Raw genomic sequence first — 143,537 nt, forward strand, 5'->3', positions numbered from 1 at the left:
GTTTCCTTTAAAGACTAAAAAATACTTCAGAAGGGTCTTATCGTGAGCCCTTCCAGGAATGTGTCTACTTTATTCTTTTCATTCTGCTGACCTAGCTTTGCTGTCCCTTCCAGCTGACAGCTCCTTGGAGCCTTCACACAGGCTGGACACTGAGGCCTTGACACCTGCAGGTACAAGAAGCAATTCCTGAGAAATCAAGTGCTCATGGATCGTGTGGGAGAGGCATTCCTCCAAGCTGGAGGGAAACCACAGGCACAGTTAGGGTGAAGACAGCCCACTGACAGGCTATGGGATTCAGAGCAATTTTCTCCACCTTTCTGAGTCTGTTTCTTCATCCGTAAAATGGGAACCCATCCCTTACCCTGTGGGGTTGTTGTAGGGAGTCAGAGAGGAGTGGTTAAGTTAGTGATTCTTGGAGACTCTGGCACTAAACTCCCAAACAACAGGTATTAGTTCCTGTCCTCAGTGTCCTTGACATAGTAAAGCCATTAACAAAGACCTAGAGGGCAAAGGGACCAACTAGCTCTGAGACTAGAGTAGTTCTGCGTGGCCAGGAGTCTATTTAGCTGTGATCAGCCTGCAGACGGTCTTGTTTCTTGTTTCACTGCTGCTGCTGCTGCTGCTGCTAAGTCACTTCAGTCGTGTCCAACTCTGTGTGACCCCATAGACGGCAGCCCACCAGGCTCCCCTGTCCCTGGGATTCTCCAGGCAAGAACACTGGAGTAGGTTGCCGTTTCCTTCTCCAATGCGCGAAAGTGAAAAGTGAAAGTGAAGTCACTCAGTTGTGTCCGACTCTTTTCGATCCCATGGACTACAGCCTACCAGGCTCCTCCGTCCATGGGATTTTCCAGGCAAGAGTACTGGAGGGGGTCCCATTGCCTTCTCCGTCTTGTTTCACTAAATACACTGAAATCTCTTATTTCTATTGCTATCCATGGTAGGGGAAATAACACAGGTTCTTGATGGGAGAATCTAGGAATTCAGGCAGTTTCTTAGAGAGAGCTTCACCTGTTGGAAAAGGGGGGATAAAGTCTTCCTGAGGGGACTTGAAATTGAAGATTATTCTGGCTCTTCTTGCTGTCTGGCTGGCTGAGGACTGTGTGATCTCGCCTGGTTGTAAAATAGGGATGTGACCACCTGGAGATTAAAAAGGATAAAGGGAGCCTTCCAGAGATGAGAGGGCAGACCCCAAGTGCCCCTCCTCCGTTTTCCTCCCCAGGGCCCTGGGTGGCTGTGAGGCTGGTGGGTGGTCCAGGGAGATGTTCAGGCTGCGTGGAAGTTCTGGTCGTCCAGGATGCATGGGGGACCGTGTATGACAACCTCTGGGACCTGGCCGAGGCTGCCATCGTGTGCCGCTAGCTGGAGTGTGGCCAGGCTGTGGCGGCCCCCACGGGGGCTCACTTTGGGGCAGGTTCTGGGAAGGTCGCGCTGGACAACATGAAGTGTGTGGGCAGCGAGAGCCACCTGGGGCAGTGCGTGCACGGGGGCGAGGCCAGGCATAATTGCGGGCACTGGGAGGACGCCAGTGTCATCTGCATAGGTGAGCAGCTGGCATCTCCCAGGACGTCACTGATTTTATGCCCCTTCGGACATCTCAGCCCCTATTCACACCTGTTGTTCATAATAAGCTGTTCATAATAAACCACACTGATGTCTTTCAACTGTCAGGTGCCGACGATCCACCAGCCCTGACTCCTGTCCCCGAGTCTGAAGATGCTTCCTCTCTGCACACACTCACAGGTAGGTCCTCTGTGCCTGCTATATTTGCTTTCAGCTCTATTAATCTTCCAGAAGTATTGTAAAGATACTTACTATAGTAAGTACAAACAAGTCAATCCTAAAGGAAATCAACCCCAAATATTCATTGGAGGGACTGATGCTGAAGCTGAAGCTTGAATACTTTGGCCACCTGATGCAAAGAGCTGACTCACTGGAAAAGACCCTGATGCTGGGAAGGATTGAAGGCAAAAGGAGAAGAGGGCAGACAGAAAATGAGATGGTTGGATATCACCACCAACTCAATGAACATGAGTTTGAGCAAACTACAGAAGATAGAGAAGGACAGAGGAACCTGGCGTGCTATAGCCCATGGAGTCACCAAGAGTCAGACGTGACTTATTGACTGACAACAAAAGATGCTTAAGGGAATAGCAGTTACCCACTTCCTATTTACTGTGCAAGGACTGCTGATAAGAACAAAAAAGGGCAGGGTATTTGGGATGCTCATCCATCACCTAAAATTCTTGAATGTTCCTTTCCTTTCAGTTATTTATGGGAAATCCATATTGTATCCCACTGATTTAGGAGCTGAATCTACTGTTAGTCAATTTGAAAAGGGTCCAAAGGACTTAAAGGTGTTATTAAAAGCAGATGATATTTGTACACCTGTCAGGTGGTAATAGCCAGGCGAGCTCCCTCCAATTGATGTTCACAGAGGCCACAAGAATGCAGAAGGCAGCAGAGCTCCTGGTGCTGAGGCAGCCCGTGTGGGCACCTCTCCCCCAACATCTGACTTGTCTGGGTCACCATCTTCTCTGGCAGCAGCCTTCAGCACCTGCAGGTCATTACTGAAGGCTGAAGCCAACTCCGTCGGCAACCAGTTAAAATTGAAACCAGAAATCAGTTCTTTACACTGAACATTCAGTTTGTTGGGTTAATTGCCATTTGACATTTTAAACACTGATTTGGTCCAACTGACCCCATAATTAGACGGCAGGACTGTGAAGAAAGCTGAGCGCCAAAGAACTGATGCTTTTGAACTGTGGTGTCGGAGAAGACTCTTGAGAGTCCCTTGGACAGCAAGGAGATCCAACCAGTCCATTCTGAAGGAGATCAGCCCTGGGATTTCTTTGGAAGGAATGATGCTAAAGCTGAAACTCCAGTACTTTGGCCACCTCATGCGAAGAGTTGACGCATTGGAAAAGACTCTGATGCTGGAAGGGATTGGGGGCAGGAGGAGAAGGGGACGACCAAGGATGAGATGGCTGGATGGCATCACTGACTCGATGGACGTGAGTCTGAGTGAACTCTGGGAGTTGGTGATGGACAGGGAGGCCTGGCATGCTGCAATTCATGGGGTCGCAAAGAGTCGGACATGATTGAGTGACTGAACTGAACTGAACTGAAGAAGGTTTGCTTGGATTGATGTTTTATGAGACAAAACGAGGTACAAGAGCTGCTCAAAGATGCCACGTTTGTCTCACATTGCTTGGGTACCACGCAGTCTAGGCAGGTTTGCCAAACACCTAGGGAGAGCTGGAGAAGTCCATTCATTGATATGAATGCTGCGTCTCCATGATAGAACACAGCTGGTTATTTCTTAAAAGGGAAAAAAGAGATGGCAGCAAAGAGATCCCAAAATAAACTCATGGGGACAGCACGGATGTGCCGACCATGGGGAATATTCTAAACCCTCATCTTAGAGACTGGATAACTGAGCTTAAAGATGGGGGAGAGGAGGTCTTCCCTGCCTAGAATTTTGTTTGTGGGGGAACCGGTGGAGGACCCAGTGCCTTGCATCTGAGTCTGACTTTTCAGAATGTTTTCATTGCAAAGATTTTCTTTCCCAACATGGGATTAGGAGGCTCCTGATTACGAGTGATGTTCCTGTTTGTACCTGTTTGCAGGTGCTGGCCTGTCAGCTACCATACCCACAACGGGCCCTCCCAGTCTTCACTCCACTCTCCCTCCAGCAGGTAATGCCTTTCTGTGACTTGGCCAGTCTTGCGCTTAGCATTTTCTGAGAAACTAGTGTATACCATGCGCAGAATTAAGTGTGTCCTTCAGTAATCATAAAGCAAGCTGCTATTCCCAGCATTTCACAAGAAAATAAACAGAGACCCAGAGAACACAGTGAACAGATGTCACTGCTAAAATAACTAGTCACACAGTCCTAAGTGGCAAAGGCTGGATTCACCCAGACCTGTTAACTACAAGGATCGTGTTGGTTTCACTGTGTTTTTCCTAGTGACCTGAATCAAAGCTACCCAGACAAGGAGAAGGTATGAATAAGGACTAATTGCTCACGCCAAGACTATTTGAGAAAATTATATGGAAATGTTAAGTATATTATTAAGCTGTCTACAAAGAGAATTTATTATAATAAAGGATATGATAGATACAATGTTAATTATTAATTCAGATTTTCCATTTTTCTCATCACTGTTTCATTTGGGCAAAATTGATCTCCTCAACTGGGCCTTCACATGAGCTGATAAACCCTCCATACAACCATTCTTGGCATATTTCCCCAAACCTGGTCTAGTACAATCTTTTCTTGTCTGGAGAATTTCATGACAGAGAAGCCTGGTGGGCTACAGTCCATGGGGTTGCAGAGAGTTGGACACGACTGAGCAACTCACACTTCTACTTTTTTCAGTCTTTTTGATTTTTGACACATAGCTGGGAGGATGTTGTTTCCATCTTACAGTTGAATTATAAGACAAAGTGGAGTCAGGGCCAAGCTTTGGAGCAGAGAAATTATGTCATTGTTCTGGGAGCTCAGTTGTGCCCCTGTGGTGAGATCCCTAAACTACACGCATGAAACAAGCCTAGGAATCCATTTGGAAAAAAACAAGCATCCTTTTTTATAACTAGTCAGACAATTGCTCAAAAAGAAGTAGCTTTTCACTATTGATGGGAGCTGCCCCGCTGCCTCTACTTGCTGAGCTGACATTTCTACAAGTGCATCTCCTGTGTGAATAGCATCACCAGGTAATCAAGGCATGTGAGTTGCTCAGTCCTGTCTGATTCTTTGGGACCCCATGAGCTATATAGCCTGCCAGGCTCCTCTGTCCATGGAATTCTCCAGGCAAGAATACTGCAGTGGGTAGCCATTCCCTTCTCCAGGGGATCTTCCCAAGCCAGGGACTGAACCCACGTCTCCTGCGTTGCAGGTGGATTTTTAACCATCTGAGCCACCAGGGAAGCCCAGTAATCAATGAACAAGTCCTTTAAAGATGACCTGGGACTATGCACTCCCTGCTCTGTTGGGCTGATTCATAGAAGACAAGTCCTCCCAATGAAAGCAAATAGAAAAGCCAAATAAAGTAAAGAAAGCTGCAAAGCCTATTCTCTTACTCTTGGTGATAAGGATTATATGACCCAGAAACACCATTTCTGAATAGTTTATTAGCGCCTACCCATGTACCTCAGTAGAGGAAACCTCCCTGACCACAGAGAGCTAGGTCCCAATGCCTCTCCTCCTTGTTCCTCCCCAGAGGCCTGGGTGGCTGTGAGGCTGGTGGGTGGTCCAGGGAGATGCTCAGGCCGCATGGTAGTTCTGGTCCAGGACACGTGGGGCACTGTGTGTGACGACCTCTGGGACCTGGCTGAGGCTGCCGTCGTGTGCCGCCAGCTGGAGTGTGGCCAGGCTGTGGCGGCCCCCACGAGGGCCCACTTTGGGGCAGGTTCTGGGAAGATTGCGCTGGACAACATGCAATGTGTGGGCAGTGAGAGCCACCTGGGGCAGTGTGTACACGGGGGCGAGGCTGGGCACAACTGCGGGCACCTGGAGGATGCCAGTGTTGTCTGCACAGGTGAGCGGCTGCTGTCAGTCCCTGCCTGGAGGGCTGCTCCTGTGGTCTCCCTACCCAGCCCTACACACACACACACACACCCCAGTGGCACACACACACCCCACAGCCCAGTCTCAGAATGTCAGTGGACCAGGCAGGCAGCCTGGCTCCTTCCCAGGTTGTTCAGCCACCCAACCACCCCCCTAGCTGCAGTGATTGTTGAATATGACTTATAGGCTGGATCTCAGCTCAGAAGTGGCTGGTTAGGTTTGAAAACTCTAAGCTGAACTTCAGTTTAGTTGCTCAGTCATGTCCAACTCTTTGCGACCCCATGACCTTGAATTTAGCCAAATCAGAATGTTCGGCATAAAAATCCAAATTCTTACATTTTGTGGCAAAAATAAAAGTAGAGGTGCATCAGGTTCAAAGCAGCAAACTCTCTTGTTCCATTAACTGACTGGACAGTCAGGTTTCTGGACAGGGCAGAAAGCCCTGCGCCTCTGGACACCAAACAACTTTCCTGTGCACACAACTCCCACCACTCAAGTCCCTTGTTTATCTTACCCCTGTGGGTCCTCATTAACGTTTGTGCGTGTGACTTCAGGGTGATGGACCAAGTTGTCAGCTGGTATGCCAGGCCTTCCACATCTGGGCCTGGTGACCTCCCCAGAACTATGTGTCCCTCTGGCTGGCTCTCTGCCCCCAGTCTTTCCTGATTCTGCCCCACTGGTGACCTGAATAATGTCCCAATGAATGATGAGCTCTCAGGCTGCACCTGCCCACCTGGAGCCACCCTTGCCACCTCCTGAGGCCCCCAGGGAGCAGTGGTCCCTGAAGATGTCCTGGGACAGTCTAGGTCTGCTGCCTGGCCTTGTGTCCCAAATCCCCAGGAAATGCCAGGCTCCTCACGGGCAGAGTCTCTGCCTCTCTTCCGCCCACCCCTCTCTACTTGTAGGATGTTCACAGTGAACGTTCTCCCATTAAGACGTGGTAACACACATAGTCTCTCTCCATGTTACAGGTGCTGATTCCACAGCTGCTCCGCCTACAGGTAGGGCCGGTGCTACGTCTTCTACCAGACTCTGCATGATGTGAGAAGGTCATGAGGCTTAGAGTCAGATCCTGGTTTGATCTGTAGCTTCATTCTTTCACTCATCTGTTCATTCAACCATGTGGCAGACTCTGTGCCAGTGAAGCACGGGGGCCCTGCAGTGGTCAAAGCCCTGGACCCTTCTTTCATGGGGTTTCCTCCCAAATGGGAGAGACAGCATGACATATGACCCCCTCAGTTAGACGACCACAGCCAAGACACGTCATCTCTCCTTCCCAGTTCATCTCCATTCCTCTTCATTAAAGTGGGGGTAATACAGAGAATACAGAGTAAGGTCATGGACAGAGTGTGCTCAGTTCCTCAGTCGTCTCTGACTCTTGTGACCCCAGGGACTGTAGCCCACCAGGCTCCTCTGTCCATGGGATTTCCCAGACAAGAATACTGGAATGGGTTTCCATTTCCTACTCAAATGGACCTTCCCAACCCAGAGATCGAACCTGTGTCTCCTGCATTGACAGATGGATTCTCTATCACTGAGCCTCCAGGGAAGCCCCAGGTCATGTATTAGACGATACCTAAAGATTCCAGGCACCTCGAAGGCACTCGCACAGCCATGGCTCCTTCCTCTGGTCATGTGCCCACCTAAAGGAGGGCATGTGGGGATCAGAAGGCCCTGAGCTGTTGGAATCTGATCCCAACTGGTTTCTCTTCAGCTGAATAACCATGGGCTTCCCTGGTGGCTCATATGGTAAAGAATCTGCCTGCAGTGGGGGAGACCCAGGGTCAGTCCCTGGGTCAGGAAGATCCCCTGGAGGAAGAAATGGCACCCCACTCCAGTATCCTTGCCTGGAAAATCCCATGGACTGAGGAGCCTGGCAGGCTACAGTCCATAGGGTCGCAAAGAGTCAGACACGACTGAGCGACTTAACCAAATTTCAGTCTCCATGTCATTAGAACAGGCAAATTGGATGCCATGCTCCCTAAAATTCTATGCTTTTGATGTTCTGTGACTAACAAGGAGAGAAGAAGTAGCCACATAGGTTAGCTGAATTAAGTGTACACCAGTGGGAAAGCAAAAGATGGTTGTCGAAAAACAGAGATGTAAGTCTTACAATAGAAATTGAGAGACACCTTACCCTCTAACATTTTGTTATGAAAAATTTCAGATATACAGAAATGTTTGAGGAATATAATGGTTAACTCCTGCCTGGATTCTATGATAAATTTATCAATCCATCAATCATTCATCAACTTACCTTTTATTGAGGTTTTATTTATGTGCCAAAGGTTCACCCCTGTTAAGGTCCAGTTTGATGAACTTTGGTGATTGGACACGGTTGTGTAATCACCACTGCAGTTGAGATACACAATAGTTCCCTTGGCTCCAGAGGTTCCCTCGAGCATTTCAGACCTGCTACCCTCCTCCCTGGCCCCTCCCCCAAGGATTTGCTGTTTAGGTGAAGTCACTATGCCCCTGGGGCAAGGGTAACCAAGAAAGAGGTGACGGCCCCCTGATAGCCCGCATGCAGCAGGCCACTTGGGGCTAACTGTCTTTCCTTTTGCAAAGTGGCCATGTGGCCCGTGTCAGCTTGTCAACAGGCAGTAACGCCATGTTTCATCCAAAATGGGGATCTCGGGGATGTGAGATCACTGACCTTAGCAGCATCATCATTATTCCTGCTGAATCCTGATGGGAGGCAGCTGCCCCTTGGAGTAGCTGTTCACCTTCTCGCGATGTTCTGACTCTTCCCTCACGTCACTCCTTCCTTTTTCCCCCATCAACAGCCTATGAGAACCTACTTCCCACGTCACCGGCAACATCGTTGGCCCAAAACCCACCTGCTTCGGCGCCTCCAGGTAAGGCCGTTCCTTCTTATCTTGTGTCTTTGGATGGGACAGAGGTGACACGGTCACACGCCTTTCATTGCCCAGCAGGCCACCCAGGCTTATTCATACAGCTGTCTCCGAGCTTCTCCGGAGCCTGTCATGAGGCCTTATAGCTCCAAACCATTACCTCTGCCACAGGCTATTGACCCAAGCAGATCTCAGGCCACAAGCCCCGGGGGCTGAGGACTAGGAAAATACTCAGCCTCCTGGGAGGAGTGGGAGGGTCACACTGCAGAGAGGGCAGAGAGCGAGGCTAGAAGGTGAACAGTCTTAACCTGGGTGTGATTAGCTTGGCATCAGTTCTCAGATTGGTTGGCATCAAAGTGAAATTTTGAGCTTCATCAACATTCTGGTTTCAATTGATCTGAAGTCTACATGCTTGCAGTCAGCAGTTTTCATCTGATCGGGGTCCGCTTCCTGCAAATACGACTTAGGATTCAGTGTCAGGCCTTTAAAGATGGATGTCATCAGACGCCTTAGAAATGCACATTGGCAAGGGACCCTCGTGGCAGCATGAAGGGTGTGGGTACAAAGCCACGGAAAGAAAGGAGAGCGAAGGTGGCAGAGGGCAGTCTGGTCCTCAACAGGCAGAGGGAGTGGCCAGCACCCTGAGACCCCTTTCCTCCCCCAGGAGGCTGGGCCCCTGTGCGGCTGGCGGGCGGCCACGGGAGCTGCGCCGGCCGCGTGGAGGTTTTCTACCAGGGTGCCTGGGGAACAGTGTGTGACGACCTCTGGGACCTGCCGGAAGCAAACGTTGTCTGCCGGCAGCTGGGCTGCGGCTGGGCCATGGAGGCCCCGGGTGAGGCCCACTTTGGGGAAGGTTCTGGGAAGATCCTCCTGGACAACATGCAGTGCAAGGGGCATGAAGAGCGCCTGGACGAGTGCTCCCACACTGGCTGGTTTGCCCACAACTGCGGGCACGGGGAGGATGCTGGCGTGGTCTGTTCAGGTAACCCCACTCCCTTCCCAGGCAGAGCCCAGCTGGGCCCTTTCGAGAAAGTCCTTTCCCAGGGACAGTGTAAGAAAATCACAGTTGAGAGTAAAGCAGGACAGGAACTTCCCTGGCAGTGCAGTGGTTAAAAATGCTCCTTCCAGTGTGGGGAACTTGGGTTCGATCCCAGGTTGGGGAACTAAGATCCCACAGGCCACAGAGCAACTAAGCCTGAGGACTGTGATTAGACAGCCTGCAACAAAGAACCAGTGCAGCCCAAATTTTGAGAAAAGAAAAGAAAAGAAAGCAGGATGTTTTTCACTGACAGCAGATGTTTTCATCTCTCCCACTTACAGATGCTGAATACTCAGTGGCCTTGCTACCAGGTGGGGAAGGTGGTGTTCACATGTGCGATTTCTCAAAACCTGGTGGGGGGCAATTCTGCAGGAAATTGAATGGGTTCTGTACTCTAAGCCCGTAGAGCGGCTAGAGATGTGGAGTCGCTGACTGTCCACTGGGAGAGAGGAAGAGCCCTTGGAAGTCATTTGGTCCCAACTCACCTTCTACCTCTTCAATTCACTGTGCATTTCACGCTCAGGAAGCAGATTCAAAATTTCTTAAACTTCTGCACAGCGCTTTGGGGTTGTGAGGGGCTGGCAGTGAGATGCAAGTCGGGAGTGGTTGAGATGAGAGAGGCAGTTATGGACACTTTCTACCCATGGGCAGCAGAAGGCTGATGGGCCAGACTTGGCCCAAGTCAAGGCTCAGTTTAATTTCTACCCTCTCCTTGGCCCTCTCTCTGATCCTGGGCATTTTGACCCCACACTGCTTCCTTGTTGTTGGTTTTCCCACCTGCTCTCAGCATTAGTACTGAGTTTTCCACACCTGTGCCCCCTCTCCTTTATCAAACCTCCAATCCCTTAATGCCTTGCCCTTGGCCAGCTCCTGGCCAAAGGGTGAGTCATGACCAGAGCTGAGTGGACAAGGTCTGATGAAACTTCAGTCACATCCCCTCCTGGACTGTCAGCCTCAGGAGGTGGGAATGGATTAGTCCTCAGAGAGAGTCTCCAATAGGAAGTTCTAGGCCAGGTGTTGCTGGCTAGAGAGATGTTGGGGACAGCAAGGAGCCACAGTGACCTTAGGTCCTGACCCACCATCTCTGAGCAGCACAGGTCAAAGGAAGCAGTCAGTCAGTGCCTCCTCCTGTACTTGCATTGAAGCCTCATAACTCCCCACACTGGGGTCATGGAAATTGGCCACAGGAGCCAGAATGTCCCGTCTTTAGTTTTCTCAAATTCCCCAATTAAAAAATATCTCATTTGCATTCTCCACTTCTCCGTATCCTTCTCTGTCCTTTCTTTTTCGTCTTCCTTTTCTCGTTTGTTTTGTCCCTCTCCTCTTGGGCTGGTATCTTGGGCTTTCAGAAGCTCCATTAAGCTTTTCTTAGCACCTCTTGGAGATACAGCGCTAGGATAACATGACAAGAGAATGAATGCATCCAAGTCGGAAAGATCTGGATCAGTGCGTCTTCCCTCCTGCACGTGACCACCCCCTGCATGCTCTGCTTCACCCCCAGAGACTGGCTCAGGAGCTCGGGGAGGGGCCCTGATGATGTGTCTCTTCCCGGCTCCTTGGCTGCTCCTTGTGGTTTGTGTCACCCCGGTGCCAGCCGATGGCCCCATTGTGTTTGATGACGTCCTTTGTGTTTGACAGGTCCCCCTTTGGATGTCATGGCGGAGACGGAGGCTGCAGGTGAGACCAGGTTGTTCTTGGCTGCCCTGATCATCGTCATCTAGCTCAGGCCCTAAAGTGATTTTTCGAGGAAATTGAGCAAAATACTACTGCCCTGTCTAAGTCACCCCTCTGAGCCTGCATTCTGAGTGACTTGTCCAATAATGAAGGTTCCAGTTCCATTTCTATTAGTTCAAGAAGGTAGTCCAAATGATCAAGTGTGGCCAGCCTCCCGGCATGGACACCACACATGCATTACAGACATGGGGCCATCAGCACAGCCACATTGCCAGGGCACTGCCCCAGGGCATCATTTTAGAGGGCTTTCACCACAGTGGGCACCTTCTCTGCCCTCTCTCCTTCTCTGACTCTGTCCTTTTCTGTTCTTTCTTTTTCATCTTCCTTTTTTGGTTTCTCTGGTTTGGCCAGTATCCTGGGCTTTCAGAAGCTCAGGATAAGCTTTTCTTAGCACCACCTGGAGTTGAAGGGTTAGAATAACGTAATGCCTGGAGGGCCTGGCTGGTCCTTCTGGGAGGAGCCAGCTGAGTGTAGGTCTGCTTCTTATACAACCAGGTAATCTGATGGAGAAAGCTGCTGCTGCAGCTGCCACCTTACATTTTGAACTAAATAGTGGACAGATGGATAGACAAACAGACAAGCAGGTGGAGAATCAAATGGACAGTGAGTGGACAGATGAACACAGAAAAAAGTCAGAGTTGGAGAGGCTGGATGACTCAGGGCAACTTCTTTCCGCTTAGTGGATTTTCAGTGGTCTAATTTCAATCAATTACAAGTGCTAGTGGGTAGAACACTGCCATCTTCATATATAGAAGCTCCACGTGAGCTTGACCTTAATTGTGAAAATAAAATAGTTTATTCATTATTACTTATAAAATCAAAGCTATAGGATGTAGGACACAGTGTAACCGAAACTGGGGTCTGGCTGCTCACTGCTCAGAAGCCAAGAAAGACAAAGTTGGTGGAAAGGAAAGTTTGCCTTATCTTGGATGCCGGCAGTTGGGGACTGGGGGAGTGGCACCTGTCCAAAGGCTGACTCCCCTTTCCCCAACATTCAGGGGGGCAAGAGCTTTCATAGGCTGAGGGACGGGGCTACATGCAGAAGCAACACAGTCAGCTCTGACCAGTGTCATCTTGATACAGTTACAAATTAATTCAGTTCAGTTCAGTTCAGTGGCTCAGTCGTGTCCGACTCTTTGTGACCCCATCGACTGCAGCACTCCAGGCCTCCCTGTCCATCAGCAACTCCTGGAGTTTACTCAATTCGTGTCCATTGAGTCAGTGATGCCATCCAACCATCTCATCCTCTGTCATCCCCTTCTGCTTGTGCTTTCAATCTTTCCCAGCATCAGGGTCTTTTCCAATAAGTCAGTTCTGCTCATCAGGTAGCCAAAGTGTTGGAGTTTCAGCTTCAACATCAGTCCTTCGAATGAACACCCAGGACTGATCTCCTTTTGGATGGACTGGTTGGATCTCCTTGCAGGGACTCTCCAGAGGGACTCTCAAGAGTCTTCTCCAGCACCACAGTTCAAAAGCATCAATTCTTTGGTGCTCAGCTTTCTTTAAAGTCCAACTCTCACATCCATACATGACTACTGGAAAAAACCATAGCCTTGACTAGATGAACTGGACAAATTAATTAGGTACAGTTAATTTTCAGTTTCGGGGGTCAGTTTGTTTCCGATTCCTCTGAGGCCAGTTCTCAGAACTGCGGCAGCTTCTGTCATGGGTACACTCTGCTCATCACATAGTTAACCTCTCCACCTGGTGAGGGTTTCAGTATCTATAAGACAGCTCACAGGATAGGGCTCAGAATATTACCTGCAGCCCTTGAGGAGGAACTAAAGGTCTCTGGCTTCGCTCACTGACTGCATTGCTATGAACTGCTCTCCTTTGACTGGTCTCCTTTGTTTCTGCAAGTTCTCCCTTCTCTGATTAAACTTAGTCTTTGGCTAAAGCTTTTCCACAGGCAAAAGGCAGGTGGAGTACATGGGGGATGGGCAGGCAAGGACCATAGAGTCCTGCTCCGTTTCCCCAGCACTGGGGAGTAACCAAGGGAAAGGTTCAGGCAGATTCTGGATAACTGCCCTACCCAGAACGCGCATGTCAGAGGCAAAATTCTCTTGAGATCAAGAGATACTGCAAACTTCAGACCTAATGCCATGTCCTAATTCCTAAGTTTACAAGGATTTTTTGACTGGTTTATACCTCTGCTACATCCTACGATGTACCCAACAAAGCAATGACCCATGAAACCTTTCAAGGGGAAAAAAAAAATGAAAGAAAAAAGAATGTCAACTATAGTGAACTGAACAATGAAAAAAACTGAAATTCTGAAATATCTCTCTGCTTTTAGGAAAATCTCAGTGTGGCAGAGTCATTACTAACTCATCTGGAGCCATCAGGAATCCCCCTCGGAACGAAATGCATGACAACATAACGTGTGTGTGGGAAATCAGAGCCAATGCATCTGACCACATACGACTGGCGTTTCCATACCTTAAGTAAGTCAGAAGGACTTGCCTTAACTGCACCGTGTGGTGTAAGATCCCAAGCATTTATTTCTTTGGTTGATTCCTGTAATTAAAAGAGTCTTTCTTTTTAAGTTTCTATTTTGAACTAACCGTTGGAAAAGACTCTTGAGAGTCCCTTGGACTGCAAGGAGATCCAACCAGTCCATCCTAAAAGAGACCACTCCTGGGTGTTTATTGGAAGGACTGATGCTGAGGCTGAAACTCCAATACTTTGGCCACCTCATGTGAAGAGTTGACTCATTGGAAAAGACTCTGATGCTGGGAGGGATTTGGGGCAGGAGAAGAAGGGGACAACAGAGGATGAGATGGCTGGATGGAATCACCGACTTGATGCACACGAGTTTGGATGAACTCCGGGAGTTGGTAATGGACAGGGAGGCCTGGTGTGCTGCGATTCATGGGGTCACAAAGAGTCGGACACGACTGGAGTGACTGAACTGAACAAACACATAAGAAGCTAGAAAAATAACAGAGTTCCATGTCCCCTTCACGCTTCTTTCTCCATTGGTGACATCTTATATACCTGTAGAATAGTATCAAAAACACAAATCTGATATTAGTATAATGCTGTTAGCTGGAATATAGACATATCAGTTTTCACCGTTTTTCACGTGCACTTACATGTGTGTGTAGTTCTGTGCAGTTGTATCCCATGTCCATGTCCATGTCTAGGTCCTCTGGGTTTCCCCCGTGGCTCAGCAGTAAAGAATCTGCTGGCAGTGCAGGAACCGCAGGAGACGTGGGATCAGTCCCTGAGTCGGGAAGATCCCCTGGAGGACGGTCTGGCAAGCCACTGCAGTATTTTTGCCTGGAGAATCCCATAGACAGAGGAGCCTGGCGGGCTACATTCCACAGTGTCGCAAAGTGTCAGACACAACTAAAGTGACTTAGCACACTCGCACGCATGCATAGGTCCATGAGACCACCACTACAATCTAGAGCAGCGATCCCCTACCTTTTGAGCATGAGGGATCAGCTTCATAGAAGACAGTTTTTCCACAGATGGCGTGGGATGGTTTCAGAATGATTCACATGCATTTTATTTATTGTGTACTTTATTTTTATTATTATATAACTCCACGTCAGATCATTAAGCATTAGGTGTTGGAGATCAGGGACCCATGATCTAGAAGCAGAGTGTGTGTTTGCCGACCACAAGGGGGTAACTACTTTGTCCTGCGTGTTTACAGCCACCCCTGCCCTGGCAGCCATCAAACTATTCTCCAGTTCTACGTAGGTTTGACATTTTGAGACCCTTCAGTCTATGGAGTCATACAGTATTCTTTTGAGATTCACTTTTCTCACTCTGCTTAAGGCCCTTGAGCTCCATCCAGGCTGTTGTCTGTATCAAGAGTTTGTATCTTGTCATTGCTGAGAAGGGTTCCATTGTGTGGAAACCAGAGTTTGTATAACCATTTCTTCCAGTGAAGGACGTTCAGGCTGTTCCCAGCCCCTCTATTATATCTAAAGCTTCTGTGAGCACTCATACACAGGTTTTTGAATGAACTTAAGTTTTCATTTCTCTGGGATTGATGATTGAGAATCAACTGCTAAGTAGTGTAGTATGTACATTAAAGAACATGTCAAACTATTTTCCAGAGTGACTGCCATTTTGCATTCCTTCCAACAACATATGACAGATATAATTTCTCCATATCCTAGCCAGCGTTTGCCGTGATTTTTTGTATTTTTGCTGTTTTTGTTCAATTATGTCTGTCTCTTTGCGACCCCATGGACTGCAGGCTTCCCTGTCTGTCACCAACTCCTGGAGCTTGCTCAAACTCATGTCCACTGAGTTGGTGAGGCCATCCAGCCATTTCATCCTCTGTCATCCCCTTATTCTCCTGTCTTCAGTCTTTCCCAGTATCAGGGTCTTTTCTAATGAGTTGGCTCTTTGCATCAGGGATATCCATTAATTTTTGTATTAGCAAAAATTTTTTAGCAAAAACCGTTTTTAGCAAGCAGGTCTTGTACATGTGTTGTTAAATGTATATGTTGGTGTTCCTTTTTTCTTTTTGGAGTGATTGTAGATAATACTGTTTTATAATTTTGATTTCCACATGTTTGTTAGAATATGATTGATTTTTGTGCCCATGAATTTGTAGTTATAATGAAATTCACCTTGTATACTTTGTATAGGGGTATGTGTGTGTGTGTGACGGGGTGTGAGAAAGAAAGCTTGATAGTATGAGTGTATGTATTTCAGCTTGATGGTTGAAGATACAGATTCCATGGAACCCTCAGACCTAATAAAACAGGAAAATTCAAGTTTTAATATTGTAAACTGTCAAGGTTGTTATCATTCATAGGTGAATGTTTATGGAAACTAACCTTCAGAAAAAAAATTATTTATTGCTCTCAACTTTTGCTTCATCAAAATATGACTTGGAAGAGACATCTCATCAGGCTGAGATGTGAAAACGGTTTTCTGATTCCTGCGTTCTGTACAAAACTTCACAATAAGGAACAACAAAATCAGATGACTTCCACAAAGCCGGCTGAGCCGATTTGGTAGTGCACCTCCCTCTCAGGCAGGCCGGCTGCTGAAAGCCCGGACGCAGGTTGTTTGGACCCTGGAGCCATGTCCTAGTGGCTGTCCGCTGGCTGGCCCTGCCCTTGGGCCCAGGTTTCAAGGTACCTGTGGCCTCAGGGTACTCAAGGCCTCATCAGGGTTATACCTACGATTCCAGGCTTCTCTCCCCTCTTCTAGTTAAAATCCCATTCCCAAGGGTAATGGCTCTCAGAAAAAATGGGGTAAAAGGAATCTACTATGTTTGGGCCCACCCTGGTGACTCAGGCAGTAAAGAATCTGCCTGCAGTGCAGAAGACCTGGGCTCGATCCCTGGGTTGGGAAGATCCCCTGGAAAAGGGAATGGCCACCCACTCCAGTGTTCTTGCCAGGAGAATTCTGTGGACAGAGAAGCCTGGCAGGCTACAGTTCATGGGGTGGCAAAGAGTCGGACATGACTGAGGGACTTCACATACACACACACACATACACACACACACACACATACGCACACACACACACACACACTATGTTCGAATGATGACAGCCTTTTGATCTTGCCCCAGCCTCTTGATAGCAGCAGAATAGTCTGCCTCACAGCAGACCTCTGAGATCTGCTGAGGGAGAGACTAAAGCTCCCATGGTGCTTGCTTCCCCAGCTTAGACTGCACCAATGAGTATTTTGAAATCCTGGATGGCCCTCCAACCTCAGCAAAGTCCCTGGGGAAGACCTGCTCTGGAACCTATCTCACCTACTCGTCGTCCTCCAGCTCACTGACGCTCGTGTACTACCGAAGCTACAACAACATAGGGAAAAACTTTGCAGCATATTATTACTCTGAAGCCAAAGGTAAGAAAGGGTGGTTAAGGGAAAACGATCTGGAGCTGGGCTGTCTGTCTAGGGACTCTGGGATTTTGGGCAAGAGACTCAGCCTCTCCATGCCTTGGTCCTGTCCCTGTGTAACGGGGAGAAGAGAGCCTTACTTCTTAGGTTTGCTGTGAGCATTCCCGGAAAAGATGCCAAGTAGAGCCCTCTGCACAGTGATGCACGTGATAAACACTCAGTAATTGGCAGCCTCATCACGGGCTGTTCTTTCTCATGTAACCATCTGATGGCAGGCAGCCCACTAGGAAGCCACTGCTGAAGTTACTGTGAGTACTAGGTGGGTGTCTACAGAAGAAGGTGTGATCCCAGCCTAAGGGAGTCTCATGTACAACCTAGAAGTACTTCAAGACAAACACATGGCATAATTCAAGGACAAATAAAGCATGGTGGCGCTAGTGGTAAAGAACCCACCTGCCAGTGCAGAAGATGTAAGAGATGCGAGTTCAGTCCCTGGGTCGGGAAGATCCCCTGGAGAAGGGCACGGCCACTCACTCCAGCATTCTTGCCTGGAGAATCCCGTGGACAGAGGAGTTGTCCCGAGGACATGCTGCGATGGGTCCTGTACTGTTTACCACAAAGAGGAAAGAGTCTGAACTGGTGAAGAGTTCCAGCATCCTCTGTGTCCAGGAAGCTGCTCATAAATCTCTGTAATCTTAGCAAGTGCCAGGGGGTCTCACTGAGTGAGCTCGGGGAACATGCTGTTAAACACAAAGGAGATACTCTGGGGCACAAGGTGGGCCAGGGGAAGTCACTGGGATTGGCATTTAACAATTGCTGATGATGGTCCTCTTGTATTTGCAGACGCTGTTTCACAGACCCCACATCTAATCAGTGAGTCACCTTTCCTGGCATTATTGAATCTTCATTCCATGTTCATGTTTATTCCCTTGTCCCTGCTCCTGGTGATTTTACTGTCATAGTCTGCCCTCTCTTATACATGTTGCCTAATTTCCTTTATAAATCCACCTTATTTGTGAGAGTCTGTCTACACAAGTTACGCAAGTATGAAGACAGTTAGTAGAACTAAGTTACACACATTAACCACTGGGTACTGTATATTGATAAATTATCCACTTGATTTCCTTAATTCCTTGTTTTTATCAAAGACAATGAAAGGCGTCTAATCAGACACTCCACATGCAGGGAAAGTTAATAACAAAAACCTAAAGCAGAAGCTTACAGAAGAAAGAGCTGTTTTCCCCAGAAGAGCCCTGATGGCGAATGTATTTTAACACAAAATGGCACAATGTAAATGCCAGATTTCCATGGCTGGGCAGAGGAGGGAATATCACTTCCGCTGGATCTCACAGCCCTGCCGACATCGAGACTCACCTGTAAGGAGAATTTGACTTCGGAGGTCACAGAGTATATGGACGATAGGAAAAATGAATCAGCCAGAATTTTGGCATTTAGTGGAGACTAAACTCAGACTTGTCTGCATCCTCCCATTTTACTCAAGGGTGTCTTCTTGTATCCACAGCAATCCCAACAGCAACACCCAGAATGGTAACAGCAAGACCAGGTAAGCCATGGAACACACGCACACACCCATTGTCCTTGCCTCTGGGTGGCTGTGTTTATGTCTTCATCTGTAACTGCTTCGTAGGCAGAGGCTGGACCGACTGCAAGTGGTTCGTCTACTTGCAAATATTTGCCGGCTGACCCTGTGCAGACTTTGCAGGGCCATTCACAGCTCTTGGGATCTTTTGGCTCTAGGATCCTAGGATGAGCAGAATTCATTTTTTCAGCACTTTTCGGAGTCATCAAAGTCCAAGGAACTTATAAGCACCCTCCAGTGGGTTTCTGCCGTTTCTTTCTACGGCCTGTCCTGCTCATTGTTATCCTCACACCTCTATCACTAATACACTTATTCCAAGTGAGTAGAGTGCCAGACGCATTCCAGGGGCAGTGAGCTAGAATAGCAGAGAGAAGAAAAATAGTGAACTTCGGAATCAGGAGAACGAGTTGTGATCAGCTACTGACCGGACACGGGATTTAGGCTAAGTCACTTTGCTTCTCTGGGCTTCCTCAGTGGCTCACCCGTAAAGTATCTGCCTGCAAAGCAGGAGCCGTAGGAGCTGCAGGTTTGATCTCTGGATCAGGAGGATCCCCTGGAGAAGGAAACGGCAACCCACTCCAGTCTCCTCATCTGGAAAATCCCATGGACAGAGAAGCCAGACAGGCTGTAGTCCATGGTGTCACAAAGAGCAGGACACGACAGAAGCAACTTAGCATGCACGCGTGCACTTTGCTTCTCCAGCCATCAGTGTCCTCAGAGATAAAAGTGGCTTATCTTCCTGAGTTACTATGAAGTTGTAGGTGGACACACAAACACATATACACACACAAAAGCACTTCAGAAAATCACAAATCCCTGCGCAAGTTATTCTGTTTTTCTGCATTTAGCCAACACAGGTTGGCATGTAGCTCTGGCCCAATAGATGTTCATTTAATGCATGTTTTAGGCTAAATGTTGTTTTGACAGTTTTAGTGACTTTAGTGTCACTTTAGTGACATTTTTTTCTTTTACTTTCGTGACTAGTTGACTGACCTTTTACTGAGTTCTCCATCCCGAGCAGTCGTGTGGGGTGAGGAGCTCAGCTAGCCTCAGAGGAGTGAGCATGTGCCCAGGAGGCTAAGCTCACCCAGTCTCTGTCTGCAGGGGACTGGCCGGAGCTGCGGCTGGTGGGCGGCTCAGGACGCTGCTCAGGACGCGTGGAGGTCCTGCACCAGGGGGCCTGGGGCACTGTGTGCGATGACCTGTGGGACCTGAACGAAGCCGAGGTCGTGTGCCGGCAGCTGGGGTGTGGTCGGGCCGTGTCCGCCCTCGGGAAGGCCCACTTCGGCCCGGGCTCTGGAGACATCTTCCTGGATAACCTGCAATGCGCTGGGGCGGAGCGCTACCTGGGCCAGTGTGCCCATTCGGGCTGGTCGGAGCACAACTGTGGCCACCACGAGGACGCTGGGGTCATCTGCTCAGGTAGCCTCTCCTCCTCCCGCCGGTCACCACCCAAGTGCCTCAGGACCACCCTGATAGAATTCAGAGTCAGCCAGGGACAAAGACGGGCTTCCCTGGTGGCTCTGCGCTTAAGAACCTGCCTGCCAAGCACGAGATGCAGGATCAATCCCTGGGTTGGGACAGTCTCCTGGAGAAGGAGCCAGCAACCCACTCCAGTATTCCTGCCTGGGAAATCCCATGGACCTGGAGGCCACAGTCCATGGGGTTGCAAGAGTTGGACAGGACTTAGAAACTAAACCGCCACCACCAGGGTTGAAGACAAGATCCTCAAACATATAGCATTTGATGTTTGCTTTATCCCTTTAGGGCTTCCCTGTGGCTCAGCTGGTAAAGAATCTACCTGCAATGCAGGAGACCTGGGTTGGATCCCTGGGTTGGGAAGATACCCTGGAGAAGGGAACAGCTACTCACTCCAGTATTCTGGCCTGGAGAATTCCATGGACTATATAGTCCATGGGGTCACAAAGTGTTGGACACAGCTAAACCACTTCACTTCACTTCACTTATCCCTTCTAAGTTGGTTGAACAAATAAGATTTTAACTGATTCCCAGAATAAAATCTTAAAATTTTCTAATTTGAGAGTAAGAATTACCAAAGGAATGTGTACCTTACTGCATACAGACATATGAAAAAAACATGATTAATTATGGGGATTTTTAAGGAGTATTTGTAAAGGTCTTCGTTTAAAGGGGCAGCCAATGTGTTAAGTCTAAGGAAGACTGCAGAGCTGGGCAGACTTGAGTCTGGATCTCTGAGCTGGTGATGACACTCAGACAGCATCTGAGCAACTTTTAAGTTCTTGGAGCCTCAGTTTCTTCATCTGTAAAATGAGGAGACTGCTTGTTTTCTGGCAGGATTGCTGAAAGGGCTCCTTCAAGCTGTCTTTTGGATAGCACCTGCAGAGTATCAGTACCTGACAAAGGGCTGCATTTTGGGCAGTTTTTACACCATTTTCCTCACTCAGTCGTCTAACACCAGAGAATCAGTAAACTAAAATGGCTGATTTTAATTGCCTTGTGACAGCTTTTCAAAGTACTTTGGGATAGAGACTCCCACAGCGGTCTAGAGGTTAAAACTTCACCTTCCAGGTCAAAGCTCCGATCCCACATGCCTTGTGGCCAAAAAAACAACACATAAAACAGAAGCGATATTGTAACAAATTCAATAAAGACTTAAAAAATGGTCCACATTAAATATATATATATATATATATATATATATATATATATCTCTTTAGGTGTGAACAGCTAGAAGTGAGTTAATCACCTCTGGAAGGTCTAGTAATAGCCCTTTCCAATAGCGAGATAATCTCTGTAAACCAGCAGCTGTAATACCTGGTGTGATTCGAGAGATTTGGTAACTAGAACTTGAAAGAGCCCTTGTTCATAGACATGCCACATGAGACGGAGTTGGTGTCTGGGACTTTTAACTGGTTGTTGTCGTTCCGTCACTAAGTCATGTACGATTCTTTGCAACCCCGTGGACTGCAGCACGCCAGGCTTCCCTGTCCTTCACTCTCCCGAATTCATGTCCACTGAATCAGTAGTGCTGTCTAACCATCTCATCCTCTGCTGCCCTCTTCTCTTTTTGCCTTCAGTCTTCCCCAGCAGCGGGGCTTTTCCAATGAGTCAGCTCTTTGCATCTGGTGGTTTAATTGGGGGCACATCTTTTTTTAAATTATTTGTATTTGTTTGACTGTGCCAGGTCTTAGTCATGGCACTAGGGGTCTGAAGTCTTCCTTGGAATGTGCTGGATCTTTAGACATGGCATGCAAACTCTCAGTTGCAGAATGTGGGATCTAGTTCCCTGGCTAAGAATTGAACCTGGCCCCTTGCACTGGGAGCGTGGAGTCTTAGCCACTGGACCACCAGGCAAGTCCTAGGAGGCGCATATTTTAAAACACTGTCTTGTTTGCTGGAGCGTTCACTAACCCATCTGCTTACTTGGAGGTGTCTTATTATCTGCGGCACGTCCAACCCAGTCACAGCCTCATGGGATGTTTTTATTCCTAAGGTTCAATGCCCTGGGGAATGACTGTCCAAATCTGAAGTGTGGAGTTTTAGGCGCTCAGCTGTGTTCGACTCTTTGTGATCCTGTGGACTGTAGCCTGCCAGGTTCCTCTGTCCATGGGATTCTCTAAGCAAGGATACTGGAGTGGGTTGCCATTCCCTTCTCCAGGGAATCTTCCCGACCCATGGAATGAACCCATGTCTCCTGAACTGAAGGCAGATTATTTACCATCTGAGCTACCATAAGATGTCCCCAGTGTGAAACTCATCTGCCTCAAAATCAGGAGTCTAGGTCATATCATCCAAATGTGCACATCCATCTGATCATTTTCTTATAACACAGTAACCAACCCACAACCAGCAAGAAACCTCCTATGTCTATAGCTGAATCTGTTTCTCCCAATACTGTGATATTTACAGGGACTCATTTTTTCCCATATCAGATGAATAATCATTTATAAGGATGTAAGGAAAATCTTTGCTGTTGGTTATAAAAGTCAGGATTTCAGAAAAAGACTGACATTTTTTCTCTACATAAACAGAGGCAGGAGACTCATCTAACAGCTCAGGTAGGTCACGCCTTTCTTTTGATGGGACTTGAATATCAGCTCTTTGTGATTTATTGCTGGGCTCAGTTCATTCTTTGTCTAAGCTGCTGATATTTTCATGGCTTTAAGATGCCATTTAAAAGTGTTATTTGGAAATACTCCTTTCGATATTGTTACAGGTGATGATGTCTCTATGTGTGTGGGTTAGAGACACATATGTGCAGGCATGAAATGGCACTTCAAGGTCTTTTTGCAAAAGTTTTCCCCTTACTCAAAGGCATTTCCCTGAGTCTGTCCTTGACCTGGTCCTCCTCAGTGTTTTAAGAGGAGTCTTGCAGCCACACCCCATCACTCTCTTGAGCGCACCTTGGTCTTTCTTTTCACGGCCTTGTACTGGTGTAAGAAAGTATTAAACTTGTGTCTGTGTTTAACTAACAAATAGACTGCAGGCTTCCTGAGGCAGGAGATATACCTCTTTGATTTGCATCTGTATCATCAGAGCTTAACATGAAAGGCAGTCAGTTTCACTTCGAACACTGTTGAAATGACATTACACTGACTGAAGGCCCCACAGTCTGCATGCAACTCAGACACACGTGAGAGATGTGAGGAACAGGCCCCACGGTCAAGACAGGGGCATCCCTGCACACCCGCATCATCCCGCTGGCCTCCGAGGCCTGGGGCCAGTGGGCCTCCAGCGGTCTCCTGGGGACTCACAGGCCCCTCTGTCTGCAGGGGACTGGCCGGAGCTGCGGCTGGTGGGCGGCTCAGGACGCTGCTCAGGACGCGTGGAGGTCCTGCACCGGGGGGCCTGGGGCACCGTGTGCGACGACCTGTGGGACCTGAACGAAGCCGAGGTCGTGTGCCGGCAGCTGGGGTGTGGTCGGGCCATGTCCGCCCTCGGGAAGGCCCACTTCGGCCCAGGCTCTGGAGACATCTTCCTGGACAACCTGCAGTGTGCCGGGGCGGAGCGCTACCTGGGCCAGTGTGCCCACTCGGGCTGGTTGGAGCACAACTGCGGCCACCACGAGGATGCTGGGGTCATCTGCTCAGGTAGCCTCTCCCCTCTCGGGCTATAATTTCAGATGTCATGGTTGAAGACATAGTGGAACTATGCATCCCAGGTGGAATTTTTCAACCACCCATCCAACCATCCGTCTGCTCATTCTGTTGTCAGCCAATCCACGAGTGCCCACTGTGTGCCAGGCACTGGGCTCAGGCACACGCCCTGCCCTGGGCACCCCCCGGTTGCACATGGAAGGCCTTGAATGTTAGTGTGAACTGGCACCCCACAGCCCCACCTTGCTGAATCCTGGACCCCACCCCACACCTAGAGATTGTGATCAACTAGGTTTGGGAAGGGATGCTGGAATCTGCATTTTAACAGATGATCCGGGTGATCCTGCATAAGAGGGGCCACGGGTAATCCAGCCCTGGTGACTGGGGAAGGGCAGAGTTGACCCAGATGTTCTACCCCACCCTCTGGGGCCAAGGACCCTACCGGAGGCTGACTGGAATGTCCCAGGAGCAGCGCTCTAAGTCCTGGGCCCAAAAAGACCAGGGTCCTCCCCACTTCCTCCCCACCGGCCCCCTTGTTACCCTACCTCCTCCAAACTTTGGATTCACTAAAGAGAGTGACCTGTTGTCTTTTTTTGTGCATTCAGATTCAAAAGACCTGCCTCCTCCCACACCTCCAGGTATGTCCATATTTTTTTTTGTTGTTCAGGCAACTTTATAATAATAATAACATTGAATACTTATAAATGCTTTCAGGCACTGTTTTGGGGCCTGTGTAACTTATTTAATCTGCCCAATAACCTCTTAAAGTAAGTTGTTTGATTATTCCCATTTTTCAAGATAGGTAAACTGAGATACAGAAAATTAGTAATGTACCAAGGTGTAGCCATTGGACTTGAACCACAGGTGTCAAGGCTCTTGACCACCAATCTAATATACCACATCCGTTCATTGGCCCCAACTACACAAAGACCAGGCAAAAACTAACACAAAACGGGAGATGTTTAGCTCAGGCTACTACTTTTATCTTCAGGAAGTGAAACTGTTAATCTCTCAGTCATGTCTGACTCTTTGCAGTCCCATGGACTGTAGCCCACCAGGCTCCTCTGTCCATGGAATTCTCCAGGCAAGAATACTGGAATGGGTAGGCATTCCCTTCTGCAGAGGATCTTCCTGACCCGGAGACTGAACCCAGTTCTCCTGTATTGCAGGCAGATTCTTAACCATCTGAGCCACCGGGGAAACCTGCAAAAATGCATTTTAAATATTCTTTTACAGAAAGAGTAATTTGAGATGCAGAGAGGTTAAGTGATTTTCCTAGGATCATTCAACAAGTTAATGTGGGGACTAAGCTTTGATACTAATCAGTCTGACCCCAAAGTACATATTGGGAATCTTTTGCTTGTTTTCAAACAGTTTTTTAAGTTAATGATTGAATGATATTATTCTATAATAAAAACTGAAGATTGGAAAAGTCAAACACCACATGATGTGATGATTCTGAAATGATGCTGAAGGTAGTGAAAAGGCATTTCGTTTCATTGCAACAGACATTCCTAAGCATCTACATAGCAGCAGGCCTGATGCTAGGGTTTCTGAATAAACTCGTTTATTTAATCCCTACAATTGAGGACTGGAAGATCAAGAAGCCTTCCCAGGATAGCTCGGTTAGAAAGTAGTAAAACTGGAATTTTAAACCCCATCTCTCACCCTTTGAATCCTGTCCGTGCACAGCCTCAGAAAACACCACAGGGCACATGTCATTAACAGGAGCATCTGACTCGGTCATCTGCCTGAAGATGACCTGAATGTGTTCTGAGTATTCTTGGAGGGAGACCAGCTTTGTGTGTTGGGGTCGTGAGTAAGAGGAGAAAGGCCATCCAAAGTTAAAGGGCCAGTGCTGGGGTCAAGGGCAGTGGATATTCAAATTAAGCCTCATCTATAGTTTTCCCATTTATGTAATTCAGCTAAACTGAAAATTACATGGATTGATGGTGAAATGGGGAAGACCATACTGCGTGAATGATGGCTCAGCAGTAAAGAATCCGCTTGCAATACAGGAGACTCAGGTTCGATCCCTAGGTCGGGAAGATCCCCTGGAGTAGGAAATGGCACCCCACTCCAGTATTCTTGCCTGGAAAATCCCATGGATAGAGGAGCCTGGTGGGCTACAGTCCATGGGGTTGCAAGAGTCAGACACGACTTAGCGTCTAAACCAGTGCCACTGTATTGCATGAAAGGAGCCATCTGGCCCTCTCTTGCTGCTCTAAAATGTAGTGGTTTAAAGCAGCAACCACTGAATTATAAGCCATGGTTTGGTGGGTCAGGAACTGGGGCAGTTCTTGGCTGGGAGAGCCTTCTGCTCCATGCAGTGTAGAGCAGGTCCACCCAGTGGCTGGTCTGGAGAGTCCAGGACAGATGCACTCTCATGCCTGGGGGCCTGGTGGGGACTCAGCCAAGGGCCTGCTTCCTCTCCAGGTGGTCTCAGGGCCTCTTTACAGGGCCTCTCCAGCAGGGGAATAAGACTTCTTACAGAGTGGCTCAGGCTGGCTCAGGCTGGCTCAGCGTGCTGTGAGCAAGCCTGTGTTCCCAGAGACAGGAAGTGCAAGCTGCCAGTCTCTTATGGCACAGCGCAGCTTCTGCCATATTCTGCTGGCCAGAGCTTCCACAGAGACCACCCAGGCTCCAGGGAGGGGACCAGACCCCACCCCATGACCAGAGGCATGTTGGAAAACCTGCAGCCTTCCTCAGCCTGCCCCAGGACCGTAGAGAACATTCAGTCAGCACCTTCACACTTTTCTCTGTTTGCCCTAAGTACACGGACATTTCTAAGGAAACCCTTTACATTTTGCTAACTTGCAGATGAGACTAATTCTCCTGATGTCAGCATTATCCCCTTTTTTTCCCCCTTCTAGGTCTTTCCACAGCATCTCAGGATCATGTAACAGGTAGTTGCTTGTTTTAAACTGACATGGTTACTCCCTTTCAAAAGAACCATCAGACGAAATGCTAGGCGGTGTGCCCTGGATAGGGCACAAAGGCTGGCTTAGCGTGGGTGAGGGGCTGCCTCTGCTGCCCCAGCTACACCCGCCACAGCCCCTCCCACGATCAGGTGGGGCGGCCAGGACTCAGCCTGAGGATCCCCTCTGTTCTCACCTTGCTGAGGGGCGTGGCATTAGTATGGCCAATGCCTGGAAACACTGATTTTTTAACTAAAAAAGCAGCAGCTGGGAAGGGGCGTGTGGATCTGCCCAGATCAGAGTAGGCAGGAGGGGGACAAGGGACTCGAAGAAAACGTGGCTCAGTCCATCTGCCCATCTCAGCCCGCCTCCTGTGGGCACAGTCCTGTAATAGGCGCCCACGAAGGGTACCAGCCCATCACCACCCGCCGTGTGCAGTTCAGTTCAGTTCAGTCGCTCAGTCGTGTCCAGCTCTTTGTGACCCCATGGACTGCAGCACACCAGGCCTCCCTGTCCATCACCAACTCCCGGAGTTTACCCAAACTCATGTCCATTGAGTCGGTGATGCCATCCAGCCATGTCTCATCCTCCGTCGTCCCCTTCTCCTCCTGCCTTCAATCTTTCCCAGCATTCAGGGTCTTTTCAAATGAGTCAGCTCTTCCCATCAGGTGGCCAAAGTATTGGAGTTTCAGCTTCAACATCAGTCCTTCCAATGAACACCCAGGACTGATCTCCCAGTCCCTCTCTCCAGGACTGGTTGGATCTCCTTGCAGTCCAAGGGACTCTCAAGAGTCTTCTCCAACACCACAGTTCAAAAGCATCAATTCTTCAGCGCTCAGCTTTCTTTATATTCCAACTCTCACCTCCGTGCATGACCACTGGAAAAACCATAGCCTTGACTAGATGGACCTTTGTTGGCAAAGTAATGTGTAGAGGCTTCGGGAAACCCAGTCCCAGGGGGGTTTCAGTGTCAGTCTGACATTTGTAACCGACAAACAGCAGTCCACACCAGCTCCCTGGACTTCCTGTGTCCCTCACCACTTCCCATCCTCCATTGTGGGAAAGACCAGGAATCTGTGAGATTCCAGGAGGATTGCAAGGTGCTCAGGGGAGAAAGAAGAAAGCTCAGCATCTTCATAGTTTGGGTACAAGATTAATAAAATGTTATGCTTTCAAATTTCCTCTAAAATAATTTGATGATTCTAAGCTTTCTGCCTTTTTCATGTGGTGTGCTGTTTCAAATTTATATGTTTGTGTGTGTGTATAAATTTATTATATTAAATAATATAGTTATATTAATATGACAACCAGAATGGAAGAGTTAGATTTCACTTGTTTAATTCTTTAAAGTCCAAAACCTATAAGCTCCAGTCTGAGTAGATATTGAGATGAAGGAAAGGCAACCTACCCAGAAAAACTGGTGAAAAAGTAGTTAAAGGGATATCCCAGTCACACTCTCCCAGAACAGTCCACACCACCCCCATTGCCTTTGTCTTCAGTTCCTCAGACCCTCAGATCCTCAAAGTCACCCCTTCCCCACCACGTACAGCTCCACCTCTGTCTCTGCCTCTCTTTCCCAAACCCTCAAGCTGATCAGCTCCACCTATCTCCCAGCAAGTGAGACCTTCCACTTTAGAAAGAGTCAACAGGACAGAGATAATATTTTCCCCATTGGATGACAGAGGGAGGAGGGTGGGGAGCTCTCGCATCAGTGCGTTCTGTTGCTGCTGCTGCTGCTAAGTCGCTTCAGTTGTGTCCAACCCTGTGTGACCCCATAGACAGCAGCCCACCAGGCTCCTCTGTCCCTGGGATTCTCCAGGCAAGAATACTGGAGTGGGTTGCCATTTCCTTCTCGAATGCATTCTGACCCATCACAATTAGACTGAATAGGCTGTCCTTCCCAGAAGATGCTTAGGCTACAGATCTATTTATTCAGACTACAGCCTGACTCCACCAGGTCCTTAGTGGGATGACAGAAGTGATGCCATGGGGACATATCCTGACATCCTTTTTCTTGCTGTTTCAGGAGAAAGGAACTCTTGTGGAGGGGTCATTTCTAGTCTCTCTGGCTCATTTTCCAGTCCACTGTATCCGGAAAACTACCCAACAGACATCCAGTGTGTGTGGGAGATCCATGTGGATAAGAAGTTCCGCATAGAACTCATGATTCCAACTCTGAAGTAAGGAAACAACTCTTTAGAAGAAGCGTATGCATGCTAAGTCACCTTAGTCATGTCCGACTCTTTGTGACCCCATGGACTATAGCCCACCAGGCTTCTCTGTCCATGGGATTCTCCGGGCAAGGATACTGGGATGGGTTGCCAAGCCCTCCTCCAGGGGGTCTTCTGAACCCAGGGATCAAACCCGTGTCTCTTAGGTCTCCAGCATTGTCAGGCAGGTTCTTTATCACTAGCACCACATGGGAAGCCCCCTTTAAAAGAAGAGTCTACCTAAATAAGAATATTGCCTTGAAAAATTCATTAAGTGGTTTAATTCACGTATTTGACTTAACATTACTATGAGGAGTTTTTTTAAATTCATTTTTTAAAATTGTCCTTTTCAGCTTTGCCCTCATTGTACACTGGGTACCAGTATTTATCCTCTTAGACTTTCTTTTTCTTAATCTGAGTTTTAAGCAAGCAGTAAGAAGCTTTACCTACACATGCATTAGGCGACTACTCCAGCCATGAGCCCTGCATCCTCTATATGTCGCCTTAAAATGAAGTGAGATGGTAGTCAATGCTTCATCTCTGACATAAAAAGACTCTTCTACGTCACTGCCATTCTTTTATTGTCAGTTCATAAAATAAAAACTGACATTTTTGGCATGCTCAGGCTCTGTACTGTGCATTCTGTACGCCTTGTCACATTACAGCATCACTATAGCCCTAATAAAGATGTCCTTATCATCCCAGTTAAAGACTAAGAAGCTGAGACTCAGAGAGGTTATTCACCAAAGGCCAGCCTTCTAGGTCCATTGGATGTCAAAGGCCCCGCTCTTCACCAGTGTACAACGCTAAGGGGAGTCTGTGCAAAGCCCTTCTCCTTGTTGACTATGACACAGACCGTGCAACAAACACAGCAATACTGTGAAATGCTATGAAAATCCCCCTCTCATATGCACTCCACTGTTGCTCGGCCCATGGACTCAGACATGCCCTATTACAAAGAATATTCTAGAAATGTGTTATCTTTGTCAACTGAAACCTTAAGGATACAGCCCATAATGAGGTGAGAAGCTTGAACCCACACCTCTAAAACCTATCATGTTATCAGTTATCCATTTCTTCAAAATCAGCCCTCAGGACTGCCCTGGTGATCCAGTGGTTAAGACTCTGCTCCCAATGCAGGGGGCCCAGGTTTGATCCCTGGCTGGGGAACTATAAGATCCCATGTGTCATGTGGCGGGGGCCAACAACAACCAATCAGCCCTCATACACATCCCTGTGAATAATTACCAAAGTGCAAATACTATTCCACATGCTGACATTGTTTTTATTTCAAAATCAAGTTTTTCCTCCCCAAGAATTTGGGTGTGAAGAATGTTGTGAAATACAGAGTTAGGAAAATTGGGCTGTGATGTCAGTTACATGTTGATCAGTCAGGATGACCGTCTCCCGAGGTTTCATGTAAGTTGTGATTGGCTAAAATCAGTATGATTTCTAAGTTTCTATTACTGAGTTGCGGCTATAAACCTCACACATTCTTCAGAAAGAGATAAAATAAGTTTTGCTAATAAGGCATCTGAGAAGGTTAACTGATATTTTATGTATTAATATGTGATTCAAAGTATAATCCAAGTAGTTAATTCTGTGCGTGTCATACTTTTCGAGCTTTAAGATCTAGGAAGCCTTGGGACTTCCCAGTGATTAACAATCTTCTTCCATTGCAGGGGGCACAGATTTGAACCCTGATTGGGGGAACTAAGATCCAGCATGTCACATAGCCCAACCAAAAAATAAATAAACAAAAATAAACCTAAGTAAGCAATTTAAAAAAAAATCTAGGAAGCCCTAACCAGCTGCTAAGCCTCTGCTATGATTCCCCCAGACTGGAAGATATCCTTGGATGCCCGTCCGACTCAGTAGAAATCTTCGATGGCCCCAGGATCGCCTCACTCTCCATGGGGAAGTTCTGTGCCTCAGCGGCTGTGATGTTTTTCTCCTCCTCTGACATCCTGACTGTGGTGTTCCGGAGTGATTCCATGATCACCAACACTGGCTTTTATGCTCTGTTCAATGCGATACCCCAGGGCAGAAGAGAGTCAGGTAAGAAGCTTCAAGTAGGCTTTTGGCCTTGAAAAAAAAATAATAGTTTTCTAATTTAAGGGATTCTCCTATTAGCAGAAGCATGGGCTTCAGTTTTAAAAGCTCCCCTACAATTAGCCAGAAAGGCCCTGCTGTATCACTGCTAGCTTTTTTCACTAAGAAGGTCTCGTGGGCAATTGAAATAAAGCGGTGATGGGCTTCCCAGGTGGCACTAGTGGTAAAGAACCCACCTGTCTATGCAGGAGATGCAGGTTCCATCCCTGAGTTAGGAAGATCCCCTGGAGGAGGAAATGGCAACCCACTCCAGTATTCTTGCCTGCAAAATCCCACGGACAGAGGAGCCTGGCAGGCTAAAGGCCATGGGGTCGCAAAGAGTCAGCCACAACCAAGCTACTGAGCACATGTGCAGCCTATATGCGAACAGGCAGGCAGCTCCTCTCCACGGCTGCCTCCATCACAGCCCACCGCCCTGGACCTGTTACTGTCCAGGGTGCTGAAAGGTAAAGTCTGTCTTCCAAGAATCCTCCTCCCTCCACCAGATGGCTCACTTTACATCTTGCTTTTTTTGAACCCTAGACTCACCACATTAAAGGCCTCAGTTCAGTTCAGTCGCTCAGTCGTGTCCGACTCTTTTTGACCCCATGAATCTCAGCACGCCAGGCCTCCCTGTCCATCACCAACTCCTGGAGTTCACTCAAACTCATGTCCATTGAGTCAGCGATGCCATCCAGCCATCTCATCCTCTGTTGTCCCCTTCTCCTCTTGCCCCCAATCCCTCCCAGCATCAGAGTCTTTTCCAATGAGTCAACTCTTTGCATGAGGTGGCCAAAGTATTGGAGTTTCAGCTTTAGCATCATTGCTTCCAGTGAACACCTAGGACTGATCTCCTTCAGAATGGACTGGTTGGATCTCCTTGCAGTCCAAGGGATTCTCAAGAGTCTTCTCCAACACCACAGTTCAAAAACATCAATTCTTTGGCACTCAGCTTTCTTCACAGTCCAACTCTCACATCCCATACTTGACCACTGGAAAAACCATAGCCTTGACTATGGGGACTCATTAATGGATAGACCCTATAGCTCATCATTCCAGAGCCAGGTCCAGTTTGCACCCAAAAAAATACTTATCTGTCAGTTGTGGGGCCACAGTAACTCAGGTCGCTAGGAATTCAGGTAGAAATTTCCAGTTTGTATTTTAAGGCTGGGGGGTGGGGGGCTGGGAGGGTGTTTTTGAATGAGGGAATTCCTTATGTATTTGACCTTCCAAAGGCATGTGTGAGATCTTGCCCTGGAGAGGCTAAGTAAAGTCCAGGAGTTGAAATCCAGATGATTCATTGACTCAGGATCATCATTTATTCATCCAATAGTATTCACTAAGGTCCTACTGTGTGCCAGCCCCATGCAACCAACAGTACAGTGCCCTCCCCCCTGCAGTTTACGGTCGGGCAGGTATGGGTGAGTGGGGGAGGATCAAGACACAGCAAACAAGCAGATAAACAAGATGATGTGAGGCTGGTGATAAGGTTGGGAACAGAGAGCCACGTGGGATGGAGCTGCTGCTACCGTGGACTGAAAGGGATGGACAGCCTTGCTGAGCAGGCCATATGTGAGGAGTGACTATAAAGGGGCATTCTTGGCAGAGAGAAGAGCAATGCGCAGGCTCTCAGGGAGGAAAGAGTTGGACATGTCAAAGAAACTGAAAGAAGGCAAGCCTGTGAGCACAGTAAGGGAAGAATGTCCCCAGGTGTCGCCAGGGGACAGCAGGTGATTCCAGCAGGACACAGCCTGTCAACTCAGAAAAAGCCAGTCCCTTTGGGCTTTATGGAGTCATAGACTCCCTTGTGGCCAGGTGCCTTCAGGGGATTAAATCTACGCTTATCCAAACACTTGTCCAGGACCTGCCCAGAGAAGCAGCCAGGAGCCCATTGCCCCAGGAACCCAGCTTTGTGACCCACAGAAGCACAGGGCAAGATCTGTAGGACCCAAGGTGTATCGGGGCTGAGCGCTGTGCTTCGTGTGCATGCTGTTGTTGACTTGGCACCCCATTTTACAGATGAGGAAACTGAGGCCCAGGGAGATAATTTGTCAAAGGTTATACAACTAGGGAGCAGGAGAGCTGGAATCTAAACCCACCTCTCTCATGTATTACAGACTTGAGACAGCCTTAATAAGGCTTCATTCTTGCATTTATTTGACCTAGCTGCAAATATGGGAGCTAGAAATCCTTCCTATTTAAAACTACCTAAACTCAAAGGTAAAATCTTGCTTTGTTTGGAAGATGAGCCAGAGCTGCAGCTGGTGGATGGTTCTGAACGGTGCTCCGGACGTATGGAAATCCTGCACCAGGGAGCCTGGAGCACTGTGTGTGACGAACTGTGGGACCTGAATGAAGCAGGGGTCATGTGCTGGCAGCTGGGGTGGGGTCGGGCCATCGCTGCCCCCAGGAAAGGCCCACTTCAGCCTGGGCTCTGGAGACATCCTCCTGGACAACCTGCAGAGTTCGGGGAGCGAGAGCCAGAGCCGCCTTGGCCAGTGCCCCAGTTCCGGCTGGTCAGACCCCAGCTGTGGTCACCATGAGAATGCTGGCGTCGTCTGCTCAGCTACCTGGCTCTCTCTTCCAGGGGCAGGTTTTTTCTGATCTTTCAGCAGCTCAGGGATGGAAGAAGGTGTGTGCAGAGCAGGGCTGGTGACCTGGCAGAAGGTGTCCCTTCAGCCAGGCTGACAGAGAATGCCAAGAACTGGGCTCTCTTGGGAACACACCCTCAAGGGCCGCATAATTGTCAAGGCGTGTCTTCTGCAGCTCCTCTAGGGTCTGGAGCTGTTTACCAAACATGCCCTTTCTTGCTTGTGTAACAGGAAACCTGCCTGCTTGGGACCTGCGGAAAACCGCCACTTGTCCTGATATAATTTAACACAGATTTCCTAAATCTATCTTTTTCAGTGCATGCAGATGCAGGGGACTGGGCTCCAGACGTGACTCCTGCACCCCCAGGTAGGTCTGACCCTGCACTTCCAATATCTCTGCAAAGTAAATAAGAAATATAACCTCTTTCAGGGAGATCTAGGTTCGATCCCTGGATCTGGAAGATCCCCTGGAGAAGGGAATGGCAGCCCACTCCAGTATTCTTGCCTGGAGAATTCCATGGAGAGAGGAGCCTGGGGGCCTTACAGTCCTTGAGGTCGCAAAGAATCAGACACAACCGAGCAACTAACATGCACAACCTGTTTCAGCATCCCAACAGAGGTGGACAGTGACCTAGACTCTGGAATCACCCAGGGAGCTTTAAAATTTTATGATACTGAAGCTGCACCCCAGACCAGTCACCTCAGAACCTCTGGGTCTCACCCAGTCATTGGTGATATTTAAAACTTCCTGTGTAATTTCAGTGTGTGGCCAAGGCTGAGAGCCAGCGGCTTGTATGAGAAGCTGAGACTCATGTTGCCCAAAGGAAATAGCATCCGACACTCTCCTCTCTGGACGGCAGATCAGGGAGGGACAGGAGGGACTGAAAGAGGATGTCCCATCGCAGTAGCCAAGCAGAGGGTTGATGTGGAGTAGAGGAGGTGGGAAGGTCTACCTCTCAAGAACACGAGTTAGAGAATCAAGGTATGCAGGCAAAGAAAGACACACTGAATGTCAAACTCTCCCAGTGGGTCAAGAGCAGATCGGGCGTGAGAAGCAAAAACGGTTACGGCTCCTCTGTGGGCCTCCTGGCTTAGCCAACACAGCAGGGATAGAGGAAGGTACACCTTCTTCAGGTAAACTACTCAAAATCCATGTGATCTGCAGCCCCCAACACTGGAGATTTCAGCTGTCAGAGCCTCTGGCACATGCCTGCCTCTGCAGAACAAGTTCTTAACTGCCAGCTTCCCTGATCACTGGCACCCTGGGCCCCATCCAGCCTCCTCCCAGCTTTACCCAGTGACTGCTGCCACCCTGTGCCCTCCGTGGGAGTCTGGGTTGGGGAAGGCCAGGGGTGCACCTCACAGTGTTTGGGGGCCAGGCACGGTGGCCGGCAACTGCCCCAATCCTTGGCTGGCGCCGCTATGGCGCACGTGGAGGGATACTTGGTGGGGGCCTCTTTTCCTCCAGTCCAGGTCCCGAGGGCATCCCAGGTGGAAGACACCATCCCTTGTAGGCCTTCTGGTGTGGGTTGCAGAGGTGGGTCCGTGCGAAGGGGCACGTCTTACTTCCCTGGACTCCTTGTCCAACCTGCCTTTCCCCACCACGGCTCTCAGCTTCCCAGGTTTTGTCCCTCGGTATTTTGGCACCTGATAAATGTCTGCAGGGACAATGGCATGCTCACGAGCCTGGTGCTGTGACTGTGAGTGATGCCTCATGACTGGTCACTCTCAGGACAGCCCTTGGGTTGGTGGGCCCAGCGCAGAAGAGAAAACAAATCACATGACTGCGTTGTCTGTGATTTCTTGGTGAATCACCGAGAGAAGGGGAGTAGCTACATCTCAGTCGGGGAGCTAAGAGGAATGAGTGTGTCCACACCATGTATTGAGACTCAAGACTAGTAGCACCTTCGTTCATTTGCACTTAAGTAGAAGGTGATGTCATCGGGCGAATCTCTTTCCTGATTTTCTTTGGTTTTGATTTTTGCAGCTGCTGTTCCCCAAGCGCCTGTCCTACCAGGTAACACTCTTGCATTGAAAGTATAACCCCTAAAGGACAGAATGATGATTGTTGTTCAGTTGCTAAGTCATGTCTGACTCTTCGATCCAATGGACTGCAGCATGCCAGGCTTCCCTGTCCTTCACTATCTCCTGGAGTTTGCTCAAACTCATGTCCCTTGAGTCAGTGATGCCATCCAACCATTTTTTCTGCTTTTATGAATTAGAATTGTGGTGATAATTCATAAAAGTAGAATAGACATCCGCTGTCCTGGTTGCATGAGGGAGAGGAAGCGGGGGATGGAGCCCTCCCAAATGGGTGGATTGTCTGCATCTCAGTTGAGCTGATTTGCATGACAGGAAGCTGGGACAGGATTAATGAAGTGTCCTTGACACCCCGCAACTGCCATGTATATATCCAATCCATTTCCAGCCTCACCTACAATCTTAGGGTCCTGCCTACCCATCACACATCTTTCCTCCACCCTCACCCTCACCCCTTGGGGGTTCGACCACACTCCAGCCACGGCTATGTCTACACCAGCATGATCCCTTCCCATTTTGTGATTCACTCTTGAGCTTGGTGGGATTCTGGGTTCCATACCTGGGAAAAGGTAAGGTACCTGTTTGAAGACTCCAGCCATGGGTCTCCTCATCCTGTTTTCACAGGAGGAAGTAGCTCCTGTGGGGGTGTCATTTCAAGTCTGTCAGGATCCTTCTCCAGTCCCCAGTACCCAACCAACTACCCCACTGACGTGGAGTGTGTCTGGGTGATCCACCTGGCTGAGAAGTACCGCGTAGAGCTGACGATCCCCACCCTGAAGTAAGCAGTTGTGTCTTTCTCTGCTTCAAGGGCCGGTTTGGATTTGAATCGTGCTTTCCCCAAGAGGTTGCCTTTCCAAGTGCCTGACTCATTAGCTGCTATAACAAAAATTTAATAGACTGGGTGTCTTAATAAACAACAGAAGTTTATTTCCTGTAGCGTCCCCATGGTGTAATGGTTAGCACTGTGGACTTCGAATCCAGTGATCAGAGTTCAAATCTCTGTGGGACCTATCTATCTTTTGGGCTTCCCTGGTGGCTCAGATGGTAAAGAATCTGCCTGCAATGTGGGAGACCTGGCTGAGATTCCTAGGTCAGGAAGATCCCCTGGAGAAGAGACTGGCAATTCTTGCCTGGAGAATCCCACGGACAGAGGAGCCTGGTGGATCGTGAAGTTGCATAAGTTGGACACCATTGAGTAACTAGATGACGTGACATGACGAACAAAAATATAATAGACTGGGTGTCTTAATAAGCAACAGAAGTTTGTTTCTCACAGTTGTGCAGGCTGGCAAGTCCAAGATAAGTACACCAGCAGGCTCAGTGTCTGGCGAGGGCCTGCTTCCAGGCTCACAGATGGCTGGATTTCACTATGACTTCAGTTGAGGGAGGGGACCTGGAGCTTTCTCAGCCTCTTTATGAGGGCACTAATCCCATCATGAAGGCTCTGCCCTAACAACCTAGTCACTGCCCAAAGGCCCTACCTCCTAAGACTATTACTATTGAGGGTTAAGTTTCAACAAATGAATTTTGAGGGGACACAAACCTTCTGCCTACAGCACCATCTGACAAATCCCTTCACATGTTAGGTGAAAACTGGTCTGGTCATCTGAGCTTAAGGAGTTATTTTTTAATTTTTTTTTCAGATTGTATTTTATTTTTTAAATTAATTTGTTTATTTTAATTGGAGGCTAATTACTTTACAATATTGTGGTGGTTTTTGCCATACACTGACATGAATCAGCCATGGGTGTACCTGTGTCCCCCATCCTGAATCCCCTCCCACCTCCCTCCCCATCCCATCCCTCTGGGTCATCCCAGTGCACCGGCTTTGAGTGCCCTGTTTCATGCATCAAACTTGGACTGGTGATCTATTTCACATGTGATAATATACATGTTTCAATGCTATTCTCTCAAGCCATCCTACCCTCGCCTTCTCCCACAGTGTCCAAAAGTCTGTTCTATACATCTGTGTCTCTTTTGCTGTCTCGAATATAGAGTCATCGTTCAGTTCAGTTTAGTTCGGTTGCTCAGTCATGTCCGACTCTTTGCAACCCCATGGACTGCAGCATGCCAGGCTTCCCTGTCCATCACCAACTCCCGGAGTTTATGCAAACTCATGTCCATTGAGTCAGTGATGCCATCCAACCATCTCGTCCTCTGTCGGCCCCTTTTCCTCCCGCCTTCAATCTTCCCCAGCATCAGGGTCTTTTCAAAATGAGTCAGTTATTCACATCAGGTGGCCAAAGTATTCGAGTTTCAGCTTCACTATCAGTCCCTCCGATGAACACCCAGGACTGATTTCGTTTAGGATGGACTGGTTGAATCTCCTTGCTGTCCAAGGGGCTCTCAAGAGTCTTCTCCAACACCACAGTTCAAAAGCATCAATTCTTCGGCGCTCAGCTTTCTTTATAGTCCAACTGTTGTTACCATCTTTCTAAATCCCATATATATCTGTTAATATACTGTATTTGGTGTTTCTCTTTCTGACTTACTTCACTCTGTATAATAGGCTCCAGTATCACTTAAGGAGTTGTAATCACTGAGCTCAGCTTCCCATGCAGTTGGAGAAGACCCCATGAGCATCCCTGACGCCATCATGGAGGGAGCCCCAGCTGGGGTGACCCACACTTGAAGACCCACCCCTCCACTCTCAGCCGGCCCCGTTTGGGACACAGCCTCTTCCTCTGGCTGAACCCCAGTCTGTTCATCGTCATTACCTTTTCTGACCTTTATCTTTCCACCTGGTGCTACACACAAGAGATCATCTTCCTCTTCAGAAAATTTCTATCCTGTTCCTACTAAGACTTTTCTTTTGCATACTAAATACCCTCAGTTCATTTGTTCCTCATATCCCTCCTTGGTGGGGGAGCTGAAATAGACCAGAAGAGACAAGAGACTGGCTGACCTGGACCAGTCCCAACAGGGAGGGGACCGAGAGGGCAGCAGACTCAGACAGCATCAGAGGGGTCAAGTCCACGAGGGAGATGTGTGGTTAGAAGGAGATGCAGGAGACTGGCAGGAGACTGCAGTTTCTGGCTGCATGTGATGCAAAAATTTGACTTTATGTATAACATTCTGGCAGATTTCCTTGGGGAGCTTAACTCTGCTTTCACCTCCTCAGCTTAGAGGATGTCTACGGGTGCCCTTACGATTTCATCGAAGTGTTTGATGGACAGCAAGTCGCCTCACTCTCCTTGGGCAGATTTTGTGCTGGAACCGAGCTCACATTCCACTCTTCTTCAAACATCCTGACCACGGTGTTCAGGAGTGATGCCAGGATCACGAACATGGGGTTCTACGCCCTATACAGTGCCGTCCAGCAGAACGAAAGGGAGAGCGGTGGGTATCCTAACGCAGACTTCAGAGGGATGTCCGGTCTAATGTGCACCCTTTCCCTTAAGAGAGGAGATGCTTTTGTAAATCTGACCTGTGGGTTCCACCCGTATTACTGACATCTGAGTGACAGCACTCTGACACTGACAGCCCCCAGGTCACCCCTCCCCTTGCTCTGCCCCTCACTGTCGTCTTCCTCCACCAAGATGTCCCCCTAAAGAGACAGAGAGCCGAGTCTCACGTCTTACCAGGGCCGTGCATGTTGAGGGAGGGCGCATGACAACAGCCTCCTCCTTCTCCAAAGGAAGCAGAAATGCAATAAAGCAGATCCTTCTAGGAGAAAACCATCTCAAACTTCAACTGCCAGCCCACCTGTTTCCAGCCGAGTTCAATGCAGAAACCACCATCCAGACCACTTCCTATACAAGATAGGAAGACGATTACAGAGCTCTCGGCAGATGCTGTGCCACTTTTCCCTCCGTCAGGGGACTTCGGAGAGTATAAAAGGGACTCAGAAACAATTGCCAGTAGTAGTGTTGGTCGCTCAGTTGTCTTCGACTCTTTGTGTCCCCGTGGACTGTATGTAGCCCACCAGGCTCCTCTGCCTATGGCATTCTCCAGGCAAGAATACCTCGGTGGGTTGCCATTTCCTTCTCCAGGGGATCTTCTCCACCCAGGCATCCAACCCAGGTCTCCCACATTGCAGGCAGATTCAACAGGCACTAACTGACCTACCCCAGTCATAAACCAGGAAGCTATGACAAACCTAGACAGCCTATTTAAAAGCAGAGACATCACTTTGCCAACAAAGGTCCGTCTGTAGAGACAAAGTACTGGTTTTTCCAGTATTCATGTCTGGATGTGAGGGTTGGACCATAAAGAAGGCTAAGTGCAGAAGAATTGATGCTTTTGAATTGTGGTGCTGGAGAAGATGCTTGAAAGGCCCTTGGACAGCAAGGAGATCCAACCAGTCCATCCTAAAGGAGATCAGTCCTGAATATTCACTGGAAGGACTGATACAGAAGTGGAAGCTCCAGTACTTTGGCCACCTGATGCGAAGAGCTGACTGATTGGAAAAGACTCTGGTGCTGGGAAAGACTGAAGTCAAAAGAGGGGGGTGGCAGAGGATGAGATCATTAGATAGCATCACCAACTCAATGAACATGAATCTGAGCAACCTTTGGAAGATAGTGGAGGAGTCAGGCGTGCTGCAGTCCATGAGGTCACAAACAGCTGGAGGCAGCTTAGTGACTGAACAATTCCTGGCACATCAAGACATAGGGTCTCCCTCTCTAGAGTGCAGGAGCTGGCTATGCAGAAAGGTGCCCATAGGAGAATGTCAGAGATCCTCTCTTGGGCAGAAGGTTCCAGAGAGATGGGGCTCAGCTCCACAGCTCAGGAGACTCTGCTTTCCCATCCCCAGGTGAGTCCCTGAGGCTGGGAAATGGCAGTCACAGATGTGAGGGTCGGGTGGAGCTCTCCTACAACGGCACCTGGGGCACCGTGTGTGACAACAGCTGGGACCTGACGGACGCCAGGGTCGTGTGCCAGCAGCTTGGCTGCGGCGAGGCCTTGTTGGCCCCGAAGCAGAGCTACTTTGGTGGAGGCACCGGCCACATCATCCTGGACAACGTACAGTGCACGGGGAATGAGGCCAAGGTGTGGCAGTGCCCCCACAGCGGCTGGTTCTCCCACAACTGCGGGCACCACGAGGATGCGGGCGTTGTCTGCTCAGGTGAGCCCCCGGGACACAGCACACCTTGGTGGAGGGGAGTCACCCCTGGAGCCTCTGGGAAGAGGGGTGACTTGGGAGTAATCGGAGCTGTGGGCTCCACGCCGTCTTTTTAAGTCAATTTGCTGAAGAGATTCTCTTGAATCATTGTGCTTGTAAAATGCTCAAGTGAAGTGAAAGTCACTCAGTCGTGTCTGACTCTTTGTGACCCCTTGGACTATATATTAGCCCATGGAATTCTCCGGGCCGGAATACTGGAGTAGGTAGTCTTTCCCTTCTTCAGGGGATCTTCCCAACCCAGGGATCAAACCCAGGTCTCCCACACTGCAGGCAGATTCTTTACCAGCTGAGCCACAAGGGAAGCCAGGAAATGCTCCAAGTCCCACCTTAAAGGCTGTGGTGAGGAGTTTTGCTTGGGGTCCAGTGGTTAAGTCTCCAAGCTTCCAGTGTAAGGGGTATGAGCTTGATCCCTAGTTAGGGAACTAAGATCCCACCTGCTGCATGGCAAAAAAATAAATAATCGTCATAGATCACTCATATTTTTTAAAGAAAGCTTCATTGGTTGCATAGAGGGTTATATTACTAGGGTTTTGGAAAAGACCCTGATGCTGGGAAAGAATGGAGGCAGGGGAAGAAGGGGACGACAGAAGATGAGATGGTTGGATGGCATCACTGACTCAATGGACATAAGTTTGAGCAAGCTCCGGGAGATGGTGAAGGACAGAGAAGCCTGGCAGGCTGCAGTCTACGGAGTCAAAGAGCTGGACGCAACCTGGCAACTGAACAACAGCAACGTGTCCAGTGAGTCAGTGATGCTATCTAACTGTCTCATCCTCTGACCCCCTCTCCTCCTTTCACCTGCAATCTTTCCCAGCATCAGGGTCTTTTCCAAGACCCTGATGGATTTAGTGCTACACTCCTAGCTGCCCAGAACAGAATGCATTTGATTTAAAAAAAAAAAAAAAAAAAACAGGCAAATAAAAAATTTAAAAAGCCTGATTTCCTTTGTGTGACTGTCTTAATCCATCTCTTATTCTCTCTTCTGTCTTGGAACAGACATTGATAGCAACCCCAAAGCAGGACCAACTTCCAAACATTTTAACCCATTGCCAGGTCCCTGGTATGAGTGAATCCTAGCTACTTTTTCATCCTGTAATTGGGACACCATCTGATTAAATTATTTCTTGTTAATTAACAAGAGCAAGGCAGTCCATCAGCATTGGCAAAATGGTGGGGCTTGGGGGCGAGGGGCATCAGAGGGTGAGAGGAGAGAGAGGTAGGAGGGAAGGAAAATTCAGATTCACCAGAAATGCAGTCCCTGGTCACTGGGATTTCCTGAATCGGTGTTTGCATGCAGTGGCGTGGAGTCACCATAGGGGTGGGGTTGATAACTGCCTGCATTGGTGATCATGCAATAGTTACGTGCAGAGCAAGGAAACAGAAACCCAGGGTCATCCCTCGACAAGTTGTATCAAGCTACACTTGTCTGCATACTTGTTGTCCAGACACCCAGCCTCTCGTAGCAAAGGCGTATCTCTGTCCGCTACCGCACGAGCAGTCACAGATCTGCACATGGATATTTTTGAATACTTTAAAGGAGTTTTCTGAATAAAAGTCCTTGCTTACAGTATCATTTTTTTCTCTGTATGTTCACAGGCTCGACTGATGACAGCTCCCCTACAGGTACTTCAGCTGTATTTAAAGTTTCTCGTGACTTGATGTCTGTTTTGTTTTCAGTTGTAGGATTTGAAGCAACCGAATGAATGCTCTTGCTTCCTTTTACATATGAGAAGCTCCAGCACAGAAAACCCTTTAGAAAAGCCACTTCCAAGCCAGTATTTCAGCCACAAAGTGGATGCTTTAAGTAACTGTGGTCTTGACTTCAGCTGGAGTTTGGACATAACACAACAAAGGGTCCCCTAACAAACACAGCTGTTCTGTGAGCACAAAGTCACATTGCATTGAACAGGGAGCCTTTGGCTTGCATCGTCTTTGCTCCCTTTTCATTAAAACACGTGCTCAGACCTGTCAGTGTATATGGGTTCATAAAGCCCTCTCAGCCTTATGTCCTGATCATTTCTCCTCACAAAAACAGTATAAATTTGGGACTTTCCTGGCGGTTCAGTGGTGAAGACTCCACGCCTCCAATCCGGGTTCAATACCTGGTCAGGGAGTTAAGATCCCACATACTGTACACATGGCAAAGAAAACACACACACACACACACACACACACACACAATAAGCTTGAGAGGACACAGGTAATGATCTTATCTAACAAAGAGCAACTTGGGAAACTCCAAGAGCCTCCAAAGCTATTTTTTAAAAATAGTTACAAGCAAAAGCAGCTCTGGAAGTTCTTATTCTGTTCCTATCCCCTCTTGATCCCTCTAAAAACACCAGCAGAGGTTGGTGCCTCCTTCAGATGGGGTTTCTTCACTGTTTCTTGCAGATGAAAATATCCATTGTGGCGGTTTGCTGACAAGTAATTCGGGCTCATTCTCCAGCCCTTGGTATCCGAAAAAATACCCCACAAATGTGGTGTGTGCCTGGGACATACAAGTGGATAGCAGGGCGCGTGTCAGACTTACCTTCGAAGTGATCAAGTGAGTAAATAGCTCCTGCTTATGCTCTCCTCTTTACTCGATTATACTGCCTGCTACCACCACCACCCACTCCCCACTCTCGCCAAAAAAGTCAGCTTTCATATTTAGTTCTCAAGAGTAAGCAAGGCCTTGGAGACCCATCCAGTAATACTGATCAAAAAAGCTTTTTAAATTTTATTTATTTGTTCTTTTTGGTGGTGCTGGATCTTCGTCGCTGTGTGGGCTTTCCTCCAGCTGCAGTGAGTGGGGGCTACTCTTCGTTGCAACATGCAGGCTTCTCACAGTGGAGGCTTCTTTTGCTGTGGAGCACAGGCTCTGGGGCACACGGGCTCAAGTAGTTCTGGTGCACGGGTTTAGTTGCCCCTCGGTTTGTGAGGTCTTCCCAGACCAGGGATCAAACTCGTGTCCCTTGCTTTGGCAGGTGGATTCCTAACTGCTAGACCACCAGGGAAGTCCCCAGATCAAAATTTAAACATGTGGATCTTTTAACCCAGCAATTCCAGTTCCAGGAAATTGATCCACAGATAAAATCTCATGTGCACTGAGAAAAATCTTGGTTGCATTCTTATAGTAGCACTAGGTCGGAAGCAGTTTTATTGCCCACCAGTAGGGGGTCAGTTAAATAGATTTTGGTACATCTATCTATTGCTGTCACACAGTTCAGTTCAGTCATGTCCGACTCTTTGCGACCCCATGGACTGCAGCACAACAGGCCTCCCTGTCCATTGTCGACTCCCAGAGTTTACCCAAACTCACGTCCATCTAGTTGATGATACCATCCAACCATTTCATCCTCTGTCATCCCCTTCTCTTCCTTCCTTCAGTCTTTCACAGCAACAGGGTCTTTTCCAGTGAATCAGTTCTTCACATCAGGTAGCGAAAGTACTGGAGCTTCAGCTTCATCCTCAGTCCTTCCAATGTATATTCAGGGTTGATTTCCTTTAGGATGGACTGGTTGGATCTCCTTGCAGTCCAAGGAACTCTCAAGAATCTTCTCCAATGCCGCAGTTCAAAAGCATCAATTCTTCAGTGCTCAGCTTTCTTTATGGTCCAACTCTCACATCTATTCATGACTAGTGGAAAAATCATAGCTTTGACTAGACAGACCTTTGTTGGCAAAGTAATGTCTCTGCTTTTTAATATGCTGTGTAGGTTGGTCATAGCTTTTCTTCCAAGGAGCAAGTGCCTTTTAATTTCATGGCTACAGTTACCATCTGCAGTGATTTTGGAGCCTAAGAAAATAAAGTCTGCCACTGTTTCCATTGTTTCCATATCTATTTGACATGAAGTGATGGGACTGGATTTTAAGCCAGCTTTTTTACTCTCCTCTTTCACTTTCATCAAGAGGCTCTTTAGTTCCTTTTTGCTTTCTGCCATAAAGGTGGTGTCATCTGCATGTCTGAGGTCACTGGTATTTCTCCCAGCAATCTTGATTGCTATTTCACACATAGGGTGTATTGCTATGGAATGATCTGTAAGATCATGGCCAGTAGCATAGGGACTGACATTATGCATAGACCATCTCTGGAAGGAAACAAATAGAAACTGTTCACTGGAGCTGCTTGTGGGAAGGGGACTAGTCAGAGCTGGAAGAAAAGTTGCTTTTAACCATGTGCCCACCATTACCACTTAAACTGTATTTTTTATGCTTGTAATGCATATTCAGAAAATACAATTGAATGAAAACTTCAAAAAATTAGAAGATTTTTAGAGTTGGGAAGATATGCACTGCTGGCACCAATGAGGTTATGGCTTCCTCCATCCTGTTTGAAGAGATGTAGGTTTCAGGCAGCTCTTCTAGAGCCCTTCCTAGAACAGTCTTGGTGGTGCCTCCTGGGGGAAAGTCTGTGGCTAGATCTGAATGCTGTCATGACTTCACAGATTGGAAAACTTTTACAACTGCCCATATGACTTCATTGAAATCTTCGATGGCCCACAAAGTGAACCTTTTTCGCTGGGGAGGTTCTGTTCTGGCACAACCCTGGTATTTACCTCCTCGGCAAATCGCCTGACCGTGGTCTTCCAAAGCGATGCCATTGTCAGCAATGTTGGCTTTTCTGCATCCTACGAGGCTCTTCTGCAAGATGAGAACAACACTGGTAGGTTCTCAGATTATCTTAGCCGCCGGCCCTGCTTGGCAATGACAGGAAGGGCGGATGACTGACTCTGTGATTGGGGAAAGGGGTCCCAAGTGCCTTAGTTTACCCTCCAGATCTGGCTAGAGAAAGTGGTTGAATGCCCAGTGCTTCCATGAAACCACATGTCCACATACATCTTCTGATGATAGAGCATGTGACCCCGGGTGAGAGGGTGCGTGGCTGATGTTGTCCCCGAGCCTTCGCACTCAGAATGCCTGCCTAGACGATGTGGGTCCTGACTAGGGCAACAGCAGCCAGGGTCCCCAAGCTTTGTGCTCCCCACATCACACAGGGAGCTTGGGGACCTCCTTTGGTCTCTGTGAGCAGGCAGTCCTGTCTGGGAAAGAGCTTTAAAAAGCATGTTGTTGCTTTGTTTCGTCACTAAGTTGTATCCAACTCTTTTGCAAACTCATAGACTGTAGCCTGCCAAGCTCCTTTGTCCATGGGATTTCTGTCAAAAGTACTGGAGTGGGTTGCCGTTTCCTCCTCCAGGGGATCTTCCCAACCCAGGGATCCAACCTGTGTGTCCTGCATAGCAGGCAGGTTTCTTTACCACTGAGCCACCTGGGAAGCCCTCAAAAAAGCATACACCACCCCAAATCACGTTGACCTGAATGATGAAACCCAAAGTACCTTTGTAGGCTCCTTAACCCACCTCAGTCCCATACTAGAATGAGAAGGGAGCCCCAGGAAGCTTGTCAGCTCAGAGGAGAGGCACAGAACCTCCTCACAGGCAGAGCAGTGACCCAGGTGTGTCTGTTTCCTAGACGCGGTGATCAGGCTGGTTGATGGCAGCCAGCCCTGCGAGGGCCGCGTGGAGCTGCACTTCAACGATACCTGGGGGACCGTGTGTGACGACAGCTGGGACCTGCAGGACGCCGAGGTGGTGTGCCGGCAGCTGAGCTGTGGCGGAGCAGTGTCAGCCCCTGGGAGGGCTAGATTCGGCCGAGGCCTGGGCCCCATTGCCCTAGATGATGTGAAATGCGTGGGGACTGAAGCCAGGCTGTGGCAGTGTCTGCATGGTGGCTGGTTCTCCCACAACTGTGGCCACCATGAGGATGCTGGCGTCATCTGCTCAGGTGGGCCTGATGCTGGGGCCTGGGGTGGGCGAAATGACATTCCTGCTGCATGAGTCTTCACCCAAGTGTACTTAGAGCCATGAGGAAGTCCTGGATGGTCCCTGTTTCCCAAGCTTCAGCCCTGCATGGTCCCCATCGTATGCACCCACTACCCATGGTTCTTGTTGTTGTAGTCACTAAGTCATGTCTGACTCTTTATGACCCCGTGGACTGTAGCACAACAGGCTTCTCTGTACTCCACTATCTCCTGGAGTTTGCTTAAATTCATATCCATTGAGTCGGTGATGTACCTAACCATCCTATCCTCTGCCACCCCCTTCTCCTTTTGCCTTCAATCTTTCCCAGCACTGGGGTCTTTTCTGCTGAGTCAGCTCTTTGGATCAGGTGGCCAAAGTGTTGGAGCTTCAACTTCAGCATCAGTCCTTCCAATGAATATTGGTGATTGATTTCCTTTCACATTGACTGGTTTGGTCTCCTTGTAGTCCAAGGGACTACAATAGTCTTCTCCAATTAAAAAGCATCAATTCCTTGGTGCTCGGCCTTCTTTATGGTCCAGCTCTCACCACATCCACACATAACTACTAAAAAAACAGAGCTTTGACTATACAGATCTTGGGAAAGTGATGTCTCTGTTTTTCAATACGCTGTCTAGGTTTGTCATAGCTTTTCTTCCGAGAGCAAGAGTCTCAATTTCATGGCTGCAGTTACAGTCTGCAGTGATTTTGGAACCCCAAAAAGAAAATCTGCCACTGTTTGCATTTTTTCCCCTTCTATTTGCCATAAGGTGATGGGCAGATGCCATGATCTTAGTTTTTTGAATGTTGAGTTTCAAACCAGCTTTTTCCCTCTCCTCTTCATCCCTATAAAGAGGCTCTTTAGTTCCTCTTCACTTTCTGCCATTAGAGTGGTATCATCTGCTATCTGAGGTTGTTGATATTTCTCCCAGCAATCTTGATTCCAGCTTGTGATTCATCCAGCCTGGCATTTCATGTCATATACCCACAGTCGAGTTTTCTTAATGCTTTCCTTTATATCAGCTCTATTCTTTTCACTCAAGTGAATTCACTTTGCAAGAAAAACTTATATTACCACCATATGGAGGGTCAGGATAACTTGCCATGAATAGAAAATGCATAAGAATAAATACAGCAGCAATAAAACAAAGTTAAAATGGTTAAAAATAAATAGTGAACTATCTAACCAATTCACAACCACCTACATCTGAAAATATCCTTAAGCGGAACAGAACTAAATGTAAGCTTTTATATTTTAATTCAATGAATGCATGACTCTGAAAATAGAAGTCGTAAAACCTCAGATTTTCTGGCCTCCCACCAGTGATGAGTGATGCCTTGGGAATGTCTCTTCGGTTCAGACCCTCACCCCCACCAGTATCACAGGTAACCAGGGATGCTCTGAAAGTCACAGAGCTGGAAGCCCAGCTCCTCACCCAGCATCCTTACTCCTCAGTTGTATCCCAGCTGAGCCTCTGCAGATAAATTCAGTACTTGGAGTCAAAAGCCCCCCTTTATCTCCACATCCTTCTGGCTTTGGCTGGCAAAAGGCAAACTGGTTCATCAGCTAGACTGGCAGCAACTGCTTGAGACAGGAGGAAAGAACAAGCAGAGGGTGAAAGGCCTGAAAGGTTCTGAGAGGAGGAGAGAAGTGAAGAGCAGAATCAGTGCTCTCAGCAAAGCAGGAGCTGTAGCATCAGAGGACAAGGCTGGGGACCTACAGGGCAGAAAGGTTTGGAGCAAGAGCCCTGGGTACCCAGGAGATGGTGGAGGGGGGTCGCAGAGGGGCCTGACCCAGCTCCACCACCCACTCTGGGGCTCGTCTGCTCCTTCCCAGTGCTGACCTTGCCAGTGTATGTCCTTGAGACAAACATGGTTCTGCCCTTTGCAGACTGACATTTAGTCTGGGAGGCAAGCCCACACCCAGGAAGAATTACAAAACCAAACCAACTGGCAAGATCGATGCTCCACACAAGCCAACCATCCCTGTGGCCTCTGCTACCCACCCACCCACCACCAAAATCCACAAAAATGATGCTGCAGTTTCTGGCAATGGGACAGAAATCAAGTAGGACATTTGGACGTGGTAGCCATGGCAACTCAGGGCCATTCTCAGATGCCCAGATGGGATGCAGTTTCTTCCCCAGACAAGACATACACCTTATTGCTGCAAACAAGCAAATCTACCCCCTTGGGTTTAAGAAGAATCAAGGGATGTAATCTGATTTACATGTCTCTTGATTTACATCTCTTGTAGCCTCCCTGCCTTACTCAACACCGTCAGCGGCTGTGGGCCACCCAACTTCAGGTACCTGCAGTTGTTCTGAACTAAGTGGCTATAACTTGCCTTGGCAAAGTCACCATGGGAGACAGGGTTGTGATTCAAGGACCAAATGACCTGGGTCTGTTGCTCTGGCTCCACCTTCACCAGCAGTGGGACCTTGAGCAAATCCCTGGACCTCTCCGTGCCTCGGTTTCCTCCTCTGGTTAAGGATGAGAAGGAAGATCATAGCATTGGTATCGTAAAGCCAGGCTGGGGTTCACTGGATCTCTCTATGTAGAGTAGGGGGGTGCTTGCTGTGTGGGGCTCACCAGTCAGACGTCAGCTATCTCCTTAACCCCACTTCCATCTCCCTGTCTTCTCACCCTCTCCCTTCCATCACCCTGCAGGGTGTTGCCTCTGAATATTGCCTTCTGCTTGACAGAACTGTACATGAAGGAGCCCAAATCACCACTCCTTAAGTCTTTCCCTGACTCTGATTGGCCCAGTCATTGTCACATTTGGAATTAGGTCAGCTCCTTTTCCATAGTCTTTAAGAATAAAATAAAATGTGCTGAGAAGAGTTAGAAAAAAAAAGAAGCGAACCCTAGCCTTTAATGAGCACTAGAGTAGGTTATACTGAAGAGAAGTGATCCCCAAAGGATGCTTGTTGACTTTAAAATATACCTACTGTTTGTTCATCTATCAACCCCCCTATTCCATGCTTTTATTTTCTTGAGCTTGTGTGAGCTGGCTTGTACCCTTCCAGACACACCAGTTGGTGTGTTCTCCCCACAGAGAAAGGACTTGGGAAGGGAATCAAGTTAGAAACTAGATAATCTACAAGCAAGGGAGCCCTGCCCCTCAAGCTTTGACTGAGAGTCAAATATGTTTGACACTTAAAGAGGCTGTTGTATAATTTTTTCTTTCATGTTCTTTCTGTCCTTAGCATCTTTTCCAGTGCCAACAGAGGTGCCCACATCAACAGGTAATCTTTCCCACTTTCTTCAACTGCCTTCCCTTTCACAGTTTTAGGTCAGAAAAGCTCCAGCATTACCGTGGGAGAAAATGTCCCTTCAGAAAGCACCTTCCTCCGCAGCCTCAGGCCATACACATGGCTACTGTTGAAGGAAGGGCTGATGAAGTCCAGGTTCACCTAGAAAATCTGCGATTGGAAAGGGAGAGGAAAGAGGCTGTGAGATGCAAGGATGGCTTGTGGGAACTGGAGTGGAAGCCAGCACCCAGAAAGGCTGGAATGGGGGTACCTGGCTGACCCCACATCTCCACCCAGTCCTGCTGTGAGCTCCCCTCAGCTGTGTTCTGAGCATATCCAGCCTCTACTCTTTTTTGTAACACCGCCCTTTGACTGTGGGGAACAGCCTGCGACGACTGCCCTTTATACTTCCTAGAGCATCACTGCACGTGGTGACACCCGATCCTGGGGATAATGTAGATGCAAATTATTGTTCTTGTCACTTGATCAGTGTGTACAAGGCTCTCAGAGAATCTCTCTCTCACACACACACACACACCAATTAGTGTGTGCCTGATAGCTTCTCATGAAAAATCCAACAAACCCTCTGAGTGCCATAAACCAAGACGTCACAGCAAGAAGGGGCAGCTATGTCAGGAGGCAGGGCTCTGGAGCAGCTGGCTAAGAAGCAAAACCATTTCTTAGCCAGCTGTAATGCTGAAAAAACACAAAGTAATACCCAGGGCGAACTTAAAATGAAGGTGGGGAGTAGATTTGTTATCATCCATGGTCAGTGCCCAATTTCCAAGAGATACTGACTCTTCCAGTGGCCTCTCTGGACAAGCCTTGATGGAAGTCATTGTTTGGATTGTCCACCAAGGTCTGGGCCTGCGGCTGGCTGATGGGTCAAGCCGGTGTGAGGGCCGAGTGGAAGTCTGCCATGCCAACACCTGGGGCACTGTGTGTGATGACAGCTGGTCCATCGAGGATGCCCACGTGGTCTGCAGGCAGCTTGGCTGTGGCCGGGCCATGTCTGCCCTCCCGGGGGCCAGATTCAGCCCCGGAGAAGGGAGCATTCTCTTGGACGATGTCAAATGCACGGGCAGTGAGTCCTCCCTGGCGCAGTGCCCTCACAGCGGCTGGTTCACCCACAACTGCGGGCACCATGAAGATGCTGGTGTCGTCTGCTCAGGTGAGCACAGGTGTCTTCTGGGCCAGGCACGGGGCTGCCCCGGCCAAGCCTGGAATTGGCACATTGAGTCTGGAATTCCTCCATGCCTTCAACCTTTCGCTGTACTCCAGATGGCAGATTTCTATTCTAACTCTGAAAAATATGCCAGCTGTTTAACACACGGGAGGACACCATCCAGCTTGAGTGTCTGCAAAGATTAATCAGTTGTAAAATAAAAAAAATTAATAGTACTTATTTCATAAAGCTGATGGGTGGATTAAGTGAAATATTCCATGTAGAATACATAGTCAAGCATATGACACATTGTCAATGTACAGAAAGAATCCCCCTGCCAATGCAAGAGATCTGGGTTAGATTCCTGGGTCCAGAAGATCCCCAGCAGGAGGAAATGGCAAGCCATTTCGGTATTCTTGCCTGAGAAATCTCATGGGGAGAGGAGCCTGGCGGGCTATAGTTCAGTTGGTCGCAAACAGTTGGACCTAACTTAGTGACTAAACACACGCACACACAAAAAAATGTGCAAAAACTTTAATTATTTTATTGTTGGCAGTGGTATTTTGGTTGCCAAGGCCAACTCTGTCAGAATCACTAACTCAGAGATTTTAGCCAAGTGAAACAGCCCACAGCTGGCTGTGAAAACCCAGAGGCGCAGCCCTGGATGCTTCAGGACAGTTGTTTACCAGGCCTGTTGAGCAGCATGCTAACTGAGACCGTGATCTTTGAACCACTCCACCACCCTGGCTTCTATTAATCCATCCTCCTGTTTCCTTCATCTCTGCAGATTCTGCAGCTGCTGGGAATCCAGGTACTCGTGCACTCACATCCATTTTACTTGCTGATTGGTGACTAGCCATCTGGTGCAGGATCCCCACGCTGGTCTTCCTTCCCAGTCTTAACTTTCCTTAACCATGATGCTCTGAGCTCCTGACCTTTCCACTCTCCCAGAATGTGAAGCTGCCCCCAGTCCCGTGGGGGCCCTGCTTTATACCCAGAGGAGAGGCTGTCCTGGGTGTTAGCATGCTGATACATCATTGCTTCTGCATGTGAGAGCTGCATTTCGGTGAGATTCTGAGACACTAGTTCTTGACCCAGAATGGTGGCTCATGCTGCAGAGGCTGTGGGGGCCAGAGACAGGAAGGTCTGGGGGCAGGTGGGCCTGGGAAGAAGTGGCTCCTCCCCTGGGAGCACCCCTACCTGGGGCCCGGGATGCTGCCCCTGAATTCTGTGGCACTAACAAGACGCCCCCATCCTAGGGGGCCGTATCTGCATGATCCCAAAGTGAAAGTGAAAGTCGCTCAGTCATGTCTGACTCTTTGCAACCCCATGAACTATATAGAGTCCATGAAATTCTCCAGGCCAGAATACTGGAGTGGGTAGCCTTTCCCTTCTCCAGGAGATCTTCCCAACCCAGGGATCGAACCCAGGTCTCCTGCATTGTAGGCTGATTCTTTACCAACTGAGGCACCAGGAAAGCCCAACAATACTGGAGTAGGTAGCCTATCCTTTCTCCAGAGGATCTTCGTGATCCAGGAATTGCACTGGGGTCTCCTGCATTGCAGGCAGATTCTTTACCAACTGAGCTATCAGGGATGCCTATCAGGGACAGCATCATTCTTATCTCTGCTGTTTCCTTATTCCTAACCAGAATGATGTGTACACATTTATGAGCTATCATATTTTAAATAGCAACTATTTGATGAGAGATTAGAAGGGATGGTTTAAAAGCAAACTCATGTGTGTGATTAGGATGGTACCTGAGAAAAACATGGGCTTCCCTGGTGGCTCAGACAATAAAGAATCTTCCTGCAATTCAGGAGACCTGGGTTTGATCCCTGTGTCAGGAAGGTCCCCTGGAGAAGGGAATGGCTACCCACTCCAGTAGTCTTGCGGGAGAATCCCACGGACAGAGGAGCGTGGCACATTGTGTTGGCCACAACTGAGCGACTAACTCATTTCACTTAGAAAAATATGAAATTTCACTGTGCTTGTTTGAAATGTCCTCATGGTGACCTATTTTCTTTTTTATCTCTATAGTTACTTCAACTCCTGGGGAAGAGTCACATGTTTACCAACTAATAGGTACTGTTTCCATTCTTATATTTTGTATGTTTTTCTAAGACTGGGGTCCTGCCGTTAGTGGCCAATAGAAATGTAGCCAACATTATTTTCATAGTCCTGTATGGAGTGAAATCTGCTCATTAAAGGAAGGTGGGTGTTCCTCATGTAGGGACCTTTTCAGGGAGAACAAATAACCCACCTACCCTCAGTCAAGGAAAGGCCTTATTAAGGCCCTGACCCACACAGAGCTCTGGTGGGTCCTTCTCAAAGAGGGAGCCCACCAACCAGCCCCAGACTCTGGGACTCAGAATCTGAGGATCGACTTCACCTGCTTTTAATTCAGGGCTCAGTGTCACTTGACCAAATCCTTTACCTTCTTGCACAATGACACCATCTCTTCTGCTGCTTATTCTCCTGACCTCTGACTTCCTCCATCATTCTCCAATGAATATAGTTTTCAAATTCAAGAAAAGTGAAAATAATTTTGTCCTGAAAATTTCATAATATACTTTGAGAAATCAGGGCTAGAAAAGCAAAGTCTGAATCCTAAGCCTTCAGCTGAACTGTGTTTAGTTTTGAGAGAAACAACATGAGAAATGACACCCCAGAGAGGATGAAGGCTGGTTATTTTTCTTTCTTTATAATTTATTTACTTGGCCATATCATGCCTTACCTGTGGTGTGTGGGATCTAATTCCTAGACCAGGGATTGAACCCTGATCCCCTGCATAGGGAGCATGGAGTCTTGGCCCCTGGACCACCAGGGAAATTCCCAGAAAGTTATTTTTAGGTGTGTGTGTGTCTCCTTCAAGGCGGTTTCCTGATGGCTCAGTGGTAAAGAATCTGCCTGAAGTGCAGGAGACTCAGGAGATGCAAATTCCACCCTGGGGCGAGAAGATCCCCTGGAGAAGGAACTGGCAACCCGCTCCAGTGTTCTTACCTGGGAAGTCCATGGACAGAGGAGCCTGGTGGGCTACAGTCTGTGGGGTCACAAAGAGTTGGACGTGACTGAGCGTGCACACATACACATACTACGCCTGCTACAAAGCCAGCAAGGTCACTTGTGTTCCCATAAAGAAACTGCCCAATGAGGATAGCACTGCAGAGTCTGTGCTAAATTTCAGATACAGAAAAGCAGTCCTTTTCTTTCTTCCGTGCATGTCATTCCCATCAATGTTTGTAAAGTGCCCGCAAACTGGGGTGGATTCTCTAGATGGAAAGCCCTCTCATTTGAGAAGGGAGGGAAGCTTCTCAAGCCGGCCGGGCTCTGGGCCCCTGTAGATCTGCCCGTGGTGGCTGGCCAGTGGCAGGAGCAGGTGTGAGGGCCGCGTGGAGATCCACCACCACAGCACCTGGGGGACAGTGTGTGACGACCCCGGGACCTGCCGGCCACCCAGGTGCTGTGCCGGCAGCTGGGCTGGCGGCCCCGAGGAGCAGTCTGTTTGGTGATGGCTTCAGCCCCATCTCCCTGGACCATGTGCCATGCTCGGGCAATAGGCCCACCTAGGCCAGTGCTGGCACCTCGGCCTGTCTATCCATGACTGTGGACCCCACGAGGCTATGCCGGGGCCGTCTGTGCAGGTACCAGGCCTACCCTGAGACCCAGCCTCCTCCCCAAGCAGCAGAGCCTCATCTGCCAAGCAGGCCAGCCCCACAGTGTTTGGGGCTCCAGGGCAGGCAAACAACTTATGGGGAAGCTTGAGTCCCATCAGGGTCCCCCAAACACAAAGTCAAGGACCCTTCTCAATATTGTTCAGCAGGCCTCTGGGTCATTCCTAGCCTCTCTTCATTTGCTGATCTACCCAATGCTGAGTCAACACCCTTGAGTTCACTTTAGAGTCCAGTCTCTCCCATCTTCAAGGAATTGCCAGGTCCCCTCTGTCATCCACCCACTGGGGTAATTCATTGTACTTCCTGTGTCTTGAAATGATCTGTTGTGAGCTTTAAAGCTGACTTAGTAGTGCTGTGTTGGGAAATTCCATGAACAAAACCAGATTCCTCTCACCTATGCCGCTTGTGAAAGCATCAACGCTATTTCTTTTGGCCCCAATGATTTGAGATAGTTTCCCTTTCTTCTTCTGTTAATTCGGCCCAATTATGTACTATATGAGACCGCCAAAAAATGTAAAATAGAAAAGGAAATCAGATGAAATGCAAATACCCACTGCCCAGCTTCTCTTATTTTCATAGAGCAAGGACCAAAAAAATAGGATTTAGTTCATCCATCCATTTATTTAACAGATATTTACTGAGCACTTTGGGCTTCCCAGGTAGTGCTGGTGGTAAAGAATCTCCCTGCCAATGCAGCAGATGTAAGTGATGTGGGTTCGATCCCTGAATTGGGAAGATCCCCTGGAAAAGGGGATGGCAACCCATTCCAGTATTCTTGCCTGGAGAATTCCATGGATAGAGGAGCCTGGTGGGCTGCAGTCCATGGGGTCGCAAAGAGTCAGACGTGACTGAGCACACGGGCACTGAGCGCTTTATATTCACCAGACACGACTCAGGTGGATATAGTAACGAGAGCGGCAGACAGCCATCCTGCCTCGGGTGCTTACACTCCAGTGCGAGGCTTCAAGGTCACGTCTGTGTTTCAGCCATGATAGATCATTAACAAGAAAAAATGAACACTGAATCGGGGCTCATAATCCCCTTTATTGTGTTAAACACCCACTTTCTCCTAACACTTAGACAACTTAGTACTGTGTCATAAGCTAGTTTGTTGGATGAAGATGAGAAACCAATGTTAGAAACCTAAAGTCAGGATTAGGAAGGTTCCTGTGTGTGTGTGCTCAGTTGCTTCAGTCATGTCCGACTCTTTTGCAACCCCGTGGACTGTAGCCCACCAGGCTTCTCTGTATATGGGATTCTCCAGGCAGGAATACTGGAGTGGGTTGCCGTCCCCTTCCCCAGGGGATCTTCCTGACCCAGGGATCAAAACTGTGTCCCCTGTATCTCCTGCTTTGCATGTGGATTCTTTAGCCACTGAGCCACCCTGGAAGCCCAGGAAGGTTCCTAGTACTTTGCAATTCTAGGAAATGTTTTCTCTTCCCTGCATCCAGGAAACAGGCTTTCTGATCCATCCAGGGAGATCACACTGTTCCCACAACAATAAATGTTTGCTTCCCACTTCCTGCCGCATGCATCCCTGTCTCTGTTCCAGTCTCATCCCAGCAGGCTTTATCTTTGATGTCACATTTCAGGTCATTTTGTATCTAATTTGCATATCTGAGGTACAAATCTTTAAAATATTCGGTCAGTCATAAAGTGCATTTAGGGTTTTCCATAAGCTGGAACCGGAAAACCCAAACGCACTTTGTGGCCAACCCAATAAAACAGTATCTTCCAAATTTCTTATACGTGGGTGGGATTTTTGTTTGGATTTTGTCTTATTTTGGTCTCTGGTTTGTTTTTATCATTTCAGCATCAGCCACAGAAATGATCACCTCACCTGGTAATTTTATTTTCTTGCTTGCTTGATATAAATCATATTTATATAGACTGCCTTGCTTATGGTTAGGGTTAAAGGTTATACCTCATATGAAGATAAACATCAAGCTCATATCAAACTAACATAAAGTACTCATATATTTCTTGAGTAATGTAGGAGTGAATTGGACAGATACTGATTATATACTTTTGATACATAAGGCACTGTGTTCAACGTGCTTTTCAGTCCTTGGTGCCACAGTAGAGAAGTCAGGAGCTTTGTTCGTATTCACAACAGTGTTCACACATTTGGAAATTCAGTGAGTTAATTTTTAGCTCACAGGGCTTCAGGCATCTCAGGCAAAAAAATATACCTCTAATCTGCATTTTCAGGAAATAATCGAGTCCTACATCTCCCATGAGTATAGCACACCAATCCAGTGACAGGCGAATCTGTTAAAAGCATTTACGGGACTTTCCTGGTGGTCCAGTGGTTAAGACTCTGCGCTTCTGCTGTAGTAGACGAGGATTCGATCCCTGGTCCAGGAACTAAGATCCCACTTGCTGTGCAGTCAAAAAAAAAAAAAAAGCATTTGCATGGCTAAATAAGTTGAAAGTGAAAGTGAAAGTCATTCAGTCGTGTCCGACTCTTTGCGACCCCATGGACTATACAGTCCATGCAATTCTCCAGGCCAGAATATTGGAGTGGGTAGCCTTTCCCTTCTCCAGGGGATCTTCCCAACCCAAGGATGGAACCCAGGTCCTGCACTGCAGGCAGATTCTTTACCAGCTGAGCCACAAGGGAAGCCCATAATAAGTTGGGGAAATATAATACCCCTCTCTTGAGGATTCAGTCTATTAAAATGTTAAAGCTCTGACAAGCCCTACCATAAGGGATCTTCTTTAAATTTGGCTGTATCCAACATTTCTCAAACTTCTTTGACTGCTGAGATCTTCCGGGTTTGAGTAGAAATGCAGCATTATAGAATTTGGAGCCAGAGAACCTGGGATTATGGTCTGGCTCCAGCCTTAAACCTTTGGGTGACAACTGGGCAAGTCCCCTTCCCTCTCAGAGCCTCTGTTTCATCATCTGCAGAATGGGAGGGTGGCACTTGTCCGAGGATTGGGCGGCACACTCCTGGGCAAGCTCTTGGTGATGGGAGCTTGCTGTCGCATCCCTGAGGGATATGTGTGCTGCCACCTCCTGGGACCTGCCTGGTTCTCTAGGTGAGCAACTCACGTGTCCTTTTGTAAACTTCCTCTTGTGGACACTGGGGATCATCTTAGGACCTGAGTTGATCAATATACAACCAAGCAAATTGGAGAAATATCATCTCAACCCAAGTCAATTCAACCCAAATATTCTCTGAACTGTAAACAGTTATGTAAGTAGCTCACGATTCCTATTTTTAAAGTCTCGGAGCCCTCGGCCAAACTTGATAGAAATGGACATTCTATGGAAAATCAGAATGTGAAACAGATATGTCTCCTTGTTGTATCTACGAGAATCAGCTACCAGATCTCTCAGCCAAGGACAAATTCAATATGACATCATCACAGTGTAACATCTTTACAAGAGTTGGAAGAAATCTTAGAGATTGTTCAGACCTGAAGTTACAAAGATGCAGCTGGCAGACCAGTTTTGACCTGTGGATGGGTTTTGTTTCAGACAACAGAGTTTTGCCTATGCAAAGTTTCATTCTTTTTAATACCACATTTTAAAAGTAGGAGATTTCATATAAAAGTCCAGATTTCAAGCTTTGATGGGAAAGCCAGAGGCTGGGAAATACAAGTGTGAATTTTCACAGGGCACCGATTGTCCAGGGCAGAGAGGGGACGGTTTCCCTTTATGGGCACGTGCTGTCTGTCTAGTTTCCTCCTGGCCCGTGCCAATTATTTCTGGACCTGGAGTCATCTCCACTTGGATGCTTGGTGCCTCTCAAATTTTAATGTGTCTATAAATCACCTGGAGATCTTGTTAAGATGCAGATTTCAATTCAGTTCCTTAAGCGAGAGTGAGGGGTGGGGTGGGGTTTTAAATGTCTGCCTTTCTCACAGGATGGTACAGATGCTGCTGGTCCATGGACTCCATTTTTCAGATGCATCCTCTGAAGTTTCAAGATGCAAAGGAACTTGTCCAAAGTCACATGCCTGTTTACACACAGAGAAGAGACTAGAACCCAAATCTCCTGGGTCCCAGACCCAAGTATCCCCTCCCCCACTATTTATTTCCCTTAGCTTAATGGAAAGGAGGACAGGAGAATCAAATAGTAACAGAGCATAATCAAATATGATATAATTTGTAAGCAGGGTCATTCTTCTAAAAATTTTACCAATGAACGTGATTGAAAAGAGTGGTATTTAATTACAGTTTTCTATAAATTGTGCTTGTTTTGACAGTTCCTGCCTCAGTTTCAGCCACAGATTTGGTCCTTACGACTGGTAACAAGTTTTCTGCTGATTTGTCCTCTTACTAATGTTAAGAGTTATTGATGTGTTGAAATTCTACCTAAAGAGTACTGTTGGCCCAGGGGTCACTTGGCTGAATTAATCCCTTGGAAAATAGACTAGAATCCAGAAATAGACAAATATACAGTGAAGTTGAGGTCCCAACATTCAAGGAAAGCGCTTGCATACACTTGGGAGTGATCCACAGAGTCAGCTGTTAATCCACATTAACAATTGGCTCTCTGGTCTCCCCGCTGATCATGTATTATGAGAGACAACAGATTAGGGAGGGGGTGCAGAGACTGGGAGGGGGAGACCTCATAGAAGAGCCGCAGTGGTAAGGGCAGGAAATGCTAACAGACAGCCACAGAAGGGTTCAGAAAATCAGTGTCACCAGCCTTTCTAAATATCACAACATGAAGCAAAAATACCCACTAAACTCAACATCCTTTGAGATACCTCCTTAATACAACCTTGAACAGCAAGGGTTTCTTCTTAATGAGCCTGAATCATGCAATTTAAAATATGACCAATATCTTCTATTTAAGAGGACAGGGAGACTTGTTTCCTTTCAGGAGAGTTTTAATTGATAACAGCTCATGTGCGGTTTTTATTTTTGCCATCCAAAAAAAAATTTATTGAAGGATAGTTGATTCACAGGTTTATTGACAGTGTTAATTTCTGCTGTACAGCTAGTAACTCAGTTACATACATATAAACATATTTTTATATTCTTTTCCATTATAGTTTATCACAGGATAGTTCCCTGTGCTATACAGCAGGACCTTGTTGTTGATCCATCCCATATATAATAGTTTGTATCTGCTCATACCATCCCTCTTGCCATTTTGCCAGAGGCTCCGATATTCTAATGAACAGAAGATCTGTATTTAAGAGACAGAGAAATGTACAGTTTCTCTTGAAGAGATAGGATAAGTGATAAGCTTTAGTTAGGAAGACAACAAAATAGGAAAAAATTAACACAGAATACAACAGATAATTTGACTTTGGTACTAAAATGGCAACAGGTGTCAATTATCATTGAATAGAAAAGATTTAAAACCGCCTAATAAACATTTAGCTTCAGAGCAATGCCTGATAACAGAGAAATGACTACAGTGTGTATTTCCACTTTGGTTGACTGTTGTGTGTGTACAAACAGCAGTTCAGGGGACACACCACTCATGTATTTTTAATTGAGGTACTTAAACTTTTATTCAAGAGGGTGGGAAACAATTAGTTCTCACACTTAAATTTTTCCAATAGCAAAGCCTGGTTAATGAGATAATAGGAAAGGCAGAATTGTGTATATTAGAAAAAGATTAAGAACTTTCTGATCCACTGACTAACTTTGCTGTTTGTGTTTCATATTCAGGCATCATTCCAACTTCAGCAGAAGTGACTCCTTCACCTGGTAATGCCCTCTGCCCACTGCAAATGTAGACGGATGAGACAGCAAGGTTGCCTCTGTCATGCCACCAGGGCCGAGACTAGGACAGCTCTGGGGGAGGTGTATCGTCAGGTTGTTGTTGTCTTTTGAGCAGAGTGCCTCGTCTGGGCCAGACTCTGCAGCAGGCCTGGGGACTCAAGGGGTCAGGAAGGCAGAGAGGGGACCTCCCTGGCCAGGTCAGCTCATCGGCTGCAGGTTCTCATAGCACCACGCAGCTCTCCACAGCGCTTGTCACAAGTGCAGTTTTGTAGAGCAGGAGCCATACCTAGTTTCGTTGATTGCCCCACTCCAGCATTTAGCACAGTGCCTACCAGAATAGATAAATGAATCAAGACTTACTGATTAAATAAATGATGTCTGTGGTTTCTGTAGGCTTCCCCAAAGGCTCAGTGGGTTAAAAAAAAAATTGACCTGCAATGCAGGAGACTCAGCTGTGATCCCTGGGTTGGGAAGATCCCCTGGAGTAGGAAATGGCAACTCACTCCAGTGTTCTTGCCTGGAAAATTCCATGGACTGAGGGCCTGGCAGAATACAGTCCATGGGGTCACAAGAGTCGGACGTGACTGAGCACGCACGCATGCACACATGGTTTCTATGCTCCAGGGACAGAGGGAAGAAAATTAACTATCATACAACTATTTTTTGTCATTTGGCAAGTTTTAATCAATTGTCTTTTCTTATCTCCAGCATCTCTGAGCATTGCTGTAACCACCTCAACAGGTATTAATTTTGATGTTAATTTCGGGCTTCGTCTGTCTTTTAAATTATTCTCTTATAAATTACTTGCTTATAAATTATTTGATTTTCCAGTGAGCTCATTAAATGACTGTTTATGTCCTGATAAATTCTTTGAAAGTTTTAAAATATGTTTATGATAAATTCTTTGAAAGCTTTAAAATATGTTTACACTGACCTGACTCAAAAAAGGCCACACTAACTGCATGGGCCAAGGGGGAAATTAGTCCAGCCAATTCAGCCAAACACAAGCAGTGCCTCATTCGCTGGACTGACTGGTGGTCGAATGTCAACTGTCCATGAAGGAACCTTCTCCTGAACACCAGCCGGAAGGTCGGTGTTGTCAGGCTGGTGGTGAGTCAGACCACGGCTTTTACTGATCCTTCTGAATCAGCATTCAGTGAAGATGGCCACGTGCCAAGGTAGTGAGGGATGCAGAATTGACCAGGCTAACAAATAGCTCTCCTCTTGGATGTTGTTAGACTTTGAGTGATGCCATTATCTGAGGAGTGACTGTGTAACTTTGGTTTTTTTTCCTCTTTCTTATTTTTTAAATTATGAAAGTATGATAACACATTTACAGGAGACTTGGAAAGTACAGGACAAAGTTACTTATAGTTCTACTATATATTGCAATTATTTTTAAGTAGATAAATTAAGAGTTTTAGTTGGAGCTTGAATATCAAACTCTCAAAAACTAATAGAATGAATATACAGAAAACTAGAAGGAAAAGAGCCATGAAGCAATTCAGCATAATTAAGATTTATACAATTTTCACACAAATAGGATAGAAATTCTATTCAAGGTGCCACAGACTGTAAACTAGAAAACACTAGAACATATCCCGGAACACGAAACGAGGTGCAAAAATTTCATGGTCTGAAGGTAATGAACTCATATGGAGTCTGTTCTCTTATCACTGTGAAATAATGTTAGAAACCAGTATCAAAAGAGATTTGAAAATAACCCATATATTTTCACCCGCGTGACTTTGGACTTAATAATTTGACAAATAGTGTTAGAGATTTATTTGGGTGGAGGACAATAAAGAAGATGCTCTACACTACTCCAGGTGTTGAAGTAATTATAAAGCATCAGAGTCAGAACCAAAATATGGTCTTTATTACTGATATAGCTAAGAGATGTATGAGACAAATGGAGTTTTTATACTCCTCCTCACCCTCAGTCTAGATCTTGAGACAGCCTACCTAGGGAAAGTTCCAGTCTGCAGAGGTCTCCCACTCATTTAAGGGGAGGCAGGGAAAAGCAAGTCCCCCATCTATGGAATCTTTGTTAGATGAACACTGTACAATGGAGAAGCTTGGACCAATGGTTGTTGCCCATTGGTTACCTGTTACCAACAGGTAGCCTCCAAGAGGAAAAGGGAAGGGTCGCGAAGAGGAGACCCAGGGGATAGAGGGGTGGCCTGGGGCAGTAGAGGATTTGGAGATGCTCTGCTATAGCTCCTGTCTAGACAGTAGGCAGACAAGCCAAGTCAGTCATACTGATCTTCGCTGGCCATTTTTACGTCTTCTGTATCTTATAGAAACAGGCATGCCTGGTATGGCTGTCTTATGGCTGCCTTGTTCTTTTTGTTCATCTGCAGCTTCGTTGTCAGCCAGTGTGACCTCCACACCAGGTAAAACACTCTCCAGTGTCCCATAAGTGTCTCTTCTTGGAGTTCCATTTATCAGACTAGGCTGTTGCACAGATATTTTGTACCCAACACAGCTTCAATAAAAACGGAAATCCAGGAGTCTTCTCCACTGGTATGTAAGTTTCTTTATCTCTTTTTCTACAGATCTCTCTTCAACCTCAGCAGATATGACCTCTCCATCTGGTAAATGCTCTCTCTGGTGTTTAAATGAACCAGACTAGCTTCTTACTTCTGTCCTATTTAGAAAACAAGCCCACTTAAGGACCATTTTGGCCACAAAGTAAACCCCAATGAAAAGACACACAAAGTATCTTTTTTTCTCCTTGCTAAGTGTCCTGTTCTCTTTGTTCATGTGCAGATGTGTTCTCAGCCTCAGCAGAAGTGGACACCCCCTCTGGTAATGCTTTCTGCCTGTCACATTTCCTAAGTTCAAACTCCCCTCTTTCTGTTTAAGAACTGAACATACACATTGAATATTTTGTCTACAGAATAAGCCCCAGTGTAAACAGAAGTCCCAGCCTCCTTTGCACAGAAATTAAGCTTCATGTTCTCGTTCACGCACACAGAAATGGTCCCTCCACCAGGGAACACATTCTGCTTGTCACAGTGGTCTTAATTGGATGTGCCCAAGAGGGCTGGGGGTCCACACCTCCGCCTGCTGCGTGGTCAGGTTATGATTCAGGCGATGCTTTGACCCCTCACCCAGACACACCCACTAGGGGATGGGCTGTGATAGTGTTGGTTTTATCCACTCACCACTTCCCTGGTGGCTCAGGGAGTGTCTGCCTAAAATGCCTGGAGAACCCGGTTCAATCCCTGGGTGGGGAAGATCTCCTGGAGAAGGAAATGGCACCCCACTCCAGTATTCTTGCCTGGAAAATCCCATGGACGGGGGAGCCTGGTGGGCTACAGTCCATGGAGTCGCAGAGTCAGACACGACTGAGCCTTTCACTTTCACGTCCTTCTGTTTTCAACCACACTGTTTTTGAAAAAAATCATCCCATCTCCTTTTCACTAATACTCGAGTTTGATCCTTCTTTGTTTGCAGATATGACTCCCACTTCAAGCGAAGCTCCTTCTTCACCAGGTATCTCTCTGCTCTTTGTAGTAGCTCTGTGAGTGGCTTTCTGGAAGAATCCAGCCAAGAAGAGACGCTTCCTTTTTCCCTAACAGAGGTGGGGAGAGAGGACAGGAAAGGCTGGGGAAGCTCCAAGCCACTAACCACCACCACCCCCGCCCCCCCTCCATTCCTGATTCACCTTGTAGAGCAAGAGTGAATGCAACTCCCACATCCTATGCCCTGAAAGGCAGAGGGGTGTCGGAAGAGTGTACTTTGGGGTCTCTCAGGTTTGAATTGTGAGTGATCCAGGCATGTGTACAGGGCCTTCCAGGTGGCGCTGGTGGTAAAGAACCTGCCTGCTGCTACAGCAGAATTCAATCCCTGGGTGGGGATGACCCCCTGGAGGAGTGCATGGCATCCCACTCCAGTATTCTTGCCTGGAGAATTCTATGGACGGAGGAGCCTGGCGGGCTACAGTCCATAGGGTTGCAAAGAGTTGGACACGACTGAAGTGACTTATCACACACGTGCACTCACAGACAGGTGTATAAGCTGAGTCTCCACATCCTCATCCGTAAAATAGTGATAATACTTACCTGGCATGTTTATGGTAAGAATTAGAGTCGTAAATTATGACACATTGTAAATGCTCATAATGGGAATTGTTGTTAACCTACCTTGTTAAAGACCAACTTCATATACACTGTTTCACCCCCTGCAAGCACAAGTCCACAAGATAAATAAGCACAGTGGATTCTATTATATACAGCTTAAAACAGTCTTTTTTTTTTAATTGTGGTCTACAGCATAAAATTTCAATGAATTCAAATGTTAATGCTTTCTTTTCACTGGAAAAAATTTTTTTGGCAGCCACAGATCTGGTTTCAACAGAATGGACATCATCACCTGGTAACAATCATATGCCTGTTGCTAAATTAATCCTTAGTTTTATAGTAGTTTATATAGCCAAATGCTGTCATAAAGCCCATTGTTACTCTTCCTACCTTGCTTCCTTCTGAATACTTTCATATGGGATTTTAATATTAGATATGGTCTCTCTCTTATCTAAAAATATTTCTGGAATCTTACTTGATTTTCTTCATTTCATTTTCAGCCCTTGTAAAAATCTAATGTTTTGAATTCTTCCTTTCAAAACTTCAGAGCATTTATAAAATTTTTCTGATAATTGAATAAGTTGATAACTATCAGTTAAGATGCTATGCTTCTGATGCAGGGAGCAGAGGTTCAATCCCTGGTCAGGGAAATAAGATCCCACATGCTGCACAGCACGGCCAAAAAGTTTTTAAAGTAAATCAATAATTTAATTTTTGGAAAATAAACAGCACATAACACTATTTGTTACATTTTGATGCAACTTAATGGCCAAAAAAAATAAAATAAAACCTAATGAACAGTATTTTGGCACTCAAACTAAAGTAAAAACTTTTTAAAAAGCATTAGGGTCTAAACTTAGAAAAAAATATTTAGTTCATTTTCAGCTTTGAATATAAATATGTGACTTTGAGGATATGCATATTTTTAAGCTTATTTTTTCTTTTTTACAGTGTCAGTTTCAGTTGATGAGGAAATGACCCCGTTACCTGGTAATTTTTGTTTGTTTCTAAGCACTAAAACTGTCATATCATTATTAATACTGTTATTCCCTTTTCATTGAAAACTTTTTTTTAAAAAGTTTTTTACAGAAAACTTTATAGCTTTTAGGTGTGTATGGGCTGGTACAGATGTGTGCACACACATACATTTTGTAGGTTAGAAGCTTCGATTCACCTCTCAAGACCTCACTCAGAATATGTTTGCCTTTATTCATAGTTTGAACAAGAATTGTTATCTTGCTTCCAGTATCTCAGCAACAAACCGCATGAGGAGAGCAACTATCCTGGACCAGGGCATTTCAGTCACAGAGAAGCAGATGCCAGAGATGTTTATTAACACTCACTGAGCATCTTTTATATGCTGAGCAGAGCAGGAAATTGAAAAATAGTCACTAGCAACCAATTTATATGAAGGCAAATCATTTTATACACATTAGTGGGTGTAGCACCACCAACATAATACAGGTTTTCTTTTTAAATTAGTTCTACTTTTTAAATCACCTTTTTTGAAGTATAATTATGTACACATAATTGCACACATCTCTGAGTTTTGTCTAATATATACAACTGTGTAAGCACCACCACAATCAAGATCTAGAGCATTCTGGGACTTCAATGGGGTGTGTGTGCGCATAGTCGCTTGGTCATCCCTCAGTTGTGTTCAATGGTGGTCCAGTGATTAAGGGTCCATGCTTCCAATGCAGGGGGCACAGTTCAATCCCTGATCAGGGAACTAAGATCCCACATGCCTTAGGACAAAGCAAAAAAATTTTTTTAATTAAATTTTAAAAAGAGAGAGATCTAGAGTATTCCCCACCCCCCGCCAAATGTTCCCATATGCGCATTTACAGTAAATCCTTTCCACTTCCCCCAGGCCAACTGATATGTTTTCTGTTGCTATAAATTAGATGTGGTTTTCTAGAATCTCATATAAGTGAAATCAAAGCATATGTGCTTTTGTGTCTGACTTCTCAACCTTGCTTAACAAATTTTAAAGAAATATTTATTTGGCTGCAATGGGTCTTCGTTGTGGTGTTCGGGATCTAGTTCCCTGACCAGATATCAAACCCAGGCTCCCTACATTGGGAGCTCGGAGTCTTAGCCACTGGACCACCAGGGAGGTCCCAACAGATTGTTTTAAATATTTGCCTCAGGTGGTCCCATATGTTGGTAATTTGTTCTTTTTTTCATTTTTATTGTTTCTGCCTAGTAATAATGTTGCATTGTGTGGACATACCACAATTTATTATGGACATGCATACCACAATTTATTTGTCCATTCTTCTGTGGAGGACATTTGAATGTTTCCAGGTTTTGTGTATTGCTGAGAATTTTGCTATTTATCTATCTTTCTCTGGTCATGTGTTTTCTTTATCTTGAGTAAATATCTAGGAATGGAATAACTACATTACATAGTATAGAGGTTTTCATTGAGGTATAATCTATACCTCAATAAACATTAACATATTAACACAATTAACATATTAATATATTTACATATAACATATCAACATAATTAACATAGTAACATAATATTAACATAACATAAACAATAAACATTAGTTTCAGGTGTACAATATAATGATATAAAATTTGTGTATACTGGGATGATCACCACAGTAATTTGAGTTAACATCCATCACTATACATAGCTACAAAAAATTTTTCTTAAGATGAAAATTTGCAAGTTCTCTCTTAGCAACTTTCAAATACATAATACAGTCTTTTTAACTATAATAGTCACCATGCTGAACATCACTCCCCAGGAGTTATTTTATAATTGAAAATCTGTATCCATAATAGTTCTTACAGTTCTTACAACGTGACTCTTATTCATTAAAAGAAGCTTCACTGGATAGATGTGATGAGTTAGTGCCTCTTGCCTCCCGCAGACCTGCCCCTGCGCCTGGTGGGCGGGCGCGGCCGCTGCGAGGGCCGGGTGGAGGTCCGACACGAGGGCGTGTGGGGTACGGTGTGCGACGACCACTGGAGCATCAGGGACGCCCGCGTGGTGTGCCGCGTCCTGGGCTGCGGGCGCGCGCTGGGCGCCCTGGGGCGCAGCCGCTTCGGCCCGGGCTCGGGCCCCATCCTGCTGGACGACGTGCGCTGTGCGGGCACCGAGGATGCGCTGGGGCGCTGCGCCCACGCGGGCTGGGCGCGCCACAACTGCCAGCACTGGGAGGACGCGAGCGTGGTCTGCGCAGGTACCCGGACTCCCCTGCCACGCCAGGCCCTCCCCAGGGTCTTCCTAAGGCTCCACCCTTTCTTTCCTCTCCAAGCATCCCTAAGGTCAGAATTCACCAGCCCGAGGAATGTCAGGTGGGCCACGGCCCCAGAGTCTAGGATAAAAGAGCGTATTTTATTTCACAGCCATGGTGGTAAATGTTTTAATCAGACGGAGGTGGCACTTTATTAGCCAGTTTTTTCTAATTCCGGTTCAGCGCAGTATTTGTCCCGAAATACAGCTAAAAGTTTATGAGGCCAAATAAAGAAGTGACAGCTTAAAAAAAATGATTAAAAAATATAGAATTTGTCTGTTGTCCCCTTTTCAACCTCTGATAAGGGCACAGTCCTAGGTGGAGTCCCTTCTCCACCTTGACCTAGCCCTTGGAAGTCAGAACCCTGCACTGTCCTGGGTTCCCCTTGGTCCCTTTCATCCAAGATTCAGCGAATAGTTTTTGTCGCCAGCATTTGTCTTGGCATTTGACTTCCATGGGCAGACCTTCTGTGTGGAATCATCCTCCCCTATATTTGTCCTTAATTTATCCACTAAATCTCACAGAGTGATGGAATTCTAAGGTTTGGTGAACAAGGTTAGCTCACTTTGGTTCTTCCATTCCACTTTTTTGTAGGTGAATCAAAGGCATCCTTGCTGTTCCTTATGCCTTTATGTGGGAATTTCTCTTGTTTTGCATAGAAATGGGGCCCAAATAGGCTATCAGAGCCCCCTTGAGACAGTTAATTCCACAGGGAGCCATGTAGTGTGAGTCAGCCTTGGGGCTGAGGGTTCCTTTTTCTCTAGATCCTCACTTTTACTGTCTGTTCCAGTTCCAGCCATTCCTCATGCTGTTGGGGGGCCCCCTGTAAATGGTAATTTACCTTCTATTCTCAGATTATACACCAAAGGGTTTCTTTTTCATTAGGTTCAGCAGCCAAAGGACCAGTGGTCTGGGGCTGAGAGCGTTTGAAGGGCTGAGGGAATCTGGCCAGCCGTGCTTCCTTCTGGGTCCTGGCCCTGGGTTTCTGTCTTGCCTTGCTTCTGGGAGGGGAGGGCTTGATAGCCATGAAGTGTGCATTTCCCAGCCTGGGCTACCACGCACGCCTTGTGCATGGGAAGGGACACCAGCCAGGGTTCAACCATGCGATGAGTTTTATAACCTGCAAAGCTCTGTGTTTACTAGTCTCTCTCTCCAACAAATCTTGGTGTTGATGACACCATTCTCAACACTACTTTATCCATGCCAGAATCCCTCCCTCCATCAGGAGGCCCTGGGCCCTCTCCTTTGCATCGCCTTGGAGTATTTCCAGGCCTTTGCTTCAGCTCTAATAGGTGAATCCAATGAGCCCCTTCCCTTCAGTTCACGTCCGCTGCTGGCTGTGTTGTCCCCGTCCAGGGCTTCTGCACAGCTGACCTTTGCTTTTCTTCACCCCCTCTCACCAGGTGCGGCTGACTCTGTGGTACCCAAGGACAACGGTAAAGTCTTCTTCCCTTCTAGGGTGTGAGACTCCAAAAGGGGGAGCTAAGAGACCCCTTGTCTGTGGAAGAATGAACAGACTGTGTGAGGGGACCAGCTTCTGTGTCTCCCCTGAGATCTCTTGTATCTCCATCCTCTTGCTGGGCTTTAGGAGGCTGGGAAGGAAGTCCCTTTGCAACCCCTCCCTTGGCTTCCATTCCCTTTTTCTAACTTAACCCTCATACAAAGGCTCAGATGCATGTTCAGGCTCAGATGTTCTTACCATATGAGATGAGCTGTCCTTTAAATCCTTAGAAGAGGCTCTGACTCTGGGACATGTTCTGTGGGTAGGACCCTGATATGACATGACTTTTGGAAAGAAGGGGAAATATAAAGTCAATGAAAGTCAAGTTGAGTGTAGAGGGTGATGAGAGCCAAACCAGCCCCAACCCAGGGCACTGTCCATGGTACTTTTATAGAGTAAACAACTCACACCCCTGAGTGCACTATATGTCCGGTGCTTCAGGTTCTCTTTGTAACTTTCTCCCCATCCTCCCCCTTCTGCAGCCCAGCTCTCCTGCTGGCCTCACCTTTTCCAAGTCATCATTGACCGAGGCTACCTCCGGAGGCTGGGCTACTCGTCCTGGGACATCCATTTAAATGATGAGCTGTGTCGCCCCCGAGTCACAGGGCGCTACCTGATCTTCAGTGTTCCCTACGGCCACTGTGGCACTGTCAGACAGGTATGAAACTGACAAGGTGGGTGGTACCCTTCTGTGGATGCAGGCCAAAAAGAGAGGCTTGGGAGAATCGACCACCTGTTAAAAACCTGAATAGGGACAGAGGAAAGGCACAACCATGACTTTGGTTCTGAGTTCCATGAGACCTGGAGCAACTCATTAATTTGTCTAAAACTGCCCTTCCTTTTCGAAGAAGGCAATGGCACCCCACTCCAGTACTCTTGTCTGGAAAATCCTATGGATGGAGGAGCCTGGTAGGCTGCAGTCCATGGGGTCGCTAAGAGTCGGGCACGATTGAGCGAGTTCCCTTTCACTTTTCACTTTCATGCGTTGGAGAAGGAAATGGCAACCTGTTCCAGTATTCTTGCCTGGAGAATCCCAGGGACAGAGGAGCTTAGTGGGCTGCCGTCTGTGGGGTCGCACAGAGTCGGAGATGACTGAAGTGACTTAGCAGCAGCAGCAGCAGCCCTTCCTTTTGGGAATTTGGAATACATAGTAACAAGTACAGAGTGCTGATGGGCTGATGGGTTGGGGAACGGACGGACAGACGGATGAATGCATAGATGGATGCTATTCTCTAAGCTGCAAAGCCAAAGCATTTTGTTACCACATGCTTTTTTTATTTAGCAATAGAGCCCACCTACCATGTGCAAGCTATAGTGTTGGGCTTGGGGAAGACAGGCTGAGTCCCGTGTTTCTAACCAGGTTTCCCAATGTAAGAAATAAATATTAAGATATTTATGTATAATGAAATGAATATGTTTATTTCATTTTGTTTAACCACCTACCTATTTCACAAACCAGTATCACTGAAATTAAGGAAACAAGTATACCAAAGATACAGGAAGAGTGTATAACCAGAAATTCATGTTCATAGGCACATTTAATAATGTAACAAGTTACAAAGCAAGATCCCTATGCTATTCATGTATTCTTTCACATCCCTGTTTAGACACATGCCCCAAAAGAGCACCCCAAACACTTGACGTTGTTGGAGGTTGAATGCATTCAGTCTGCATGGTGCTAAATAACCACTTTAAGTCCATACTTCACATTGCATCTATTTGTGCAGACCTGATCATTCTTATCCTCTTTGTTCTAGAAATTCTAATTTTTACCTCAGAGGTTTCTTCCCCAGCAGTCTGCTGGAAGCCCCCCAAGTGTCTGGGAGACGAGCAGGCCCTGGACATTTCCAGTCCACTGGGGAGAACCCTGAGCTGTCCTCCCTGGCCCTGGCTGGCCCAGCTCCCCCTGCAAGCCTCCTGTGCTGACAAGTGGTGGCAGTCCCCAAGCACCTATGGGGAAAGGCAGCGCTATGAAAAGGGCCCATGTCCAATTTCAGAGTCAGGGAATGAGCATCCTTCTAGGTGCTGAGGACCCAGCAGCCAATATGATTGACAGGACCACAGCTCCACGGCTCTTACATTGGCGAGAAGGGAGACACAGGTCCTGAATAAACACGCAGATGAGAGTCCTTTGTCGTGAAAAGGATTAAGGAGACTGTCAAACAAAGAAAAGGCTAGAAAATGCTTTGGGGTGGAAGACCACTTTTGAATAGGGTGGTCAAAGAGCTGAGGCCTGAAAAAGGACATAAAGCAGGTACAGAGGAAGAGGAGGAGGGCTCCAAGCAGGGGGTCAGCAGAGGGGTGCAGAGGCCCCGAGGCAGCAGCCAGCTTGAAGAGGTCACGGGAGAGACTCAGGGCTGTGAAACACAGGAAGCCCAAAGTCTGGTTGGAACTGGGCAGGGCCACACAGTCCTAGAGTTTAGTTTTGCTTCTAAGCTGTGCATTCTCAACAAGGGTGACATCCTCCTCAAGGTGGAAGAGAGATACGGGTTCTTAGGGGCAAAAAAAAAAAAGAAAGGAAAACAAAGCAGACCAGTGAGAAACACTGCTGTAAGCTGTCGGGGCTTTCCTTGGAGGGTTTCAAGGCAGACTGCCACTGGATCTGGATCGCACGGGCAAGGCTCCCTTGAACAAACATCCCTGGCCAGGATGAGTCTCCATGACCCAGCAGGCTATGGGAAGGAGGCTGCTGGAGGCCCCTACTCATCAGCCTCCAGCACCTTCTTGGCCCCTTGAAGTCATGTTGGCTTTGAAGGAGCAAGGCTGAGAGTGAGGGCCAGGCCTGCAGCTCACAAGGGACCAGGGTTGGTCTGAGGGTCAGAGCAGGGCGGAGCAGTAGAGGAATTCAGCAGCCAGTGTAGACCTCCCGCCCTGTCTCCTATTCCCCAAGCCTGGCCCCACAGAGGGCAGAAGGGAGTCCAGACTCACATACTAGGGGTTCCCTGCATGCACCCCAAACTCCCAGAAGCAGGGACATAAGGTCAACCCCTTATGACCTCAGGTACCAGAGAGGTCATGCCTGAGGCCTCATGCCCTCCAGCTTCTCAGCAAACTGGCTCCGAGTGGCAGGCACAGAGCAGAGGTCTCCGCTCGTGAAGAAAGCGCTGGGCAGGGAGCCGGGAGCATGGGCCACCAACTTTCCCCTCTCCTCCTAGGAAAGCCACGGCTCCCTCAGCTACTCCAACTCCGTCAGAGGCCGAACCAGGGGCCACCCAGGCCGAGTCTTCTTGCGGCACAGGGTGCCTCAGCTCAAGTTCACCTGCAGGGTAGACGGCCCGTCAGCAGTGGAAGTCGTCCCTGGGGAGAACGCTGGCTACGATATGTCCATATCTTTCCTTGAGTTGCCCCTGTCCCAGCATGGAGGGAACACGGGGCCACACTACGCCAGCCAGAAGAAAGAGGTCTTCCTCCAGGCCACACTCCACAGTCTCAACCCCAGCCTGCGGCTCTTTGTGGATACCTGTGTGGCTTCTCCAGACCCCAGTGATTTTACAACTGTCAAGTATGATTTGATCAAGCAAGGGTAAGGAAAATGGAAGGCCCTATCTGGTTGATGTGGTTGACTATTTACCTGTTATTCCTTTGGGGGACCTGTTTTGTTTTGTTTTTTAATAATTTTGTTTATTTATCTGGGCTTCCCAGGTGGCTCGGTAGTAAAGAATCTGCCTGCCAATGCAGGAGATGTGGGTTTGATGCCTGGGTCGGGAAGATCCCCTGGAGAAGGAAATGGCAACCCACTCCAATATTCTTGCCTGGAGAATTCCATGGACAGAGGAGCCTGTCAGGCTGCAGTCCATAGGGTCGCAAAGAGTTGGACACAACTTAGAGACTAGACAACAGCAATTTATTCATTTATGTTTATTTTTGCCGCTCGCTGGGCTTTCTCTGGTTGCGGTGAGCAGGGTCTGCTCTTTATTGCGGTGCAGGAGCTTCTCATTGTGGTGGCTTCTCTGGTTGCAGAGCATGGACCCGCAAGCACACGGGGCTTCAGTGGCTGTGGTACACAGGCTTAGTTGCCCCGTGGCACATGGAATCTTCTGGAACCAGGGATCAAATCTGTGTCCCCTGCATTATCAGGCAGATTCTTAACCACTGGACCACCAGGGAAGTCTGACCATTGTCTTCTTAACTGGCAGTCCTAAATCAGAACGTTGTGCCCAGTCTTCATCCTGTCCAGAGGCGGAGCCCAGACCCTAACCATCCCTCTGATTCCAGCTGAGGGCAGATAATTATAGGAAGTCCAGACAATGTCCCTTGAATCCCCAGAGTCCTAGGCAGAGCCCGTGCTGTCTCAGGCTCTGCTGACTCATGCTTCTCTTCTCTCCAAGTTTTATAACTATTGCATTCCCCATTCCTCAGGGTATTTGGCCAGCACTGATGGGCTGCTGAGTTATCAGATGAGGTTTATTCTGGCACCCTTGGTTAGACAGAACATTTGCCAAATTAGAACTCAGGCAAGATGTTTGCCTTTATAGCTCTCTTATCCAACCAGTGCAAAATGCTTACGGACGGGTAATTGGCAACCAGTGAGAAGACATCAAAGCTCACTTTCTGATGGCAGCTCCAGAGTGGTGAGAGCCACTAAAGTGGTGAGCACTTCCTAAAGCCCCTGAGAGGCATCATGGTGCCTGATTCCAAAAGCTGGGGAGGGCAAGAGGCAGCACCTTCCACAGGCAGAGTGAGCCACGGTGTGGGAGGTGCACAGATGTGAGTCAGAGAGAGAAAGCTCTTCCCTTTTCAGGTCTCCTGTTTCAAAACTTGTCAAGGAGAGGGAGTTCTCTAGTGGTCCAGTGCTTAGGACGCAGTGCTTTCACAGCCATGGCCCAGGTTCAATCCCTAGCCAGGGAACCAAGATCCTGTAAGCTGAGTGGCTATCTACATCAGAGAGGCCAGAATTTAACAGCTGTCATACTTCTGCTTATTTTATTAACAGGTTTTACTAGCTCTTCTTTCTCTAGTTTCCTAAGGTGGGAGCTTGTTGTTCAGTTGCTAAGTCATGTCCAGCTCTTTGTGACCCCACGGCCTATGGTATGCCAGGCTTCCCTGTCCTGCAGCGTCTCCATGAGTTTGCTCAAACTCATGTCCATTGCGCTGGTGATGCCATCCAACCATCTCATCCTCTTTTGGCCCCTTCATCGTTGTGTAATGCCCCTTTTTGTCTCTAATTATCCTGGCTCTGAAGTCTGTTTTGGCTGAAATTAATATAGCTAATCCAGCTTTCTTTTGATTGGTATTAACTTGGTAAATCTTCCTCTATCCTTTTACTTTTAATTAATCTTTGTCTTTATATTTAAAATGGTTTTCTTATAGACAGCATATAGTTGGATCTTGGTTTTTTTAATCTACTCTGGCAGTGTGTGTCTTCAAATTGGTATGTTTAAGTCACTCACATTTACAGTGATAGTTGACATAGCTGGATTAAAATCTGCCATCCTAGTAACTGTTTTCTATTTGTTGCATTTGTTCTCTGTTTCTGCCCTCAATTCTCCTTTTGCTGCTGTTTCTGGTTTTAATGCAGGTTTAATGCATTTTATATGCTGGTTTTAATTGAGCATTTTATTTTATTCCATTTTATCTCCTCTTGATATATCATTTACTTCTCTCTTTTGTTTTTCAGTAGTTACACAAAATAAAATTTAAAATAAATTAAGTTCACCTTCAAATAATATGTACTGTGCTATGCTTAGTTGCTCAGTCATGTCCAACTCTTTGCGACCCCATGGACCATAGCCTGCCCGGCTCTTCTATTGATGGGGATTCTCCAGGCAGGAATACTGGAGTGGGTTGCCATGCCCTCCTCCAGGGGATCTTTCCAACCCAGGGATCAAACCCAGATCTCCTGCATCGCAGGAGGATTCTTTACCGTCTGAGCCACCAGGAAAGCCCAAGAATACTGGAGTGGGTAGCCTATTCCTTCTCCAGGGGATCTTCCCAACCCAGGAATCAAACTGGGATCTCCTGCATTGCAGGTGGGCTCTTTACCAGCTGAGCTACCAAGGAAGCCCCTCAGATAATATAGCTACCACTTTTAATCTACCCTTTTGAAAAAACAGAGTAGGTAATAGTTCTGGCTCGCATTTGCTTTGTTTTGTTTTTCTGTTGTGTTTTGTAGTGCCTTTCTGTTTCTGGCTAGGAATGGTGGTTTTTTCCTCTCACCAGTTTAGTTCAGTTCAGTCCCTCAATCATGTCCAACTCTTTGTGACCCCATGGAGTGCAGCACGCCAGGCTTCCCTGTGCATCATCAACTCCCAGCGCTTGCTCGAACTCATGTCCATCCAGTCATCCAACCATCTCATTTTTTTCATAAAAGAAAGAAAGAGTAGGTAGTGGGAGGAACTCTGGTTGAAATTCAGAGGTTTGTGTGCAAGCCCAATTATTTGAGCCAGAATTAATCCACACCATGCTTTAAACTGGGATTTCCCAAGTGGCACAGTGGTAAAGAATCCAGCTGCAAATGCAGGAGACACAGAGATGCAAGTTTGATCTCTGGGTCAGGAAGATCCCCTGGAGTAGGAAATGGCAACCCGCTCTAGTATTCCCACCGGAGAAATTGCATGGATAGAGGAACCTGGCAGGCTGCAGTCCATGGGGTCAAAAAGAGTCCAACACGACTGAGCAACCAAACAACAAATGACAGCATGCTTTAAGTTAATCCTCTTGACCTGGGGTTTTTCTTCTCATCAGGTGCATCAAAGACAATACTTATATCAACCTGCACTCCCAGCAAAAGAATGTAGCCCAATTCAAGTTCAACATCTTCAGCATTCTCACCAGCTATGACGTGATCTATCTGCAGTGCAAGGTCACCATCTGCAAAGTGGGGGACCATTCCTCCCGCTGCTCCCAGGGCTGTGCAGGGCGGAGTAAGAGGGGCACAGGCCCCAGGAAGGCCACAGAAGAGCAGGCTGAGCATTTCCGAATGGTGGGACCCCTGGAAATCCACAAAGGAGCTGATCAGAGAAGGACTCATGGGTGATTTCTCCGAGTTCCACATCAACCTGTTAGAAACTAGAAGCAAATTCTATTTCTGCTCAGCAAAGTAATGTTGGATGAATCTGAGGTAGTCCTTGTAGAGACAGATAAAAGAGCTAAAGAGGTTCTCTTCGAGGTTGATTGCTAAGTAAATCTTGTCTGATTACCAAATTTCTAAGGCAATTGCTGTCTTTGCAGCTAGGAGTCTTGTGTTTTATAATTCTTCACTATCAAGAACTCGATCACAGTCTTAAACTGTACAACATGTCATAAAGAAAAGTTATTTCTTGATACCACACTGCACTTAAAGATATTTTTGACTCCTTAATGTTAAGATGCTAGTAGGTGGATCTTTTTGTTTCTGTCCCTCTAGTGGTGGGAGAATTTATTTTCAGATCTTGCCAAGGGCCCTGTGAAGAATAAACTGTCTATCAGAAAATCACTGCTCTTTTTTTTTTTTTTAAACTACAGTCATTGGTCAGTTGAATCAAATGTCATTTACTCGTTGTTTACGCAAAATGAGCTTTATTTGTCTGTTTCAAAGAAAACAAATTGGGCCTTGGCTTTGTTGAGCTTGGGTTAAGCTTGCGAATGAGAGCCTGAGCAACAATCACAGGAACCCCTCAGGACTGCTCTGTGAGCTACCACATGCTTAGTCTGTTTCCCAGATCTTCAAAGCCTTACGGGAAACCTGAAAAGCAGACAAAGAAAGATTAGCATAATCCCACGTCCTCCCTGAAAAGAAGGGCAGCACCCACATAATCTAATTTCTCATTATGTCTGAACAGAAAGAATTCTGCACTAGGCTCAGTGCCCTCAAAGTTTTCTTTATAGAAACAGACTTTTTTTTCTCTTGTTTTTCAAGACATATTTAGTAACAGTATTTAACACATGAGCTCTCAAGTCCAGGGGATATTGTTCCCATCTCTGTCAATAAGTAGCATGTACGAGATGATAATACACTATTGTCAAGTCCCTCAGGGAGGAGGGCAGGGTTTGATGGGGCCCAGAAGTGAACCCCAAATTCCTGAGAGATAAAAATCTGATAAGTGACCGGAGGAGGGACATTGCCTCTAAAGCGAGACATGTCAGTTTCACTGCAAACATGCCCTTCACCGAAAACCATCTTGGTAAAAGTAAGTTCCCTGCGGATACATAGTAGAAGTTGATATGTAATTAATGGTCAGTTTGATGAAGATAGCATCTTTATATCCAAAGTTAGTTATCTCTCACAAGTAGCTTCGTCCTCAGTCACATGAAACAGTGATTTTAGCATCTGGCATCTATTTTGTGCAAGTGCTTCAAATTGAAAAAAAAAAAAAAGGTTTTCCAGATTAGCAAGAGCTGCTAGAGTTTCCACTTTTAAAAGTTCGCCTGCCCATTAACTGTACTTGTCTAAATCTTGCAGAGAAAGGCTAAGAGCTTCCAAAATTAGCACCTTATGGCCTTTAGCAAATCCCTAATGTGAAAAGTGTTGGCAATGAATGCAATGAATTTTCAAGAATAAATAAATAAGGGACTTCCCTGGTGGTCCAGTGGCTAACACTGCACACTCCCAAGGCAGGGGCCCTGGGTTTAATCCTTTGTCAGGGAACTGGATCCCACGTGCCACAGCTAAGAGTTCACGTGCTGCAACCGAAGTTCCCGCACGCCTAGCTAAGACCTGGCACAGCCAAATAAATACAGAAATAAAACTTTTTTTTAAGAAAAATAAATAAGGGTCCAGTGAACTTCCAGTTCAGGTACTCTGGGTGTAGTTCAGGGAATGGGACCCAGGAAGCTGCTTTTTCCAAAAGCACTCAGGTGATTCTTAGGAATGATGAAGTTTGAAAACCACAGCCACTGTCAGCATCTCATGTCGAATGGATCAAAATGCACTTAACAAAAAGAAAGGTACAAACCGGAAGCTCCAATTAGTACAGACAAAAATGGCCTGAGAGAAGCCTGCTCTCTCTAGCCAGAGGACCAACAAAGAGGCAGCCGGGCAATTCTAGAAAACTCTGAGTCCATAATTTACTCGCTCCACGGGTGAAACTGTGGCCCCACCCCTTGCCTAGCCAGCAAAGGTGAAGGGGGGAGCCTGGCCTTCCACCTGCTCTCTATCCTCTCCCCTCTTCTCCCCTCCCCTCCCCAGGGTGTTATCAGAGAAGGCAGAGTAAAGAGCTGGGCAATGAGGAACCCCCTGCACCCTCAAGTCAGGTGGAGCCTGGACTTTCAGCTCCACCCAGCAGGTTTGAGATACTCCTTTGAGGCTGCTAAAACTATAGAAAAATAGCGTTGGTATTATTAATCGTGCATTGTATATAGCTCAGTCACTCCACAACAAAGGAGTTTCTTTTTTTTAAAATAATTCCTGGTGATGGGACTTTACACTCCCTAGTGGGTCACACTATTTGACAGGTTTCATAGTATTACGCTATTCCACCTGATGCACCTCTAATACCCCTCTTGCATGGCCATCAGCAGGTGTTCAGTCAGTTCCTGATAGAAAAATGGTTGATGGGCCAGTAACCAGGCAGTTTTCAAGTGCTGCTTGTAAATACTTAATTTGATTTTCCCAACCTAGTTAAGTTCTTTTCACATTACGAAAGATCTTGCCAGTAGCTGCGTTTAAGATGTATGAAGGAATGCAGAGGAGACTGACCCACATGGCCACTGGGGGAAGTATTTGGAAGATCTACATGAAACTATTAACAAGAAAATGGGGGGAATCTGTTTTGATTTGGACCTGGAATTCAATCAGGCACCTAAGGACTTGTTTGCCTTTATCTCCATGGTGTATCCCCTGGCACACTGTATACTCATACATAGGAGTAAAGAGAAAGCCTTTGGGCATCAGGAAAGCGGCTGCTGGTTAGGCGGCCCTCTCTCCCATTTTACATTAAGGAAACTGAGGCTCAGAGAGGCTAAGCAACTTCTGCAGTGGCACGAGCTTGTGAAAGGCACCGTTGATTTTGAACCAAATCTGCCCGGTTCTAAAACCTCTCTGTTACGTTCTGTTCCTACTGCCTGCCAGAGGGGTGTCTCAAAGAACCCCTTACTCCATCCTGCCTCCCTCAAGGACCCTGCAATGCCTGGACTTAGGGTGTACGCCCCACATTTGGAACACACTTGCACAGGGCCTCCCGGGTTCTGGGCACTGTGCTGACCACTGAGTGGGGCTCAGAGGGAAATTGCACTGATGCTCAGGAGCTTGCTGGTGACAAGAGAAAATCCAAGTGCACTTGAACTCCTAAGATGAGGCAGAAAGTAGCAGATGCCAGGAGAGGAAGTGCTCCGGGGACACCCAAGAAGGACTCATCACTTCCAGCTGGCAGGTTTGGGGCAGGCTCCAGGGAACGGGCAGCCTTGAATTTGCCTCTCGAAACCCTTACTGAGACTGGGGGCACTCATGTCACCCTCTAGGGAGCTTCTTGGCCACTCCAAGGCCTACTGTGTGAGAGCAGCTTGCCCTGCTGGCTCTAAAGGGCTGAATAGACCTTCCTTAGCCAAGCCCTCAGCTAGAGGACTGCCTATCCGCCAGCAGGCGACCTCTTCCAAATGCTTAGTTCTACCATCACTTTCTCCCTGTGAGCCTAGAGGTAGTAGTTGTTTCTCATTATTTCCTGTTTTCCTTTTTCATCCTTTTTAGTAGGTAACCAACCACTTGTTACTAGTTAATTCCTTGAGTAAAACACGGGATGCTGACTAAGCAAAGGTTGTGCTAATGAGGGAAAGTACAAACTCTGGTTACAAACAGAGAGTCTGGGGCTAGAAGGGGGTTTCAGAGGCTCAGAGAAAAGAGCAGGGACAGAAAGGAGCAGCCCGAGCAGGAATGAAGAGGGGTGCATCCTCCTGCCTGTTGCTGAGACCAGAAGGATCTGGGCTTCACCACTCAGCAGGTTAAAGACACTGTCTGCAGTTAAAGATACTGAAACAGGCGAGTCAGCAAAAATCAGTGTTAACAGTGATGAAAAAAGAAGGAAAATCGGCTTCTGAAGATTTGGAGGCTAGCAGGAGGAGGCATCTCAGGTTTTTAAAATGTCCTTTTGACACCACAGAGCTCAACCCAATCGTTACACAAATCAAGCGCCCTTCACCCAGAGAAAGCCAGCCTGGCTGATACCCTCTGGGATGAATGGCGGTTCCATCCTGGCCATATAACAATGTCCATGGCAGAGCAAGCTGGGTGAGAGTGAAAGAAGTCGGTAGAAGGAGAAGGGCTCGGGCACGAGAAATTTATAGCGGAGTCTGAAACTGGAAACACTCTAACATCTATTTTTTTTTCCTTGGGGTTGTATATATAGATGTATTTTCTACTCTTAACTCTCCTTATATTGCAATATAACATGATAAGCTAGTTGCCCCAAGTCCCAAAGTAGGTAAGACACAAATGTAAGTACTTTTCCAACTAACAACAACAACAATACTGGAGGCAGAAAGGGTTATTTTCAATATTGCATTTATTCAAAAGCACATAAATATGGTATATAGTACATGATATAATGGAAACAGTATAAAACTTGACTTGAATAATAAAAGACTCTACTAAGAAAGAAATATTGTTCATGAAGATATTTGTACCCACCCAAGTCAGAGCCCCTCGTTTACATTACAGCAGCATGGAGGCAGGGCATCGAAGCCAGGATACAAGTTACATTCGTCACAGCACTGGAGGGTGGGATAAGACCCAGTGGTGAGGGCCGCACTGACCTTGTCCGGGCTGACCATGGCTGGATTATTTTTTAAAGCCAAACAAACAGGTACCTTTGGCATGCTTAAGAAAAGACATACACAGAACATAGGATTAGAATTTTTCTTCTTGGTCCACCTGTTACAACTGTCAGGGGGATCTGGAGAATTTGGACCTGGAACCGATCAAACCCATGACACCAGCCCAAGATGAAAGCAACTCTGCCCTCATCTCAAGTTCCTGTCCAACCCCTTCCTCTCCTAAGAGTGCCAGAAATGTAAGATCAGGTTCCAGCAAATGAGGGAGAGTGAGTTACAAGTGCGGGTCACCCAGGTGATCACTGCAAGTCCGCCAAGTGCAGAGCACAACCCAGGAGGGTGCCAGGTCAGCCACCCCTGAGTGCTGGGAGTTACCTTCCTGCTCACAGACTGAACTTCCCTACAATGGAAATGCGACTGCTGCTTTTTTTTTTTTTTTTTTAATGTATTCTCCCCACTTATCACATAAAGATTCTGAGACCTGGAGAAGCACAGTGACTTGATCAAACACATACAAGTAGAGGAGGAGCTGGAAATAAAAACCAGGGCATTCAAAGCTTGATGCAGGACTCTGTTCAACAAACATGCTGTCTCCTTGGAACGTTAATGCGTGGGGACACCACTGCTTCTAGCTACCAGTCTTGCCCATATTTGAAGGCTCCTTTCCCCCAAACTTAACCCTCCCTTTTCAGATCTACACTCCCTGGCGAGGCAAAGCCCAGGATCTTCACACAACTCAGCTTCCCCAGGGTCCTACAGGCCCATCCCACTGTGCCCAGAGCCAAGGACCTGCTGAGAGCTCCCCCACTCAGGCGGGGGGAACATCAGCTCAGCCCATCCTCTGAGTGAGCAGAGGCAGACAGTCACACCATCTGCAGCCTGCAGTCCTGTGGAATCAATCCGCTGAGGGTAAGGGAAGGCAAGGGAGGGCAAAGCAGCGCAGACCCAGCAGCTGAGAACATTCTCCTTGTGAGCTCACAGCCCCAGACCAAAAGGGGTAGAAAGCCAGATTCTACCCTCCCTGCCTCGGTCCCCCCACTGTTCCTGACCTCACCCAGGGTGCGGCCACAGGGCCAGGGATGATCTCGCTCAAGCACGGAGCCCCAGGATCCCATGTGAGGGGGTGTTAGCCCTTCTTACCACATCACTCACTTCAGTGCGTTGGCTACTTTGTAGTAAAGACAGATGACGACAGCCATCAGAATGAGCATGGCCAACAGGATAGCGCCACCAATGCAGAACATAATTATCGCGTTAACTTTGGAGCTTTTATCTAGGCAGAGAAGTACAGGCAAGCAGTGAATGTGGCTTCCCTCCCCACAGTCACTTAGCAACCACAATATGCTTCCTTCAGTGGAAGAAGAATGAACCCAATGCTTGTAAAGCACAAATGAGTCTTCCTAGGGGGGTGCCCAGCACCATAAGTGGGCCCAGAGATGGGGAAAAAGGTTCATTTCTAAGTAAGATGGACTGAAATATAAAGTCCAGAGAGAAAGAAGGAAAGACAGTGGGAAGAATCTTTTTCTCTCTTTCACATGCAGCAAAGTGCAGCTGTAAATAACAAATCTGCTTACACTGGAGCAAATGGTTTTACTTCCAAACATCTGGACCTCCAGGTTCACTTTCAGAGTCACCTCTGTTCACTTTCAGAGTCAGAATTAAACCCCTGCTGTACATTAGGCTTAAAAATCGCCGACAGCAGTTATTAAGGGAACAGCTTTCTTTAAATGTTATGTTCATTAATCTTAAGACTATACTTATCTCTTTTGTAAGAGATACGTGTTTCAGGAAAAGGAAGTTTTTCCATTCTCCCTCTGACAACTGCCAATTTTCTCCTGAAACCTAAATCTTTCCAGGAAGTCCAAGTTATGTGGAATAAACAGTTTATTTAATCTAACGCCCTTAAACTGGGGTAAAGTGACCCAGAAGAGAGAATGAAACCATCCAACCACCAAAGCATACTTACGAGAATCTAAGTCGTCAAAGCTGGATGAAGGCTGACAGTAAAAAAAAATTACAATTAAAATAAACTTGAGGGAACAGTACATCTTATCAGGGATTTCTCAAGCGTTTAATTTGAGAAAGAAAATTCTAACTGTCCCTGTTAGGAGTAATTGAGATGTAAGTTTGAAGAGCTCGCTTTAGAAGTGCAGCCTCCACCAGAGCAGAATGGAGAATCAACTGTCCAGCTCCAACTTCTGTGCCAATCAGGCCATACTCTGTGTGACATCAACTCTTTGGACATTAGCTCTCTTTCATGGAGTTCTGAATTCCATTCCATGTTCAGATATACTGTGGCACCAATGGACATGTAAATGCCCAAATACTATTTTAAATCATTTCATTTCAATATCACATTTTCAGGTTCTGTTTCTCTCAGAGGACTTTTTTAAGGTTTGACTGTTAATCAAAACCAAATCTGGGGGTTCAGTATAATAAAAAGACAGTGATGTGGGGTGGCTAATATCTAAAAATGCTCAATATTTCTAAAAGTACAATTATAAAAGTCTGCTTAGACTCTGTTTTAGCAATACAAGGAAATAATATATACTTATAGCCACTTAATAGAATTCAGATATAAGTTCACTGGAGGAGGGCATGGCAACCCACTCCAGTATTCTTGCCCAGAGAATCCCATGGACAAAGGAGCCTGGTGGGCTATGGTCCATGGAGTCACAAAGAGTTGAACATGACTGAAGCAACTTAGCAAGTATAGGTTCACTGACTTCAAAATATTATATACTTTATGGTTAAGCCAAAAAGATTTCAAAAAGCAATTTGGATATCAGGGTATCTTTTAAATCAGGATTCTATGATTTCAAGGTACTCATACCAGCAAAGCTGGGTCCATTAAATGAAAGAATTAATTTAACTATGAAGAGTTAGTCCTTGCTGCTCTGGCTAAACCCTGCATGAGGTTACAAACAGCAAGAGAGTTATCACCAAAAATGGTGGCATAAGATCTCTGAATATTTTCTCCTTTATAAAAGCAATGAAAATCTGACCAAAAAAAAAATTGTCAGAATCAGGTTTTTCTGACTTTGAATACTAACTATAAGCTTTCAGCAGCTCAAGGAATATTTAAGAACTGAATTTCAGTATGAACAGCATGCTAGTATGCTTTGTAGCACTGTTTCATCATTCATTCTCCAGCTCCATGGAAGCCTTACTTTCAACAGCCCTGATTCCAATGCAACCAACCAGATGGAGCAGAATAGAAGTAGAGCTCTTTCAAAGCCTCATTCCAAAGAACTGTCATTATCTGACTCATCTGCTGTTTTTCTGAAAGACCTCGCTTGCAAAAGCTATCTGTATTTGACCCAACTTGGAGTCCACTCAGTGCAAGAAGTCTTCTCACAGAAATTTTGGCAAAAAGTTTTCACTTCCTGGCTCTCTGAGCAGTGGATAATATTTGGGGCAAATGATTGTTGTCAGTCAGTTGCAAAGTCATGTCTGACTCTGTGATCCTATGGACTGTAGCATGCCAGGCTCCTCTGTCCTCCAGTCTCCCAGAGTTTGCTCATATTCATGTCCGTTTAGTCAGTGATCTCATCCTCTGTCATCCCCTTCTCCTCCTGTCTTCAATCGTTCCCAGCATCGGAGTCTTTTCCAACGAGTTGGCTCTTTGCATTAGGTAGTCAAACTATTGGAGCTTCGGCTTCAGCAACAGTCTGTCCAATGAACATTCAGGGTTGATTTCCTTTAGGATTGATTGGTTTAATCTTCTAACAGTCCAAGGGATGCTCAAGAGTCTTCTCCAGCACCACATTTGAAAGCATCAATTCTTTGGTGCTTAGCCTTCTTTATGGAAAAATGGTGAATTAGATCCATACAGGTTTTGAACAGATCTAAAGCCTGTGCACATATGTAGAGCTGTGTGCATGCAGAGTTATGAGTATTCTCCAGAAGGACAGGAGATGGCCCTGTGCATTATATCCCAGCTGACCTTTTTCCAAGCAGGAAATTGAAGGTAAAAGTAGTTTTCAACTTCTGATACTACTGAAGGCATGCTCCAGTATGCACACAGAGCCCCTCATGGAAGACTGGGCAGTATACTGGATCCCGGTGGCTCAGATGGTAAAGAGGCTGCCTGCAGTGCAGGAGACCTGTGGTGGATTCCTGGGTTGGGGAGATTCCCTGGAGGAGGAAATGGCAACCCATTCCAGTATACTTGCGTGGAAAATTTCATTGACAGAGGAGCCTGGCAGGCTACAGTCCATGGGGTCGCAAGGAGTCAGACATGACTGACTTCACCTGTCCAATCATTAGCTGCCTATTAAGCTAATCAATAAAGACTTCAGTGTTCACACATGACAAAGAATACCGACTTTACACAGAATTAGTTGAGAAAAGTCACTAAACAAGTATAACAAAACTTGGAGAATGGAGAGAACCTGATTTCCAGAGTTGCCATATTGTATTACAGTGTTTTATCTTGCTTTTGAGGAATAGGGAGGACACAGCATGTGACCTAACCAGGGACTGAACTCAGGCCATGTGATAAAAGCCTGGAATCCTAACCACTAGGCAATCAGGGAACTCTATGTTATTTTAAATGTGCAATTTTCAATAAAAGGCAAGACATGCAAAGAAACAGGAAAGTATGGCCCATACAATGAGGAGGAGGCAAGAAATCAGTAAAAACTTTCCCTGAAGAAGCCCAGGTGTTGGCACTGCTTGACAAAGACTTTAAATCAGCTATTTTAAACATGTTTAAACATACCACTGGAGAAGGCAATGGTACCCCACTCCAGTACTCTTGCCTGGAAAATCCCATGGACGGAGTGCCTGGTAGGCTGTAGTCCATGGGGTCACGAAGAGTCGGACACGACTGAGAGACATCACTTTCACTTTTCACTTTCATGCTTTGAAGAAGGAAATGGCAACCCACTCCAGTGTTCTTGCCTGGAAAATCCCAGGGATGGGGGAGCCTGGTGGGCTGCCATCTATGGGGTCGCACAGAGTCAGACATGACTGAAGTGACTTAGCAGCAGCAAACACACCACTTCTAAAGAACTAAAGGAAAGTATGAGAATAGGAAAAAAAAGAAAAATTCACTGGAGGGGTTCAACAAATGATTTGAGCAGGCAGAAGAAGGAACTAGTAGATTTGAAGATAGGTCAATTGAGATTATCCAGTCTAAGGAACAGAAAGAAAAAATAAACTAAATGAATATGAACTTCCAATTTCTACTCCAAAACGTAGAGAGTTTGGGAACTGTCATCCTCAAAACAAGAAAAAACTCAGAACAAACTGAAAACCAAGTCTTCTTAAGTAAACAAGAGAATTGAAGTCACAGGGAAAATAGCCACCCCTCCTCCCCAAGGGCTTCCCTGTGGATCAGCTTGTAAAGAATCCACCTGCAATGCAGGAGACCTGGGTTTGATCCCTGGGTTGGGAAGATCTCCTGGAGAAGGGAAAGGCTACCCACTCCAGTATTCTGGCCTAGAGAATTCAGTCCATGGGGTCACAAAGAGTCAGACACAACTGAGTGACTTTCACTCACTTCACTCCCCAAAAAAGCTAAGAGGCAGGTGAATACAGAGAATCATAGCATACAGCGTACCAGGAGCAGAAGCCACTGCTGGAACCAGCAACGGGTAGCAACACTTAAATAGTAATTGAGGAATTGCTGGAGAATCAATGAGGACTAGCTTAAGAAAAAGGGAAAAAAAACCATTCCCCTTGGGGTCTCGGTTTTGGTTTTAGTGAACAGGGGTACACGTTCATGAGTTTTATCTCTAAGAGATCAATTAGATTCTTATGGTGAACACTAAAAAAAAACTCTCATGCTTTTGGTCTCCAATGACACCACTGTGCAGGTGTCTTTGTTACTGCTGGGAGATAGTAAAAATCCTGAATTGCCTCTAGGCTTCTCTGATATCACCCCAGCAGTTAAGTGGAATAGTATTTCATATCTACCAGGTGAGTGTGGGAGTCCAGAGTCCCCATGGTCTCCACTGACACCACAGAGAATAAGAAGAGGTGTTACTTGCTACCCAGGGATGAAAGTCTCAGCTCTACTCAGCCTTCTCTGGCACTAACCTGGAGAGAGGGGCTTGGGAAATTTCTTTACAGCCTGGTGGAATGGAAGTCAAGTTTCTCCATGCAGTCTCTGCTGGGAGAGGGGAGTAGTGGGGAGATGGGGAAGAATAGGGCCATAGTTTTTTCTCTGGTATTTGGCTGGAATACTGTCTTTTTAGGCTGCCTGTTTCCTACTCCTTTGGATAGAAACATAGGCTTTTGTTGGGCTTTTTTGTCTGCCCCCAGTAGTGTTTGCAGGTTGCCAGCTTCTTCAGATCCAAGTCTGGAAATGTGAGGAAAAAACAAAATCCAGGGGACTCACCACTAGGTTTCCTTGAATCTCAAAGGTTACTAGCTAGTCTGTTTTCTTCTCTCCATCTTTCAGAGTCTTGCTTTACATGTTCAGGGTTTAGCTGCACAGTTAACACAGAACATAAGGTAACTAGACAACATATTAAAAAGAAGAGAGCTTTCAGATCCGCCGTCTGCAGCGCAACCGCTGCCAAGATGCAGATTTTCGTGAAGACCCTGACAGGGAAGACCATCACTCTTGAGGTCGAGCCCTCGGATACAATTGAAAATGTAAAGGCCAAGATCCAGGATAAGGAAAGAATTCCTCCTGACCAGCAAAGACTGATCTTTGTTGGCAAGCAACTGGAAGATGGACGTACTTTGTCTGACTACAACATTCAAAAGGAGTCCACTCTTCATCTAGTGTTGAGACTTCGTGGTGGAGCTAAGAAAAGGAAGAAGTCTTACACCACTCCCAAGAAGAACAAGCATAAGAGAAAGAAGGTTAAATTGGCTGTTCTGAAATACTATGAGGTGGAAGAGAATGGCAGAATCAGTCGCCTTCACCGGGAGTGTCTCTCAGATGAATGTGGTGCTGGAGTTTTTATGGTCAATCACTTCAACAGACATTATTGTGGCAAATGTTGTCTGACCTATTGTTTCAACAAACCAGAAGACAAGTAATTGTATATTGGTTAATAAACATATGAGCTAACATTTAAAAAAAAATAAAAAGCAGAGACATTACTTTGCCAACAAAGGTCCATCTAGTCAAGGCTATGGTTTTTCCAGTGGTCATGTGTGGATGTGAGAGTTGGACTATAAAGAAAGCTGAGGGCCAAAGAATTGATGCTTTTGAACTGTGGTGTTGGAGAAGACTCTTGAGAGTCACTTGGACAGCAAGGGGATCCAACCAGTCCATCCTAAAGGAAATCAGTCCTGAATATTCATTGGAAGGATGGATGTTGAAACTGAAACTCCAATACTTTGGCCACCTGATGCAAAAAAACTGACTCACTGGAAAACACCCCAATGCTGGGAAAGATTGAAGGAGGGAGAAGAAGGGAACAAAAGAGGATGAGATGGTTGGACAGCATCACCAACTCGATGGACATGAATTTGAGCAAGCCTTGGGAGTTGGGAAGCCTGGCATGCAGCAGTTCATGGGGTGGCAGAGTCGGACATGACTGAGTGACTGAACTGACTGAAGGAAAGGTACATCTACTCCATCTTACCAGAACATGGGAGATTTTGAAATCAACCCTCTACTTAACGATGTGCCAACCCTTCACTTGTCTGAGTGAACATCTTAAATTCTGCACCCCAGGCACTGCACGTGTCAGGCCCCTAAATGGGGCCTGTCCACATCTCAATGTATCTTTCCAGCCTCATTTCCCGCTGTATTTCCCCACAGCCAATTTATCTTCATGCCTGAGCCTTGGCTAGATGGCTCGCTAGTCTCTCCTTCTCTATCTGCTGAAATACTAATCCTGCAAAGCTTCACTAAAGCACCATCTCTATAAAATCTTCACTGATTCCCATCCGGCCCGCCTCCCATGTTACTTGCTCCTTTTTCTCTGCCTCCATGACCTTTGCTTGTACATCTCTGAAAATGTGAATTTCATTTACCTTAAGGTTTTCCAGCTCCTGCTTTAACTCTAAACAAACATTTGTCTTAAGTAAAGGAACCTACTATGCTCACCCTCACTGAATCCAACACTTTGAATTAACTGTGGGTTTCCTTTCCTCTCACTCAAAAATGTTTTATTTTTCCTTTTTTTTTTTTTTTTCCTATTCCTTCCTGTTGAAGCACAATGATTCTGAGATAAACTGTCGTGAATGAGCTAAGTCATAATTAAGGACACAGGCTATGTTGGCTTTCCTTACAGAGCTGACTACTTCATCTCTTGGTTTCCTTCTATTCCTGTGGTTACTTGATTGCTGAGTTACTATACATTGAAAGTGTTTTCTTCAAGGTGTGAATCTTATTAGGAACAAACTCTGAATCCCCCTAGTATCAGAAAGAGTCTAGAACCCATCAGGTGTTACCATGTGTCATGGACAATGACTCAAACATGAATTTTATCAATTGAGTAACAATTTACCCCAGCAGAGCCTCTAAATTGAGACATAGAAATAAATTCAGACATACCCATTTACCCCACGAAATCTTCATGAAATTCAAAATGTCAGTGTCCATAAAGATTCTGAAACACAGTGACATTCATTTGTTGAGAACTTGTCTACTTTTGCTGTCAAGGTGAAACAGCAGCCTCAAGTAGTGTCAATAGAAAACAGCCTACAAAATTTTAAAATTTTATTCAGTTTGGTTCAGTTCAGTCACTCAGTTGTGTCCCCATGGATTTTGCGACCCCATAGACTGCAGCACACCAGGCCTCCCTGTCCATCACCAACTCCTGGAACATACTCAGACTCGTGTCCATAGAGTTGGTGATGCCATCCAACCATCTCATTCTCTGTTGGCCCCTTCTCCTCCTGCCTTCAATCTTTCCCAGCATCAGGGTCTTTTCCAATGAATCAGTTCTTCACATCAGGTGGCCAAAGTACTGGAGTTTCAGCTTCAGTATCAGTCCTTCCAATGAATATTCAGGACTGATTTCCTTCAGGATGGACTGGTTGGATTTCCTTGCTGTCCAAGGGACTCTTGAGTCTTCTCCTACACCACAGTTCAAAAAAAATTATCAGGCTCTTTACAGAAAGCTTGTGAATATCTGATGGAACATCAGATGTATCCTCTCCTCAGACTGTTACATGTCCTTTAACTTCTGTTTCAAGTCTCAAAGTGGATAATATAAAAACTTAAAATAAAAAAATAAAAGGTGCATCACAGGAAAAGGATACGAGTCAAAGAAATTTTTTTCATAATTGCATATTTACTGAAAAATGCATCAGAATAATGTAAATAAGACTTAACTAAAGCAAGTGAAGAAATAAAAATATACTTCAACCAAAATGCTAAAAACAAAATAAAAAACCTCCTCGGTAAAAGAAATAAAAACCATAAAGATATTTGTTCCCAGCATTTTCAGGTTAGATTTCTTCACACAAATGAACTGTGGCAGGGATGGAAAAAGAGAGCTCACCTGTAATTGGTGAAATGCCACAATATTATTCTCTAAGGCTCCATAACTTAAGTATCTAACAACTAAAGACGTAGGAGATACTAGATTTTTCAGGATTATCTTCTTCCAAACTCTATTACATGCTTCTTGTGTCAATGTCATTGCTTTCAATGTTTTGCTTCAACACTCTTGAGATATATTTTTTACCATTAGATTTGTGACGTTTATTCTAAGACCATGCTGCTGCTGCTATTTAGACCCTAAGTCTCACCGGAGTCTATGTGACCACATGGACTATAGTCTGTCAGGATCCACTGTCCATGGAATTCTCCAGGCAAGAATATAGGAATGGGTTGCCATTTCCTTCTCCAGGGGGGTCTCCCGACCAGGAATGAATCTGAGTTTCTCGCTTGGCAGGTGGATTCTTTACCACTGAGTCACCTCTACGGTCCATTTTTTTCACAAGGTGGGGCTGACAGAAAGGGGCAGAAAGGCATCATAGGTCTAGCTATCCCCCGGGCATCTGGAAAGTTCCATCCAATACCACTTTTCCGGACCAAAGTTTAAAGGCCCTTCAGGTCCAGCTCTGATTCTACAGCTCCACAACAGACCCAAGGCCGCCTTCCTAATCGCTCCTCCTGGGGCCTGGAGTGCAGACCAGTGGGGCAAGCCCCTTCCGGCCCTTGTCTTTCTCCACTTTCCATCCGGCCCGGTGGGGCCCGGGGGATACGAGAGGGGCTCGGGTCGGTGACGTCCCAGGGCCCCAATCCTTCCCTAGAAATTCGCCCCGGCCCCACAGCTGCGGGGTACACTGTCCAAACCTTCTCGGCGAAAGCCGAACTGCGGGCACCCACCTGATACCCTCGGAGTAAAGTGCGTGTGGGAGCCGGGTGAGGAGTGACAAGGCGACTCCACGGCCCGCCCGCGCCACCCCCAACCCCCAGCACCACAACTGCCATCGGCAAAAACTATCAGCGTCCACTCCAGAGACACCCAGGGTCGAGAAAAGGTCCTTCAGATCTCGAGAGGAACGGACACCACACCGAACTCGCGATGGACTCTCCTCAATGGACCAACCCAACTCGGTCAGGCCAGCAAAACGGTAGCAACTCCACCTGCTTCAGTTCTATGGGTAACGTCGAATAACCGCGCCGTTCCCGCGCGCTCTGCACCGCGCCTGCGCAAATCCCAGGGTTTAGACGGGGCTCCAGTGCGCATGCGCCTTCCGCCAGCTCTCTCCCCAGCAGCTTGGGAGCACCGCCACCTAAACCGGCCGGCACGCGCATGCGTGTTTCGGTAGCTGGTCTCTTCCCGACGCCGCCGGGAAGCCGCGGCTGTCAGGTTTGCCGCCAGCCGAGCCGGAAGTTGTCCTTAACCTTCCTTGGTCTGACGGAAAATTAAAGAGCTATAAAGAGAGGTTCCGGAGCCGGCCTGGTCCGTGGGTGGCCGAATGGAGACCGAGACCGTACACGGGTCGCTGACCCGCCGCCTGACCCTGGCCTCTTCCTGGGATGCCGCGTGCGGAGCCTTGGCCCAGAGTCTCCGTCTCACCCGGGCTGGTCTCGGCGCCCGGGACGCCGACTGGGAGGAGCTGCTGGCGCCGCCCGCCTCGGGGTGCGCTGGGCCGGCGGGGCCTGGGTTGTGCTCGGGGACAGAGTCGCGCTCCTGGGGGAGCCGCGAGGGGAGCCGGGGACCCTGAGGGGAGAGGGTCTGCGCCCGAAGCGGAGCCGAGCTGGTGACGGGGCTGTGCGGGCGGCGAGGGCGAAAGGGCGGGGCCCGGGTGGCGGGAGGACAGAGGGGCGTCGGCGGGAAAGCTGAGGGGACTCGGGTGTGAATGTTGGGGGCGGGGGGCCGGTGAGCGGGAGACAGCGTTTCACACACACCCCTTGAGTCCATCTCGTTGGCTCCTGAGGCTCCTTGTCGGGATCAGAACCGGCCTCTCTTATCCTGAAACAAAAACCTCCTTTCTACCAAAATAGGCATTTACAAATCCAAATGTCGAAAATCTTCATAAACTTGATTTTGAAAATGGCACACATTTGTCCTTTACGTCATTAACTATTCAGGCAGTTACAGGAAGTCGCATACAATGTAGATAGAAGTCAAGGTAAAACAGTGGAGACCCTCGTCTAAAGCATCATTTCGTCATGATTTCTTTATTGAGCATTTATTTGGTCAGTGTTTTGGAGTGGGCACCTCCCTGGTGGCTCAGACGGTAAAGCGCCTGTCTACAATGCGGGAAACCTGGGTTCGATACCTGGGTCGGGAAGATCCCCTGGAGAAGAAATGGCTATCCACTCCAGTACTCTTGCCTGGAAAATCCCATGGACAGAGGAGCCTGGTAGGCTACAGCCCATGGGTGGCAAAGAGTCGGACACGACTGAGCAACTTCACTTTCACTTTAGAGTGCACTTGGACTCCAAACGCAGACCTAAGTGAATTGGATAATATGTCAACCCTGTGGCCCAGTAAGTGGATTAATGAGAATGTCCAGAGAACTATAGGTATATTCTTCATTTTCTTTTCAGCCAGGATCAGGTGATTTTGAAAAGGAACCTGAACAACCAAGATGAAAACCTCTGCTTCCTTTACCTGAGATGTGACCCTCATGGAGGTGAAGAAATCGTTTCTATTGGCATTTTAAGTTCAGCAAGAAATATGGAAGTGTACTTAGGAGAGGAGTACTGTGGAACCAGTAGGGGCAAGAATGTTTGTAATGTTCTGGATAACAGGTTTGTGACTTAATGAATGTGGAAGTGTTCTTCTGAAGTAGTGTTTTATTTTCTTGAGCTTTTGCAGTATTTGTTGATTCTGACATTGGTGCTAAACACTAGGAGAGAGAAGATAAGAACATACCAGCAGACGCAGAAGTTTAGGCCTTTAGGGATCTTAGAGACAGTCTAGAGCAGCCTAGTTGTTTTTACAAATATGGAAATGGAGAGCTAATGGAAGAGAGAGAAGTTGAAATAAATAAAATATCATAGCTAGTTAGTGGAAGAGCTTTATTAGAATGAAACTCTGGTAAGTGTTTCACATTTGTTTTATTTAACTTACAAGGCTCTGTTTTCCAAAAATTAATTTGTCTTATCAGTCTAGAACTTTGAACATTTTCCTGTAAGAAACCCTTTACAAAGAGTACATGAATTTAAGACTGCCATGTCAGCATACTGAACCCATTATTATACTTTTTAATTTTTCCCCCCAATTTCTTACGAAGATTCTGTCTTAATTGTTCCTTAATATGAGTTAAAATGTGAACCGTGCATGTTGTATATAATGGATATATTCTTGAGCTTTATGGTGTGCTCTGTGCTACGTGATTATACAGTTGGTATAATTTAATTTTTGCATGTAGCTAGTAAGTGGCATAGTGTTTTTATATCCAGGGCAACTCCACAGGAAATCCCCACTGTTTATGTTTCACCAGGAAAACTGAATTTCAGGATTTAAATATTGTCCTGGAAACCTTTATTTTTAAATGTAACTATTATAAATGATAATGTATGAAACTTTTTATTATTTTTTTATTTTTAGTGAACATGAAAAGATTACTTTGTACAAAAAATATCTAAAATTGGAGTCTCCCACACATGCTTGTAAAATAAAGGTAAGTCATTCCTAAATTTTAACTAATTTGAAAACTATAGTTGTTTTTCTACTGTATATACACTTACTTTCTGTTGATTTGGTAGAATAATTAGTCCAACTTGGTCTATAGTTCTAGTTCAGAAATAGTAAACTGTAAAAAAAAATTCTTTTCTAAAAAATTATGCATTTTTCTTTTAAAATTTGAACATTTATTACATTGCTATGTCATGACATGTACTGTTGATAATACAGTGGTATTTTACTTTTAAGCCTCCAAAAACTGTGATTAAAAAAATTTTTTTAACTAAGTTATAGTTTATTTACTTGAATATGTAAGTTTAAAAGATTTGTTATCTTTTTATGAAACTTAGGTGTCAAAAAAAAGCACATGCAGTTTTGGCCCCAAAATATTTAGAAAGATAAAATATAATTAGAGAACTTTCAGACAAGGGTAACACAAAGTTGAAGAGAATTGGACTGGTGTCTTCAGCATGAACAATATTGTTAAAGTGAAGTTTACTGATGTCGTTGGGTGTAGGGAAAGGCTGTAGAGCTGGAAACCATAAGCCCTGGCTATCAAGTAGGCTCTTTTGCTGACTAGCAGAATAATCTTGAACCAGTTTCTTCATTTTTGTTTGGACCTACTTTATGGGTAATATTAGGGAACTGAAGAAAATAAATTATTGAATTGATTATTTTTATCTCTAAAATTCTGTGCTGATTATTACAGAAGAGCAAAGATGTTATTTAGGTGTATATACTAATAGCTTCTAAAGTTGTTTAAGGTGATTCATTCATCCATACACATTGGAGTGCCTATTAATGACAGCTGTGGTACTTGACATTTAGGAATTAGCAGTTATGAAATAAATTGGAATGAAGCCATCACATTGCTAATATTATAGTGGGCAAGACAGATAATAGGTTGATTCAGTGTGGAAAATAGGCACCACATTCACTCCTGAGAAAGGTTTGGGGATTAAAAAGCAGAATAGGAATAATATGGAAGTTGAAATCTGGGTGTATACATTTCATGAGGTATTTACTCACTTGCTGATGACAGTCACATCTTTGGTGCAACAGATCATAGACCTGTATTCACCTGTGTCTCTGAAGGTGAAAGGGATTTGTAACTATGCTGTTACCAGGGAGTGCAGAGAGTTTCATTTAGGAAAATCTCTGGGTTTGTATGAAGGCCTCTCCTGGGCCAGTGGTACCTTTAATAGTATATGAAAGTTAAATGATAGTTACTGATGCGTATCTTTGAGCACTCACTCAGTGATATATATTGGACATTTTAACACACAATCCTTATAACAACCATGTGAACTGATTTTACCCCTGACTCCAGTTTGGCATCTGCCCAGGGTCACCCAGACACAGCCCTCACTGAGCTCAGGTCTGTCTGATTCTAAATCCTGTTTGCGTTCCACTTTGAACTTCCCTGGTGGCTTAGACAGTAAAGCATCTGCCTACAATGCAGGAGACCTGGGTTCAATCCCTGCGTCGGGAAGATCTCCTGGAGAAGGAAATAGCAATCCACTCCAGTATTCTTGCCTGGAAAATCCCATGAACGGAGAAGCCTGGTAGGCTACAGTCCAACGGGTCGCAAAGAGTGGACATGATTGACTTTAATTTACTTTACTTGCTACTTTTCAGTCCTACAGCACACAGGAAACATCTTGATTTAGAAGCATGAACAAAATGAGGCAGCATAAAGCATTGGAAAAGCTCCTGGGAGAGAAGTCAGAAGAACTAGGCTCAAAGATTGACCTTTATTTACTCTCTTGACAAATTAGAAAATCACTGTGAATTCATCTTTTCTATGTGCAAACTATTGAGCTGTCTTAAGTCATCTGGACATTCTGTTAGAATTCCTTTAGAATTTATTCTAAATTCTAAAATACGGAACTATATTAACTATCAGCCAACATTTTGCATGGGCTTCTAGTGAGTCTTATTTAACATCACATAATATTATGGAAAGTTTCAGTATGTTAACGACTCAGATTGGAATAGTTTATCTTTAATTCTTTATTAAGTAAAACATTAATTACACTTAACAAAAATTACACTTAATTTTTTTAGTTACAAAAAGACTTTTTAAAGTTGATGTAGCTCTTTATAGCTTTTTCCTGTGACTAGAGAAACTTTAAAATATACTTGAGGTTATTTTAGACTTTTGAATGCTTCAGTGTTACTTCAATATTGACAAGAAATGACCTTAAATAATGCATGTTTTTATTACCATTATTAATTTTCCCGGTCTTTTGTATTATAATAGCTGCTCTCCTTTGGTGAAAAGAACTGTGTGTTCATCAGTAAAGTTGTGGTACACGTAAGGCCAGTCTCGGCACCTTCTTCAGCAGGCTCTCCCACTCTAGGATCAAGGATAGACCTGGAGAAGGTCCAAACCATCATGGAGTCCATGGGGTCAAAGTTATCACCTGGAGCTCAGCAGTTGATGAATATGGTGAGATTCCAGCAGCAGGTGAGTAGGAATGGATTTCTTTCCAAAAACCATTACAATTCTTTAAATGATAGCACTTTATTACAACATGTGGTGACATAATTTTTTTCCTTTTAGCTTTTATTATTATTGATTTCCCTGTTATCTTTACTGATTTATGTAAAAATTGCATCTTGCCCCCCCTCCCAAAAAAAAAATGGTTTTTACAGACTTCACAATTTTCTGTGAATTCTCTAGCTCATTCATTCAGCAAGCATTTACTTGGCCCCTTTTTCATAAATAATGCACTGTTCCGATTACTTTAAAAAGTTCTAAGGTAGAATTAGTCTACAGCCTGTCTTTAAGGATTTCCACAGACTTAATAGGGAACTCAGGGCATGTAAGTGGGAAATGTTGAGAAAGACTGCTGTTGCAGCTGATAAGTCGCTTCAGTTGTGTCTGACTCTGTGCGACCCCATAGACGGCAGCCCACCAGGCTCCCCTGTCCCTGCGATTCTCCAGGCAAGAACACTGGAGTGGGGTGCCATTGCCTTCTGTGTGAGAAAGACTAGGAGAGGCTTATTAAAGAAAGTGGCATTTTATCTGGGCCTTTAAAGAGAAAGGGTGGGATTAAGCAAGTGAATTTGGAGAGATGCAACTTAAGAGATAGAGAATAGTTCAGATTAAATCTTCAGTGCTGGAAGGAGTAGGATGTAGCTAGAAGTGGAATAGAAGTTCATTTCTCTGGAGTGACTCAGGTGGACTGGGGCTGGATCATAGAGGATTTTGAATGCTGTTATAAAGTTTGTGGGTGTCTTTTAGCTTTGTATGACAAAATGTGGTCCACTGGAGAAGAGAATGGCAAACCACTTCAGTATTCTTACCTTTAGAACCCCGTGAATGGTATGGAAAGGCAAAAAGATAGGACACTGAAAGATGAACTCCCCAGGTTGGTAGGTGCCCAATATATTACTGGATATCAGTGGAGAAATAACTCCAGAAAGAATGAAGAGATGGAGCCAAAGCAAAAACTACGCCCACTTGTGGATGTGACTGGTGATAGAAGCAGGGTCTGATGCTATAAAGAGCAATATTTCATAGGAACCTGGAATGTTAGGTCCATGAATCAAGGCAAATTGGAAGTGGTCAAACAGGAGATGGCAAGAGAGGACGTTGACATTTTAGGAATCAGCAAACTAAAATGGACTCGAATGGGTAAATTTAACTCAGATGACCATTATATCTACTACGGTGGGCAAGAATCCCTTAGAAGAAATGGAGTAGCTATCATGGTCAACAAAAGAGTCCAAAAGGCACTACTTGGATGCAATCTCAGAAATGACAGAATGATCTCTGTTCATTTCCGAGCCAAACCGTTCAATATCATGGTAATCCAAGTATATGCCCTGACCAATAACGCTGAAGAAGCTAAATGGTTCTATGAAGACCTACAAGTCCTTTTGAAACTATCACCCAAAAAAGATGTCCTTTTCACTATAGGGGACTGGAATGCAAAAGTAGGAAGTCAAGAAACACCTGGAGTAACAGGCACATTTGGCCTTGGAGTACAGGGTGAAAAAGGGCAAAGGCTAATTGAGCTTTTCCAAGAGAAGGCACTGGTCATAGCAAACACCCTCTTCCAACAACACAAGAGAAGACTGTACACATGGACATCACCAGATGGTCAACACTGAAATCAGATTGATTATATTCTTTGCAGCCAAAGATGGAGAAGTTCTATACAGTCAGCAAAAACAAGACCAGGAGCTGACTGTGGCTCAGATCATGAACTCCTTATTGCCAAATTCAGACTTAAATTGAAGAAAGTAGGGAAAACCACTACACCATTCAGGTATGAATTAAATCAAATCCCTTATGATTATACAGTGGAAGTGGGAAATAGATTTAAGGGTCTAGATCTGATAGAGTGCCTGATGAACTATGGACGGAGGTTTGTGACATTGTACAGGAGACAGGGATCAAGACCATCCCCAAGAAAAAAAATGCAAAAAAGCAAAATGGCTGTCTGAGGAGGCCTTACAAATAGCTGTGAAAAGAAGAGAAGCAAAAAGCAAAGGAGAAAAGGAAAGATATACCCATCTGAATGCAGAGTTCCAAAGAATAACAAGGAGAGGTAAGAAAGCCTTCCTCAGTGATCAGTGCGAAGAAATAGACAAAAACAATAGAATGGGAAAGACTAGAGATTTCTTCAAGAAAATTAGAGATACCAAGGGAACATTTCATGCAAAGATGGGCTCGATAAAGGACAGAAATGGTATGGACCTAACAGAAGCAGAAGGTATTAAGAAGAGGTAGCTAGAATATACCGAAGAACTGTACAAAAAAGATCTTCATGACCCAGATAATCAGGATGGCGTCATCACTCATCTAGAGCCAGACATCCTGAAATGTGAATCAGGTGGGCCTTAGAAAGCATCACTATGAACACAGCTAGTGGAGGTGATGGAATTCCAGCTGACCTATTTCAAATCCTAAAAGAGGATGCTGTGAAAGTGCTGCACTCAATGTGCCAACAAATTTGGAAAACTCAGCAGTGGCCACAGGACTGGAAAAGTTCAGTTTTCATTCCAATCCCAAAGAAAGGCAGTGCCAACGAATGCTCAAACTACTGCACAATTGCACTCATCTCACACGCTAGTAAAGTAATGCTCAAAATTCTCCAAGCCAGGCTTCAGCAATATGTGAACCATAAAATTCCAGCTGTTCAAGCTGGTTTTAGAAAAGGCAGAGGAACCAGAGATCAAATTGCCAACATCCACTGGATCATGGAAAAAGCAAGAGAGTTCCAGAAAAATATCTATTTCTGCTTTATTGACTATGCCAAAGCCTTTGACTGTGTGGATCACAATAAACTGTGGAAAATTCTGAAAGAGATGGAAATACCAGACCACCTGATCTGCCTCTTGAGAAATCTGTATGCAGGTCACAAAGCAACAGTTAGAACTGGACATGGAACAACAGACTGGTTCCAAATAGGAAAAGGAGTACATCAAGGCTGTATATTGTCACACAGCTTATTTAACTTATATGCAGAGTACATCATGAGAAATGCTGGGCTGGAAGAAGCACAAGCTGGAATCAAGATTGCTGGGAGAAATATTTATTGATATTTCATATATGCATATATGCAGATGATACCACTCTTAGCCTATATGAAAGTGGAAGAGGAGAGTGAAAAAGTTGGCTTAAAAGCTCAACATTCAGAAAACTAAGATCATGGCATCCAGTCCCATCACTTCAGGGCAAATAGATGGGGAAACAGTGGCTGACTTTATTTTTTGGGGCTCCAAAATCACTGCAGATGGTGACTGCAGCCATGAAATTAAAAGACGCTTACTCCTAAGTTATGACCAACTTAGCATATTAAGAACCAGTGATTGCTTTGCCAACAAAGGTCCATCTAGTCAAGGCTATGGTTTTCCAGTAGTCATGTATGGTTGTGAGAGTTGGACTATAAAAAAAGTTGAGTGCTGAAGAATTAATGCTTTTGAACTGTGGTGTTGGAGAAGACTCTTGAGAGTCCCTTGGACTGCAAGGAGACCCACCAGTCCATCCTAAAGGAGATCAGTCCTGAGTGTCCATTGAAAGGACTGAGCTGAAGCTGAAACTCCAGTAGTTGGCCACCTGATAATGAAGAGCTGACTCATTTGAAAGGTTGAAGGCAGGAGGAAAAGGGGACAGTAGAGGAGGGGATGGTTGGATGGCATCACCAACTCAATGGACATGAGTTTGGGTAAACTCCGGGAGTTGGTGATGTCCAGGGAGGCCTGGTGTGCTTGGTCCATGGGATCACAAAGAGTCGGACATGACTGAATGACTGAACTGAACTGATTCTGTATAAAGATGGGTCAACAGTAAGTGAGGCTGCAAGACAGAAAACATCTGTTATTTCTCATCCAGATGAAGGTGAAAGAGGGCCTAAACTTGAAGGAGGAACCTGGTGCTGGGCTGTGAGATGCTACAACAGTGGTACTGGGAAGACTTGACCATAACTTAGTATGAGTTTTGTGGGAGAAAAACAATCCAGTGAGAAACTAAAGTTTTGAAGATGCTGATACCATAATACACATGGAACACAACGGAGGGAGTGACTTGGGGAAAAAGGAGTTTAATTTGGAAGTATTGAATTTTAGATGTGAAACTTTAAAACAAGAAATACAAATTAAAAAATCATATAACTTCTGTGAGATTTGCCAATATTAATTTAATAGAAATATCATTGGAGGGACTTCCCTGGTGGCTCAAATGGCAAAGCGTCTGCCTACAATACGGGAGACTTGGGTTCAATCCCTGGGTCGGGGAGATCCCCTGGAGAAGGAAATGGCAACCCACTCCAGTATTCTTGTCTGGAAAATCCCATGGATAGAAGAGCCTGGTAGGCTACAGTCCATGGGGTCGCAAAGAGTTGGACACAACTGAGCAACTTTCTTTCATTGGATGGATGGGCAGACTTAGGAGAGCTGGTGATGATCTTGGAAACCTCAGAATGGAGAGCTTCAAAAAGAACAGAGTTCATCCTCTTCGTTCTCTGGTACAGTGATCTCACTTGCATAGCTCAGGAGGTCCTAACAGGTGCTCCTGCTCCAGTGCTCCCTTTCCACAGAGCAACCAGAATGATCTCAGAGGGTCCATCAGACTCGACTTCCCCTGTGTTATGTCCCCAAACTGCTTCCCCTCACCCCAGAGTTAATCCAGATTCCTCACCCTGTCATCTCAGATCTGGGCCGTCGTTCCCTCCTCAACACCATCTCCTGTCACATCTCAGATGCCCATCTCTAGACATTCTGAGGTGTTTGTTCGCCAGATATCCACCTGTGCTCCCACCTCAGGACCTCTGCACTCTTAACTGTTCTCTTTGGCCAGAATCCCCTCTTCTTGATCTTAGCAAGTCTGCCCTTTTCTTGTTCTTTCAGCCTCATCTTAAATGTTCCATCTTGAGTGAGACCGTCCCTAACCACCCTGTTTAAAATAATTAGCCTCTTCCTCCAAATCTCTATCATATTTTCATTAGAGCTTTCTTGACTATTTTTGTTTTTATTCATGTATTGTTCTGTTTATCTCACTAATATATAAACTTCATGCAAATAGGACCTGGCTGTCTTGTTTATGGCTCCAGGTAAGTACATAATATATATGCCCTTCAGATTATCAACAAGTACTCCTTAGAGATCTTCAGGGAGTCAATTTGAATAGTGATAAGATGAAAGTGTTTAGTTACTCAGTTGTGTCCACCTCTTTGCGATCTTGAGGACTATAGCCTGCCAGGCTCCTCTGTCCATGGAATTCTCCAAGCAAGAATGCTGAAGTGAGTTTCCATTTCCTCCTCCAGGGGATCTTCCCCACCTAAGGGATAGAACCCAGGTCTCCCACACTGCAGGCAGATTATTTACTATCTGAGCCACAAGTTAGGTGATAAGATGTAAAGTGTCACATGAGCTCTGTAACTATCTGTTGAGTATAAAGTGGGAATGTTTCATAATCAGAACCCCTCCTCCTGTGGAAGGGGGGTAATAACACATACTCTTTAGAACCTTCATGTGTTAATTGGGGCAGGGCCTGTCCAGAAGGCGAAAGGAAGGACCTGGGAGCAGCTTATCGGCCTCTCCCTGTTTCGCCTATCCCTTGTGAAAAATTTTATTAAAGTGATTTCTTATTTTCTTGTTTTGAAGTTCAAATGTGCTGATTGTTTTTACTTCAGCAGTTTAGAATAATTGAGTGGGAATTCTGTCTCTAAATTCCTGGTATATGCTGCTGCTGCTGCTAAGTTGCTTCAGTCATGTCCGACTCTGTGCAACCCCATAGATGGCAGCCCACCAGGCTCCCCTGTCCCTGGGATTCTCCAGGCAAGAACACTGGAGTGGGTTGCCATTTCCTTCTCCAGTGCATGAAAGTGAAAAGTGAAAGTGATGTCACTCAGTTGTGTCCAACTCTTAGCAACCCCATGGACTGCAGCCCACCAAGTTCCTCCAGCCATAGGATTTTCCAGGCAAGAGTACTGGAGTGGGGTGCCATCGCCTTCTCCACCTGGTATATGATTGTCATTTAAAGTTATCTGAGTGAAAGCTGTGAAAAAATATATTTTCTCAAAACATATTCAGTTATTCAAGATTTTTATTGTTTGCCTTTTACATCTTTAAAAAGATAAGATCTTTTTTCTTGCTTTTTTAAAGTGATACTTATACATGCATATTCTTTATAATTAAAAAAATTAAAGATCTTCAGAAATCCTATGAGATGTTCATAAAAAATTTTTCAGAAATCTTGGAGTATATGTATACATATATGAAATTAAATATGCATGTACAAGTATATGGACACAATTCTACATAAATGCTTTCATGATTTTTAGCCTGCTGTATGTTTTTTTCCCACATGGTAATAGGATATGACATGTGCCCTAAACAATCAGTTCATATGAATCATTTTATATATTTTTTTCTGCCTACTTTAAAAAAAGTTTGATGTCCCTTGCAAGGCAACATATGACAGCTCAAGAAAATTAAGAATTGAATAAAGGCAAACAAAAGAAGTAGAAGAATAGCCACGAGCATCTAAAGTTGGTTCGTTTCCTGCACTGTCATATAGACTAACCTGTGAATTTCTCAACATTTAATACAAAGTAAAGAGTAATCACCTTAAGAGCTTTTCTCTAGAAGGATATGACTAATTTTTATGATCAGTGAGTTTCTTATAATACTATTATATCAGAAAAGAAAAATTCATATAACAGATGCCTTAATTGCATTTAGATTTTTCTAATTAAAATTTCTGGCAAATTAATTGTCATTTACAGTTTTGACATTAAGTAAGTAAGTAAAGTCGCTCAGTCATGTCCGACTCTTTGCGACCCCATGGACTGTAGCCTACCAGGCGTCTCCCTCCATGGGATTCTCCAAGCAAGAGTACTGGAGTGGGTTGCCATTTCCTTCTCCAGGGGATCTTCCCGACCCAGGGATCAAACCCGGGTCTCTCGTATTCCAGGAAGACACTTTAACCTCTGAGCCACCAGGGAAGCCCATTGAGTCCGGTATTTATGTAACTGCAATTTTGTAGAATTTTCAATTTTCTATCATAAAGTTTTCTTGTAGTATCAAAATTATGCTACCACCAAAAATAATCGAGTTTTGCCTTTATGATTGAGTAAAGCTTCTTTTCACCAAAGGAGAGTGGTCTGATTTTTAAATTTTATAAGTATAATTGTGTGTAATCATCATTGTTTAGGAATAATTTAATGTTTACTTAAAACTTGCATTCAATAGAAGAAGGTAATATTTTGTTGTAAAGGGAGTTTCTCCAGTGGGCAGTTCAGTAGAAGTTCCTTAGGGCCCTATTGCTCCCACACACCAACTTCCCTGGCTCTCATTATTCATATGCCCTGTTGTATTTTCCCTAAAGTATCACCGTCTCCATCCACAGGATTTCTTTCTTTCTTTGTTGTCTGTCTCTCCCTGCTGCCTAGATTGTACTGTCCACACATCAGTCATTTTCATTTTTTGTTCACTGGCTTATTTCCAGGGCCTGAAACAGTACCTAACACAGAGTCGATTTTTGGAAAATTATTTGTTGAATAAGTAAGTTTGAGGCTCACTTAATCCAAGAATCATTTTTCAAATGTCCAGAAAATATATGGACTGAGGGTTTTCACCTAATCTTGAATAATACTTTTCTTAGTCTCTCATACAGGATATTGAACAATAATATCACTGTGGGATGATATTCCCTGATAAGTATCTCTAGTAGAGATCTGGGTTTAGAATTTAGGATGGCACCATAAAATGTAACAGTTAGCTAGGCTAGAGGTAGTTTTGCTTTTCTCTTGTGGAAAAATTGAAGAACATAGCAAAAGTATGCCTCTCTATAGGAGACAGTAACCTCCTATCAGATGTGAGCCAGTCTTCTCAGGAACAAATATAGCCTAGCTGGTTGAGTTGAGGCCACAAAACATAATCATTACCCTATAAATTATTACAGCACATATGGCTAAAAGGTAGCTAGCTCATTTTAATCATTGAAAATGTCACAAAAATATGCAGACTTTAAGTATATAAGTAGAACATCAAACTTTAAGCAAGTATCTAATCTATCTTCCAGTGAAAACAAATTGTATTTCTTTAGGGTGGCCTACATTTGTGACAGTGGCAGGTGATTTTTAATTCTAGGAAAATTATCAATTATTGTGACTCGTTAGAAAATACCATAGATTAAGGAGGGCTTTGTAGTAGAAACATTAAAATATGCCTGTGCATTTTTACTAAGTAAGCTTGTATTTATTTGAAGATTTTACTTAGCAAAACTACACTGAAATGACTAGAAGTCCTGACTCTGGAGCTGGGTGTCCGGGGTTCCAGTCCTAGTTCTGCCACGGACGGCTGTGTTGCTTTGGCCGGGTTAGCTTTAGTCTTTTCTCCTCAATATTGGGACAGTGGCTGTAGCCTACTCCATGTGAACGTTCTGAGGCTCAGATGGAAGATGGCACTTTGCCTGACTCTAGGTGACTCCAGAGTTAGCTGTCATTATCATTAATGCTCCTGCTGTTTCCTTATCTGCCTTCCTTAGAATTGTGTTGCCATCGGAGAGCAGCTGCAGTCGATACTGGGAAACACAGGACACAAGCACATGATGGGGCTGCAGTCCTCGACTACTGCGGGAGCCTTCGACAAGTCATCCTCCACACCTTTTCCTTTCAGGACTGGACTGACATCTGGAAACGTGACTGAAGACTCGGAGGCTAACACTGAGGAAAGTCTGCAGCCAGCTGGTGGAGGAAGTATGAGCAGCCTCCAAGAGTGTAAAATTGTGCCGCAAAGCCATTCTCTTCTTGAGAATGATCTCAAGAATGCAGTATCTTCTTTCTTATCAAAGAAAGCAAGTGACAGCTCACACATACCTAACTCCGAGTTGCTGCCTCTTCTGCAGAATTTGTGTGGCCAGGTGAGCCATCTCCGGGTGGGACCCGGCACCAAGTGGCAGGACAGCATCACCAAGCCTGGTGGAGGCGCTGGGGGTGTCATGTAAGTGTTTAGACCCATGTGGTCGAGGTGGGGTGTGGGGGAGGGTGTGGAGGCAGGTGGAGGAAAGAGGCTTGTTTCAGTAGCTTCTGCCTGAAATTGTTTCCGGAGAGAACTGTAGAAGCTTTGACTTTTCACCATTGACACAGATAGAAATAGAGGAAAGAAATATCCTGCAGAGTAGAATGCGTTGCTTTGAAAGAAGTGTGTAAATTGGAGGTGCTGAGCACTTCTCAGGCGTTTGGTGGGAGGAGTATAAGGAGGAAACAAGGGTCGGAGTAGAGAGTTACCTGTATGAAAGGAGAGGAGCTGTGGTAGCCATGATGTGTACACTGTTTGCCTGATTGTATGAAGTGAGCCATTGCAGTGGATTTTCCGTAGATCATGTGTGACCAGGCTAATTTTGGAGTCATCCAGACAGTTTTAAGCTCTTAATTATTTATGGTATACAGCCTCTTATCCTCTGGTTTCATAATTCCAGTTTTTTCCAGTCCTGCTATTTAGTAGCTATTTAGTATGTTCCCCATCCTTTGTATAAATGGAATGTGTCCAAATATTGCACTGGAATTCAGGACTCTAATCATAGTCCTGGCTTAACTATTTGACTTAACTATTTCAGTCTTTGGATTTATACTTTTATTACATATAAAATGAAGTAGTTCTGTTGGTTGAATTTTTTTTATAATGTTCCAAAATAGCATTCAGTTTGAGGAGTTTAATAAGTTATTGAAACAGAAAAGTGGTTCTTACTTGAGAAGAACAAGGAAAGATAACATTAGTCTTTACTACTTTAAATTACTCTAGTATTAGGTTGGTGCAACCTAATTGTGGTTATTGGACCGTGAATTTTAAATCATTATAACTAAGCTCAAACACGTCTTTATTAGTCAGTGTAGGAACCATTACAATGAACACATTTTTACCAACGAGAAATAAGTTTGTTTATTCCTGTAGTGTAAAAATCTGTGCCTCTGGATCCAACAAACTCTTGGAAAGCGTTTTCTGCCTCTTGCTGGTTGTGGAAGCATTTTCCGTGCAAAAAGCTGTTGAGATGCTTGAAGTGGTAGTCGGTTGGCAAGAGGTCAAATGAATATGGCTGATGAGGCAAAACTTTGTAGCCCAGTTCGTTCAGCTTTGAAGCGTTGGTTGTGTGATGTGCGCTCAGGTGTTGTCGAGGAAAAGAAGTGCGCCCAGGTGTTGTCGAGGAGAAGAGCTGGGCCCTTTCTGTTGGCCCATTCTGGCTGCAGGTGTTGCAGTTTTCTTTGCATCTCCTTGATTTGCTGAGCATACTTCTCAGATGTAATGGTTCTGCTTGGATTCGGAGAGCTGTAGTGGATCAGATGGGCAGCAGACCACGAAGATGGGAAGTGATTTGGAGCTGCTTCTCAATCCAGCCACTGAGCTGGTCGGCTGTCTTATAAAATCCACTTTTCATCACATGTCACAATCCAATCGAGAAATGGTTTGTTATTGCATACAATAAGAGAAGATGATACTTCAAAATTATATTTTTTTTTGTTTTTGGTCAGCTCACAAGGCAAGCACTTATCCAGCTTTCTCACCTTTCCAATTTGCTTCAAACGTCAAATGACCATAGAATGGTCAACGTTGAGTTCTTAGACAACTTTCTTGGGTAGTTGTATGAGGATCAGCTTCAATGATTGCTCTCAGTCGGTCATTGTCAACTTCGTGGCTGGCCACTGTGCTCTTACCTTCAAGGCTCTTGTTTCCTTTGCAAAACTTCTTGAATCCCCACTGCACCATATATTCCTTAGGAGTTCCTAGACCAACTGTGTTTTGATGTTGGGAGTTGTCTGCACTGCTTTATTTTCCATTTTGAAGTAGAATAAGAAAATCACTCAAAGGATTTTCCTGGTGGCTCAGATGGTAAAGAAAATGGCTTGAATTTGCTTTTTGTCTAAGATCATTTCCCTAACCTAATGTAAAATACACAACAAGTAATAAGTCATTAGCAAAAAAATCATAAAGCGAGAATGCACATTAAAATGATGTGTAACATAACTACATTTGTCTAAGAATGTATTCCATTGTCAAACAGCAGGTTTCAACAATGCAAAACTGCAATTACTTGTGTACCAACCTGATACTTTAAAAGTATTAAATTACTGTAATACTTTAGACTTCCTTACTTTCCTAATTATCAGAGAATTTCTTTCATCAGGAATAGGTTTCTGTCAAATATTTTTCCTATGGCCATTTATATGATCGTGAATTTTCTTCTGTAATCTGTTCTTATGGTCAATTACATTAATTTCAAAACTTAAACCCACCTTGCATACCTAGAGTAAATCCCACTTAGTTGTGGGCTGTAATTTTTATACAATGTTGGATCTGATTTGCTAATATTTTGTTGAGTATTCTTGCATCTAATTTATTAGAGATACTGGTCTGTATTTTTCTTATCCTGTCTCTGGTTTTTCCTGTGAGGATAATTCTGGCCTCATAAAATGAGCTCTACATCTTAAAAGAGATTGTGTACAAATGGCGTTATCTCTTCTTAAGATTTTTCATATTGATAGGAGTCCTCAGTGCAACCAGCTGGGCCTGGATCGTTGTTTCTCAGAGACGGTTACAAATTCAGTTTTTAACAGTAAAGTTGTCAGTTCTCCCCATTGATATGAAGGTTTAATGCAATACATACTAAAATTTCACCACAATATTTTGTAGACATAGACATAGATTATTTTAAAAATTCTATGGAAAGCAAAAGAGGAAAAATAGCTAAGACAACCTTGAGAAAAAAGGATGAAGTGGGAGGAGTCCCTCTTCCAGTGTTGAGTCTTCTACAGCGAGAGTATCAAGACAGGTCAGTGATGGCGGAGGGGCAGACACGGGGTCAGTGGAGCCCAATAGAGGGTTCAGAGATAGACCCGCACAGGTGTGCTCAACTGAGTGTTGCCCAAGGTGGAACAGCAGTTCAGTGAAGGAAGAAGAGTCTTTCTAACTCATGGTGCTGGAGCAGATGGATATTCAAAGAGCAAAAAGTGAACTATGACCCAAACCTCGTACCTTATACAAAACTTCACTCAGAATGGATCAGAGCCGTAAGTGTCAAACATGAAGCTATGGAAGTTTTCTGATAATCCACAGGAGACAGTCTTTGGGAACCTAGACAGGACTTCTTAGATATGACACGAAAAGCAGGATAATTGAAAATATATTGGACCACATGAAAATGCAAAATGTTGCTCTGTGAAAGACTCTGGGGGCTTCCCAGTGGCTCAGTGGTAAAAAAATCAACCTGCCAATACAGGAGACAGGGGTTTGATTGCTAATCTGATAAGATCCCACGTGCCACAGGGCAACTGAACCTGTGCACCTCAACTATTGAGTCTGTGCTCTAGAGCTGGGGAGCCACAACTGCTGAAGCCCGTGTGCCCTAGAAGCCCCTGCGCTGAGAATCCTGCGCACCGCAGCTAGAGAGTAGCTCCCGCTCGGCACAACTAGAGAGAAAAGCCCGCGCAGCAACAAAGACCTAGCACAGCCAAAACCAAAGAAAGCAAACTCTTTTAAAAAAGAATAACAATAAAAAAGACTCTGTGAAGTGGAATAACATACAAATTCCAAACTGGGAAAAAAATTTGTAAATCACAAGTCCAATAAGTGACTTACATCTAAAATATAGAAAGGGCTCTTAAAACTCAACATTTAAAAATCCAGCTAGCACATGGGCAGAAGACATAGATAGACATTCTACCAGAGCGGATATACAAAAGCAAATAAGCACATGAAAGATGTGCTATTGACCTCGTGGCTATTAAGGAAAGGCACATTAAAACCATATGATACCACTCCACAGTTACTCAAATGGATGAAATAAAAAGTGTAAAATGGCGACAATACCAAGTTCTGATGAGGGTGTGGAGAAACAGGATCTCTCATACATTACTCATGGAGATGTAAAATGCTACAGCCACTCTAAAAAATACTCTGGCAGTTTCTAATAACTAAGCATATGTAGGTACCGTGTGTCTCAGCAGTCATGCTCCTGGGCATTCATCCCAGAGAAAAGAAAACATCTGTCCACATAAAAGCCTGTACACATTTGTTCATAGAAGCTTCTAGTAATTTAGTAAGGTTTTGTGGATTTTAAAAAAAAACACAACTATTTCAATTGTACCATTGCTTAGGGAAATACTTAGAAGAAGACCTTAAAAAATTCACAAGATGACTTTAGATTTGGAGCTCAAAATAGAAAAAGACCCTTTCTATCTAATGATCTATTCTTTGAGGGTAGAAGTTCCATCATCTTCATTTTTATACTCTCACTTCACTTTGTGCTTACATGTTTAATGAATTAGAGAAATAAGGTGGCTTTGGGCATTCAGCATTGTGGTTGCCTGCTGGGTATGTGTTGGAAATATGTTGCAAGGAGACAGAATAGAGTTGTGGAGATAAATTTCAAAGTTGTGGCTACTGTATTGTAGTACAGTTTGGTTGTTTTTGTTATAATATAAGGAAAGTCGTTACATTATTATTTAAATTTACTTCTAGACTCGAAGAGCAATCCATTTGTTCCTACTTGGAAAAGATTCTTTCTAAAAATTTGGAACTGATGGAAAAGAAACTTACAGACTACATTGATCAGCAAATATATAAACTCCAGGAGCACATAGATAATAAGATTGCTTTGTTAATGGACTTGCTGCAGCATCCCAACTCCCCACCCTCGGGGATGCCTCTAAGACATTATGACTCTGGAGAAGGACTTTCAAATGGAGAAAGATAAGCACTCAACATGTACAGAGTACTACAGATATTTATTACATATTTATTATAAAACCAAACCGCCAAGAGGTAAAGCAGCTATTTAATGTCATTTGAGGATCGCTGTTTACTTGCATAAAGTGACCTCATGTTCATTTTACTGTACTTTTACTGTAAATCTGGTACTGTACACTAAGATTTAATGTGGTAGGGTCATAAATTATTCTTGTTTCCCATATTTTTCACTTTTGTAAGAAATTCACATACACTTCTGGGTTGCTCAGATGTTCAGATTGTTTTAAGGGTTTCTAAAGCATTTCATTAGTTTGTACTATATATGTGTTTGATTGGAGTACTCTTGTAATTTTTACAAAGACCTTATGTTTGGGGTATATAAAGTGCTTAGAATATGTAAGTGATATTTTTTCTTTTTCTTATTAATTATTCTTATAAAACTGGGTACTTAAGACTTGCAACCTTTAATTTCAAATCACCATGTTACCTTTTTTATTGTTTATTTCAGATAAAAAATTATATGTGATGTTTGTTATGTGTAAAACTGGTTTACATTGGGGCTGTTAATTTTGTGTTCTGTCACATTGTAGCTGTGCATAGAAAAATAATAATTAGAACTGACCTATTCTCTGTTAGGCTTATTACTTTCAGATTCAGTGTTTGGTGTAAAATGAAAGAAGTCATCTTGTTTTATCTCAGTCAACCCAGAAAGCAGAAGAAACTCTCTCCTTTTCTGAACTGATACAAGTTATTCTTTCCAGAGCCCTTTTCTGTTTAATGTATGAAATGCTGAGATTCTGCATTGAAGCATTAAGGCACATAAATCAAGGAGATTATAGTTCTCTCTGGCAGACTTAATTTTCCAAAACTATACCTATCATTTATGTGTTGTTAGGTGATATATTTGCCTCTAAAAAATAAATGAATTCACTCTGGAAATTAAATGTTTTCACCTAATATTTTCGGTGAAAAAGGATGGTTTACACTCATTTAGTATTTTGATGAATTTAGTTCTTTCAAGTGAGAACTAATATAAAGTTTATTCATTTGTAAATCACTCTGAAGTTAGGGACATGAGGTTGTCGTTCAGTTGATAAGTTGTGTCTGACTTTCTGCGACCCCATGAACTGTAGCATGCCAGGCTTCCCTGTCCTTCACCATCTCCCGGAGTAGGATTTTACAATATATAACTTTTATCAGTCTTTTCCTAATTTATTAACATCATATGTAGCCATTAGATGGCATTTATTTTAGCACAAAAGAGAAATGTGTCTCACTTAAAGTTGAACCCTCTCATTAATAGCTTACACAGCTTCTGATAATTGTGGTCTATTTTTTGATTCACAAATTGCTTAATGTAACTAGAACATATATGCTGTTTTATAAAATAATTAAGTATAATATTTATGATTATAAATAATTCACATGAGCTTTAATTCCTAATCTTCCATTTTTAAATTTTTTTCATGTTAATAAAGACCTAAATTACACTTTAAATGTATTAGAGATTCATGTGTGTGCTCAGTCGCTCAGTTGTGTCTGACTCTTTGTGGCCCCATGGACTGTAGCCCACCAGGCTCCTCAGCTCATGGAATTTTCCAGGCAAGAATACTGGAGTGGGGTGCCATTTCCTACTCCAGGGGGATCTTCCCAAACCAGGGATCATAGGTACTGATTTTCTTATATTTATAAATTTCTATAGATGTGTGTATGTAATTGCTTTGTTAAAAATCATTATTGCCTAAGGAAATACTGCCTGAATTTGCTCAAACGGGAGGAGCAGACTCACAGTATGTACAAAATCTCTATTAAAGTCTAATTTTTTCTCTTAACTTTTCTCCACTTGTAGGTGGCACAGCTGCCAAGTCCAGTCTGGGCAGTGAGGGTTGGCGGATGCACCCGTGTCAGGGTAGCCACGGCAGTTAGATGTGGCTGCACGGGATGAGTGGGTGATCAAAAATGAGATCAGGAGACAGGTTATGTATTTTAATTTCCACACTGCCTCCCCTTTGAGGATTGTTTCATCTCCATCTTTCCTATGGTGACATATGAAGGTTTCCATGCCTCTGTCATCACTGAATTTTCAGCCGTTTAGGGGCAGGACAGAGAGAGTGTGCCCGCATGCTGCTGCCAGGTGACTCGTCATGAAGAGTCGAGCAGCTCACTGGAGGCGCTTCCTCACTCAGCCCCAGCGTAGCTCTCCAGGCGCACTGGCCACCACCACCATGTGACCCGCTGTTCCAGCCTGTCCCTTCTTCCCAAGCCCCCTCGGGCTGTTGGCCCCAGTCCTCCTGCACACTGACCCCCCCACCTCTCCCTGCCCTCATCACAGTCATCACACTACTGTCCAAAGCTGAGCTCCGGTGCAGCCTTCATGAAGCTGCCCTTGCTCTCTCCATTCCTCAGCAAGTGGCTGGACAAGTGAAACCTAAAGTGACAACACTGAAGGCTCTTCTTAGGGGGACATAAGTGAAAAAGTTGGCTTAAAGCTCAACATTCAGAAAACTAAAATCATGGCATCCGGTTCCATCACTTCATGGCAGATAGATGGGGAAACTGGGAACAGTAGCAGACTTGTGGCTGACTTTATTTTTGGGGTGGGGGGGGCTTCAAAATCACTGCAGATGGTGGCTGCAGCCATGAAATTAAAAGACACTTGCTCCTTGGAAGAAAAGTTATGACCAACCTAGACAGCATATTAAGAAGCAGAGACATTACTTTGCCGACAAAGGTCTGTCTAATCAGTTCAGTTCAGTTCAGTTGCTCAGTTGTGTCCGACTCTTTGCTACCCCATGAATTGCAGCACACCAGGCCTCCCTGTCCACTCCCGGAGTTCACTCAGACTCACATCCATCAAGTCAGTGATGCCATCCAGCCATCTCATCCTCTGTCGTCCCCTTCTCCTCCTGCCCCCAATCCCTCCCAGCATCAGAGTCTTTTCCAATGAGTCAACTCTTCACATGAGGTGGCCAAAGTACTGGAGTTTCAGCTTTAGCATCATTCCTTCCAAAGAAATCCCAGGGCTGATCTACAGAATGGACTGGTTGGATCTCCTTGCAGTCTAAGGGACTCTGAAGAGTCTTCTCCAACAAGGCTATGGTTTTTCCAGTGGTCATATATGGATGTGAGAGTTGGACTCTAAAGAAAGCTGAGCGCTGAAGAATTAATGCTTTTGAATTGTGGTGTTGGAGAAGACTTTTGAAAGTCCCTTGGACTGCAAGGAGATCCAACCAGTCCATCCTAAAGGAAATGAGTCCTGAATATTCATTTGAAGGACTGATGCTGAAGCTGAAACTCCAATAATTTGGCCACCTGATGCAAAGAGCTGACTCATATGAAAAGACCCTGATGCTGGGAAAGATTGAAGGTGGAAGAAGAAGAGGATGACAGGATGAGATGGCTGGATGGCATCACCAACTCAACGGACATGAGTTTGGGTAAGCTCCGGGAGTTGGTGATGGACAGATTTCTTGGCATGCGGCTTTCCATGGGGTCACAAGAAGTCGGACACAACTACTGAGGGACTGAACTGAACTGAACTGAAAGCAATTTAGATTGACTCAAGCATATGACACATGTCAGAGGAAAGGCTTGAAAAGGTAGTAGGCTTGGTCTGGCTCAGGAAAACCATCACTGCTTCACTGCAGATCTTTAGCACCAAGTTAGCACAGCTCAAGCAGGAAAGTGACCTGATTACCCTGGGCCTTGGGAAGAAGACCAGAGTAGAACTTTGTTCCTGGCCTCGCTTGCAGGATTTCCTGGCATCCTGCTTTGGGTGCTGTGAATGGATCAGTAGAACCATGTAACATCTGACTGATGAGTTAAGTCAGTTACTACTCACTTGTTCTGCAGGCTTTGCCAGAATCAGCTGGAGAACTTGTTAATCGTGCAGGTTCTACAGCCCAACCCATTCTAAGGAATCACACCAGAGGGAGACGCAGTCCCTGAACAGGGGCCTTTCAGAAGATCTTAGGGTTCTTATTATGTGACGGGCTGAGCTGGTACAGGTCGGCCCAGAGCCATCCCATCAGCCTCACCTGGGAACTGGTTGAAAGGCAAATTCACCAGCTTTTACCCCCAAATCAGTGAATCAGAATCTCTGTGGTGGGGCCCAGCAGAGAACCCTCGGTGAAGGTTGCATCAAATCAATCTTTTCACTTCCACACTTTCCATCTGGATCAAGCTCAGGAACACAACACATCTGTGGCTGGATCAGAGCCACCATCAAAGGGGTCAGCTACTCACACCGGCATCACAGTTTACAAAGTACTGATACGTCTGTCTGCACCGAAACCTCTCACACATTAACAGCCGCCACCACCGTCAGATCACACTGTGTTCATTATCTTTTCACATTTGAGAAGAAACAACAGGCTCAGAGAGCTGAACTACTTTGCCAACCGTTCTATCAAGTAAATGGAGGGAAAGGGCCTGGAATCCAGGACTGCTTTCTTTCTCCTGTTTCCATCCTGTTCTCTGTGCCCATGGAGGTCAGACTCCGCAAGACTCCAAAGGTACAGAACCCATGGGTTGATTCCTCCTGAATTTAATGCAAGTCCTGCTGACAAGCTCAGGCTAGCCCAGCACCAGTGGCAAGGTGAACAGTGCAGAAGACCCCCAACAACTGTAGCTAGGAGACATGCTCTGCTCACTCCCTGGTCATGAGACTCCTCCCCTCCACTGATGGGTGTGCCAGTTAGGCAGCCCAGAGGGGATCCCACCATGACAGTCATCTTTGCCCCCATGGGCCAGAGATTCCTTCTCCCACCTAGATCCACCCATGGCTCTAGCTGGGGAATCTGCTGTCCTTTCAAGCGGCACTGCTGGGGGCTCAGGAGCCCCAGTATCACCAAAGAAAATGGATCAAAACAGCATCTGGAGGGACTTGCCTGATGGTCCACTGGCTAAAGCTCCACACTTCCACTGCAGAGGGCATGGGTTTGAGGCCTGGTTGGAGGAACTAAGATCCCTCATGCCTAAAATCAAGTGAAAACAAAACGGCACCTGGAGTCTCCACTTTTCGTGTTGCTAGACTGGCTGGGTACAAGTACCTTTATACACTTGGCTTAGAACAGGTATCCTATTCAGCTTTGATTTGTAACCCTTTTAACTTATAAAGTATGAAAATCTAAAAAAAAAAAAAAAAATCTTCCAGTGTCAGTGAACATATGCTTGAATCCTAGTAAATGCCTCCATATTATTTTATTGTGTGGTAACAATAAAATTTTATGGTAACATAAAGTCTTCTATAATCAAACTCTTAAATGTAAGAGTGTTTTTCACCTCCCTACATTTCTGTTTATTTTTTTCACTGAAATTTTAAACCTGCTTTTGATTACCAGTCAAAACCTGAAAATTATTGTAAGGGACATAAGACCTGAAAAGGTAAAGACTTAGAATTAAGTGATTCAAAATGATCTTTCTGTTTCATGGGGGCTAAAATATACCTATGTGTAGAACAGAATTCAGAACTCCATGGAAGAGCTGGTGTCCAGAGTTGATGTCACACAGGCTGTGGCCCAGTAGGGGTCATAGCACCGGAGCTGGGGAGAGGCTGGGCTTCTTAAGTGAGCTCTTCAACCTTGCATCTTAAGTCCTCTAACAGGGATGATTTGATCCCTCTTTCTCAAATTACAGGTTTGATAAAATACCCTGTTCCCTGAAAGGTTTTTTTTTTTTAATTTTTTTTCCAGTTGGCCTTCATCCAGATCTAGAGGATTTAACTCTAGTAAGTATGTTTAGCAATAGAGTTGTTGATGCTTCTTTCCTGACTCACTGTTCCCAAATTTCATTGTGTTAGGTTAAGCAAATTGCTTATTCCAGGCAAATGATTTCCTGGGAGAATAGAGAGGGGAAAAGGGCAGAAAGGACTCTTGTCTCCTGTAGAGATAGAATGAGGAGAAAAAGGCTCCATGAATCTCCTAAAACCATGAGATGGCATGACAGTTGTCAGTGGGAGGATTGAAAACCTTTTCCTTAGGACATAATCACTTATAAAACGGGTTTGTATATTTTATTACACAGCATAATGTTTTGAAACAAAGAGTCTTTCCCTGAGTCATTCCCATAAAATAGTATTTTTAAATTTGCTGGACCGCAAGGGGTCAATCCCGACTCATCAGTAAACGTATTTCATGAGACCCAAGTGTTTGGGAATAAAATCCTATGCTCAAGTGCAGGCTTGTTTTTGACAGACAGCTGCATGTTACTGCCTGTGAAAGGAAAAGATTCTTCTCAAGTTTCTGTTGATTGTGTTCCCTCTGGACTTTCTCTTTCAGTCCTTTTTCATCCATGAATAAACCCTTTACCCGACCTGGACCACTTTGGGATGCTAGGCTTCTGGGAAGATTCATGTTTCCATGCATAAGGAAGTCTCTGTGGTTTGGGTTCCCTGTCCGCCCTCTGAAGGAGGCATACTGTGGTTGCTAAGTGACTGGGAGGTGGGGGAGGGGTGGGAGCTCACACTCACACTCACGGCTCGCAATTCTCTGCCCAGGTGTATGAAAGATGTTTGACCTCGAGATCATGATCGCCATTGGGAGCGCCTTACTGATTACAGCTTTCGTGCTCATAGGTGTCGTCATCTGTCTTTACTACAAAGTAGCCAACACGTTAAAGTGAGTGATGTGGGTAAGAGGGGCTAACACCCCCTCACATGGGATCCTGAGGCTCCGTGCTTGAGCGGGATCATCCCCGGCCCTGTGGCTGCACCTGGGGAGGGTTTGAGAGGACCGAGGTGGGGAGGGTAGAATCTGGCTTTCTACCCCTTTTGGTCTGGGGCTGTGAGCTCACAAGGAGAATGTTCTCAGCTGCTGGGTCTGCGCTGCTTTGCCCTCCCTTGCCTTCCCTCACCCTCAGCGGGTTGATCCCACAGGACTGCAGGCTGCAGATGGTGTGACTGTCTGCCTCTGCTCACTCAGAGGATGGGCTGAGCTGATGTTCCCCCCGCCTGAGTGGGGGAGCTCTCAGCAGGTCCTTGGCTCTGGGCACAGTGGGATGGGCCTGTAGGACCCTGGGGAAGCTGAGTTGTGTGAAGATCCTGGGCTTTGCCTCGCCAGGGAGTGTAGATCTGAAAAGGGAGGGTTAAGTTTGGGGGAAAGGAGCCTTCAAATATGGGCAAGACTTGGTCGCCGGAAGCAGTGGTGTCCCCACGCATTAACGTTCCAAGGAGACAGCATGTTTGTTGAACAGAGTCCTGCATCAAGCTTTGAATGACCACGTTTTATTTCCAGCTCCTCCTCTACTTGTATGTGTTTGATCAAGTCACTGTGCTTCTCCATGCCTCAGATTCTTTATGTGAAAAGTGGGGAGAATAATACAAAAATAAAGCAGCAGTCGCATTCCCATTGTAGGGAAGTTCAGTCTGTGAGCAGGAAGGTAACTCCCAGCACTCAGGGGTGGCTGACTTGGCACCCTCCTGGGTTGTGCTCTGCACTTGGCGGACTTGCAGTGATCACCTGGGTGACCCGCACTTGTAACTTACTCTCCCTCATTTGCTGGAACCTGATCTTACATTTCTGGCACTCTTAGGAGAGGAAGGGGTTGGACAGGAACTTGGGAGGAGGGCAGAGTTGCTTTCATCTCGGGCTGGTGTCATGGGTTTGATTGGTTCCAGGCCCAAACTTTCCAGATCCCCCTGACAGTTGTAACAGGTGGACCAAGAAGAAAAATTCTAATCCTATGTTCTGTGTATGTCTTTTCTTAAGTGCTGCAAAGACACCCATCGCTACGACCATTACCTGTAGAGATCAAGATAAGGTCACCGAGGCTGTAACCTCCACCCCCGAGTCTTACCCCAGCTTCCAGTGCTGTGAAGAATGTAACTTGCCTGCCAACTTTGATCCCCTGACATCGTGCTTCTGTGACATAAACAAGGGACTCAGTACAGAATGAGTAATAGAAGGTGGTTATAAACACCAACTGCCACCATCTGACTAGTTACAGAAACAAGGACTCTGTTGTGAATATTTCCTCCTTATTTGTTATGAATATGTTGTATTTACATATATTAAGCAAATATGTTTTCTTCTTATTTCCATATCATGTAACATAAGATGTACTGACTTTATGTCAGTATTTAGTATTTAATTTTACATCATAGTATTTATGTTCTAGGCTTCCCAGGTGGCTCAGTGGTAAAGAATCCATTTGCCTAGCAGGAGACTCAGGTTCAATTCCTGGGTCAGGAAGATCCTCTGGAGATGGAGAGGGCAACACACTCCAGTATTCTTGCCTGGGAAATCCCATGGACAAAGGAGCCTGGCGGGCTACAGTCCATGGGGTTGCAGAGTCAGACACAACTTAGCAACTAAACAACAAATATCCTATTCTGTTTTCCTGGAGAATCCTAATAGAGTTGGATAGGACATGAAAAGCACTTGCAAACTAAAGCATTTTTAGTAACATGAAAAGTGAACAAATCCCCTTTCTTCATCTCAGGGCTTCTCTAGTGGGTCAGACAATAAAGAATCTGCCTGCAACTCAGGAGACCCAGGTTTGGTCCCTGCGTCAGGAAGATCCCCTGGAGAAGGGAGTGGCTACCCGCTCCAGTATTCTTGCCTGGAGAGTCTCATGGACAGAGGAGCCTTGGGATCGCAAAGAGTCGGGCATGACAGAGCGACTAACAGTTTCCTTCATCTCAGTGTATATTTTCTTGAGCACCTTCTGGATTTAAAGTAGTGGATTCAGCAAGACAAAGTACAGATACAGAAGCTTTGGTTCCTGAATTCAAGTATCTGTTCAGGGTGCAAAATCGTGCACTGGAAACTGGAAACCTGTAGGTCAAACAAGATTCAGAATCTGTTAGAGGCATAGCAAAGGGCATGGAAATAGCAGAGGAATGATTAATGATGGCTGGGCAGGGGGGCGCAGGTGAGAGCCTCAGGAGGCTTTCAGGAGAGAAGACATTAGCATTTGAGCAAGTGGAGGAAGAGATGGAGAGAAGGCCCAGGCTGAGGCGTGAAGCTGGTTGGCTGGAAGAGTGAGCTAGGCTGAGACAGAGATGGTGTCAGAGGCCATACTAAGGGGCGTGGCTTCATCCTATCTTGGGGGCTCCCCACTGAGTTGAGGGTAGATCTGTTAGGGGAACCACTGAGTTATCTTACAAACAGGAAACCCTGGTTAGGAACATGGAAATAACAAGCTACCACCAACTGGAAGAATTCAGGAAAGGTCAAAAGGAGAGAGGAGGGACCTCCCTGGTGGTCCAGTGGCTAAGACTCTGAGCTCCCGATGCAGCAGCCTGGGTTCGATCCCTGGTCCAGGAAGTATATCCCACATGCAACTAAGGCTGGGCACAGGCAAATTAATTAAAAAGACTGAGGAGTGTCTAAAGCTTAGGACATCTTCAAACCTTGTAAAAACTCATTTTTTTTCTTTTCCATGTTAAGCTGAACAAATCACTTGACTATTTTATCATTTAAGATTAGGTGTGGCTATAACAAAATTTCAAATAACAGTGGCTTGAACAAGTAAGAATTTGATTTCTCTCCTCTTCAAGATGCCCAGCAGCAAGCGGTCAGGCTGGCTGTCTTTGCCACATCAGGGGCCATATTATTGTATGTGGGTTCTTTCCCCAAAGTCACAGCATGGTCCAAGGTGACTGCTGGTTCTCTAACCTTCATGTTTAAATTCTAGAGAAGGTTGAGAAAAGCTGTGCCTTCCATTTCTCTTTAAATCCCCTGTGTTAGATAGAACTGAATGACATGGTCTCAATTAGCCACAAGGGAAGCTCAGAAATGTTGTTTTTATTCCGGCTGTGAATGTGTACTTGAATTTTGCTAAGTCAGTAGATATCAAGTGTTCTCACCACACACACACACAGAAACACAAAAACACACAAATGGTAGCCGTGTGAGTGGTAGCTATGTTAATCAGCTTGATTTTGGTAATCATTTCATGATGTACACATATACCGAAACATCATGTGGTATACCTTACATATATATAATTTTTATTTGTTAATTCTACCTCAATAAAGAATACTTACTGGGATTTCCTTGGTGGTCCACTGGTTGAGACTTTGCTTTCCAGTGCAGGGGGCGCAGGTTCAATCCTTGGTCAGGGAACTAAGATTCCACATGCCTCATAACCAAGGAACCAAAGCATAGAAGGGAAGTAATATTGTAGCACATTCAATAAAGACTTTTAAAATGGTCCACATCAAAAAAAAAAAAAAAAAACACTTTAAAAAGTGTCCAACTCTGCGACCCCATGGACTGCAGCATGCCAGGCCTCCCTGTCCATCACCAACTCCTGGAGTTTACCCAAACTCATGTCCATTGAGTTGGTGATGCCATCCAACCATCTCATCCTCTGTCATCCCCTTTTCCTCCCACCTTCAATCTTTCCCAGGATCAGGGTCTTTTGAAATGAGTCAGTTCTTATCAGTGGCCAAAGTGTTGGGAGTTACAGTGTCAACATCAGTCCTTCCAATGAACACTCAGGACTGATCTCCTTTAGGATGGACTGGTTGGATCTCCTTGCAGTCCAAGGGACTCTCAAGAGTCTTCTCCAACACCACAGTTCAAAAGCATCATTTCTTCAGTGCTCAGCTTTCTTTATAGTCCAACTCTCACATCCATACATGACCACTGGAAAAACCATAGCCTTGACTAGGTGGACCTTTGTTGGCAAAGTAATGTCTCTGCTTTTGAATATGCTGTCTAGGTTGGTCATAACTTTCCTTCTAAGGAGTAAGCGTCTTTTAATTTTATGGCTACAGTCACCATCTGCAGTGATTTTGGAGCCCAGAAAAATAAAGTCAGTCACTGTTTCCCCATCTATTTGCCATGAAGTGATGGGACTGGATGCCATGATTATAGTTTTCTGAATGTTGAGCTTTAAGCCAACTTTTTCACTCTCTTTCACTTTCATAAGAGGCTTTTTAGTTCCTCTTCACTTTCTGCCATTAGGGTGGTGTCATCTGCATATGTGAGGTTATTGATATTTCTCCCGGCAATCTTGATTCCAGCTTGTGCTTCCTCCAGCCCAGCGTTTCTCATGATGTACTCTGCATAGAAGTTAAATAAGCAGGGTGACAATATACAGCCTTGACGTGCTCCTTTTCCTATTTGGAACCAGTCTGTTCTATGTCCAATTCTAACTGTTGCTTCCTGACCTTCATACAAATTTCTCAAGAGGCAGGTAAAAAGTGTTATTTTTACTAAATACTGTTTTTATAAGTATGTCACCCATCAGCCAGAGTGAAGAAAGAAAAACAGAGACTTCCGTGGTAGTCCAGCAGTTAAAACTGCCTTGCAATGCAGGGGTATGGGTTCAATCCCTGGTCAAGGAACTAAGATCCCACATACCTGAAACCAAAAAACCAAAACAGAAAAAAACAGAAAATTGTAACAAATTCAATAAAGAGTTTAAAAAGAAAGCAAGATAAAAGTTAACTGTTAGATTCCATGATGAAATATGTGTTCATTCACATTCAGTTAATTTCTTTTTAAAGCTTTCCTCCTTCAGGCTCTAAGAAATCTTTCCTCTTTGTGAACCCTGTGTCGTGACATCATACGTGTGTTCTCCCCAGAGCTTCACACTGCAGACATAAAGTCCTGGTAGCTAACCCTGTGATGGGGGAAACACAGTTCACTTCTAGCAACGTGGCAGAGTGGGGATCTCCCGGTGGGGAGCGGAAACCCACAAAGCCCTGACCCTGAAACTCAGCCCCAGTGAGGACGGCACCTGGACAATGAGAGCAGACAACGCATCAGAATCATCTTTCCCCACTTTCAGCAAGTGGAGACTTTGATTTCTGAACAAGGAAGGCTGAAGTCTCTGCCCACACTGAAGAATCTGTTAGTCAGCTGCTTGTAGATCATGACGATGGGCATGGCTGATAAGCCACTGATGGCTATGCCCCAGCTCGAGCTCACAGGGAGGTTGAGAACTTGTCTCAGATCATACAGTTTGTAAATGGGATGACCAGAGTTAGTAGCCAGCTAGTCTAGTCCCAGATTCTTGTCCCCAAGACACTGAACTTCTAGCTCTGGGCTTTTCTGTGCATTATAATCAGCAGGGGGGCTTCCCAAAACCTAGACCTATGAGCTGAACACCCAAGACTCAGATCACAATCTCCAGGGGTGGGACCCAAGAACCAGTGGATTATATTTTTAACATTTTAGTTTGAAATAAATATACACCCACGGGTGGTTTTGGTTTTTCTGTTTTTTACTTTTTTGTAAGTGCCCAGGTGATCTCAGTGTGAGGCCAAGCTGAGAACAGGGCACTAAACTACAAGACTGTCTCAAGGTTTCATGAGAACTGCCTCATTGATCTTCTCAACAGCCTTCTCTCAGGGGTAGATGTGATCGAATTCCCAGTCAATGGCTAAGAGAAAGCCCAGTGTGCTGTGCTCCATCGCTCAGCTGTGTCCGATCCTTCACAACCGCATGGAGTGCAGTCCCCAGGCTCCTCTGTCTGTTGAATTTTCCAGGCTCCAATACTGGAGTGGGTTGCCATTTCCTAGTCTAGGGGATCTTCCTGATCCAGGCATAGAACCCACATCTCTTGTATCTCCTATGTTGGCAGGCAGGTTCTTTACTAGCTGAGCCACTGGAGAAGCCCAAGAAAGTCCAGAGAAGTCACTTAATGTGACCAAAGGCACATACTAATGGAAGGCGGAGAGGAATCGATTCCAAGCCACCTGGCTCCAGAGCTTGCACTCTTTCTTACCCTATCCCAGTGGTTCTGAAACTGGACAGAGTATCAGAAGCACTTGCAGAGTTACTAAAAGCATAACTGCTGTGCCCCACCACACCCTCAATTCGATGACTCAAACAGGGTGGGTGGGGCCTGAGAATGTGCACAGGTAACAACTTCCCAGGTGATACTGATGCTGCCACACGTTGAGAATCACAGCCCTACACCACTGACATAGAACTGACTTCTCTTTAAGCCTCAAGGAAATAAAAGAGAAGTGGGGCTTTCAAACTGCCTGGAATTCTAGGGTTATTAAGAATCATATGACTTCTCTGGTGGTGCAGTGGATAGGAACCCATGCATAGGGTACCTGGGTTCAATCCCTGGTCTGGGGAAGATTCCATGTGGAGCAACCAAGACCACACACCACAGTGACTGAGCCTGTGTGCCCTGAAGTCTGTGCTCTGCAACAGAAGCCCCTGCAATGAGAAGCCTGCACGTCACAGCTAGAGAACAGCCCGCACGCAGCAAGAAGATTCAGCGTAGCCAAAAATAGGGAAGAGGGGGATTAACATTTAATTGTCACCTCCTGTGTGCCAGACCTGTACTAGCTGCTTCATAGTATTCAGTTGTTCAGAGTATTATAAGCTCATACAAGGTGGAAGCTGTGATAGTCCCATTTTACAGAAGGGAAAGCTGAGGTTATTAAAAATATTGAATCCCCCACGCAAAGTTAGACAGCAGTTATATGACCAACAAGGAAGAACTCAGATTTATCTATCCTGCTGTTTCTTCCTCTACATCACCATGGACACGTTCTCCAAGAACACTTAGAGAGAAAATGTCCGAATGGGAGACTACTGAAACCCTGGGCTGCTGTCCAATGCAGGGCATGGGATTGCCTTAAAGAAGGAGGAAGTAGTGATATGAGGGCAGGAAGGGACAAGGAAGATGTTGTATTTGCTTTCCCTTGAGAGATGAGTCACTTCACCTTTCAACAGCCGTGGATTTCATATGTCAAAGGAGATCAATTCAAAATAAGAAGGTTCTACACCAAAATCTACATGGGCACCTGGAACAGAGGATGGAGGCAAGGAGAAGGAAAGGAGTCCTGGATTCCAGGCCCATCTTCCCCACATTTTTTTAAGAGAGAGATTTTGGTGTCTACAAGGTGGAAAATGCAGTTGAAGAATATTTGATACCAGCTCTTTCCAGTCTTGAACCTTTATATGTCTTTTTGATATGACTGTATTTCTGTTTCAGATGTAATCACGGTGAGACTTGTAATATGAATCACATATCTGGAAGGAGGCATTTTTAAAAATAATTTAATTTGGGGCTTTGCTGGGTTTTTGTTGCTGCGTGGGCTTTTCTCTAGTTGCAGCGAGAGGGCTTCTCACTGTGGTGGCTTCTCTCACTGCAGAGCAAGGCTTAGGTCACGCAGGCTCCAGTAGCTGCAGCTCCCAGGCTCTAAAGCACAGGCTCAGGAGCTGGGACACATGGGCTTAGATGCTCCGAGGCATGTGGGATCATCCCAGATCAGGGATTGAACCTGTGTCGCCTGCTTTGGCAGGCCAATTCTTTACCACTGAGCCACCAGGGAAGCTCTGGAAGGAAACATTTTGTAAATCAACAGACTACAACTACCAGAAGCTGTAAAACTGGTAAAACTGTAAAAAGGGTTCAGCTTTGAGTGACAGACATTCCTCCTGAACAACAATGGAAATACTGTCTTACAGCTTGTATGTTGTCCCATCAATTAGAAAAGAATAGAGAAATATGCAAATTCTCGAGTGGCCATAGTGAGAACATGTCCCATATACTGCGTCACCTCCGTAGCGAGCGTGTTACAAATGAATGAGTATGTAAATTAGTCCTCATCTGAAAGAACTGACCACAGTATCAATTGCAGAACACCCCCTTTCATAAAGCATTTTAAGAAAAGATAGTTGAGGGAGGCAGGCTCAAGAGGAAGGGGATATATATACACTCACCGGCAGATCTGCGTTGTATGGCAGAGACCAACACAACATTGTAAGAGCAGTTATCCTCCAGTTAGAAAAGAAAAGAGAGTTGAAAAGAAAAAATTTCTGTTTCCTTAGACAAGTAGTTTCCAGAGTGGATACATTTATTTTTTAAATGTGAATCATCACCCTTCAACCCACATATGATACTTATAATTTCTAAAAATTAAGCCTGCCTGAGAGAACTGCAATCTCCTTAATTCATACGCCTCAACCCCTCAATGCAGATCCTCAGAATTTCATGCTTTATATATACAGAAAAGGGTTCTGGAAAGAGGAACCTGTACCAGTCCAGAAAGGAAAACAGTTCCTTGTATCTTTTGGATTGACTGAGATAAAATAAAGCAACTTCTCTCATTTTACATCAAACACTAGATCTAAAATAACATTCCTAACAAGGACTAGGCAGCTCTGATTTGTACTTCCCTCTCTACTACGACACTGTACTGAAACCAGTAATATTAACCTCAGTGTAAACTACTCTCACACATGCCAAACGCTGCATTTTCCTCATTACCTGAGAAAAAAATACAAAATGTAAATGAGTGATCTGAATGAAAGTTTCCAAGTCTTAAGGATCCCATTTTTCAAAAACAATCAATTAGATAAAGAAAAATTATCAAATACTCTAAGCATTATTTTTCAGACTCCTAAGACTGTAAAAAGTCTTTGTATAAAAAAAAGTACTTCAACGAAATATATATACAATACAAACTAATGAACTGCTTTAGAAATCCTTAAAATCTTAAACATTTAATCCAGAAGTATACATAAATTTCAGTAAGAGTGAAAAATATTACAAATAAAAATAACTGACAATCCCACCATGTTAACTTAGCGTACAGTACTGGATTTACAACGTGTGCAGGAAAATGAACACTGAGGTCACATAAGTAAGTGGTAATATTTCAAAGGACATTAAATACTTGCTTTTCATACTTTCTGGGGTGGGGTTTGGCTTTGTAATAAATATGTAATAAATATCTGTAGTACTTTGTACATGTTGAACATTTATCTTTCTCCATTTGAAAGTCCTTCTCCAGAGTCATAATGTCTCAGAGGCATCCCCGAGGGTGGGGAGTTGGGACGTTGCAGCAAGTCCATTAACAAAGCAATCTTATTATCTATGTGCTCCTGGAGTTTATATATTCGCTGATCAATGTAGTCTGTAAGTTTCTTTTCCATCAGTTCCAAATTTTTAGAAAGAATCTTTTCCAAATAGGAACAAACAGGTTGCTCTTCTACTCTGAAAATAAATTTTAAAAAATATTATGACAATTTTCCCTCGTATTATAACAACCAAAATACACTACAATAAAAGCAGCCAATACACATAGCTGAAATTTGTCTCCACAACTACATTCTGTCTCCTTCCGACATATTTCCAGGTTCTTGACGCATACAATCTCGAATGCTCAAAGCATTATTGCTGCAGTTCTTTAAATATTTAAGCATAAACTGAAATTAAGAATATGAAGATGACAGAATTTCTACCCTCAAAAACAAGTCTTTAGATACAAAGGGTCTTTCTTTTTGGTTTTGCATTCCAAATCAAAAGCAATCTTGCTTTTTCTTTAAGGTCTTTGTATGTCGTCCAACTCCTTCCCCAAGCATTTTAAGTTTTCTCTTTTCTTCATCCAAACAACTTTCTAAAGCATTGGAAGGACAAAGACAGTGAATTTCAGAGCGTGGTCCACAAAACCCTAGGATCTCCTCATATTTTCCTGGCAGTTCCATGAGGTCAAAACTATTTTTTTATAACAACACTAAGTTATCTCAACATGAATTGTACAATAAATGTACAATGAATTATCCAGAGGCCACACCATGCGTAATGTCATTACTTTGATGACTAATCGCTATCTGGTTGTATATTCTGTTTCCTAGAATTCTTTAAGGTAGCAGGTTTAGAGTATAGATAAATGTTTTTCTCAGAGTAACTCAGTTTGTTCTCAGTATTTCTACTGTGGTCTTACTAGCTATATTGAGTTATACATGCTATAAGGCCACATATAGCTTCCCTAGTGGCTCACAGGGTAAAGCGTTTGCCTGCAATGCAGGTAGACCTGGGTTTGATCCCTGGGTCAGGAAGAGCCTCTGGAGAAGGAAATGGCAACCCACTCCAGTACCTTTGCCTGGAAAATCCCATGGACGGAGGAGCAGGTAGGCTACAGTCCATGGGGTCGCAAAGAGTTGGACACGAGTGAGCGACTTCACTTCACTTCACTTAAGGCAACATATATGAAACTACAACCCAAAGTCAACACAGTTTTACATACATTTGAAACAGTACCATTCTCATTAAACTTTCTAAAAAGAAAATATGGTATTTTTTCAAAAAGATATTTGTTACTATGTAATGGGTTTGTTATTTCTAAACTAATAAATATTTTTATATAGCCTACATAAATACAAGTTCTTTGGAGTGCTCAATTATTTTTAAGAGGGTAAAGACCATAAACTTCAAGAACCACTACTCTAGAATTTAGTGGTTTCTAGTACTCATGCATGGATGAGAGAGTTGGACCGTAAAGAAGGCTGAGCGCCAAGGAACTGATGCTTTCAAACTGTGGTGCTGGAGAAGAGAGTCCTTTGGACTACAAGGAGATCAAACCAGTCAAACCTAAAGGAAATCAACCCTGAATATTCACTGGAAGGACTGATGCTGAAGCTGAAGCTCCAATACTTTGGCCGCCTGATGCGAAGGGCCGACTCATTGGAAAAAGATCCTGATGCTGGGAAAGAATGAAGGCAGGAGAAGGGAATGACAGAGAATGACATGGCTGGATGGCATCACCGACTCAATGGACATGAGTCTGAGCCAGCTCCGGGAGATGGTGAAGGACAGGGAAGCCTGGCGTGCTGTAGTCGATGGGGTCGCAGAGAGTCAAACAACAATGACTAAACAACAATGCTCTAGGATATAAAGAAGCTTTTTATTGTTCTCTTTATTTTCTTCTTTTTTAAAAAAATATATATTTATTTAAAAAATTTTAATATAAATTTATTTAATCTTTATTTTCAAATAACTATAGATTCATAGGAAGTAAAGACACTGTATTTGTCCAGTACCCTTCATCCAGTGGTCCTGGTCTTTACTTCTTACCTAACTATGGAATGATATCCAGACCAGGCATTTGATGTCAGTACAGTGTGTGTATGCCATTCTATCACACGTACACACATTCATGTAAATACCACCACAATCAAGAGACAGAACTATCCCTTAACTACAGTGAGCTCCCTCTTGCCACCCTTTCACTGCCACATCCACTTCCCTCATCTCCTCCATCCCGAACCCCTGGGAATCGCCTACAGTGTCCATCTGTATCATGACGTTACACAAATGGACCCATGTAGCTCACCTCTTGAGACTCTCTTTTGTAGATCAGCATAATGCCTTTGCCCGACAACCAAATTGTTGCGTGTGTCGATAGGCCATTCCTTTTTATGCTGATAGCATCCCATGATACGGATATACCAGGGTTAACTGAACCATTCATCAACTTTAAGACACACTGGTTGCTTACAGTTTTGGGCTTTTACAAATAAAGCTTCTATGAACAACTGTGTATTCATTTTTATGTGGACAAAAATTCCTGGGGGACTTCCCTGGTGGTACAACAGATAGGAGTCCACCTTACAACTTAGGGGACATGGGTTCAATCCCTGGTCGGGGAAGATTCCACATGCCACAGAGCAACTAATGAGACGTCCGTGCCAAGCAACGAAGAGCAGCCGCTGCTCGCCACAGCTCAAGAAAGCCCACGAGCACCAATGAAGACCTAGCGCAACCAAAAATAAATTAATTTTTTAAAAAAAGAAGTTTTCATTTCCCTGGGATAAATGTTCAGGAGTATGATTTCTGAGCCACATGGTAACAACATGTTTAGCTATGAGACACTCCAAACATTTTTTAAAGTGACTGTACCACTTTAAGTCCCCATGAGCAATGTATGAGAGATCCAATTTCTCATTGGTATTTGGTTTTGTCACCATTTTTAAACTTTTTATTTTAACCATTTGAATAACTGTATAGTGGTATCTTGTGTCTTGTGCTTTTAATGTGCCCTTCCTTAATAGCCATGAGGTCAAAAATAGCTCATCTTTTCATGAGCTTATTTGCTTTGTACATCTTATTTGGTATAAATCTCTCTCTATGGTCTTTTGCCCATGTTCTAATTGGACTTTTTTTTATGTTGAGTTTTCAGCACTCTTTATATTTTAGATGTAAGTCATTTGTTGGATTTGTAATCTGAAAATATTTTTTTCCCCACTCTGGAACTTGTATTTTATTCCTCCTAAAAGAGTCTTTCACAGAGCAAAAGTTCTAATATTTTCATGGAGGTCAAACATTGTTGGTGTCTTGTCTAGGTTCCCAAAGACTGTCTCCTGTGGAGTATTAGAAAACTTCCATAGCTTCATGTTTGACACTTACGGCTCTGATCCATTCTGAGTGAAGTTTTGTATAAGGTACGAGGTTTGGGTCATAGTTCACTTTTTGCTCTTTGGATATCCATCTGCTCCAGCACCATGAGTTAGAAAGACTCTTCTTCCTTCACTGAACTGCTGTTGCACCTCTGGCAACACTCAGTTGAGCACATCTGTGCGGGTTTATCTCTGAACCCTCTATTGGGCTCCACTGACCCCGTGTCTGCCCCTCCGCCATCACTGACCTGCCTTGATACTCTCGCTGTAGAAGACTCAACACTGGAAGAGGGACTCCTCCCACTCCATCCTTCTTCCTCAAGGTTGTCTTAGCTATTCTTCCTCTTTTGCTTTTCATAGAATTTTTAAAATAATCTATGTCCATGTCTACAAAATATTGTGGTGAAATTTTAGTATGTATTACATTAAACCTTCATATCAATGGGGAGAACTGACAACTTTACTGTGTTAGAAATTCAATTTGTAATTTAACAGTTACCAGGAAAGAAACAATTCAGGTCCAACTGGTTTCACTGGAGACTTCCATCAATACCAAACATCATACGAAAGAAATCACATCAATTTTACACAATCTCTTCTAAAATACAGAACTCAAAAAAAAGTAGAATTCATTTTATGAGACCAGTATCACCCTCATAATATAAAACCAGACAAACAGTAAAAGATAAATACAGACTAGGATCTCCAATGAATTCTATGTAAGAGTACTTGACAAAATATTAGCAAATCAGTTCTAGCATTGTATAAAAAAGAATCAGACACCACAATCGAGTGGGATCTACTCTAGGTATGCTAGGCAGGTTCAGTTTTTGAAACTAATGTAATTCACCATATGAAGAGATTACTGAAGAAAATTCATGATCATATAAGTGGCCATAGGAAAAATACTTGACAAAATCGTGTATCCCCCTATGATGAAAGAAATTCTGATAACCAGGAACTAAGAAACACTAAGCTTCAGAGGCCCTAAGCAATCTGACTTCTCTCCACCTTTTATATAGTCTTTGTGTGTTTGCTGTGTTATATCCAGGGATTTTTTTATTGTTAATAGGGAGGATCTGAGAGAACTGGAGACATTCCAGCTCAGCAGGAATCAGAAAAGTGGAAGTGGAAGCCGTTCAGTCGTGTCCGACTCTTTGCGACCCTATGGACTCAGTTCATGGAATTTTCCAGGCCAGAACACTGGAGTGAGTAGCCTATCCCTTCTCCAGCGGATCTTTTCGACCCAGGAATTGAACCAGGGTCTCCTGCACTGCAGGCAGATTCTTCACCAACTGAGCTATCAGGGAAGCGTAGTTTTTAAATGTTTAGGTTTTTTCTTCCTTTGCATTTTAGTATTTGTTTGTTTTGCCATGTCACAAGTTAACACTGATAAAGACTATCAACAATTAAAAAACAATTACATTTCCTTGTTCTTCCCAAGTAAGAACCCCCATTTGTTTCAATAACTTACTAAACTCCTCATATTTCAATGCTATTAAATACATTAAGAAAATTTCAACCAATACAATGACCTCATTTGAGATGTAAAAAAAGTCTAAATCAAAAGACTGAAACTGTAAGGTAACATAGTTAAGTCAGAACCATGGCTGAAGCCCTGAGTTCCCATCTAGTGCAGTATTTGGAAACATTCCATCTATCTAGAGGATGGTATGTGCGTGCTCAGTCATGCCCAGCTCTTTGCAGCCTCATGGACTGTGGCCCAGCAGGCTCCTCTGTCCATGGAATTTTCCAGGCAAGAATACTGGAGTGGGTTGCCATTTCCTAGTCCAGGGGATCTTCCCGACTCAGGGATTGAACCTGCATCTCTTGTGTCTCCTGCACATACTAAACACTTAACTACCCCTCAATCAAAACGGGAGTGGAAAAAATTGGAATTACGAGATCAGAGAATAAGGGCCTGTACACTATTAACAATGACAAGCTGACAAATGTTTGGATGACTCCAAAATCAGCCCAGGTCACACAGGATCTACAAAGAAAATCCGTTGTAATGGTTCATTTCATACAATCAGGCAAACAGTGTACACATCATGGCTACCACAGCTCCTCTCCTTTCATACAGGTAACTCTCTACTCCAATCCCTGTCTGCTGCTTACGCTCCTCCCACCAAATGCCTAAGAAGTGCTCAGCACCTCCAATTTACACATTTCTTTCAAGGCAACGCATTCTACTCTGCAGGATATTTCTTTCCTCTATTTCTATCTGTGTCAATGGTGAAAAGTCAAAGCTTCTACAGTTCTCTCCGGAAACAATTTCAGGCAGAAGCTACTGAAACAAACCTCTTTCCTCCACCTGCCTCCACACCCTCCCCCACACCCCACCTCGACCACATGGGTCTAAACACTTACGTGACACCCCCAGTGCCTCCGCCAGGCTTGGTGATGCTGTCCTGCCACTTGGTGCCGGGTCCCACCCGGAGATGGCTCACCTGGCCACACAAATTCTGCAGAAGAGGCAGCAACTCGGAGTTAGGTATGTGTGAGCTGTCACTTGCTTTCTTTGATAAGAAAGAAGATACTGCATTCTTGAGATCATTCTCAAGAAGAGAATGGCTTTGCGGCACAATTTTACACTCTTGGAGGCTGCTCATACTTCCTCCACCAGCTGGCTGCAGACTTTCCTCAGTGTTAGCCTCTGAGTCTTCAGTCACGTTTCCAGATGTCAGTCCAGTCCTGAAAGGAAAAGGTGTGGAGGATGACTTGTCGAAGGCTCCCACAGTAGACGAGGACTGCAGCCCCATCACGTGCTTGTGTCCCGTGTTTCCCAGTATCGACTGCAGCTGCTCTCCGATGGCAACACAATTCTAAGGAAGGCAGATAAGGAAACAGCAGGAGCATTAATGATAATGACAGCTAACTCTGGAGTCACCTAGAGTCAGGCAAAGTGCCATCTTCCATCTGAGCCTCAGAACGTTCACATGGAGTAGGCTACAGCCACTGTCCCAATATTAAGGAGAAAAGACTAAAGCTAACCCGGCCAAAGCAACACAGCCGTCCGTGGCAGAACTAGGACTGGAACTCCAGACACCCAGCTCCAGAGTCAGGGTTTCTAGTCATTTCAGCATAGTTTTGCTAAGGAAAATCTTCAAATAAATACAAGCTTACTTAGTAAAAATGCACAGGCATATTCTAATGTTTCCACTACAAAGGCCTTCTTAATCTATGGTATTTTCCAATGAGTCACAATAATTGGTAATTTTCCTAGAATTAAAAACCATCCGCCCACTGTAACATATGTAGGCCACCCTAAGGATATGCAATTTGTTTTCACTGGAAGATAGACTAGACAGTTACTTGCTTAAAGTCTGATGTTCTACTTATATACTTAAAGTCTGAATACTTTTGTGACATTTTCAATTATTAAAATGAGCTACTTTGGGGCCATGTCTGCTGTAATAGTTTGTAGGGTAATGGTTATGTTCTGTGGCCTCATCTCAGTAGGCTGTATTACTTCCTGAGAAGACTGGTTCACACCTGTTAGGTTATAGTTGCCTCCAGAGAGGCGTGCTCTTCATAGGAATGCTTCATAGGAATGCATGCTCTTCCTCAATGTTTCCACAAGAGAAAAGCAAAACTACCTCCAGCCTAGCTAACTGTTACATCACATGGCTCAACCCTAAATTCTAAGCCCAGAACTCTACTAGAAATTCTCTTTTATCAACGTATCTGTTTGTTTATTTATTTTGTTGCACTCTACCACATGAGGGATCTTAATTCTGCAACCAAGGTTCAAACCCATGCCCCCTGCAGGTGGAAGCTTGAAGTCTTAACCACTGGACCACCAGGGAAGTCCTAGAGATTCTTATCAGGGGATATCATCTCATAGTTAATACTGTTCAATGCCTTGTAAGAGAGACTAAGAAAAGTATTATTATTCAAGATCAGGTGAAGACACTCGATCCATAAATTTTCTGGATATACTAAAAAATGATCCTTGGATAAACTTAGCCCAGAACTCATTCATTCAACAAATATTTACCAGAAATCTACTCTGTGTTAGGTAGTTTCAGGCCCTGGAAATAAGACAGTGAAAAGCAAACACAAATTTGTATATATACTCCCAGAATTCTGAAAAATTAAATATTTATCTCTGAACATCTTAAGGGATTTGCTTTAACTTTTTAATCACCTTGAAAAAAAAAGGACAAAGAATCTTTTTATTTTTTAAGATGACAAGGTAAACAGTGAAAAATCTTAGAATAACTGAATATATTTTCTTTGAGAAAATGGCCCAGAGCTTTCACTCAGATAACTTTAAATGACAAACATATGTCAGGCACTATCAGACAGAATTCTTACTCAGTTATTTTAAACCGCTGAAGCAAAAACAAATCAAAGTCAGCACATGTGAACTCCAAATACAAGGAAATAAGAAACCACTTTAATAAAACTTTTCAGGAAACAAGGAACCACAAGGCACAGGTGAAGCAAGGAGAGGCCAGGAAGCTGCTCCCAGGCCCTTCCTCTCCCCTCATGACAGGCTCTGCCCCAAAGAACACATGCAGGCTCCCGATAATGTGCGTGGCTCCACCCCTTACACAGAAGGAGGGGTTCTGATCATGAAACACCCCTCCTCAGCACTCAACAGATACTTACAGAGCTTATGCGACACTTCTCAGAAAGACCGTCCATGGATTACTTGTTTGCAAACAAAAGCAATTCCAGAGAACCAGGTATATCCCATGAGAATTATTCCATAAATATAGTCTTCCCATAGAAATAGGATATTTATTAGCTTGTTTAAAAGAAGATTTCACAGGATCTCCTTTCTTCCTCAGGGTGTTTCCCAAATGCCCCCACAGGTAAGGATTTAGCATATGCATATAAGGGGAAACAAGTTACAATAACATGTGCTGCTGGTTGGAGGACTTGCATTTCTGGATGAGACAAAGCTACAAAGACACACACCAAGCTTGAGAGTAAGGTAAGAGCTGGGCAAGCACTCCTATGATTTACCTAATGCACTTCTGAACTGACATAAATTCATGATGAAGAAAGCATATTGTTTGGGGAATTAAATAAACAAGCAAAAGAAGAAGAAAAAAAAAAAAACCCTTAAAGACATGGCCAAAAAAACACCTGAAACTTTGGCATCATTTCTTTTCCAAAGATAAGCTTTTAAAACATAAGTATCAGTCATGAAATGATTTTTTTAAATTCATTAATCCTCTTGAATGTTTCCAAAATATTTCACACGCAGAAGTTACTTCTGTTTCTAAATTTTTGATCTCTATGTCCACTGGATCTTTCCCCTTAAACATTTGTTCTTAAAATACACTATGCATAGGGCTCATCTGGTGTTGCTGGTTAGAAATAGTTGAGTCCTGGATCACACCCTCAGGGTTGTAGGTCACAACTGAGAGCCAGTGTTCTGTCTTTATAAGCATTCCAAGGGATTCTGATACAGGCAGGTTCCTTATCTCTAGCCTTCCTGAAACAACCTACTTTAACCTGGCTACCTCCACATTCCAACTACCTTCTAATCCCTCAGAATCTGGTTTCCATCTCCTCACTCTTCAAGTTGACCCATTAAGGATCTGCTGCGAAAGAAGCTGAGTTGATAATCAAGGAACATATACATCAGACTCATAAATAAGACAGATCAGACTCCTGTCTGCACAAAGCTTATATTTTAATGAGATAAACAGAGCACTATATATACCTGTATATATGTGTGTGTGTATATAAAACAACAAAAATAATGAAGAAAGCTATGATGAAAATACGATACAGATAGTACAGGAAAGTCTAATCTAAACAACAAAAATAATGAAGAAAGCCATGATGAAAATATGATACAGATAGTGCAGGAAAGTCTAATCAGTGTGGCTGGTGAACGTCTTGCTCAAGATGGAACATTTAAGATGAGGCTGAAAGAACAAGAAAAGGGCAGACTTGCTAAGATCAAGAAGAGGGGATTCTGGCCAAAGAGAACAGTTAAGAGTGCAGAGGTCCTGAGGTGGGAGCACAGGTGGATATCTGGGGAACACACACCTCAGGATGTCTAGAGACGAGCATCTGAGACGTGACAGGAGATGGTGTTGAGGAGGGAACGACGGCCCAGATCTGAGATGACAGGGTGAGGAATCTGGATTAACTCTGGGGTGAGGGGAAGCAGTTTGGGGACATTACACAGGGGAAGTCAAGTCTGATGGACCCTCTGAGATCATCCTGGTTGCTCTGTGGAGAGGGAGCACTGGAGCAGGAGCACCTGTCAGGAACCTCCTGAGCTATGCAGGTGAGATCACTGTACCAGAGAACAGAGAGGATGGACTCTGTTCTTTTGGAAGCTCTCCTTTCCGAGGTTTCCAAGATCATCACCAGCTCTCCTGTTCTCCTATGTTTGCCCATCCTGCCAATGATACTCCTACTAAATTAATGTTGGCAAATCTCGCAAAGTTATGTGACATTTTTATTTGTATTATTTGATTTAAACTTTCACATTCATCCTATGATCTCAGCAGCAATGCTAGATTGTAAACAATTACCTTTTAGATTATAAACATGAAGAAGTTTATCCTTAAATAGAGGAAGCAATGCTAAATAATGCTAAATAGTGAACACTGTCAGCATTGAATTCAGGTCTCCTGACATCAGAGTTGGACTATAAAGAAAGCTGAGTGCCAAAGAACTGATGCTTTTGAACTGTGGTATTGGAGAAGACTCTTGAGAGTCCCTTAGACTGAAGGGAGATCCAACCAATCCATTCTAAAGGAGATTGGTCCTGGGTGTTCACTGGAAGGACTGATGTTGAAGCTGAAACTCCAATACTTTGGCCACCTGATGCCAAGAGCTGACTCACTGGAAAAGACCCTGATGCTGGGAAAGATTGAGGGCAGGAGGAGAAGGGGAAGACAAAGGATGAGATGGTTGGATGGCATCACTGACTCAATAGACATGGGTTTGGGTGGACTCCAGGAGTTGGTGATGGACAGAGAAGCCTGGCGTGCTGCGGTTCATGGGGTCACAAAGAGTCAGACACGACTGAGCGACTGAACTGAGCTGACATCACATCTCTGCTACTCTAAATAGTGGCTCCTGCTCTCCGCTCCTCGCCCCTCTCCGTGTGCTCTGAGAAAACGCAGCTGCTCGCCCATGGTCTTCCCTCCTGGCCCCGGTCTCTCCCCTCACCACCTTCTCTGTCATCTACTAGGGATGCTCCCACCCCTCTGTGTTTCCGAAGGCTTACAACGTCACCCCAGGAACGTGGTATTGACATAAAAAACTCAATACTCCCAAATTAAACTACTTTTTTTCCCCCCAAGTCACTCCCTCCCTTGTGTTCCCTGTGTACTACTGGCATCACCATCTTCAAAAGTTTGGTTTCATGTTTGATTCTATTTTTCTCCTCAAAACCCCATACAAGTTATTGTCAAGTCCCAGTGGTTCCACTGTTGTAGTATCTCACAACCCAGCACTATGGTCCTCCTTCAAGTTTAGACCCTCTTAACCCTCATCTTGACAAGAAATAACACAGAGATCCTTTCCTTCCTGCAGTCTCACTTTCTACTGACTCCTCATCTTACACGTAATAGTGAACTAGAGTTAATTAAAAAGCAGGTAAAACACGCCCACAAGCTTCATAAGAGCATTCAAAATCCTCTATGATCTGGCCCTAGTCTACCTGAAGCTTCCCCTACCGCTTCTTCACTCCTGAAAAATGAACTTCTATCCATTTCCTAGCTACATTATACTCCTTCCAGGACTGAAGATTTAATTCATACTGCTCTCTCTCTCTCAAGTTGCAGCCCTCCAAATTCACATGCCTAATCCCACCTACGTAGTCCCCTAATAAGACCACAGAGACCTTTAGGGACAGGCCATAGAGTAATTCACCTTGGAACCTTCTGTAGTAACGAGAACAGAGCATCATTCACGAAGAAGGGGCTAAGTAAATACTTGCTGAATGAATAAATGAGTGAATTCATAGAAAATTATGAAGTCTGTAATAGAAATATTTTATTTGTAAGGGCATAAGGCTACAGAATGTTACTTTTAGAAAAGTTAGCAAAGATAACAGTCATATCAATAACAATAGTTAAATGGAAAAGATTTATGTCACCACATGTCCTAATAAAAAGCTATTATTTAAAGAACTGTAATGGTTTCTGGAAAGAAATCCATTCCTACTCACCTGCTGCTGGAATCTCACCATATTCATCAACTGCTGAGCTCCAGGTGATAACTTTGACCCCATGGACTCCATGATGGTTTGGACCTTCTCCAGGTCTATCCTTGAGCCTAGAGCGGGAGAGCCTGCTGAAGAAGGTGCCGAGACTGGCCTTACGTGTACCACAACTTTACTGATGAACACACAGTTCTTTTCACCAAAGGAGAGCAGCTATTATAACAAAAAAGATCACCAAAATTAATAGTAATAAAACAACCATTATTTAAGGTCATTTCTTATTACCACTGAAGAAAGAAGCATTCAAGAATCTAAAAATTAAATTCAAGTACATTTTTAAGTTGTCTCTAGAATAGTCAAAGCCAAGAAAAGATTCAAAAGACTAAGGAAAATGTAAAAAGTCTTTTTTAAGTAAAAGATTACATATAAATGTTTTATTTAATAATTTTTTTTGTTTAAGGAATTAAAGATAAACTGTATCAATCTGAGATCTTACCATCCTGAAACATGCTATATCATTTAATGCAAAAGAAGACTGTCCAGGATCCCATGCAAAATGTTTGTGAAGTGCTAAATATAACTCAGTATTTTAGAATTAAAAACATACAGAATATTAAGACAACCTAAAATTCTGAAAGAGATAGGAATACCAGACCACCTAACCTGCCTCTTGAGAAATCTGTATGCAGGTCAGGAAGCAACAGTCAGAACTGGACATGGAACAACAGACTAGGTCCAAATAGGAAAAGGAGGACGTCAAGGCTGTATATTGTCAACCTGCTTATTTAACTTCTATGCAAAGTACATCATGAGAAACACTGGAATGGAAGAAGCACAAGCTGGAATCAAGATTGCCAGGAGAAATATCAGTAACCTCACATATGCAGATGACACCACCCTTACGGCAGAAAGTGAAGAGGAGCTAAAAAGCCTCTTGATGAAAGTGAAAGAGAAGAGCGAAAAGTTGGCTTAAAGCTCAACAAAACAAAGATCATGGCATCTGATCCCATCACTTCATGGGAAATAGATGGGAAACAGTAGAAACAGTGTCAGACTTTATTTTTTTGGGCTCCAAAATCACTGCAGATGGTGACTGCAGCCATGAAATTAAAACACGCTTACTCTTTGGAAGAAAAGTTATGACCAACCTAGATAGTATATTCAAAAGCAGAGACATTACTTTGCCGACTAAGGTCCGCCTAGTCAAGGCTATGGTTTTTCCTGTGGTCATGTATGGATGTGAGAGTTGGACTGTGAAGAAGGCTGAGTGCCAAAGAATTGATGCTTTTGAATTGTGGTGTTGGAGAAGACTCTTGAGAGTCCCTTGGACTGCAAGGAGATTCAACCAGTCCATTCTGAAGGAGATCAACCCTGGGATTTCTTCGGAAGGAATGATGCTAAAGCTGAAGCTCCAGTACTTTGGCTACCTCATGCGAAGAGTTGACTCACTGGAAAAGACCCTGATGTTGGGAGGGATTGGGGGCAGGAGGAGAAGGGGACGACAGAGGATGAGATGGCTAGATGGCATCACGGACTCGATGGACGTGAGTCTGAGTGAACTCCAGGAGTTGGTGATGGACAGGGAGGCCTGGCATGCTGCAATTCATGGGGTTGCAAAGAGTCGGACACGACTGAGCGACTGAACTGAACTGAACTGAAGAGATCTCAATAGTTTACACATGAAAAATGAGTGCATGGTGATTTTCTAATTTATCAATAGAGTAAATAAAGGTCAATCTTTGAGCCTAGTTCTTCTGGCTTCTGTCCCAGGAGCTATTCAGTGCTCTATGCTGCCTCATCTTGTACATGCTTCTAAACCAAGATGTTTCCTGTGTGCTGTAGGACTGCAAAGTAGCAAAGTGGAAAGCAAACAGGATCTAGAATCAGAAAGACCTGAGTTCAGTGAGGGCTGTGCCTGAGTGACCCTGGGCAGATGCCAAACTTGAGCCAGGGGTAAAATCAGTTCACATGGTTGTTATAAGGATTGCGCATTAAAATGTCCAGTGTGTATCACTGAGTGAGTGCTCAAAGATACACGTCAGTAACTATCATTTAACTTTCACAAACTATTGAAGGTACCACTGGCCCAGGAGAGGCCTTCATACAAACCCATAGATTTTCCTAAATGAAACTCTCTGCACTCCCTGGTGCTTCCACAGCAGTTACAAACCCCATTCATCTTCAGAGACAACAAACCCATACATCACACAAAGACACAGGTGAATACAGACTCATGATCTAAAAACTTAGTGTGGCACCAAAGATGTGACTGTCATCAGCAAGTAAGTACCTCATGAAATGTATACACCCACATGTCAACATGCATATTATGCTTTTCAACCCCCAAGCCTTTCTCACTAGTGAATGTTGTACCTATTTTGCACACTTAATCTACCTGTCTTGCCACTATAATATGAGCAACATTCCAGTTTATTTCATAACTGCCACTTCCTAAATGCCTAATACAGCAGCCGGTATCTATAAGCACTCTAATATGTGTAAAGAGCCTCTTGATGAAAGTGAAAAGGAGAGTGAAAAGTTGGCTTAAAGCTCAACATTAAGAAAACTAAGATCATAGCATCCAGTCTCATCACTTCATGGCAAAGAGATGGGGAATCAGTGGAAACAATGGCTGATTTTATTTTTCTGGGCTCCAGAATCACAGCAGATGGTGACTGCAGCCATAAAATTAAAAGACGCTTACTCCTTGGAAGGAAAGTTATGATCAACCTAGATAGCATATTACAAAGCAGAGACATTACTTTGCCAACAAAGGCCTGTCTAGTCAAGGCTATGGTTTTCCCAGTGGTCATGTATGGATGTGAGAGGTGGGACTATAAAGAAAGCTGAGTGCCAAAGAACTGATGCTTTTGAACTGTGGTGTTAGGGAAGACTCTTGAGAGTCCCTTGGACTGTTAGGAGATCCAACCACCCATTCTAAAGGAGATTGGTCCTGGGTGTTCATTGGAAGGACTGATGTTGAAGCTGAAATTCCAATACTTTTGGCCACCTGATGCAAAGAGCTGACTCATGTGAAAAGACCCTGATGCTGGGAAAGATTGAGCGCAGGAGGAAAAGGGGATGACAGAGGATGAGATGGTTGGATGGCATCACCGACTCAATGGACGTGGGTTTGGGTGGACTCCGGGAGTTGGTGATGGACAGGGAAGCCTGGAGTACTGCGGTTCATAGGGTCACAGAGTCAGACACAACTGAGTGATTGAACTGAATATGTGTTGGATGAATGCATCACTTTATTAAAATGACTTTAGAAGCCGTTAGTGTATATACCTAAACAACATCTTGGGATAATCAGTTCTGTGCTCCTCTGTAAGTAATAATCAGCACAGAATTTTAAAGATAAAAATAATCCAAGAATTTTCTTTAGTTCCCAATTATTACCCATAAAGTAGGTCCCAAAAGATGAAGAAACTTGCCCAAGGTTACTTCTTTAGTCAGCAAGAGACTCACTTAATAGTCAAGGCTTATCATTTCCAGCTCAGTACCCTTCCTCTAGATCTGATGACATCAGTAAAGTTTACCTTGATAAAATTTTTCATGCTGATGACACCAGTCTAAACTCCTTTAACTCTGTGATGCCCTTGTCTGAAATTTCTGTGTCCAACACTGCTATACTAACAAAAGTACATTGACATGACCATAGGAAATAAATGATCAAATTTTAAAAGAAGAATGTTGATAATATTTTAGAAAAGAATTTCTTTTTACATGTTTACTAAGTATTTTTGAAATAAAACCAGGGACCACACAGAACTAACCACATTATCAATTTATGGAAATAAATATATCTATATATTAGAAAAGCAACTGTAGTTTTACACTGGCTAAAATTTAGGAATGACTTACCTTTATTTTACAAGCATGTGTGGAAGACTCCAATTTTAGATATTTTTTGTACAAAGTAATCTTTTCATGTTCACTAAAAATAGAAAAGAACTGATTTATTAAAAATTTCATACATTATCACTAAGAAGAGTTATACTTAAAAATAAAGGTCTCCAGGACAATATTTTAATCCTCAGATTCAGTTTTCCTGGTGAGGCATGAACAGTAGAGACTTCCTACTGAATAGCACTAGATATGAAGACAACATCTGCCACTTACTAATTATAGGAGAAAATTAAATTAGATATCCAATGTATACTCATGTAGCACTGAGCATATTTTAAAGCTCAACAACATATTGTCATACACAATACACACAGTACATAAAACAGCTCATACTTTGATTCATATTAAAGAAAGGTTAGAACAGAATCTTCATAAAAAATTGGGGGGAAAAAATCAAAAAGTCTAATAATGGGTTAAAGCTTGGCAGTACAGAGCAGTCTTGAGCTCATGCACTATTTGGTAACAGCATCCTACAAGAAAATGTTCAAAGTTCCAGGCTGAGTGACAAAGTGATTTTTGGAAAACAGATTCCTTGTGAGTTAAAGAAAACAAATGAGAAACTTACCAGAACTTCATTTTCATCAAACTTTTTCCCAAACTAGGTATGATCTTTTACCAACTTCTCTTTCTTCCATTAGCTCTCTATTTCCACATTCATACACACGATTAGGCTGATCCAGACTATCTTTAAGATCCCTAAAGGTCTAAACTTCTAGGTCTGCTGGTATGTTTTTATCTTTTCTTCCCTAGTCACCAATGTCAGAGAATCAACAAATACTGCAAAAGCTCAAGAAAATAAAACACTACTTCAGAAGAACACTTCCACATGCATAAGGCACAAACCTGTTATCCAGAACATTACAAACATTCTTGCCCCTACTGGTTCCACAGTACTCCTCTCCTAAGTACACTTCCATATTTCTTGCTGAACTTAAAATGCCAATAGAAACGATTTCTTCACCTCCATGAGGGTCACATCTCAGGTAAAGGAAGCAGGGGTTTTCATCTTGGTTGTTCAGGTTCCTTTTCAAAATCACATGATCCTGGCTGAAAAGAAAATGAAGACTATTATGTAGTTTTATAGTGCTTCCCTCGTGGCTCAGATGGTAAAAAATCTGCCTGCGACGCAGGAGACCTAGATTCGATCCCTGGGTTGGGAAGATCCCCTGGAGAAGGGAATGGCAACCCACTCCAACATCCTTGCCTGGAAAATCCCATGGACAGGGGAGCCTGGTGGGCTACAGTACGCGGAGTGACAAAGAGTGACTGAGTGACTAACACGCACACACAGCTCTGAATATTCATTGAAAGGACTGATGCTGAAGCTGAAGCTTCAATACTTTGGCCACCTGATGTGAAAAGCTGATTCATTAGAAAAGACCCTGATGATGGGAAAGATTGAAGGCAGAAGGTTGAGATGGTTGGGTGGCATCATTGATTCAATGGACATGAGTTTGAGCAAGCTCCAGTAGACAGTGATGGCAGGGAAGACTGGCCTGCTGCAGCCCATGGAGTTGAAAAGAGTCGGATACAACTGAGCGACTGAATGACAACATGCAGTATTATAGTCAGCTGTCATTAACAGTCATTAACCCCTTAATGGGCCACAGGGGTTGACATGTTATCCAATTAATTGATATTTGCATTTGGAGTCCAAGCACCCTGTAAAGCACTGATCAAATAAATGCTTAATACATAAATCATGACGAAATGCTACTTTAGACTAGAGGGCTCTCCACTCTATTTCCCCCTGGACTTCTATCTACACTGTAAGCGACTTCCTGAAAACTGCCTGACCAGTTAATGAAGTGTACTTACTGGTCGGCTACTGTGAATTCAAAAACCGTTCAGAAGTGGGGGGAGGGGTTGTGGGCAGGTACAGAATAAAGGGGAAAAGTGTGCCATTTTCAAAATTAAACTGATGGAAGATTTTTCCACATTTGGATTTTTTTTAAGGCCTATTTTAGCCCACGGGCTTCCCAGCTGGTTCAGCGGTAAAGCATCCTTTACAAATGCAGGAGACAACGGGAGACACGGTTCGATCATCCCAGGGTGGGGGAAGATCCCCTGAAGGAGGAGACGGCAACCCACTCCAGTATTCTAAACTGGGCAATCCCTCGGACAGAGGAGCCTGGCGGGCTACTGTCCATAGGGTCACGGGTGGCCAAGAGTCAAGACACGACTGAAGGACTTTGCATGCATGCATTGGTAGACAGGTTTTTGTTTCAGGATAAGAGGCCGGTTCTGATCCCGACAAGGGGCCCCAGGAGCCGACGAGATGGACTCAAGAACGGTGTGTGTGAAACGCTGTCTCCCGCTCACCGGCCCCCCGCCCCCAACATTCACACCCGAGTCCCCTCAGCTTTCCCGCGGACGCCCCTCTGTCCTCCCGCCACCCGG

General features: G+C 44.9%; 5 protein-coding genes across 9 annotated transcripts in view; 4 read left to right on the forward strand and 1 right to left on the reverse strand.

Annotated features, from left to right (window-relative positions):
* The first annotated feature begins 1,437 nt into the window (after positions 1 to 1,437).
* On the forward strand, positions 1,438 to 76,620 carry LOC101102109 (deleted in malignant brain tumors 1 protein). The gene is given in 23 exon segments (XM_042238611.1): positions 1,438 to 1,540; positions 1,669 to 1,740; positions 5,220 to 5,330; positions 9,092 to 9,424; positions 12,487 to 12,530; positions 19,713 to 20,108; positions 23,360 to 23,693; positions 24,305 to 24,337; positions 26,573 to 26,605; positions 28,644 to 28,797; positions 30,668 to 30,885; positions 33,163 to 33,323; positions 33,325 to 33,491; positions 36,236 to 36,286; positions 39,908 to 39,926; positions 40,311 to 40,617; positions 46,125 to 46,436; positions 50,564 to 50,875; positions 67,218 to 67,550; positions 68,987 to 69,019; positions 69,567 to 69,742; positions 72,240 to 72,607; positions 75,769 to 76,620. Coding segments are annotated over 23 exon segments (4,362 nt in total). The 3' UTR covers positions 76,061 to 76,620.
* Positions 76,621 to 87,293: 10,673 nt separating this feature from the next.
* Positions 87,294 to 87,816, forward strand: LOC101112274 (ubiquitin-ribosomal protein eS31 fusion protein-like). The gene has a single exon (XM_042238573.2). The coding sequence runs from the start codon at positions 87,298 to 87,300 to the stop codon at positions 87,763 to 87,765; it is 468 nt and encodes a 155-aa protein (XP_042094507.1). The 5' UTR covers positions 87,294 to 87,297; the 3' UTR covers positions 87,766 to 87,816.
* A 3,786-nt stretch (positions 87,817 to 91,602) lies between these two features.
* LOC101112526 (ATPase PAAT-like) lies at positions 91,603 to 111,470 on the forward strand. The gene is made up of 6 exons (XM_004020249.5): positions 91,603 to 91,778; positions 92,693 to 92,896; positions 93,699 to 93,771; positions 96,037 to 96,243; positions 104,779 to 105,233; positions 109,746 to 111,470. Exons 1-6 carry the CDS (start codon positions 91,615 to 91,617, stop codon positions 109,978 to 109,980), a joined length of 1,338 nt encoding a protein of 445 aa, XP_004020298.2. The 5' UTR covers positions 91,603 to 91,614; the 3' UTR covers positions 109,981 to 111,470.
* A 5,010-nt stretch (positions 111,471 to 116,480) lies between these two features.
* Positions 116,481 to 117,866, forward strand: FAM24A (family with sequence similarity 24 member A). Its single transcript, XM_012103093.4, has 2 exons — positions 116,481 to 116,590; positions 117,680 to 117,866. The coding sequence occupies exons 1-2, from the start codon at positions 116,481 to 116,483 to the stop codon at positions 117,864 to 117,866; spliced, it is 297 nt and encodes a 98-aa protein (XP_011958483.4).
* A 6,865-nt stretch (positions 117,867 to 124,731) lies between these two features.
* The window catches only part of LOC101102356 (ATPase PAAT), a 19,144-nt gene continuing 338 nt past the window's right edge, over positions 124,732 to 143,537 (reverse strand). The window contains exons 2-6 of one of the 5 annotated variants that reach the window (XM_027960318.3): positions 141,981 to 142,184; positions 141,093 to 141,165; positions 137,232 to 137,438; positions 131,447 to 131,901; positions 124,732 to 125,886 (exon numbers count right to left, since the gene is read on the reverse strand). In XM_027960318.3, the coding sequence (XP_027816119.1) occupies positions 125,844 to 125,886; positions 131,447 to 131,901; positions 137,232 to 137,438; positions 141,093 to 141,165; positions 141,981 to 142,184 (982 nt within the window). In that variant the 3' untranslated portion in view covers positions 124,732 to 125,843. Of the gene's footprint in view, positions 126,295 to 127,562; positions 129,461 to 129,515; positions 131,067 to 131,446; positions 131,902 to 137,231; positions 137,439 to 141,092; positions 141,166 to 141,980; positions 142,185 to 143,537 lie in introns of those variants that run through there. The other 4 variants (XM_027960317.3, XM_060404569.1, XM_042239088.2 and 1 more) reach the window with 4 other exon arrangements.

This window comes from Ovis aries, chromosome 22 (assembly GCF_016772045.2).
Source record: "Ovis aries strain OAR_USU_Benz2616 breed Rambouillet chromosome 22, ARS-UI_Ramb_v3.0, whole genome shotgun sequence".
NCBI lineage: Eukaryota > Metazoa > Chordata > Mammalia > Artiodactyla > Bovidae > Ovis > Ovis aries.

Bases quoted from the DNA above. Each gene is read 5' to 3' on its own strand.
- LOC101112526 (XM_004020249.5), top strand. From the start codon at position 91,615: ATGGAGACCGAGACCGTACACGGGTCGCTGACCCGCCGCCTGACCCTG. The intron at 93,772-96,036 runs GTAAGTCATTCC...GTATTATAATAG, and splicing joins CACATGCTTGTAAAATAAAG to CTGCTCTCCTTTGGTGAAAA. The intron at 105,234-109,745 runs GTAAGTGTTTAG...ATTTACTTCTAG, and splicing joins GGAGGCGCTGGGGGTGTCAT to ACTCGAAGAGCAATCCATTT.
- LOC101112274 (XM_042238573.2), top strand. From the start codon at position 87,298: ATGCAGATTTTCGTGAAGACCCTGACAGGGAAGACCATCACTCTTGAG.
- FAM24A (XM_012103093.4), top strand. From the start codon at position 116,481: ATGTTTGACCTCGAGATCATGATCGCCATTGGGAGCGCCTTACTGATT. The intron at 116,591-117,679 runs GTGAGTGATGTG...TCTTTTCTTAAG, and splicing joins AAAGTAGCCAACACGTTAAA to TGCTGCAAAGACACCCATCG.